The sequence below is a fragment of the Arctopsyche grandis genome, chromosome 4, assembly GCF_051622035.1.
Source record: "Arctopsyche grandis isolate Sample6627 chromosome 4, ASM5162203v2, whole genome shotgun sequence".
Classification (NCBI taxonomy): domain Eukaryota; kingdom Metazoa; phylum Arthropoda; class Insecta; order Trichoptera; family Hydropsychidae; genus Arctopsyche; species Arctopsyche grandis.
This window is the reverse complement of record NC_135358.1, coordinates 1,512,870-1,637,214: the sequence shown is the minus strand read 5'-3', so window position 1 is coordinate 1,637,214 and position 124,345 is coordinate 1,512,870. Positions and strand designations below refer to the sequence as shown.

At 32.7% G+C, this 124,345-nt stretch overlaps 3 protein-coding genes and 2 long non-coding RNA genes across 5 annotated transcripts; 2 read left to right on the top strand and 3 right to left on the bottom strand.

Moving 5' to 3' along the window:
- Nucleotides 1–13,001: 13,001 nt before the first annotated feature.
- Nucleotides 13,002–25,627, top strand: LOC143911345 (uncharacterized). The gene is made up of 4 exons (XR_013260567.1): nucleotides 13,002–13,228; nucleotides 15,055–15,224; nucleotides 15,374–15,554; nucleotides 22,657–25,627. It is a non-coding gene; the product is annotated as an uncharacterized LOC143911345 (long non-coding RNA).
- A 7,701-nt stretch (nucleotides 25,628–33,328) lies between these two features.
- Nucleotides 33,329–98,817, bottom strand: ChAT (Choline acetyltransferase). The gene is made up of 13 exons (XM_077428753.1): nucleotides 98,813–98,817; nucleotides 98,211–98,350; nucleotides 38,119–38,210; nucleotides 37,714–37,911; nucleotides 37,464–37,636; nucleotides 37,196–37,388; nucleotides 36,941–37,118; nucleotides 36,666–36,868; nucleotides 36,366–36,589; nucleotides 34,747–34,869; nucleotides 34,521–34,671; nucleotides 34,211–34,414; nucleotides 33,329–33,538 (listed from the first exon to the last, which is right to left on the bottom strand). Exons 1-13 carry the CDS (start codon nucleotides 98,815–98,817, stop codon nucleotides 33,329–33,331), a joined length of 2,094 nt encoding a protein of 697 aa, XP_077284879.1.
- Nucleotides 46,388–50,873, top strand: LOC143911343 (caspase-1-like). The gene is made up of 5 exons (XM_077430198.1): nucleotides 46,388–46,569; nucleotides 46,736–46,980; nucleotides 47,048–47,211; nucleotides 48,837–48,954; nucleotides 49,057–50,873. Exons 1-5 carry the CDS (start codon nucleotides 46,532–46,534, stop codon nucleotides 49,314–49,316), a joined length of 825 nt encoding a protein of 274 aa, XP_077286324.1. The 5' UTR covers nucleotides 46,388–46,531; the 3' UTR covers nucleotides 49,317–50,873.
- Nucleotides 66,409–68,330, bottom strand: VAChT (Vesicular acetylcholine transporter). The gene has a single exon (XM_077428629.1). It carries the CDS (start codon nucleotides 68,176–68,178, stop codon nucleotides 66,409–66,411), a length of 1,770 nt encoding a protein of 589 aa, XP_077284755.1. The 5' UTR covers nucleotides 68,179–68,330.
- A 3,382-nt stretch (nucleotides 98,818–102,199) lies between the features above and the next one.
- LOC143911344 (uncharacterized) lies at nucleotides 102,200–109,037 on the bottom strand. The gene is made up of 2 exons (XR_013260566.1): nucleotides 108,565–109,037; nucleotides 102,200–103,815 (listed from the first exon to the last, which is right to left on the bottom strand). It is a non-coding gene; the product is annotated as an uncharacterized LOC143911344 (long non-coding RNA).
- Between the last annotated feature and the right edge of the window lie 15,308 nt (nucleotides 109,038–124,345).

Sequence of the window (124,345 nt, the reverse complement as noted above, 5' to 3'; positions counted from 1 at the left end):
CTTTATGTGTTCATGCGTTGTTGTTTATTTTGTACTTGGTTATGTACAGTGTGGTTTTTTTTTTATTATAACAGTGATTTGTGCTTGCTCTTGTGCGATATTCATGAACAACCGTCTCGGTATCTTATACTGTATTCGTTAGGGGGGTGGTGGCCTCATGTAGGGGGCTTAAGGGTCAAATTCCTAAACCTTTAAAGCAGGCTTAGAAATAATAGACTAGTGGTTAGCATATAGTCAGCAGCATAGCTCGGTCGTTAAGCTTCTGCTTAGCTTCGTGAGGTGCCGGGTTCGATCCCAGGGCCGGGCCTCGAATGAAAATGAGTATGCTGTTGGTCAGACCTGGATCGTTTCCTATCAGAGTTTGCCAATTTTCTCTGATTTCATTGTTGAAACGGTTCCCGGTAAAAATTGGCTAAAATCCTTCCTATATACAATATGTCACCTATAATTTGTGATTGATTAATGTGCAATAAATAAGTTTGTGTACAATTTGATAGATGTCACATTGATTAGCGAATTTTTCAGTGTCTTGTAATTCAGTGACTTATATAATGAATAAAAAATGCTGCAATATTTGTAATTGGCCAGGAAGGCGCATTGGGGTAACCTGTAATGCTTTCCTGGTATGTAATTAATAAAATAAATAAATAAATAATGCTTTCGAGCAGAGTGGTCACGGGTTCGAGTCCCACTAAATCGATCGTTTACTAGAGGTCGATCGTTTCTTATCAGAATTTGCCAATTTTGCTAACTTTCATTGAAACGGTTCCTGTAAAATTGGCTTTTCCTTCCCAATTTTCTGTTGTAAATCCTGAGTTGTTGTTATATCTCATGTTTCGCCAGATCTCTCACCATATATTTCTCTGTGGTTGTTTATCGAATGTAAAAATTCGTGTTGTTACATGAAAAATGCCATTAATCGTATTTATAGGATGTTTGTAATATCTGACCATAGATGTCAGGTAATGTTTCGATTTACATGTATATGTATGTTATAATTATTTAGATGTATTTAGATGTTTCGTTAATTATGAGTTTTCAATTTCTTGTAATAAATTAGCCATAGCGAGCTAATCTGTAATTTCACTATGGCGAAATAAAGTTCCGCTGCTGGTCAGATCTTGGTTTGTGACTCCAGGTCGATCGTTTCCTCCCAGAATTGACGCTGAATTGAAAACGCTGATTAACTTGAGATTTGCAAGAGATTGGAAAGGAATTGCCAATTATTCTGATTTTAATTGCAACAGTTACTGTAAATTGGCAATTCCTTTCCAATCTCTTGTCTCTGTGGATATTCAAAAAATGTCCCTGTGGATATTAATTGATATGTACATATTTATGTATGTACTTTGTATCATACTTATAATATTTGTATCAAAATGCACAATGTTTATGGCCAGGAAGGCGCATTGGGGTTATTTTTTAAGCCTTCCTGGTATAAATTAAATATAAAATAAAAAAAAACGATGAAACAATTATTCCAAAAATATACGTGTATATATGTTTATATTTATGACATAACAAGTTTCCTCAACGCGCCATTGTGGTTAAATACTTATACATATGTATATACACAATAGAAAAAATTGAATAATAAAAATAAGAGGAAAAACAGAACATACGTTTTTGTGAAGTAATGGAAAAAAAGCGCATATACGAACATAAACCAGCAGCGTAGACTAGTGGTTAGCATATTATGTTTCGAGCAGAGTGGTCACGGATTCGAATCCCACTAGAGTCCCGCTGCTGGCCAGACCTTGTTTTGTGACTCCAGGTCGATCGTTTGCCAATTTTTCGGATTTTAATTGGAATGCTTCCTGTAAATTGGCATTTACTTTCCAATCTTTCTTGCAAATCTCAAGTTATTCAGCGTCTCGAGGTTTTCAGGCCAGTTTCTATAATAAAATGCCGCAAAAATTTCTCCATAGATGTCACTGTGGATGATGTTTGTATGAATTCGCATTGTATAAAAATGGTTGTATTAATTTTATTGTATCGTCCCTTTGGAGCGATCTGTAAAGGTGAGTGTGTACATAAAAATATATACATCAAATGAAATATAGTAAGAAAAACAACAACAAAAAATGTATATAAAATAAATTTTCAGAATTTCTTATATATATTTATAAAATAATAACAAATGCTTTTATACATTTAATTTTAAGATAACAAAAAGGCAATATTTTTAAAGGCAAATCAATAAAACATGACAAACCCAAAATTAATAATAAAAAAATGCAATATCTGTTTATTAATTTGTTATCAAAAAGTACAATAAACAATATTTTAAAAAATCATTGAAATAGTAAAGTTTAATCATTGTTAAATTTATACGAAGATCCAAATATGGATACATTCCTTTGAGATGAAGCTTCCGGGATATTGAATTTAATTTCATGTTCTGCTATAATCTCGTATGGAACATTGTATTAGATAAAATATAGACATTATTGACGTAATAAAAACATAACTTCATCTGTTATTACGTACGTAGATAAAGTAAAAACAATATTCGTCTCATTTTTTTGTCGTCAACATTCTTTAAAGCATAATTTATTCCACATATCAAGTTCGTTAGCTATCACTTAATCTATCTTGAGTTACCAATCCACTTAATGGGTTTGGTGCAAATGATCGACAAGCGCCAGACAGACTGAACCACAGATTAACTGGATGGCTGCTTTAAACGCAATTCTCGACTTCACGAATGATAGATTGCACATCAGATGACGAGTAACTTTTCGATGTGCGCAGATGAAATTATTAAAATGGTAATTATTAAAATTGAGTTGGATCTTTCTGGCGAGTTTAATAAGGCAAAATTCGGAACTAAAGTATCGGAAGCACAGAACGTATACAGGGTAGGTGTATGTCGGGACTTCGGGTAGATTTCGCTTAGTGTAAGTGCGCGCAGTGCGCACGCATAAGGTACACGTGTCGTTAATCTGTGGTTCAGTCTGTCTGGCGCTAGTCGATCGTTTGCACCGCATCGCAGATGACTCCGTCGGTTATGGTTCGATTTGTCATTGTTTGGTCTGTTCGCCTACACCAATTTTTCAAGGTCACTGAAGGGTCGCCCAACATCTTACATAAGTTTATATTGATTTTATTTCTCTTAACACAAAGTTTTTCCCGCCCCAGGGTAAATGCCCAATTTGCCACCCCTTAGATCTGGGTCTGATGCTAGCAAGACGGTTTTACCACTCCAGTATATGTAGAGGTAAAGCGACAAATAGTTATATCCTTTTGTACTAGCCTATATACTTAAGAACTATGGACGAAATACAAGCAGAAGACAATGAAGAGGATAAATATACAAGACAAAAACTGCTACCGTGCTCTCTTCGGGCTATCAAGGGGTTGCAGCGCGTCGTAGATGTTTGTCATTCTCAGGACGAGAGTGGCCTCCCTACGTCATCGTGTATTTGCATTGTCAAATTATTTTTTTTGCTCTCGCAACTCCGCTCATCACTGAATGTTCAGTGGATGGAGCTATGTAGGTACTTCACCGACCGCCATAAATTGACTTTCAATTTATTAATTAATCATTATTATTTATTATTATATCATTATATGATATTTATTTATTATATCGAGTATATATTATTAGATGACGGAGATCGCACTATTCTCCCTATCGCTTTAAATAAAAAGTTATTATTATTACTAGTGTTGTACCCGATGAAATATAATCGCATGGGTATTGGCATATTAAGTTATTAAATAAAATAAATATTAAAAGAAATGTGTCGATACTGTGTTCGATCCGCACGCGGTCGAATTTTTTTCAAATACCTTTTGAATATATTTAATTTAATATTTATATTTATATTTAATTGTTTAATATGAAAAAAATGGGAAAAACTACATGCCTATCTACATATAAACTATATAAAACAGCAATTGAAAAATTAATTAATTAATTAAATAAATTTTCAATAGGTAGCAGCAAGCCTAGAGGAAACATTGGTAGCAAACAGTATACATACATATATGTATATATAGAATTTTTTTTCTTATGTTATTATATTCGTATACGTTTAGTTGGCGGTGGCTTAGCTGTGATGTACATACAAACTCAGCACCCTATATTAGCCTAGAGGAAACGTTGGTATCAAACAGTATATATAGAAGTAATTTTTATTTTGTTATTATATTCGTACGCTTTGTTGGCATTATTTTAGCTGTGACGTACATATGTATGTCGAATCGAAACGACTATTATAGTACGGCGAGCGTTATCTCAAATACACAGACAGACACACAGAATAGCGATATTATACATATATATGATTATTATTATTATAGCTAACATTATAAAGATCTAAATAATGATCCAACATGTTGAGAAGTTGAACAGCCCTAGAAAGGGGAGAGTTTTATTATTTTATTTTAGGGGAGTATTTTAATAATAAATCTTATAAACAAAACCGAAACGGCGTCTGTAATTCGTTTCTGATTGGCTGTCGTCAAAGTCGTTCCTGATTGGCTGGATTGATCAAAGACGTTTATGATCGGTCGCTCGTTAAATCATATTATTTTTTTCGATTCAAATACATTTGATAAAAAGCCAATTAAAGATAGTATTCTAATTTCTAGTCTGAATTTCCAATTTCAAGTTACTTTAATTATATCCACGCTAAAGCGGAAGAGATCGTCAAAAGTGGAACCGAGCGAAGCCGGGTAGCACCACTGAAATTGCAATAAAACGATGCACACTGTTGTAAATAAATCTACATTAAAAAGTTATGACTTTTATTCTTATGCTTGCGAGTAATTTTGAATTGAAAAGCGTCAATTTATTATGCCGCATCGTGCGCGATTTCGGTTCTCGTTTAAAAACCATCAAAATTTCCATTAAATTTATTGCACAGTTGCGTCGAACTGACGTGGAATATGTAAAATTACATTTTTTTCCCAATATATACTAGATAGTTTCTCAATACGAAATGACGTAAGCGTCGAAATGCAACTCTCGGTGAATTATCGTCGACCGCATCAAGTAGGTTCTAAAGCCCTGCGTCGCATTTGTCATTTATGTCAAATTTTAAATTCAACTTATAAGGGCCGGGCCGCACCGCTCAACTCGCGAACAACTTTGTTGACGAGTTTTGTCTCTGGAAAGTCTGCGAGTGCGGCCATTCTTTCAACTCGGGCACGACCTGGGACGGCCGAGACCAAAATACAATACAGACGTACAATACGCATTCAACGCATATTTTGTAATTTATTAGGGTTTTCAACATCTCTATTATTTAAATTGTTAATTTTACACGACACAGCCACACACCCTGTCCATTTAAAATAATATACATATACATATGTATTATAGCTATTGTCTATTGTTAAATACACAAGGATACTCTTATTTATATTATCCACATAATTTGTAGGCTCACTATAGAGACCAAAAGCGACCAAGATTCTGCTCATTTTCAAGATGGACATAGAAGAAGTTGGACTCGTGCTTTATTATCGTCGTAAGCATGTCGAAAAAGTCTTACTTACCGTTCAGTATTATCTATTGTAATTTATTAGGGTGTTTAACATCTCTATTATTTCAAATGTTAATTTTACATGACAAAGGCACATACTGTTCATTTAACATATATTCAATATGATTTCAATATGATACACTGAATAAAGACGATACAGTTACAGGACCTGTTTAGAAATCATTGTTCAGAAGATTTATTGCTGCAGGACGTGTCGAAAGTCCTCCAAAACCGCTGTCCATTATTAAATACACAAGGACACTGTTATTTATATTTTCCACATAATTTGTAGAATTTGTAGATTTTTTAATTTTCTCCAACTATTTATTTCGTCTTGATTTGTTATATTGTTGTTATTTCAAATTAATGTTTATTGTACTCGATAGATTAAACAAACTTAGTAGTGGCGCCGCAAAGATATTTGAAGATAAAATAAACACGTGCAACACATGATATCTGAATCAAATTTTAGTTCAATTACCTCATATATTAACATATTAAGAGGGCTGAACAGCAGCGCCTTGTCCATACAAACGTACTATACTTCTCCCTTCCCCAATTATGGCACTAGAGAAATTATTTTTTAATATGCTATGGATATCCACCATTGGGGTGCATCTATCGTTTTATTTTTTTTGATTAATTATTTTTTATAGCAGCTAGGAGCCGCCAAACATCTATAAAATCGCCTCTTTTTTACACCCACGAAACGAGTACAGCGTGCTTATTTAACGGTCGATTTTAAAAAAAATACGCCGATAGATGCACAGAAAGTATCTTTCTCATACCGATGATGAAATTTTTTTAAAAATTGGTCCAGTTTTGGAGGAGAAAATAGGAAAATACGAAAACTCGATTTTGTCAATTTAAAATCCGTTTTATCTGGTCGAAGCGCAACTGTCGCATTCACTCAATATATATATTTATATATATTGTCGCATTCACTCAATATATACATACACTCAATATATATATCGAAGAAAGGAACGGTAACAAAATTAAGGTTTCAGGTGTACAGCCCTCTTAACCTTTCTATCTCTAATACAGATACTTCTTCATGTAACTTGTCTACTTTTCATTTTGACATATCTACTGTACTCAGTCACATCAACTCTCTCAATGTTAATCTTGGTGCGGGTTGTGATGGTTTGCCTTCTTTTTTCCTTGTTAAATGTGCTGTCCCATTATCTCTTCCCATAACAATCCTTTTCAATCTTTCTATGTCTAACGTTAAATTTCCTGACTATTGGAAATTATCTTACATCACCCCTATTTTAAAAAAAGGTGATAAGAATCTTATTGAGAATTACCGTCCTATATCTAAACTATCTGTCATTAGTAAAATCTTTGAAAAAATTATCTATAAGTTCCTTTTCTCCAATTTCAAAAACTACATTATAACTAAACAACATGGTTTTTTTAAGGGGAGATCGGTAGAGACTAACCTGCTTAATTTCACTAGTACTCTCACATCTTATATGGACAAACGAATCCAAATAGACGTCGTTTATACGGATTTCTCTAAAGCTTTTGATAAAATCAATCACAACCTATTACTCAATAAACTTTGGTCCCTCGGAATCCGAGGAAATTTATTTCGTTGGATCTCTTCGTATATACTAAATCGTCACCAAATCATAATTCTCAATGGTTTTAAATCATCACTTAGACATATTCCTTCCGGTGTCCCACAAGGGTCACATTTAGGTCCCTTATTCTTTTTACTCTATATTAATGATATCTCATACATCTTCAAACATTCCTTTATACTTCTTTACGCTGATGATTTAAAAATTTACAAACCAATATACACCATAGACGATTGTCATAAGATACAAGAAATCTAGATAGATTCTCTATATATTGTTTAAATAATGATCTTTTTATTAATCTAGAAAAATGCTACATTTTAAATTTCACTAGAAATAAGTCAATTATTACCAATCACTATCAATTAAATCATTCAATCCTTAACACGTCATCTTGTATTAAGGATCTTGGTGTAATACTCAATAATAAACTAGATTTCTCTGAACATATTTCTTTTATTACCAACAAAGCATTTAAATCTCTTGGATTCCTACTCCGCTCAACAAAACCCTTTAATGATCCTTATGTACTTAAATTACTTTATTTTTCCTTTGTAAGGTCTCACATAGAATTTGCCTCAATTATCTGGTCACCTTTTTATTTATCCCATATTAATTGTATTGAGAAAGTTCAACTTAAATTTATTAAATCCTTACGCTACCTTTTTCCTACCTATACCCATTCTACTGTTTCCGACATTTTAAAAATCCTTTCTTTTAACAATCTTTCTGTCAGGCGACGACATACTGATGCTATATTCTTCTTTAAGCTCATAAATGGTTTCCTTGATTGTTCTGATTTACTGAATAAGGTTAATTTCAGAATCCCAGTTCGGTACTCTAGACGCGTTGCACTCTTTTCACTTGATCCTTTCAATACTAATTCCCAAAAATATTCTTATCTGCAGCGCGTTTATGCAGTGTGTGTCTGTGTGTCTGTGTGTTTGTGTGTCTGTGTGTCTGTGTATTTTGGAGATTTTTTGAACACCGTTATTCATATCGAACTGAAACTTAGTATCCGTTACTGAAATTTTTATCGACACGACTTAAATTTTTTTCCAATTTTTAGGTTGATCAGAAATGGTATCTCCCCTTTATAGGTGTCCTCTTTTTTTAAGTTTTTGAATTCAATTATCTCCCAAACCGCTGACTGAATCGGACTGAAATTTTTTTACATGTAATATAAATAATAATACTTATAATCTTATATGTTTTAAACATTTTTATCTAAACCGGAAGAAGTACTTTTACTCTAGAGAATCGAGGTTTTTTATGTTTTTCTCAGAAACTGTTTAGTTTATTCAACTGAAATTTCATATCTAGAAGTTTAAGCTTAATAACAAGTGATTTCTAAAATTTAGTAAGTATCCGTCAGCCATAAGTGGCAGTTTACTCTTGTTCGATTTTTCTTCCACTATTTTTTTCGACCCCTTAAACATGTGTGATCTTCACGAAAAAATTCAAGTATAATTCTTGTATCAATATGATGACAATAAAAAAATCACTACATTTTATAACCGGAAGTGGGACTTTTTCCTCTTTGAAAGGTCAAAAATGTTGTGCCCACTACTCTGTCCACACCCCTCAACGTATCAAGCTGAAAATGTATAGTTCTATTCTTTATGTACTAACTTAGAGCTGATAAGGTTTTGGTCAGAATTCGTTAACCGGAAGTACTATTTTTTTTTAAACAATATTTCTTTTTTTTTATCTTTTAAATTATTTTTATTTTCTTGATATTCCATGAACTGATAGTGATTTTAATTAAAAAAAAAAATTTGAACAAAATCTGACAACCGGAAGTAGAACTTTTGTCTTGTGCAAGTTTCCCTACATTTGCGCTCAATTTGTATCGAAAATGCTGTCATTCATAGATATAAGTATTTCATAATCTGTCTATACGGTTCAATATAGAATTTTGTTTTGTTATTATATTCCTCAAATACATAGATAACGTCATGGGTTGGTCACACCCGAATTTTTTTTACGTCTCCAGTATGGCCCGGTTTATTTATTAAAAAAAATGAATCATTTTTTCAGATATATGTATGCTCTGACCACAATGCTAAATCCATAGGATAATCATTAGGAGCCATTACAGTATCATTTTCACCTTTGCTTTCTTCCTCATTTTCTTTTTCAGATAACTGTTATTCAGTCCTTTCAGGAGTCTGTTCTTCAGACGTTTTAGGATGCTGCTCATTATTTTTTCCAAAGGGGTTCTTATCAGTTCTTCTACAGGGCTGCTTTTCGATCCTTTCCAGTAGTTGGTCTTCGTTCCTTTCAGAGAGCTGCTCATCAGTTCTTCTACAGGGCTGTTTATCGGCCCTTTCAAGAGGTTGGTCTTCGTTCCTTTCAGAGAGCTGCTCTTCAGTTCTTTCAGAAGACTGTTCTTCAAGTTGTTCCGATATTCTGGCATTTTTATGTAATTAGCTAGTGACATTTTATGTAATTAGTTAGCGAATTCTTTTGTAGCAGTGAAATTTATCTAGAAAGGCCAAACAATCGACGACGGTGAGAGCAATTATCGCAAAGCTTTGTCAAAGTAGTTGTAAATTCCAATATTTTATGGAAAAATACATAGGAATTTCCGAATTATAATTTTTCTCACAACGATTTGGAGGCCCCTTAAATTTAGAGGTCACAGATATGCGCCAATTTTGCTGTTCGATAGTCCGCCACTGGCTACACCGCACCCAGCGACAAGACGCACGATCCATACGAAAAAAACTCGTCAACGCACGCCGATTCATGTAACTATGTAGTCGAACTATCTAGATGAACGTTGTACCAACGAGAATTATATAATTGAATGGATTCAAAACCATACTGTGAGCAATCTACGACATGCCTCTATTGTATGAATGATCAATCTATGAGATAATTTCTCAACTAATTGAAAGGATCAAGTGAAAAGAGTGCAACGTGTCTATAGTACCGAACTGGGATTCTGAAATTAACCTTATTCAGTAAATCAGAACAATCAAGGACACCATTTATGAGCTTAAAGAAGAATATAGCATCAGTATGTCGTCTTGGTTAAGGGCGAACATACCAATGCATGCAGGTAGATGGGACATTGCCACACCCGTCAACTTGTTTGTCGCACACATTTCTATACATTTTTTCGTGTCGCCCAACTAGTCGGCCGACAAAGTTGCACGGTGCGGCCCGGCCCTAAGTTGTTAACCAACGCTCGCTTTGACATATTTCCGCACTGGTATTTGTAACGTAAGCGTACCAAAGTAAACAAACATGCTATTGTCCTATCAAATCTTCTTTGAACTAATTTAATTGGTCGACTTATGTATGTGAATATGTATGTATGTATAATATGTATGTAATATATTCAAATATGTACGATTGAAAATTGCGTGATAATTGGACCGTCATTTGTAGAACAACAGAGCATTAAACTTAATTGTTAGCTTTATTCATACATGTAAAGATATTATTTACCAAGTTCAAGTTTACGCCGAGACAATGAAATGAAATTCCAACATAAATAAGGTCAAAACAGATTACTTATTTCTACACACATTTAAAACAACAACTTACTTTTAATGTAAACAATAAGTCAATTCAAAGATTATGTATTATTATACATATACCATACATATGTACATATGTATATCCAAAACTCCAAATTTAATAGATAAATATATCAAAATAAAATAAGTTTTTCAAACTTGTTTTCTTCTTCTTGTTAATGCCTTGTCCGCATCCGGACGTTGGCGACCACCTCGTCGATTATTTGAATATATCCGCATCGGTCTTCAGCGGCTCGGAACAGCTCTTCGGCGCTCATATCGGTCCACATGCGCATGTTTCGAAGCCAAGATTACTTTTTCCTGCCAATCCATTTTTTTCCTTCTATTTTCCCCATGGTTATCAAACGGAGAAATTCGTATTTTGGACCCCGTATCATGTGTCCGAGGTACTCCATCTTTCTCCGCTTGATGACAGAAACAAGTTCCCTGCCTCTCCCCATCATGCCGAGGACAGCTTCGTTTGATATCTTTTTGGTCCACGGAATCTTCAGCATACGCCTATAGACCCACATCTCAAAAGCTTCAATGCGGCTGATCATCTTGGTTTTCAGAGTCCACGTCTCACATCCGTGTACTAATACTGTCCAGACGTAGCTCTTCGCGAATCTCAACCGCGTATGAAGATTGAGATGCTTGTTTGTAAGCGCCGCCTTCATTTTTACAAATGCTGTTCTAGCCATCTCGATGCGGATTCTTAGATCTTCATCTGGGTCCATCTCTTCATTCAGCCAGGTACCCAGGTATTTGAATCTTTTTACTCTTTCTATCACCTCTCCATCCAAGGTTAGATTCCCGGTGTCTGTTTGCATTCTATCTACTATCATAAATTTTGTCTTCTTTAGATTAATGCGCAGACCTCTTCGATTGCTTTCTTGATGTACACGGTCTAGAGATCTTTGCAGGTCTGCTAAATTTTCAGCGACTAGTGCCGTGTCATCAGCATATCTTATATTGGTGATCGTCTCGCCGCCCACCTTGATGCCCTCCGCCTCTTGGAGAGCATCGTGGAAGATGGATTCGGTGTAGGTGTTAAAAATAGTAGGTGATAGGATGCATCCTTGCCTGACGCCCCGTTCTATAGGAATCTCATCAGTGAATTGATCATCGACACGTACTACTGCAGTCTGATTCCAATAAATATTTCGTAGCAATCTAACATCTCTGTCATCCAGGCCAATATTTACTTTATCTATGTACGTAGTAACAATAGATGAAGTTTTGTGATCATGCGAAAATTCGAACTTGAGATTTTGACTGATTCGAACTCAGAATCGATCACTGATCACGTTTTCATGATCTAGAAAAAATGTGTGTGTATGTGTGTGTGTGTGTGTGTGTGTGTGTGTGTGTGTGTGTGTGTGTGTGTGTGTGTGTGTGTGTGTGTCTGTGTGTGTGTGTATTTTGGAGTTATTTTTAACACTGTTAGTTCTATCGAACTGAAACTTAGTATCGGTTAATGAAATTATTATCGACACGTCGTTATTTTTTTTCAAATTTTTAAGTTGACCGGAAATGGTACCTCCCCTTATAGGTGTCCTCTTTTTTTTAAGTTTTTGAATTCAATTATCTCCCAAACCACTTACTGAAACAGACTGAATTTTTTTTAAATATAATAGAAATAATAATTTTTATAATCTTATATTTTTTAAATATTTCTATCTGAACCAGAAGTAGTACTTTTACTCTAGAGAATCGAGGTTTTTTATGTTTTTCTCAGAAACCTTTTGGTTTATTGAACTAAAATTTCATATCTAAAAGTTTAAGCTTAATACCAAGTTATATATAAAATTTAGTAAGTATCTGTCAACTGGAAGTGGCAGTTTACTCTTGTTCGATTTTTCTTCCACTATTTTTTTCGACCCCTTAAACATGTGTGTTCGTCACAAAAAAATTCAAGTATAATTCTTGTAGCAAGGTTATGAAAATAAAAAAAAATTATTAAATTTTATAAACCGGAAGTGGGATTTTATTCACTTAGAAAGGTTGAAAATGTTGTGCCCACTACTCTGTCCACACCCCTGAACGTATTAAGCTAAAAATTTATATTTCTATCCTTTATGTACTAACTTAGAGCTGGTAGGGTTTTGGTCAGAATTCGTAAACCGGAAGTAGTATTTTTTTTTAAAACAATATTTCATTATTTTATTTTGACCTTAAAAATTATTTTTATTTTCTTGATATTTAATGAGTACGACACTTATAGTGATTTTTAGTAATAAAAATAATTTGAACAAAATCAGACAACCGGAAGTAGAACTTTTGTTTTGTGCAAGTTTCCATACATGTGCGCTCAATTTGTATCGCTATCATAGTCATCAGTTCAATATCGAATTTTGTTTTGTAACCTTATTATATTCCTCAAATACATAGATAAAGTCATGGGTTGGTCACACCCGAATTTTTTTTAATGTTTCTATCAGGCGAGCGTGTTGGACACGGTCAAAGGCCTTTTCAAAGTCTATAAAGCAGATGTACACAGGTTTACGGACTTCTCTGCATCTTTGGAGTAGTGTTTTCATACAGAAAAGGGCCTCTCGGGTACCCAAGCCTTGTCTGAACCCAAACTGCTCTCTGCTAATCGCCTCTTCACACCGTGAGTTTTTTTTTTTTGAAACTTGTTTTGAGTGCGCATATTATTTAAATATTCAAACTTGTTTTGAGTGCGAACATAATATAGATAAAATAATAATTTAAAAAAAATAGTCAATATCAAATCATACAAATTAACCCTTTGAATGCTAACCAACGCCAATCGGCGTTTCGCTGACAATTCCATAGGCCTGCAAAATTCCGATAGACGTTGTATATTGAGCATGTACAAAGTAAACAAGAACACTACCTGCTAAGCCTTTCCAGGTAGCATTGATAATACATTGAACATGGGTCGTGTAATCCGTGTCATTCATTTGTCAACGTTTATAAAGACTCGTTTACACCGGAATTTCTGAATTTATAACCATTTATTTACAGAATTTCTCGATGGAAATCTTTAACTGCTGAGTATTTTAGATTTTGGCTTGGTATTTAGATTGTGAAAATTACATTTTAACAACAATGAAGAAGATGGATCTAGTTCTGAAAAAGTACATTCATTAATAGACTTCTTTTGTTTATTTCACCCTGTTGCAAGATATATCAGAGAGTCTAAAAACACCTTTACAAAACTCGAAATTTTCGGTGGTAGTTATCTAGGGTTTATTTGAATTACAAGCTACAATTTTTATACCTGCTTTCTATTGGATTTCCAATCAATTCTAGTTGGAAATGTTGGTGAAATTTTCAGTGTGGCGGGCTTTCAACATAAAAGCCGTCAGCACTCAAAGGGTTAAGTGTTTAATTGGCGGTAATTTTTTGAACTTTTTGGAACGTGACTTTTAAGTAGATACGTAGGTACATATTATGTAGTTTTTAATCGTTTTTAAATAATATTTTTTAAAAATCTTAACCAACACGAGGTAAATAAATGATAGGTAAATAGCTACTTATTTTATATGTATTAGGAGACGTGCCAAAAATAGTATTTCAAATTAAATTTCGTTGAACCCCGAATTTCGAGGTCATTCGCCAGTGATAAAACAGCATTTATAATGATAAATTCGGCACTTTCAAAATAACTTTATTTATTTTTTCATTGCAAATATTAATAACAAGTGTTTTAATTGTTAACCAAATCTTCAAACTCGAATGATAATAGCGATCCGGCATATTTTTTATTTTTTTTATATAATTAATTAATCTACCTATAGCTTGCTCTACGTGTCTACGTTGAGTACCCATTGTATTTTTTAATTGTTTGCTAAAATTTATTATCGAGTTTGGAATCCTTTCTATATACATAAGTAAGATAAGTATATGTTAATAATTTAGAACGCATAAGTAAAAAATTCCATTACTACTGCAATTCCAGATTTCTTTCCAATGATTTGTTCCATACAATCTAAGAGGAAATTTTATGATTTTTGTTTAAACTTCTGCATTATATAATCAATAGTCTTTATTTCCTATTCCAATGTCCAATCAGATCCCTCTGTAATCCTTACTTACATACTTCAAATTAATACCAACTATTCTTATAATTCCTTTTTATATAAATCTTGCTCTTTTAATTTTGCCTTCGCTCGTTCGTCTGACAACATTCGGATTTGATATCCTACATTCGTCCGATCGTTTTGAAACGTTGCCATTTTGCGCGGTTTGTTCAACAATATATATTCAAATCAAATCCCCCAGTACGATGGTGAAAAATAATCGTAATCGACAAGTTTAAAAAATTCCACAATTTTGACCATCTTGACGTTTAATGGTAAATTGCCGTATTTATTTTACTTTCTGCCACCCTCTCGCTTTGTCAGAATTAATTGTTTAAACGCCTATAACTTTTTCTTTTTCACACTATATCTTATAAAATTTGCATTATAGGTTCTCATATATGTGGGGCTTCTGGTAAGGGAAGATCGTGAAGAGGGAGAAATTATACACCACTTTATACAGCCAATCCAGTACTCCATTCGCACCAAGCATGATGCCCTGACTGGCTCGCTGACACTGCCGACCAATCACAGTTCAGCCGCACTCGATCGGTATCTGGGGTACCAACTCTTAAAAACTAACATTAATGTGTAACAACTATTTGACATTACTCTTAGTATAACTATTTATACATCAATTCCTACATATATATTTTTACTTTACTCATAGGCTATATAATGAATGTCAAAATGTTTATATTGTTGCGTAGGGGTGGGTGGAAGATCCAAGTAAAAGGCCAAAGTCGTTTCACAGCATTTATTGGGCGATTCAGGAGATCCACGCACTGCCCGTGATCCGTCCAGAATGTCCTCATGTGGCCTAAGTACCTGCTTATAAAGGGCAGGTCGCTCACTGCATCTTCGACGTCCGGTTACTTCCCCATTGTTTAGGCACGTACCCGGATATGCAATCTCACGGTATCGCGCTGTCAGTTCTAAGAACTATACCGGGAAGCCGTGCCACCCACTTAGTTCATTCGGGAGTTTTCATTGTTAGCTGAATACACTTAAGCCTGGAGATAATCCTCGAAACCAATTATATCAAACGGTCGCACAGTCTCAGGGATGCGCCGTCTCAAGCTCGTCCGGATTCTGGGAAATAGCGGGAATGTTACTCAGCCTAATCCGATTGCACTTAACCGGCGGCGTATGTTATAATATTATAATGGTGATTCGAGATGCTTGTTATGTCTATATCTAACATTATTCAATGCTTTTCTTCTTTTTTTATATATTTTTTTCCTTGTTGTTTCAGTGTTGCTATTAATTTTTAGAAACTTTTTTGGTGTCAATTTAATATTCTTTGTAATCTTGTTTGTTTTTTTTTAATAACAATACCAAATAAAAAATAAATAGTAAAAAAATACTCGGGTGTATCCAGTGTTGGAATCTCTTCAATATTACTTTTTGAGATTACTTATAAAATATCTTGCGAGGCATAGAGAAAAACAAATAAGTTTTGGGCTCATTTTAATCTTCCCCGTGACATGACGGCTGCCTCTCGAGTTCGGCCGCCCGCGTGCATTGCACTTTTTATCCATATGAACGATCCGTACATTTGTATATAGTCACAGTTCTTTTTGAAATTGAACTATATTTGTTCTTTTTAAATCCATTATTGTATAATATTATATTGACAATAGAATTTCTTATAATTCTCTCACTATATGATTTGAATAATATTTAGTTTTGTTAGTATACATGGTATATTATATTTGAAATTAGAGAAAGGAAAAAAGTTATTATGCAAGTTTAGATAAAGCGTGCGAGTAGTTCACCGAAAATTTTACAAAGTTGACATAACGAGTTTTCTAATGTCTCGATCTCTTATCCAAACACAAAAAGAGTTTTAGTATTATATTTATATGTATACATACATATATGGAACTAGGTAAAATGGAGATTGACATTTCTATGGACTATGAAAGTCAAGCTTTATTCGCAGGCACATGCGTAGATATTTGTTTGGCCTATTATATAATTACGTTTTAAATTATAAAAAAGTGGTTTCATCTGTCTGACTTTCCACTTAAAATTGAAAACGAATAACTTAACAATTTCCGGTTTTTATATCCTAGATATATTTATATACATATATGTATGTACATATATTGCGGATATGTATTTAAATTCTCGTTTGAAATCTCGTATCTACTAATAGTTGGGGATTAGGAAGTTTAAATGTCAATGCTTATTTTATTTTGATTGATCGATATGTGTAAGAGATGGGTCGGTTCTGTAAGAAACTGCATACGAAAATGCCGAACGTATGCATAAAAACAAAATGCATAAAATTATTAAAAAAAAACCCAGTTCTAACTTAAGTTTTTTGAACTGGTTGCAAATTAGTGTTGCAATGTGGGGGGGTAAGTTTTCAAAAATTTACGCTCGAGTTAGTACGTTTAGATAAAAAAAAATATTCAAATAGAAAACCAATCCTTATAAATGTGGTGAAATAAAAAAACTGCCCAAATAAACGCAACATAACAAGAAGAAAAAATCCGTAAAAAATATATATTTTTGACTTTTAAAATTCGCTAGACAATTAATTATAAGTATTTTAAAACAATAAAAAATCACAATCAATAGAAAAAATATCTGACTATTAATTTCAATACTCACTTTGAGCACAACAATACTAAATTTTTAGTTGAACACTGCAAAAGCCAAAAAACTGTAAAAATCGCGTATTTTTTTAAACGCTCATATCTCGTAAATGAGAGCAAACCAACAAAAATCATTATCATATTCGAATTTAGTGCGTCAAACTTAGTAAAGATTGGTAAGTCTTCGCTCTGGTAACCCGAAAACGTGATTTTTTGTTGCTCAGTGTAATTGGTAATAATCTTTTGGAGAATATTCTCGGGAATATTCTCGAGAATATTCTCCAAACCGAGAATTTTCGAGAATATTCATTTTTAGATCTTTTATACTATTCCGTTGCAATTTCAAAAAATTAATAAATTCACGTGAACGGTAAGATGAGGGAAGACACGAATAAAATTAATTAACTAATGCAAAAACCTAATTAATAATAACATTTTGCATTTTATATGTACAGAGAGAAGGGGTAAACAAATGTGACTTTTGAACAGCTAACACAACAAAAAAGTTACGCCTATTATGTAGTTTGTGTTAAACGATTTCGTAGAAAAATTCAAAGCAACTTATTTATACATCTGGAAGCAAAAAAAAAACCAACTGCAATATAATGTGTGGTAAATCGCATTGTTTATTTACCAATTTTTATCGTTTCTGAACTAAATTAAATTTATGATTTCATATTATGTAATGTGTTTTAAAAGTACGCACTGATGTGAAATAACAATTAAAATACCCAAACTCATACAAAATCTGTGTTAAATAATTTCGTCGAAAACTTTGAAAGTAAATTGATAAATTCATGTGAACGTTAAAGATGAGGGAGGAAATGAATAAAATAATTTTTTACGATGTTATGTGTTAAGTTTAAAATAATGATTAAATCAGTAAGTTAGAACAATTTCATTGGAACATATTCACCAAAGCAATAAAAATGTGTATAATTTATTGCTTCCAGAGTTAATAAGCATTGCACTCACGTGAGAATTTCTCAGGAGGAATTCTCAGTGTCGTCAGAATGAAAAAATGTCATTCAAAATACTCTCAGACATTCTAGAAAGTCCTATAACTCCTATTAGGTTCTGAAAATATGCTAGAATCTTCTAAAAAGCTAATAAAAATTCTAGAGATGTTTTATAACCTAGAAAAAAGAAAATCTTTGGAGAATGTTCTCGGAGAATAATCTTTGGAGAATAATCTTTTGGAGAATATTCTCGGTCTCCGAGAATAATCTTTGGAGAATAATCTTTTGGAGAATATTCTCGGTCTCCGAGAATATTCTTGACTTACAACACTATGGCAGACACAGACACACAGAATAGCGATATTATATGGACTAGTGTTGTACCCGATGACTAGAGACACGTATTTTGGGCATTTTGCTATTAATGCTTAATTGATGCTAAAATTCGCAGTAGATGCTAATAGATGCTAAATTCGTAAAATATGCGAATAGATGCTAAAATAAAAAAACAAAAGTGGAATTTGCAAAAAATTTATAAAATTAATAGAAAATTTAGAAGGGTCTTCCTATCCCTTTGCCCATTTATTATGTGAATAAATTGAGGGGATAAAACAGAGCTTGCAGTTTACCATAGACAGTGTTTTTCCTGTCGAAACCAAAGCAACTGCTTTTGTCTACTACTGAACTGAACAAAAGGAGACAGTTGGAGCTGTGTATCCAAAAGGCTGCTCAAAAAAGCGTCTTAAAACTAAACTCGCACTCAGGACTAAATGAGACGAATCTATTCCTCCAAACATTGAGTAAACTATTCAATCCATCTGTGGCAGGTACAAAATCTAATATTAATGTTAAATAAACAGTTTTGTTTTTTAGAAACCTGCCATTTTTTAATGAAATTAACAGAGGCTCAATGTTTGGAAGGATATCAGCACTTTTTGAGACAATTAATAGAGAATCTAAAAAGTGAATCCACGTTGGATATATTGCTTCTATTGATGGCAACAAAAATTAAATATGAAGAGTTTGGTTTTGCAGCTCTAAAATATATTCGGTGTACCGTCAATAGTGTGGATTCTGAAAGGTATTTTGATAAATACAATATAATTGTTACCGATCGTCGTACAAATCTCAAAAAAGAATCAGTAGAAATATGCTCCATGTTGAGTCTTAATAAATTTTAATTGGTATTTTTTATATTCATATTTTTTATCTTTGTATTTTTATATTCATGTTTTTTTCATTGTAATTTTAATTCCTAAACATTTTTGAATTTTCCTATTATTTTTTAATTGTTGTGTTGTCTTTAAATTCTATATATGTATGTACATATATAAATTTTATTAAAATTCATCGAAATTTTTTATTATTCAAAATTAAATTATTCATAAAAATAGATGCTAAAATTGATAATTTTTAATGCCCTAAAACGCTAAAATGCTAGAATTGACAAAAATAGATGCCCAAAATACGTGTCTCTACCGATGACATATCATCGCATGGATGTTGGCATATTAAGTTATTAAATAAAAAAATTAAAAGAAATGTGTTGGTTCGATCCGCACGCTTTCGATTTTTTTTCAAATACCTTTTAAATATATTTAATTGTTTAATATTAAAAAAAAAAGTAAAAATCACTTACCTACCTACATGTAAACAATATAAAAAACCAATAGAAAAATTAATTAATTAAATAAATTTTGAATAAATGTCAGTAAATCCTCTGCCAAGAGGAAACATTGGTAGCAAATAGTATACATATATGTATATATATGTTTTCTTCTTTTGTTATTGTATTCGTATATACGTTTTGGCAGTGGTTGAGCTATGACGTACATATGTATGTCGAATCGAAACGTCTACCTACATAAACAATATAAAACACAGATAGAAAAATTAATTACGACTATTATAGTAATCTTAAATGAATAGGGCCAACCCTTACTTAACCTAACCTATCCTAACCCTTAAATAATACCAACCGTAACAATCTAATCTTAAATGAATAAAACCAACACTGAAATGTAACTGGTTATGATTTCACTGAAACGTGAGTGAAGTATCTCCTTTTATTTGAATAATTTACCGTCGTTAAAAACGAAAGGGAACGACCTTAAAGTCACTCGGGGGTCTGTAATCATTTAATCAGTACAGGACACTCATGCATAAAAAGCCTTGAAAACTGGATGTGAAGATTAAAACGAGACATCTAGGGATATCAAGTTTAATTGCGATAAAACTGGTCGCAAAACTTAATAGAATATCACTTCAGACTCCAGTCCTTATCGAATTGAACACTTCTTGCATGTATGTATATATTATATGTGTAATGATTTTGTGAACTTTGAGCATGCAGCTCAACCTGATCATTATAATAGGCCAAGTTCGAAGTGACGAGATCAATGACACACATGTTCATACGAAAGCAAACCGGATATGTAGGTATGTATTGCACAAGACTCGATTCTTGTAATTTTTAAACGATGCACGTTACTTTAAAAAGGGTTAAAAGATTCATATGCATATATTTATGTTCATACTATGTATGTAGTGTTGTACCTGATGAAATATCATCGCATGAGTGATGGCACATTAACATTTTAAATAAAAACAGATTAAAAGAAATGTGTCAATCATTTTTTCAAAAACCTTTTAAATATATTTAATTTAATATTTATATTTAATTGTTTAGTATGAAAAAAATAATCACAAATACTACCTACCTATCTATGTACATATAAATAATATAAAACACCAATAGAAAAAATAATTAATTAATTAAAAAAAATTACAATAGAGTCTATTAGCCTAGGGAAAACATTATTAGCAAACTGTATATACATACATACTAGAGGTTGCCGGTTTACCGGTAAACTGGTAAACCGGTAAATCGACAAAAAAGCACCTTTGGTAATTACCGGTAAATTGGAAAATTACCGGAAATGATTTTTTGGCGAATTAAGGACAGCTACAGGCATATTATAACGAAAGTTTAATGTAGATATGCATGTGGAATGGGGAGTTTTGTTTTTCGACTCTGGCAACACAGAATTAATTAAATAACAAATTTAATTTATTAATATGTAATGTAAGATCATTAATAAATTTGTATAGAAATCTTCTTTAAAAATGATAATCTTCAAAAACACATAACAGACGAATTAGGAATAGAGCTTATTTTGTATCGAGATTGCAAAGCTCGATGGAATTCCTTACTGAAATTGCTGGAATGATTTTATGAAATTAAAAATGTGATCTTAAAAAGTTTTATTCATATAAAATCGAGGATAAAAATCGATAATATTGAATTTGATAAAATCTCTGACATAATCTTGGCATTACAACCGGTAAATTATTGGCTATTTGTACATACAGTACATATTACATAAGAAGATTATAAGAATGAGGGTTCAAGATTAATAAAAAATAAGATTAGAAATTTAAAGTCGATTAAGAAACGGCCGAAGGAAAAGTTTCTTAATCGATTTTAAATTTCTAATCTTATAATTTATTAATCTTAAATCCTAATTCTTATAATCTTCTTATGTACTATGTACTGTATGTACAAATAGCCAATAATTCGTCGATACTGTATGTACAAATAGCCAATAATTCGTCAAACCTGTATGTACAAATAGCCACATCCAAATATATTTTCACCAATTCAAGCAGTGTAAATGTATCAAACAATGAATTTAAAAGGTTTAACTATATAAATTTAGCCCTAACAACCCAATCTTAATTGAATAATCAACAACACCTACTTAACCTAACCTATCATAACCTTTAAATAATACCAACCCTAACAATCTAATCTTAAATGAATAAAACCAACCTTTAAAATGTAACTGGTTATGATTTCTTAAAAAGGTTTATGAACATAATAAAATCGTGGATGCACATTTATGAAAATAAAAAAATTTAAAGACAGGCACATCCCAAGGATTCTGCCACGACAGATACCCAAAAGACCAGTACTGTACTGGTAAAACCAGCACGAATGGTCACCTTAACATATGCAGTACATACATAAATATGTTGAATATATTATATTTTAAACATTTCCTCATTTCGCGGGAAGCCTCGAAATGTATTGATCTTTTGATTTGCATTGTGTTGTTATTATCTTCGTTTTACCTCATTGTTTAAGACTCGAAGCTCTTCTCAAGACACGCAAATAAAATATACAAACTACACATTATTTATTATTTCGAGATATTTATTCGAGACCATTTAGAGTAGAATTTTTTTTATTTATTTTTTCAAGAAGTACAATTCTTTTGACGGATGTTTCATAATATGGTTTCTATTTTAGGGATGTATGTAGAATAAGCCTAAAGATGGTCTGATTTATCTGCAGAAGAATCAGTTTATCTCTAGTAATTTATGTCATGACTGTATCTAAGCAACGAACAATTTGTTTGTCAACAGATTGGACTTTTGACACAATACAATCGATCGAGTGGTCCTATTTGTAATGTAATAGAACCTTGATTATCCGGACTAATTGGGGATGAAGGTGGTCCGGATATTGAAAAGTCTGGATAATCGAAAAAATCACAATTGACAAGGAAAGACGTGTACATTAGGGATCCCAAATATTCGTCGACTTCAACTATTCGAATATCGAATAGTAAATCTAGAGATATTCGAATTACATATGTACCAAGCATAAAATTGAATGAATATTGAATTGATCGTCTTATCATAGTTGCCATTGAATTCCACCTCGTTTTACACCCAATAATAACTTATTTTCTTTTTTCATTATGATTTCTTGTAAAAATGTATATTTCGCCGGTGACTTCTTAAATATTCGTATTATTTTTCTAATGTTTTCTAAAATTTCGTAGAGATTATAATCGATCGAAAAGTGATTTTCTTCAAACATTTCCGTATTTAATGAATAAAAATCCGTTTCTTCACATGTAGACATTTCATCTTCTTCATTATCTTCATTTTTATCACAATTATCCCTATTATATATTTCATTTTCTTCATAATCGTAGGCTTCTTCGTCATAACTCTTTTCATGTTGATTTTGTGTATTTAGTTTAAAAAAAAAATATAAACGAATAATATTCGAATAGTTGATGCAATATTCTAATAACGAATGGCTGAAAAATCAGACGAATAATTCGAATACTCGAATATTCGCATATTCGATTGGGATCCCTAGTTTACATCCAGTTTGAATAATCTTTATTTGTCTACATTTTTAAATATAATATGTAACATGAAGATCAATATTAAATTATTCTTTATTAAGAAATCCAATATGAATTTTTGCTTATAGTTAGCTGTTCTTTTTGAAGCTGCCAAATTGCGAATACTTTTCACACAATAATGGACCAGATATATTGGCTGTCCAGAAGATTGTCTTTAAATGAACCACAAAATACAGTCTTCGACTTCTTCATGTCCTGATTTTTTCATAAGCTTACACTGCGAGCTTCCATAACCTGACATTAAAGAATAAAAAATTAGTAAACTTCATAATTTTTTCACTTTGTTTTTTTATATACAGGATAGTTGACGTTCCAACACCATATTTATTTAACAAAAAACGGTCTGAGACACCACTTTTTAAAGCATTGATTATATGTAATTTGTCTATTAATGTTAATATAACACGTTTTCTTTTCCATTTTGCTAATATTAAAAATAAATATTTAAATTGCGATTAAATTTTCGAGAAACAAACGTCCTATGAGTATTGAATTTAGAAGACAACTGACTCATTTCTCAACTGACTCTTATTTTCGAATTTCTATGTCATGCATTTAAGTTCAAGCTCAATTTAATGTTATGTCAATGTCACGAACGTAAACATTTGAAAGCAATTTCAATTCGTCACATGCATAGCAGCAAAATTTGTAAAATTTGTATTTGTTTTTAATAATCCGGATAATCGAGGTTCCACTGTACATAGTTATTATACAAAATATTATTAATTTCATGCATAAGATAACATTGTGATTAAACAAAAGGTCAAAAAATAAAACGCTTTTTATACTGATATGTATATTGATACAGTTGTATATGGTTATATTCATTAATTACATATTTTTTTTAATTTTCACACTGGCAACTATGAAACTACTACACAACCTTCTATTTTATAGCATACATTGTAGATTTTATACGAACATTAAATAGTATATATGTATATATTGAATGTATTGTTTTTTATAGCGAACGATCGAAACGTTGCAGCAAGAAAGTCAACGAAAAACATCTAATAATGTGAATGATGCTAACAATCATTGATGCCTCTCAAATTTTTGGACAAGAAATTACTGTGCGGGCGTCACTTGATGTGTGACATTTAAACTACAATAAAACATATACATAATATTACATTACATATATGTATGTATAGTAATATAACTAAACAATGAAAGCCCCAAAAATTCTATATACTATGTACACAACAAAGCTATACATCGGAACACTTCTATATATGCATACTAAAAAGTCACCTTATTTAAAGTGAACATGCTAAGAACATGACATTACTCAAATAAGTCAAATCTCAAGGTATTTGAATATGAAAAACTATAATTTGATACATCATCATTCAAATTACTTGATAGCTTTATAGAATTGTAGTATTTTTTTGTCTCTCAAAACCAACGTTTATACTTTCCTTTACATTTGCCCTTACATATGCTGTTTATCAACCGTTCGATATTTATTTTATTTTTATTTTCACATAGATATATACCAGGAAAGTCTGACAGGTAGACTCCAATGAGCCTTCCTAGACAATTAATTACAAACATTGCACCATTTTTATTACATAAATCACTGTATTTGGAGAGGCTGGAGAACACGAAATAAATGATTAATTAATCCATTGAGACATCTATGGATTTAGACTTGTACATAAATACTTACATATTGTACATAAATCAAATTCAGATATTTGTAACAGCAGGTAGGATGATTTTTGCCATTGTTAGGAACAGTTTCAATGAAAAGTAGATAAATTGACAAACTCTGATACCCGGAACCCCTCGGTGCTAAACATAAACGCAATAACCGAGCATATTGCTGGCCAATATGCAAATATGCAAGATATGCAAATGTATATGAAAGATTTTGTATGTAATTACTCACATGTCTATACAGTTTAATATAAATTTTGATTTATTTCGAAAATTTTGACCTTTGGGTCTTTTTATTGAATCACAATAGTCAACACAAATATAACAATATAAAACCTTTAAATAACTAAAAATCAGTGCAAACATCAATTAAGATTACATACATGTAATTACAATTATAAATAACATTCAACAAATTTTGTTTATAAAGGGATCTTCTAGAAATATGTACATATTTTCAATTTCAGCTGAAATCAACCAGTTTTGAACACTAAATATTTAATAAAGAAGAACATTTTAAAATATAACAGTTACTCGCTTTTGAAACTAACCTTTTTTCCCGTTAGGCTGATCCACTCTTGATATTATACATACATGTACATAAATCTAACCGGTTTTCATACATTTTGTTTTTAAACTAAAACCAATTAAAAACAATCTACAGTCGTTCAAAATTCAAATGTTCAATAAAATAAACCTTGATTTATCAATCATTTCAAATATGAAAATTTTAATTAATGTTTGTATATACGCACATGTGTACCGTAATAGTCGATTTTCAATTTTTTGAAAGTATTTTTAAAATTTTTGTAAAAGTATCTATTAAATATCTTTTAAAATGTATACTATTCTTAGTACATATGTATGTATATTAACATATTTATTTACTAGACAATCCATACATTTTATATCAAAAAGCACAGGCAAGTTTGCATTTAAATACAACTGAAACTGACGCTATTTATTTGCACACAAGGCTAAAAGCGTTTCGGTATCTCGAACAGCAATATTTTTCTCACCACTTAATTAGTTCGTTCCTCATTCTTTGACTGGGTTTGATCAGGAAGTAATTCTCCACTACCTGACACCTTCAAATTAATAGATTATTTATGTTCTCGGTTCGCACACATCTATTGAATCTAATATGTTAATTCATGGTTCCATTAGATGAAGTAAATACGCACATGTACATAAATTTCATTGCTCGTTATTACATTTTATATCAAAAAGCACAGGCAAGCTTGCGTTTAAATACGACTGATACTGAGGCTTTTTATTTGCACACAAGGCTAAAAGCGTTTCGGCATCTCGAACAGCAATATTTTTGCATCACTGTATTAGTTTGTTCCTCATTCTTTGACTGGGTTTGATCAAGAAGTAATTCTCCACTACCTGACACCTTTAAATTCATTGATTATTTATGTTTTCGGTTTGCACACATATATTGAATCTAATATGTTAATTCATGGTTCCATTCGATGAAGTAAATACATATGCACATGTACATAAATTTCTTTGCTCGTTATTACACATTTACTAATTAGTATATATGTACATACATATATACGTCGACTAGTATACATACATATATATATAATTTCTAACATTTTATAAAATACATAAATACATATATAGTGGAAGCATTACCAGCAGAATAGACTAGTGGTTTGTATACATATAATGGTTCCTGGTTCATAAAAACACTGAAAAGAATTAGATGAAAAATCAGAATATTATGATCTCTCGCAAATATTGACATTTGTCAATAAGGCTTTGGACTTCGAAATGAAAGTTCATGATTCGGTGACGGTATAAAATAAGGTGACCAGACGTCCTCCTTTGAAGAGGATTGTCCTTCTTTTGGAAACCTTGTCCTCCTTTGTCTTCCTCTATGGAAAATTGTCCTCCTGGTTCTCCTTCAATCAAATTTGGTAAACGGGAAAAGTACACACTTGTACACCAACATTTCCATCAACGACAATTTGTTATTTGACGAAGTACACAGAATCAACCATATTATTAAAGAAAGAGCGTAGACAGAAGATGTAATTGATAATAAATGGATGACTATTTTTGATTTGTTGAAATATCGAAATATTCCTCATGACAATATAAAAATTTTAATTGAAATCACATTGTGGTACAAACGCCAACATAGAGCGAAAATTTTTTCCATTTGCAATGATATCTAGACAAATGAAAAATCCATACTAGCAGTTGAAACATTGGTAGGAATGATTGTAATTAAATGTAATATAAATCCAGATTGCATATCGTTCTTGAATTTGTTGAAGAATAATGAAGATTTACTTAAAAAATACAAAGAAATGATAAATATTATTGAGTTGAGTTAGTTACATCGAGTAACTAAGTAAAATTTCAGTAGTTTTCTAAAGGTTTTTGAACTTTGAACTGTTTTTTTTTGGTAAAGTAACATCATTAACATTGTAATAAGTCGACGATATGATCAATAAAGAATGTAACTAAACGATTTTTTTAAAACCTTTTTTACCAAAGTGTCCTCCTTTGAAATTTTCAAAACCTGGTCACTTTATATAAAACAATGTCTGAATATCAGCCGAGATTGACGAAACTTTTAAAATTCAAAGTAATTCCTATGACCAGAAGAATAGGCTAGTGGTTAGTATATAATGCTTTGAACAGAGTGATCACGGGTTCATATCCCACTGGTTTCTACTTTCCATACCTTGGATTTGTGACTCCAGGTCGATCGTTTCCTATCATAGTTTGCCAATTTATCTGATTTTAATTGAAACGGTTCCAAAATATTGACAACCTTATCCATTTTCTCGCAAAATCACGAGTTTTCAATTGAATTGTTTAAATGCTGCAAATTTACAAATTTGACCATAAATGTCTCTTTGGACGTTAATTGATATGTATTTATGTACTTTGTATAATATTAACAATACCTGTACCAAATTTTCAATGTTTCCGGCCAGGAAGGCGCATTGGGGCTACCTGTTAGGCCTTTCTATTATAAATTAAATATAAAATAAAACAAACTACAGTCATTGGTCAATCGATAGTCGTCGTAAATGAATTGCTATCAGTTAGTAGTGAACAGAAACACCGCCGAGGGTACAAAATATACTGGATAAGGTCACAGGGTTCACATGGATAACGATCTTAGCATGGTCAACGGCTTAAGTGTTTCTCCTACTTACTGCAAATGTGTGTAGCTTTTCACCGTATCATTGATATGTATAATATATTAAATAGGATTTTTATTAAACTATAAAATTTCAAGCATTTATATGACTAAAATAAATACTAAGTAGTTAATATGTATTCTATGAGATATTTTCAATACTGAATTGAAGTTTTATGTATAAATACGTACTTAAATAAAGTTCTTTAGTGATATGTTTGTTTGTGGACCGGTCGATCAACACGTCGTGCAAATCGCACAAGGTCGTACAAATCGCAGAATCGAATTACCCCACGCCCTTTGTTGAAATCGACGACATTGAATATCGTGTCATCTGTACAAATACGTCCCAATTTTGGGTTATGAATACCTTGACACGTAATGCCAATTGAAAAAAAAAAAAGGAGGACGTTTCTCCGAAATATATTTGGAAATGTTAAACTTCTCATTAAACAAACACTCTATATGGAGTTTGTATCGCAAAAAAGGACGAAGTACCGTCGGAAAATGTCATAAACAAAATTGCAAGAAGATTTCCCAAATGTCAATAGTGTCGAAGATAAGCACATAAGTCTTGAGCAGTCGTAAAAGTGTACAGGCTGTCAAGGATTTTTCCATACTGCAGCCAAACTGGCTTATTATGAGAAAATAGGCACAATCGATTTGACTCGAGCGTTTTCGCATAAAATTGATCATATTTATAACGAGCTCTGAATACATATATGTATGTAAATACAACTTTTCTGAAATAAAAAATGTAAAATAAAGCTCGATTTTAAACATTCTACGATATATCATTGTCGGCAAAAACACCGAACGTTAGTAAATATCATTATTTGATAACTAGTGTTGTGCCCGATGATATATCATCGCTTGAGCTATGGTGTATTAACACATTCAGCCCGGCGCATGATTTCATACATTTGCCCATGTGGCGGCACTGTCACGCGTGACGGCTTTAAATCACTTTATATAATAAGTTGTCCCTAAATCTTTAGAATTTTATAGGAATTTTAGTGTTGGGGTGCTCAATGAAGTGAAACCGTAAAATTATAGCATTATCCGCGTGGCCACCGGTGGTACACGCCGGGTTGAACGTCTTAAGCAGGGCTGTGGAGTCGGAGTCGGAGTCGTGGAGTCGCGGTGTTTTGGCCGGAGTTGGAGTCGGAGTCGTGAAAACTCTAACCATTTTTTCTCCGAACTTGAAGTCTTGCTTCGTCATCCTTATATCGTGACTAAAGTATTTCAAACAGAAGACTTGACTCCTGGTGAATTTTACAAGGAGTGGAAGAGTATTATTTTTCGTTTGTCTAAAATTCAGAATAATACTATTGCTGATGGAATAAAAAAAACGCCATGCTATGCAGAGAAAAACTTTTACTGGATAATGATATTCTATTGGCTGGGATCTACATACTATGTTGACCCCATAGTTTGATCCATATTGACCGAAGACCAAATAAACAGAGCGAAGAATGCTCTGTTTGAATTAACGATTCGTATGACAGGTCTTCGAGTGGGAAACGAGACGATATCAGGCAGCTTTGATCAATCAAAAATGTCTCAATGAACAAGAAGAAATAAAATGTTCTCGTTTGAGTCCCAATATAGCAGACGAAGGAGACTCTATTGACCGAGCTTATAATTTAAATGTTAAAACAATACAGAAGTATCCAGAAATCGTAAAAGATTCAGCTTTGATCGTTACAACATCCGTAAAGCGGTTATTTTCCGCTCTTAAAATCATCAATTCTGATTTGAGAGCTTCTACGAATACATAGATTTAATAGAAGCAATGTTGTTTTTAAGATTAAATTCAAATAAATAATTAATAAAGTTTGATTTATTTTTATGCCTATAACATGAAAAATATTTGCAAAGGTAGGAAAACAACCTGATAAAATTGAACATTTTTGAGTCGGATTCGGAGTCGGGGTCGGAGTCGTGTTGTTGGTAAATATCGGAATCGGAGTCGGAGTCGGAGTCGTGATTTTTTTTAATGACTCCACAGCCCTGGCATTAAGCTATTAATTTTAAAAAAATAAAATAAATGTGTCGGTCCTGAGTTCGATCCCCACGCGGTCGTATTTTTTTTCAAATACTTTTTTAATATATTTAATTTTTTAAAATGAAAAAAACAGTAAAAACTACCTACCTAACTACATATAAACAATACAAAACAGCAATAGAAAAATTAATTAATTAAATAAATTTTCCTAGAGGAAACGTTGGTAGCAAACAGTATATATAGAAGTTGTTTGTTAATCTGTTATTATGTTCGTACGTTTTTTTGGCAGTGTTTTAACTGTGACGTACATATGTCGAATCGAAACGACTATTATAGTGCGGCGAGCGTTATCGCACACAGACACACAGAAAAGCGCTATTATATACATATATATGATGATAATAAAAACAGGCCTATTTCATTTCTAGACATGTTGACAAAATCGGAATAAGACATTATGGAAATCTCTTCAACTTCAATTATAGAATACTTAATATTTTTGGAATAGAATGATGTATCAAATATAATTTTTAGTTGAAAAAATTTACTGTGACAAAAAAATGTCAAATTTTTATGAATAAAATAAAATTAAATACGATTATTCTACACATGTATGATATAATAGATATGTTTTGTTTTTTTTGCTTAATATCTCTAATGAAAATATTGAAAAAGCAATACATTGGACGACATAAAAATGCCAATTAAATATAACTATAGGTATATAATACATAAATATTAACAAAAAGGATTTTTTATATGATAATACATAATATAATACACATATTGCTACTACACGTAAATATCACAAAACATTTCCAATAATCTAAATACTAAGAAGTTCGAATAATACACATTAAACAATTAAATTCAAGCATTTCTTGCACAATTAGTGCAGGCTATTTACCTACATACATGTATATTGTATATATATATATATATATGTAATAATAAGTTTCATATCATAAGTAATTTGAACGACTAAAAGTGAATAAAAATATTGAACCAGATATTTATAAATATCGATTAACACCGTTATTATATAGATTTAAAATCACTTTTGGAAACCGAAATCAATAACTGGCAAATGATTATACATACATATGATTGCACGTTGGTTTACCAATCGTTTCATAAGTGACAAGTATGCATTTTCAATTTCATTTCATAGACATAAATTTTGTTTGTATAATATTTAAAATACTTCGAGATCATAGACATTGTATAAACCATTTGATATGTATTTTAAGTAAATTTTTTTCATATAACCTAATAAATACATTTAAAAAGTTCTAGTCTATTATATCATAGGTATGTTACATTTAAGTAGTATTTAATTTTAAGAGTCTCAACTAATTTTTGATATGTGTCGATATTCTTGATCTTTGATATGCATATTTTGATATGTATATTTTTCACTTAACCTAAAATTACAATCTATTTTTTTTGATATGTATGCAATGGCATAGTCTTTTTCTAAAATTTTGTAGATACATTTTAATTTACATAAAAAGCCACATTTTAGCTCAATAATTTTAATATTTATAAACGTTCATTGACGTTCCAATTGAAATAATATAGTATTTATATTTGAAATAATTATTTTTAAAATCGCCCCAATCGTCCTACTTTTTTTGTCATATTATAATAGGTTGTGGCTATTTGTAGGTACTAAATCTGCGACAGGCACAAAGCCTTCTGCGCATGCGCGTGAACTTATGATCCGATTATAATTTCTTACATTCAATGTATGCTAAACTTGTTTAATCAATCGTTCATTATACATGAGGCAAATAAATTTCGCACGTTATTATAATAGATTCATATCATTAAGCTAGTTCGCGGCTTGTACTTGTATGTAGGTATTATACGTTGTATATGATAATAATTTTCTAACAATTAATAATATTAACTAATTTGGATTATATTTTTTACTCTACGTCACTTTACGAGTTCGGTCTAAATTTTAAGAGGTTTAAAACAAACTTTTAACAATAAACACGCTGACAGTGACAGTTCACGCGCATGCGCAGAAGGCTTTGCGCCTGTCGCAGATATAGTACCTGCAAATAGCCAATAATTCGCAGATAAAGTACCAGCAAATAGCCAAAAATTTGCAAATATAGTACCTGCAAATAGCCACAACCATTATAATATGCAAATGCAAATGCACACTATAATATTAAATAGTTATGATAAAGGACAAGGTAATTTTTTAAAATGATAAATACTAATTAATTCAATTACTAGTTTTTGAGTTAATACATTTTTTTAATTTGGATTTTGTTAATGTAAAATATAATAAAAACAGTAACTTGAAATAAAAAAGTACGTAGTTACCATTTTTCCATATGGCAATATTTTTTAATCTTATCAAAAACAATAGAATGTATATTATCCTTTTCAATGTTGAAATGGACAAGATTAAATTAAATTTCTAATTCAACACTTCTTATAATATGCAAATAAAAATAGCGATATTTTCATATCTATAGCATTGAAATTTGTGAAAAACTATCCTACAAACAGTCATCTAAATACAATGCAACATGTATTTTAAATACATATACATTTTTATAATATTATTTATATCGATATTAAGAAGTTTTTCGTGTGATACACGCAACAAATATATAAAACGATTAAAATGATTAACATTCAATGTATATTAAAATATTTAGACCGTCAATAGACATAATTGATATGTTTGATTTATAATATAAGCATTGCAAATACACTATAAGTAGTTCATCATCCAAAAATGGCAATCTAGTGCATTTTTTAAATATCATTTCATTATACATACATACATATATGGATATGGAGTTGATATGTACGTTTTTTAATATATCATTTGTATTGTATAGATATAGATATATATGTAGTATTAAAAATTAATAAAAAATATTACAATCTCGTGTGTATACATATTAATCTGGGGATATCTGCATACTTTTCAATATGTTTGTAAAAAATACATATGAAGCATAAAATTTGCACATGCACGTTAATTTTATCATATAATCTAGCCCTTTAATCTTTTTTGTTAGCTTCAAAGAGGGCTTGCATTGAATCTAAAGCCTCCTCAACCGATTGAGCAAACTTCCCAGTGTCAGTTTCATCTGAAGAGTGGAAAGATGATAGGCAGAATACTATAGAATCTGGATGTGGATTGTAGCTTGCTCCGTAGCCTTCAGGGACAACCGGGCCGTAGCCTATAAAACTATCTGTAGAACAGGCCACCTATAAAAAAATCATAGATTTTATAAAAAAACTGTTATAAAATCCAGTCGCTTATAAAGAATTCAAGTCATTCTATAAAAAATATTTATTAAATCCCTGAATTTTATATAAATTATCTATAGATTTAGTGACCTATAGATATAATAATATTATGTATAAATAATTAAATGATTATTTCAGAATATTCTCATTATAATTTTAAGTTTTGATTTAGTTTTCTTTAGTTGGTGGATAAATCGACAAAAGATGTCTCTGCTTTTATACCATAAATAAATTGAAATTAATTTCCAAAATTTTGTAGTTATAGTTATAGGGATATCTGTTTTTATTCTGGAAACAAAATTTGTGATGATTAAAGTTTATAAATTAGATTACACATAATATGTAATATGTATATCTACTAAAAATAAAATAAACATGATAACGGTGCAAAAAATTAATATATTTCTCACTTTTGGTGATAATGATTCATAAATGTGTATAATGATGAAACCAAAATTACAGTGCAACTGAAAAGCAACGATGAATGATGATCGCGTTGGTAATTCTGAAAAAAAAAAGTAAAAAGAAATGAAATAATGACATGAATTTTGAATCCGACTAAATAAATCTACATTCAGCAAACAGTAATGCACTTACTGAAACTCAAAACCTATACAAAAGATTGATTACCTGGCTTGTGGACAGTTTATAATAGATGGCAGTTTTATAATTATCATCATTGAACAGTTCTGGCAATTTTCCACCGGAGATTTCTCGTCCCATTTCTCTCAACCCGAGTAAATGATTGTCGATACCTTGACCAAGAATGTTTTGAATCATGGTGTCAGTTTGCTTTTTAACAGCCAACTCGAACAATTCCATTTTCTTTTGCTCCTACAGTTAAAAAGAAAGTAAAAATTTTCATACTATTCGTAAATGTACATATCATACATAAAAATTTACATTGAAAAGCACTTACAGTATACAAACTGAACGATACTTTTCTCGAAGGCTGCGAATCACGATCAGCACACATAGCTTCAGCCCATCGTCTTGCTTCGACACTTGCAGATCTTATATTGTCGACTCGGCCATGACAGAATCTCCGAACCGAGGCTGATTCATATGTCGACACCAAATGCCCATATTGACTAAAGTGTATATATGTTATTAAGTTTTCATTATATATTAACAAGATTTATATGTATATGTAGGCATAAATTTACCCAAAGTAGGCTAACTGAAGTGCAAGTTGTATGTAAACATCGGGACTCACTCGGCAAGATTTGATGAAATCCTTTCCATAACCCTTATAACGATACACATACAGATCTAAATCTTCAACCAATCTGAAATATTGGAAACAAACATGAGATTTCTGTTAGATTTATTCATGTTATTGAAAAATAGACAAAAAAACAACAACAAGACTACGCTAAACGCTACCTTTTTTCTACCTATACCCATTCTACTGTTCCCGATATTTTAAAAATCCTATCTTTTAACAATCTTTCTGTCAGGCGACGACTTACTGATGCTACATTCTTCTTAAAGCTCATAAATGGTTTCCTTGATTGTTCTGATTTACTGAATAAGGTTGATTTCAAGATCCCAGTTAGGTATTCTAGACACGTTGCACTATTTTCACTTAATCCATTCAATACTAATTCCCAAAAATATTCTTTTCTGTAGCGTGTTTATCGTATGTTTAACGGGCAGCTGAATGACTATTCGGTATTTCCTTACATCAATTAAGGACTGCCATCAGGAGAGTTTTAATTGATTAATCCATTTCTATTTCTATATATATTCGTTATCAAATTATATTATATCACATTATGTTTAATTATGCATTGTCTTATTTAGTCATATATTAGTTTTTATTCCTTTCTTTTTCATTAGTTTGTGTATATGTACTATATAGATATATTATGTATACTGTAAAAATCTATAATTGGGGCTCAGATGTTATTTTTTTTATATTTATTCTTTATTTTTATGAATTTCTAAATCTGAGGCCTGTTGATTTTTCAATAAATAAATAAATAAATACATATTTAAAGAGGGAAGTTTATCAATTTAGAATTTTTTGAGGTTATGTCTGAATGTTTATTTTAGACACATTCTTTGTGAATAATTGATTTTAAAAAGTCTTTTTATGAATCTAAATCCATATATTTAAAGGAAAAAGTCAGAAAATTATATAAAAAAATTCCATAGGAAAAAAATACGATTGAGGAATGTTCGCCAAGTATTTTTGAATATAATCAGAATTTCCTTTTGAACATGCTACATTCATACGTGTATTTTAAAAGCATATTTATCTGAATGTCACATATCTATGTATTATGTGTACATATTAGAATTCCCTTATAGATACTTTTTTCTTTCCTTTTATTTTTCCTCTTTATTTTCAAGACATTAATTTGTAATCATTTAATATATTCTTTTAATAGAAATATATGTATAGTTAGAATACGGGTTTGGTGCAAACGATCGACAAGCGCCAGACAGACTGAACCACAGATTAACTGGATGGCTGCTTTAAACGCAATTATCGACTTCACGAATGATAGATTGCACATCAGATGACGAGTGACCTTTCGATGTGCACAGATGCAATTTTAAAATTGAGCTGGATCTTTCTGGCGAGTTTAATAAGGCAAAATTCAGAACTGAAGTATCAGAAGCACAGAACGTATACAGGGTAGGTATGTTGGGACTTCGGGTTGATTTCGCTTAGTGTAAGTGCGAGCAGTGCGCACGCATAAGGTACACGTACAGTTAATCTGTGGTTCAGTCTGTCTGGCGCTTGTCGATCGTTTGCACCGCATCGTTAGAATACCTGTCAACATCTCGAACTGCATCTTTGATAATCAATTGCAATTCTGGAGTAGTATGCCATAGGAGGCGCTCAGGAGGTGGAAGATGAGCAGGAGTTGCTCTCGGAGAAGGAGGAGGCTGATCAACCCTCTTTAGCAAATTCTCAACGAGGTTTACAAGAACAACAGCTTCAGCTGGCGAATGCTCATAGCACAATCCACAAACACCATCATTAGAAACAACCAACTAAAATAAAAATAAATCAAAATTATCACCATACATTCGAGGTGGGGCATAAGAAAGTTCTAGAACAGGCACTCACTTGAACCGTTTTATCGAACCAACGATTTGGAGTGTTAAGACCGCTACCTCCACCGTGTAAAGTTTGATGGAGCATGCAAGTATCGTCTTTTTGATCTATATTGCTTCGTCTGTGCCTCGCCCATCCGTTAGGAAGTGGTTCATCCAAGCAGACTATGCACAATGAACCTGCTATCAGCTCTAAATTGCGACGGTTGGATTCGTCTGAAAGCATATCGTATTCTTTGAGCTGGAGAATAGTCACACCTGATCCGAAACTTGTAATAATTATGTTACCTTGACAGATTATATCTCTAGCTTTAGCCCACATATCTCTGGGAGCAGCTGTGAGGATTCCAATTGGAAAGGTGGTACGATGACTTGGAGCTCCATTTATGACTGCTAAAATTTGTTCTGTCAACTCTTGTTCTGTTAAACGACCTCGATCTGCTGCCTTGACAGCTACACAATAGAACTGTAAACATTAAGAATTAAATTCACATATCACTTATAGTTATATATAGGGTTTGAAATGACTTCGAAGGCACTTACTTGATTTCTGCAAGCAACTATAATGTGTTCGTCTTTACTTTCAGCATTTTCAGGAGATGGCTGTGGTACTGTATTCAATTTATCTCTACCGATAGCTGGTTCTCTGCAAGAAGTTAGCAGTCTGTTTGATTGCGCCATACACAGTGGTTGACCCTTTTCTCTGGATGTAGCTCGTTCAATTGGCAATTCTCTTCTGCAAATTTCGAAATCTAGACTTGCCCACACTGAAAAGTGTCTCAATAGTACCAAAAAAAGTATTTAGCATTACCGATCTAGTATCTCTTTGAATTCAACAAATCCGTCGACCATTTTAGCTGCAAATCTGGCAACGTCATTCGCTGTGAAGAAATTCCTGGGTGGAAACACCATTCCTGGATTGGAGTTGATCGGCAGGGGGAGTCGCACGTCCATGTACATGTCATTGAACCAATATTCGTATGCCTGAAATGGTTATTTTTGTATAATAATAGCAATGTTCATCAATAGTAATTGGACAGTGGTTCAAATTCTGAACATACCCAATTATCATATTTTTCTCTTCTTTCCTCCAATAGAACTTGAAGCCTGGGACCAGGTCCATTTTGAGCTCCAAAAGACCTCACAACAGACTTTGCAGTGTTCAATTGACTGGAGGACACAATTGGTTCCAGCACTTCCAGATATCTACACAAAGTTTGTTCCAACGGCGGCAAAGGAAGCTTCGGCAACCCCTGGCTCTGAAAAGTGCGTATATCATTCAAATAAAGTAATATTACACCTTATCGAAGACTACAATCTAGGTCAGAGCTTGCAAAATTGCTACTTTTCTTTCGGGTCAACTGGATCGATACCTCTTCTTGGAAAACTTATTTTTTTTTTTACTGAAAGCTCCTCAAAATTCAAGAGAATAAGTATGCAGCACTTGGCTCAGATTTTATACTTACGGATTCGGTGTCGAATTCTGAAGCTTTTCCAGCATCGTCTTCGGTGGTGCTCAACCATTTCTTCGGTAAAGAAAACAACGACTCCTTCCATCCTAGAAACAAGTTTAAATCCAATTTTAGACCTGAAACGTTGTGACAAACGTAGGGGGAGATACCAGAGCTACCCGCGTTAATGTGTTAAGTGCCGGTGCCATATAAATACGAAATTTTATAGGGAAAATGGCGAGACTCGCTTAGGGAAAGCGATGACGCACATTTCGTCTGCTTTTCCCATCCCCCTCTTCCACCCCTAAGGCCAGTAAAACTGATGGGCTTAGCTCACGCAAAAGGTGAATTATTGCTTTTGCCTCACAATTGCTTGGGGAGGGGTCGACTAAGACTCTCATATTGTCTTAGTCGTGTGGCTTTGATGCCTTATGAAAACGCACTAAAGATACGTACATACAGGCTTATAAACTATCACACATATGCATAGGAAAATAAAAATAAAATATTTGTATGTACATATGTATATCAATCAGGATGACGTTAAATATTGCGCTTCAAATAACATCAAAATGACACTCACTCCTGTTTTACCCGTTTCCTTTCCCGTTTTTCCCCGTTTTTTTTTCACAGTAATCTTTCTGGATATGCATACAACAAATCCTGAAAGTTCCATCGTAATCGGTTCTGTGATTTAGGAGCCTATTCGACATACAGACAGACAGACATTAATTTTTATATATGCCAGCAGTTTGGCTTAGTGGTAGCGTATATATTTAGCACCACTGAGGTCAAAGGTTCGAGTCCTCGCCACTGCTGGTTAGATTTGGGGGTTTTGTGACTCCAAATCGATCGTTTCTCTATCAGAGTTTGCCAATTTTATCTGATCATTGCTGAAACGGTTCCTGAAAATTGGTATTAGATCTAATCCTGTTGTCACAAAAATCTGCCTGTGTATAATTTGTAATAATTAAACACAGTAATCTGAAATCTATAGATATCTCTATAGACATCTCTATAATTTCGTATTTATTATATGTATAAAAATTGTATACAAAAATAATCTAAAAATAATCCATAAATGTCTCTATGACTATTATTCCTGATTAATTGTTATATGCTATATATTCTGATTGTTTATGTATTCTGTATTTCGTTAACGTACACCCGTCGCATTGGAGCAAATCTGTAATGGCGAGTGTATATTGATTTGTAACAATAAAATAAAATAAATAAATAAAAAATATATGTAGATATTGACAAAGCAACTAAATAAACACATGTCTAGGTACATATAATAAAGCAAAAATTTCAAACGCAACGTGTCGAATATTACAATATATGGAAAGTATCCTGATAAAGTTTAAAATACATATTTAAAGTTTGAGCCTTCTACAGATTCTATTTATGAAACTATACAGCCTTACAAACTATTAAATACGCTTGGTTTACTTTAAACATTCAGATTTAAACGTGAAATGGTGATTAAATTATGGAACGATTTAAAAATATATTTAAAGTTCAGGCGTGGGGAGCTTAGCCGGAAACTCTACGAAGTGCGGTTCTCGGAAAACCGGAAACCGGGCCGGCGGTTATGGTTTCCGTCACGTTTTCCGCCACATTGAGGCCCACTCTATCGGAAAACTAAAGAGAGCACAATTTCGCACACGCCAAACAAAATATTGCAGACAAAATGTCAATTGAATCGTATGAAAACGTTTCGACAGTGTTTAATCAACGCATCGAATGAATTTATTTAATTGCAACCGTAGTAATAATAATTGTCACTTGAAATCTCCGACAAATATGGTCACAGTTAATGATTTCATATATCAAAGCTTTCGAGTACTATTGAGCTTCGTTTCTAAGCAATTTAATTAAATAAACACTTGAAGCTGTGTAAATTATTTTTGCAAATCAAACCCTAATTGCTTCCCCTACGGTTTATTTCAATATTTTGGTATATATGTATGTATATAAGTGTTGCGTAGGGGTGGGTGGAGGATCCAAGTAAAAGGCCAAAGTCGTTTCACAGCATTTATTGGTGCTTAAGGAGATACACACACTGGCAGTGCTCCGTCCAGAATGCCTTGATATGGTCTAAGTACCTCCTTATAAAGGACAGGTCGTTCAGGGCATCTTCGACGTCCGGTTTGTTTACCTACTGTTATAGTCACGTACTAGATATGCATTCCCACGACATTCAGTCCCACGCTATCGCTGTCAGTTCTGAGAAGGGACAGGGTCCCGTTACTAAGCCAATTCGGTGATCATTGATTAGCCTACTTGCACTTAGCCTGGAGATAATCATCGAAACCAATTATAATGGTCGCAAAATCTCTGGGATGCTACTCGGCTACTACATTAAAGATCATTATTGAGTTGCTCTCTATCGAGTGTCAAATTCAAGTTATTTATTTAGTGGAGCGTTGACACGGTAAATTTAATGCCGGATCTGAGGTAAACGTATAGATTGCCAGATTTTCGATCATCAACTGTACACAGTGCCGTAGCGAGGCTATGGCAAATGGGAAAATTAAAAAACATTAAAGAAAAATAGCCGTAGTGATGTGAATAACACACGTATATGGATAACGCACGTATGTATGTTGATTCATATGGTGAATTACATACATTATAACTGGTCAAGATATATTACAACTGAAAATACAGTTCAACTATAAGTTGGTACCAGGTAAGATGAAAAGGGTAGGTTTTCACGAAAACATCATTCGACTAGTAAATTGAGTTGGAAAGTCACATTTTTTTTGTACATATTCTTATAGTTATCATTATACGATACTCATTAGCTAATATAAACGCATTATTGAATTCTAAAGCATTTGTAAAAACATCAGAGATGTCAAAACTCAACTTTTATATTACAACTGACGCACATTATTGAAAGTATATTTGCACTTGAAGACATGTAATTTATGTACTAATTGAATTGTATTCGAATATGAATGACCTAAAACGCCAGTTGGAATCAGTGCCGGTTTTAGGGGGGGGGGGGGGGCTGGGTCGGGTGCCGCACGATGCGCCAAAGACGCTCTAAAATTTAAAATTAGAGCGCTAAAAGCCATACAAAATTTTTGATTAGAGCGCTAAAGGTGAAATTTTTTTCTAAGAGTGTTTGGAAAATATTGCCCGAGGGCGCCACTGGGTGTAAGGCCGGCACTGGTTGGAATATATTAATATTAATATTTTTAAGAATAAACTTGATACTTTTTTTAAAAAAAACCAAAGGATTTTTGTGATTCTTCTTTCCCATAATCATATTTCTGTATTTTTATCTTTTTTGTTTATATATTTTTTTTCTTCTCTTATTTTATTTTATTTTAACATTGTTTTTTTTTATGTATTTTAATTTATCTCATTTTTTTATTGCATATATGTATAATTTGTAAAATATGTTTATTCAAACCCCTTGGGCCTATCGGCTTTGCCGCCTCCCCCAAGTATATTAAATAAATAAATAAATAATAAATTATTATTCAAATAAATAAATACATATTATTATTTTTTAAATTTTAATAAAATATATTATTTACATTTAAGTATATGTATATATATATATATATATTTAAATTGTTATATTTTTATATTATATACATAGATAAATAAAAGTACATATGTACATATTTCCGATAGGTATATAAAATAGTTATTCCGAGATAACATTATCTTATCTTAATTTACTTCGAAGATACATATTCGATTAAGGTGTTTATACGAATGAGATATTATAATAGTATTTTATACTTGTAAGTAGTACGACAATTTTATGTTATGTATTATATGTATATATGTACATATGTATATATATATATATATATATATATATATATATATATATATATATATATATATATATATATATATATATATATATATATATATATATATATATATATATATATATGTATATATATATTGTATTATAATACAAAAGCTCTCTATTGTCGGGAACAATGGGCGATATAAATATCACCCGCTGCGCTTGCTCTAAATCATATTTCCATATTAAATTCACTCTAGGGAGGTGAAAATATTTGGGGATGCGTGGTATGGTATCTGCATAGATTAAATGCATCCGTATATGCAATATTATATTTATATTTTGGTTTTCAAAGGAGCCAAAACCGAATCTAATGCTTTGAAAGTCAATAATTTCAATCTACTTTGAACTCGATCCGTATTTATGAATCCTACCCCTACATATTTTACCTATTCTGGAGAATTCCCTCAGGTAGACTTGAAACATTAAACTTTTAATAAATACTTAAACATTAAGACAAGCGAAAATATATGCATGTTACCAACTGCTTTACAGAAAATATAAAATACTAGATTACAACGGGTGGTTTCGAATACACGATTCAAAATAAAGTCGCATATATGTTATATATAAATATAATGTAAGGTAATTTACAGGCGCGAGTTAAGTGCTGAGGACAACCCTCTACCTTTATATTAAGATATAACCAATTCGTCACTTGTATGACACCATCATGTCACATGATGTGTTATCAATGTTAAAACGACTAACCAGTGGGGATAAGACACCACCATTGATTTGTGGTACACCTGATTTAATAAATAGCACCATTGATTTGTGGCACACCTAATTTAATAAGTAACACCATAGCCAGCAGCATAGCTCGGTCGTTAAGCTTCTGCTTAGCGTCAAGAAGGTGCTGGGTTCAATCCCTGAATGAAAATGAATTTTTCAGAGTATGTTGTTTGTCAGACCTGGATTTGTGACTCCAGGTTGATCGTTTCCTATCAGAGTTTGCCAATTTTCTCTGATTTCATTGTTGAAACGGTTCCCGGAAAAAAAAATTGGCTAAAAATCCTTCCTACCTACTATGTCACCACTATTTGAAGTCTGATTGATGTCCAATAAAATTTATGTACAATTCATAGATGTCTCGTTAATTTGCGAGTTTTTCAGTGTCTCGCAATTCAACGACTTGTAATAAAAATGCTGCATTTGTATTTGTATTTGTAATTGTAATTTGTAATTGGCCAGGAAGGCGCATTGGGATTTACCTGTAAGGTCATCCTGGTATATATGTATGTAAATAAATAAATAAATAAATAAATATGATAAATAAATAAATATGATTTATAACACACCTTAAGCACTGACTAACCAAAATCGTACGACACGTGTCTTCAACACTTCATTGTTTTAAAGAAGAGTATACAAAATTCATTACTGTTAGAATTTAAGTAAGTCCGTAATCAGCTCTTGTACTGAATATATTAATAAATCATTACTTTTTATTCAAAACATTCATATGGAATTCTTTATTCGCGTGTACGCACGTATTATTAATTAAAAAGTTTAGTGCGCGCATTACACGCTCACCGATCCAACCCGTTCGAAATAATTGAATGAATGTGTGTGTGTGTCTTCGTAGATGTTTGTATGTGTCACCCGTCACTCGGCCTGACGTTGCACATGCCTGTCGTCGCTCGGCCTGACGTGACATGACGCTCCACCCCCCCCCCTCCACTTTCCCGCGTCTCTTAGACCGCTTGACTCTGATTGGCTGTGTCTCCACGTTCCGTCACAAACATATCCACATACATCCCAGCCGTTTTTCTATATATTATATTATACATTTTTATATTATAAATCTAGAACGATTTTAGCTCTTCGCAGAATTTATAAAACGGCCCAAATTATAATAAAAAATTAATATTTATATTTTTTCTAGCCAGATTTGGTATAAATATACAAAATCGTTTTTAAAAATATTATCATTCATAATATTATGATAAAAATATCATTCATAATATTATTTTTATAAAATATGCAAATAAAATATTATAATTAGATTTCCTGAGAGTGACGTAATCAATGTTTATGTAAAATGTTTAAGCGGCAAACTTTGTGCCAAAATTTCAAAATCTAACGACTAAGAGCTGTATATTATGAGTTTGAACCTTCTAGAACCTTTCTAACAGTACATAAAGAACAAAAGTAACATATTGATCGCTTTTAAATCCGTAATAATTCACCAAATGTAAACGTCGCGTGACTTTTGACCGGTTTCTCAATTTATTTTAATCGTACATTCAAATCTGTGCACTCAAAAATGACCCCTTTACCTTATTCCGCCATAGTGAAATTTAATCGTATTTATATGTGTGTAAAACGAGCTCTTTACAATATACATATATTGAATCTCGAATGTCTGAATCACGTTTGTTTTTCATTTGTACGGTGGATAATTCAGTGGCACGGCAGGCAGTCGTAACATAAAAGTTAATTAGAATTCACGAGAACTACACGTGTAATATTGCACATACACGTGTGTGTGTGTCTGCGTGTGTGTGTGTGTGTGTATGTGTGTAGAGTTTTCCTTCTGACGTGCAATTGAGTTTTCCTCTAGAGGGAAACGTGAAGCTTCGTATGAAAAGCGTCGGCAAAACTGTTTTCATCCTTTGACTCGCTTCTTAGTATCACTCGAGACTTCTATAATAATATTAACTTCATATACGAAGCTGACATATTTTAAGCTTTTTGAAAAATGATATACTTGAATATTTTATTTTATGTTCTGAAAATGAAAACGGTTTTGATGGTACACAAAAAACGTTTAATTTTTTTCTTCGATCAAATTTCATTATTTTCTCTCATCTCCAACATAGGGACAAAAAAAGTATTTATGTAAATCAATAATAGCACTGTTCGACACGAAAAATGGTTCAGAGACGAGATATGACTTTTCTTATAGATCTATGCCCAGTAAACACGATTATGGTAATAAAAAATGGAGATATGTGTATTTTAAATCGTGCGATTTTTCTATATCTTGTGTTGTTCGGTCGATGTCTCAAAATCCGTCAACTTCCTGTTTAAAATGAATATTGGAATCTATAGTCGTGTATGTTATCTTTCATTTGTAGTACTTTTCAGCTTTCAAATCTCTCTAAGTAGTCGTCCAGTTCAAATCAATAGTAAAAAGTACGTATTTTCACTTGAGACTTTTCCCCACTGTTAATACTATTTTATATTGAGTTTTTTCTATTGAAACATGTTTATTGGGATAATGTTATGACGACACTATTTTTTGTTTTCGTTTAAAAAGGTTAATTGGAAGTGTGCTGAATTTTAAATCGGTAAAATTGCAAGCTAAAAACTTGCTACTATTATTTACTCGTATTTACACGAATCTGAATTGAATCAATAGGCATAATATATTAAATTGTCTTTATATGAGAATTAAATAAAATTCCACTTAGAAATATTTCATATTTTGACTATTCTTGTGGATTAATAAAAAAAATCGTTTATTTTATCGAAGTAAGCCAGTAAATTACTGGCTTACATTGATAACTGTTATCAATGTAAGTCTCATAGAAATGACCACCATCTATTGAAAATTTTATTTTTTCTATTGGTGTTTTATATTGTTTATATATTGGTAGTAAATGTACGAATATAATATTTCCGCTAGGCAAGTCTCTGAGCATTTAGTGCCGTCTATTAAAATTTGTTTAATTAATTAATCAATTTTTCTTATGGTGTTTTATATTGTTTATATGTAGGTAGGTAGATTATTATTATTTACTACAATTTAGCCATAGTTACAATACATATACAAAACATACTGTTGCGTAAGGGTGGGTGGAGGATCCAAGTAAAAGGCCAAAGTCGTGTCACAGTATTTATTGGTGATTAAGGAGATACACACACTGGCAGTGCTCCGTCCAGCATGTCTTGATATTGCCTAAGTACCGCCTTATACTTCCCTATTGTTTAGGCATGTACCCGGATATGTATTCCCAAGACACTCAGTCCCACGGTATCGGTCACTTCTGAGAAGGGACCAATAGCGGCCAATTTGGTGGCCATTGTTTAGCCTACATACACTTAGTCTATAGATAATCCTTCAAACCAATCATAATGGTCACACAGTATCTGGGATGCTACTCGGTCTAATCCTATTGCACTTACTCCGGGGTGTACGTAACAATACAAACATTTATATATACGTGAAAAAACAATTGAAAGATATGATACAAAAATAAAAATAAAAATATCAAAATAAAATCAAAAATTAAAAAAATTATAAAATATAAAATGAAATGTGAACAAATAATAATGTGAGAGCACATTAACGATCTCAAATTAAATAATCCTCAACTAGATCAGCATATTTTGCGACAAATGACGAAGCCGTCAAATTGGTACGTGCCACAGGAGAAGGGATTTGTTATCGTTATCGTTATCTTATCGAATGTCCAATTTATGAGTTAATTTTTCATAAACATTCCGTAGTTTGTTCCGTAACACTGCTGTGAATAGTTCATTTTGAAATACTGTTAAATTTACTGGTGATAATCTGTTATAATATCGTATGGAATAAAAATATATAATTTTACGGACGTGTCATTTAGTTTTTGAGATATGGATTCGACGAGAGATAATTCGTATAGAAAAAACATGTAATGAGTATTTAATTTACAGATCCTTAATAAAAGTGAACTTATTTTGACATTCGAATTCATAAATTAATTATCATAAAAAATATCACCAAGAGCGCTTCTTGGCTGTTAGTTTATGAGTTTGAATGTTCTATTTTATTTTGTATTAACTTATAATGTATTTTAGATCAAAACCACCACTAGTTCAGTGTGCAATAAACTTTGATCCCGAAGCTATATATTATGACTTGACTAGACAGGGGCTAGCTATTATATTCAATCACAACTTCTATTTAAATAAAAGTTTTCCCGATCGACCCGGTGCAAAATGTGACGCTGAGAGATTACAGAGATGTTTCACGAAGCTAAATCTTGATACAAAACTTTATGTAGACCTCTCCGCCTACAATATCAAAAATGTCATGCAAAAAGGTAACCTATTCAAATATGCTCGTACATTGGATTGATTTGGTCATGTCATGTGTTTTTGTATTTATAGTGGCCGAGTTAAGTCCCAACAAAATAAGTTGCTTGGTCATTGTTGTCATGACCCACGGCAAAATTGGACATTTGGCTGCTCATGACAAGATGTACCACCCCTCTGTGCTTTGGGAGGGATTGGCGGAGAAATTGATAGGAATACCAAAACTGTATTTTATCCAGGTTGCTATACAACTTTAAGTTATGTACATATAATAATACAATTACTTAGAGGACAGATTCACAATCCCGCTATCCTGGAGAATCTAAAATTTTGAACCCCGGAAAATCGAAAGCATGATGTCTTTTTGCCAATTAGGGCTAAAAAAAAAGTGCTCATGAACTCCCCCCTCTCGAGAGCAGTTCGACTCTTTAACTTACTGGCAAATTACTTGGACCTCTTCAATGCCAGTTATGTTGAGTTGGTCGAACACATCCTACATAGCACGACATAATTTTCAATCGTATTTCTTGTACATATTTCTTGATTTTTATATTTTTTATATTACCTGTCAAGTCACTGTGGTATTGATTTTTAATATAAAATAAAATATGTAGGTACTGACCAAGAGTGCGGTTGGCAAACAAGTCTCTCGCACGGTCTCTGTCTACGAAACTTATCGTAGCTTAAGACGCTACGACAGATATATTCTTTGGTCGCTAAAAAACATATGCGAAAGACATATTGTCGGAGACATCTTTGCAAATAAACGTCAGTGTATTATTAGTATATGGGCAAAAACACACAGCGGTGCACGTGGCACCTTGTTTTTTTAGGGTACTTAAAAATGGGCCATGCCTTGCACAGATTCATGGAACGGCCAGCACGCGTTTGTTTGTGAAAATGACCCCCTGGAGTGTTTTCGGTAAAATTGTATCTTTTCATTTATCCTTGCTTCACAGTGATTGATAACGGTGTATCCAATATTTGAAGAAATGTAGGAGACCTCCCACAGCGCGGAGCCAAGCACACGCTATGGGCCGGGCCGCACCGTGCAACTTTGTCGGCCGACTAGTTGCGCGACACGAAAAAATGTATGGAAATGTGTGCGACAAACAAGTTGACGGGTGTGGCATGCCCCTTTTACCTGCATGCATTGGTCTGGTTGCCCTCAACCAAGTCGCTCGCAAGTCGCACGGTGCGGCCCGGCCCTATGCTGTTCATCGCTGTGTTTTCGCCCTATATGTTACAGTCGAAGTGTGTTTTCAGTTTTAATATATTCCAACTGGCGTTTTAGGTCATTCATTTTCGAATATAATTCAATTAGTATATTATATCTCTTCAAACGCAAATACACTTTCAACAATGTGCGCCAGTTGTAATATAACAGTTTTTACGAATGGTTTAGAATACATTAATGCGTTCATATTTGCTAGGTATTACGAATAAAGGAAATGAATACCGTATTATGATAGTTCTAAGAATGTGTTCAAAACAAAAATATGTGACTCTCCAACTCAATTTACTAATCGAGTGTCGTTTTTACGAAAACCTAACTTCTCCATGTAATCTGATACCAACTTATAGTTGAACTGTATTTTCAGTTGTAATATATGTATTTTGACCAGTTGGAATTCAATTCGCCACATGAATCAACTCATGCGGTTTAAACGGAATATATTTCAACTAATCAAAATATATTACAATTGAAAGTACACTTCGACTATAATGGTAGTTGGTACCAGGTTCGATGGAATATATTCCCAAAATATATTACAACTGAAAATAGCCTTCAACTGTAACACATACATATATTAAATATATATAAATATACACATATTGATTATTGATCATGAATTTTTGATAGGCGTGTCGAGGAAGTGCTTACGATGTCGGAATGGAAGTCACCGATTCTCTGAAAGATGAAGAATTGCTTAAATTGCCAAACATGATGGATACACTTATTATGTACTCCACGATTGCGGGTAAAATCAATACAATATATTGCATATATTATTATCGTATATGTATGTATTTACAAATACATATTTATACTAAATGTTGATTGATGTATTTTATTTTTTTAGGCTACGTATCATTTAGGGATCCGGACGGTTCCTGGTTCATAAAAACGCTATGCAAAGAATTAGATGAAAAATCAGAATGTTATGATCTCTCGCAAATATTGACATTCGTCAATAAGAGAATAGCTTTGGACTTCGAAAGTATAGCTCTTGATCCGGTGACTAATGAGCCTGTTGCGTGTAAAACAATGCCTGAATATCAGTCGAGATTGACGAAACTTTTGAAATTCAATGTAATTCCTATGATGAATAATGAAAATTGAATTTGAACTATGGAAATCCGAATATGATAAAACTTTCTAAAAAAATATAGTTTGTGTAATTACTTATTTTACATATAAATATTTGTATACCAGGAACGACTAACAGGTAAACTCCAATTCACCTTATTTGCCAATTCAAACTTTTTAGAATAATTTTAACAAAGCATCATAGAGACATTTATGAATAAATTTTGACAAATTTTTGATTAACTTACATATTATTATAGTATTTTTTTTATATAAATCGTCAAATTTCGAAATGCTTAGAAACTCGAACTTTTCGAGACATGTATGGACAAATTTGCAGCATTTTCATCGGAATCAGCGAAATTCGATATGCTGAAAACTCGAAAATTGCGAGAAATGAGTAAAGGTTGCCAATTTTTTGTAACCGTTTCAATTAAAATCAGATAAATTGTTAAAATCTGATAGGAAACGATCGACCTGGAGTCGCAAACCAAGGTCCTGCCAGCAGCAACCAGTTGGACTCTTACCCGTGACCACTATGTTCAAAAGCATATATGCTAACCACTAGTCCACGCTGCTGGTTATGTGTGAAGGGTTTTGTATGAAGGCATGCCCAATCCAGTCCAACACCCAATCATCTAATCCTACACATTTTCATTAATCTCATTGTGGCCTTTTGCACTCTCTTGAGTACCTATCGAGCACTTTAATTTCTCCACTTTAATAATAATAATACTTTCTAACCCATAATAATGTAACTTAGAGATTAGGTAATTGGTGCTTGTGGACCACTGGTTTACCACCAACAATCGCTTGATGGCGGGTTCGCGCCAAAAAGGTCTCGACCAATGAACAAGCTGCATACAACAGCCAATAAGGTCAGGCAACCCATCAACCAATGACCTCTGCGTTCTGGGAGCACACGCTGTGTATACATATATACTCGGCGGTTTTGTTCCGTTCTTCATTTGGAGTTGGCTGGTCGATGCATCAAGAACAATAAACTACCTTTGCTCGCTGCGTCTTTCACTTCAATCTCGGAAGCCCCTCTACACATCCACACTACAATACTATGTAAATAATAATATGTAGGTACTGACCAAGTATAATATGTAAATATACATAAATATGTGTATTTCAAACTGATTATGAACACACACACACACACACATTAAGCCAGCAGCATAGCTCGGTCGGTAAGCTTCTGCTTAGCGTCGAGAGGCACCGGGTTCGATCCCAGGGACGGGCCTCGAATGGAAATAAATTTTTCAGAGTAAGCTGTTGGTTAGACCTGGATTTGTGAATTCAGGTTGATCGTTTCTTATCAAAGTTTGACAATTTTCTATCATTGTATCTTCATTAATTTTCTATCAGTATCATTGATTTGCGAGTTTTTCAGTGTCTCGTAATTCAGTGACTTATATAAAAATGCTGCATTGTAATTGTAATTTGTAATTGGCCAGGAAGGCGAATTGGGTTTTACCTGTAAGGCCTTCCTGGTATATATGTAAAAATAAAAAAAATAATGAAGCTAAAAAAATACCTCGAAAATCGAAATAAATTGAGATTTAACTGTGTTGCCGACCACTGATTTGTGCATATTACTACCGTGCCTTTTTACCCTCGCATTTTATCAATTCAAATTAGATTTGGACGAACGTCTGAAATTTCCACTTCGGCGGGGAATTTCCCCCAGGTTGTGTTCAATCCGTGAAAATCGAAAATCGATAAAAATTAGATTTTCCGACTAGACCACGTTATCGAAGATCGACAGAGAGTGCTCGACGCGACCGCTAACTTTCAGTTGCGAATATATTTACGTAGAATCAGAACTCAGAATCGATCACTGATCACGTTTTCATGATCTAGAAAATATATGTGTGTCTGTGTAATTTTTTTTCATGATTACATACCCTGTTTCAAAGTCACCGCACAGCCCTGTTAAGATTTATATATATATATATATAATATATGTTTATTTTCAGTGACTAAAAGATCAAGCTGTCCCTTTTTGCGCTAAATTAAATTTCAGCTCTGTCGAAATAACGTTGATGTTTTCCTTTTGCAAGACTCGGTGATGAATCCGTACATTTATGAGCGAGTCTTTTTGATATGGAAAGGTGTGGACTTGTTTCACTTTTTTGTAGGGCTGCTCGTGAAATTTTGCAAAATTCACTTCATGTACAGCGGTTGGTTCAAATTCAATTATCTGAAACTCGATAGAGCAAAATTAAATTTTTCACGCTTCTATCCCCCCAAGTTTTCCTTTGCTAGTATACCAGTACATACTAAATGGAAAATGTGTAATATACATACATACACATATTATAGTGTTGAAAAATTAGCGCGGCTTATCCGTCGTGCTCACGGATTATTCGCAATTAATAATTCGAAGCTCGGAGCGATTGTTTGTTTTATTAATTGAATATTCACAAACAATGCAAAAAGGTTGTTCAAAGCGACTACGCAAATCCTTTTGTTGAGGAGAAATTAATTTTAAATTAACACTGCTCGCCGTGTATAAAACTTGAACGTAAATAGAACGTAATTAATGCTCCCTGCCTCGTTGGCGACATGTCGGTTGCCGGCTACTCAAATGCAAATAAAACTTTAAATAGCACTGTTTGACACGAAAAATATTGGAATCTATAGTCGGGTGTTTTATCTTTCATTTGTAGTACTTTTCAGCTTTCAAATCTCTCTAAGTAGTCGTCCAGTTCAAATCAAAAGTCAAAAGTACGAATATTCACTTGGGATTTTTTCCCACAATTAATACTATTTTATATCGAGAATTTTCTATTGAAACATGTTTATTGGGATAGTGTTCTGGCCACACTATTTTTTGTTTTCGTTTAAAAGGGTTAATTGGAAGTGTGCTGAATTTTAAATCCCTAAAATTGCGAGCTAAAAGCTTGTACTAGTATTTACTCGTATTTCCCAGAATCTGAATTGAATTAATAGGCTTAGGAGACGCGGGGAAGCGGGGACCTGAGCATCTTACATGTGCTCCTGATATTGAGCACCTGAGTTGGAACGGGCGACGTCAGCGTCAGATGCGCCTAAGCATGCGCGGGAGCGTACACACATCCGCAAAGACATACACACACATTCATTCATCATTTCGACTTGGCACACGGCGATTGTATAGGTATAATGTATTTATTTATTTATTTATACAGGTAAGAACCCATTTAAGTAAATTACATAATAAAAACATATAATGAAATATAATGAGCGTACTCGACTTTTTACTAGCCTCTTCTTATAGCTTGCTTTCGATTTTTTCGTCTGACGAAATTTGGGTTCTTATCCACACTCGTCCGATCATTTTCAAACTTTGCCACTTTGCTCGGTTTGGTCATCAATATATGTGGAAATCAAATCCGCCATTACGATGGTAAAAAATAATCGTAATAGACACGTTTGTAAATACTCCATTATCGTTCTCGGTGACGTCTATGTGCCGTATTTATCCACACTCTTCCGATCGTTTTTTCCCTTTTCACCATCCTCTCGCTATGTCAGATTTTAATTGTTTAAACGCCTATAACTTTATATTTTTTCACTCTATATTTTTACTATTAAATCAGGTGTGCCACAAATCAATTGTGGTGTCTTATCCCTACTGGTTAGTCGTTTTAATTGTTAACATTGATTACACATCATGTGACATGATGGTGTCATACTAGTGAGGAATTGGTGATATCTTAATATAATGTTAGAGGGTTGTCCTCAACCCTTAACTCGCGCCTATAAATTACCATACATTATATTTATTATAAAATATAACTTTATTTTAATTCGTGTATCAATTCCTTTCCAAAGTCACCCGTTTAAATTAACGGGCACAACACTAGTAGTTAATATTAAAAGTACTTATAATATAATTTCAATTCATTTTCGATGAAATATTAGCTGTTGAAGGAATTATAATAGAAGAAACGCTAAAGTAATAGTTATTGTACACTTGTTGCATTGTTCGCCGATTGGATAATCGATGCGATTTTGTTGGCCTGGACGACGCTGGTTACTTTTGACCAATTTTTAAGTGTCTGGGAACAATTACCTGTGCTCAAAGCACACGTGGAGTGGAGTTCTTGTTTAAATCGGTATGCGTTTGCAATATGAGCATCCGACAGCCAGGGCGAGGGTTGTCGTCTCCATGGAAACCCAGGCTGGGAAATGGAACACACAGGAACGTCCCGAAGGGGAGGACGAAGCCAACCCCTCTGGGATTTGAACCCGTGAAAGTTTTTCTAACTCGGATAACGCAAACGCCCTAACAATAGCAAAAGAGAATTCGTACTCTCCACAGAGAAATTGAACCTGCTCGACCTATGTGTGTTTTGACTGCTCTGAACGACGCTTTCCTTCGTCTGCATACCGGAAAATTTACGTGAAATTTTAAACGAAACACTGTGTTATTATGTTTATATCTAAATATACATACAATACGTATGAATCCATACACGTATGGTACATATTTTGTATAAAAGTAGGTGGGCCATAAATAATCACCCTATTTAAATAGGACAATATATTAATTCTGTTTTATCTTTTTTACTTTTTTATGATTTAAAATGAAATTTAAATGTTTGTTAATTTATATAATTAGTTGAAATATTGAAAAAAAATACACATATGTATCAACATTTTTATATAAGACTTTGTTGTAAATAGGTTTTTGAGCTCTTTTTCCTATTATGCTGTACATTAACATTAACAGAATAATATAATACTATGATTACTTACAAAATTAAATTGAAATTGTAAAATAGAAAATGATCAGTAGATCAGTAGCTATTAAAATAAATATAACATGTATTGTGAACATAATTTAGTAATAATAAAAAGCATTTAAAAATCAAAATATAAGACTTTGTGCCACTTTTGCATATAACGAAAACATGTAGCTGCTTATTTGACATAATTTATTTTATACAATGATAGCTTTGATGTTATTAATAGCTTTTATAAGATATAATTATTATTTATGTACACACATATATACATACATATGTATATAAAAGTAAACCCCGATTGATCTGAAGTTAAAGCATATCCATTTTTGCTTTAGACTAAAATCGGAAATTTGAAAAATTTTATCTTAATTAGAAGACTAGAAAGTTCTGAAAATAATAATTTGTATTTAGCATACATACAATGAAGAATTGATAAAACAATATAATTGAATTCTTAATTGAACATAATTTCAAAGTCACTTTTTTTTTTGTTTTGAACACATTCTTAGAGTTATCGTAATATTGTACTCATTACCTTATTCGTAATATTATACTTAGTCAATATTGACGTATTATTGAATTTTAAAGCATTCCTAAAACCATCAGAGCTTTCGAAGCTGATATATGTATTACAACTAGCGCACATTGTTGAAAGTGTGTTTGCGCTCGTAGAGATATAATTTACTAGTATTTGTATTCGAATATGAATGACCCAAAACTCCAGTTGTAATATATTAAATTTTCAAATACACTTCAACTGTACATATATGAGTATATGTCACAGTGAAATTATATTTCAAGTGAAAATATATATTTTCATTGACATTTCAGTGAAATCATAACCAGTTACATTTTCAGGGTTGGTTTTATTCATTTAAGATTAGATTATTAGGGTTGGTATTATTTAAGGTCTAGGATAGGTTAGGTTAAGTAAGGGTTGGCCCTATTCATTTAAGATTGGGTTGTTAGAGTTAAATTTACAGAGTTAAACGTTGTAAATTCATTGTTTGATACATTTTCACTGCTTGAATTGGTGCAAATACATTTTCACTAGAGAAAATATATTTTCACTTGAAATATGTTTTCACTGTAACATATCCAAGAACCAGCCGTTTATCCAAAACATCTCCGTGAGGCCAGAATGTTAGAGAGAGAGAGCATCAAGATTCACTCATACATCACATCCAATTATGAAAATAATGAGTGCAGTCTACCAGATAAATAGGATTTTAATTGTTAGGGCTAAATTTACAGAGTTAAACGTTGTAAATTCATTGTTTGATACATTTTCACTGCTTGAATTGGTGCAAATACATTTTCACTTGAAATATGCTTTCACTGTAACATATACACAACCAGCCGTTTATTCAAAACATCTCCGTGAGGCCAGAATGTAAGAGAGAGCATCAAGATTCAATCATACATCACATACAAGATACAATTATGAAAATAATGACGAGTGCAGTCAACCAGATAAATAGGATTTTAATTGTTAGGGCTAAATTTACAGAGTTAAACGTTGTAAATTCATTATTTAATACATTTTCACTGCTTGAATTGGTGAAAATACATATTCACTAGAGAAATATATTTTCACTTGAAATATTTTTTCACTGTAACATATCCAAGAACCAGCCGTTTATCCAAAACATCTCCGTGAGGCCAGAATGTAAGAGAGAGAGCATCAATACTCACTCATACATCACATCCAATTATGAAAATAATAATCAGATAAATACGGATATGATTTTTCAATCAAACTGATGACCATCAGTACAAGAATCTATCATTATATCTATTTATCATAGCATCTATCATAATATTCCGATAACATTTCGTAATATTCCGATAACGTCACGTAATTATAAATCAATTTAAATATACATATGTGCAGCAGATTGAAAATTCAAGCGAAATGAATATTTATGACAGTTCACCCCTTGCTCGCTCATGTCAGGGGTTGCCAAATTAGCTTTAGAATTTGAGGTGCTCTACGGGGATGGAGCGAAACGAAATAAATCAAACTCAGAGTAAAATAAATGCGTGTGGGATCAAAACCGACTTCCATCCCGTTTTTATCCCGACGGGAAATGTGCATAAATTATACTTTGCACAGTTGACGTTTCGTATTAAATCTGCGGGTCAAATATTTCATACCTTTTTGTTCTACGCATCTCTGTTTGAGATGCGTAAACGAATCGATACAACGGCCGACTGTCATATATGTCATACATTATATTATGTAAAGTGAATTGGGAAATTAGGGTTGATGTACATATGTATAGGTACATATAAACCTATTATACATAAAATATTCACGTCTAGTACGAGGCGTAAGCTTGGGAAGCATAATGGATTGTATACAACATACATAAGTGTCAAGAATAATAAATGATTAAACGGTTTGACGAGTGTGCTCATAAAATATGCTTTAAATACTGTTTATTGGGTAGTACATAATATCATACAGCAAGATCCAAAAAAAAAAGAAAAACTTATACTTTTGAGTATTGTTTGAAAACTTGATTAATTGAAATAATATATTTTTTAATATAGATATATTTACAAAAACATTATATGTATGTATAAAAGTTTGACCAAATCATGGTTAGCCACGTCTAAAATTTATAAAATATATTTTTTGACTGTAATCTGACGTGATTATAAATTTTTTAATGAAACTCAAGTTTAAATCGTGAAGCAGCAGTGTTATTAAAATTATTAAAACCAAACTAAATATAAATAATTTTTTTTGGCGAAAAGTTATTTTCCAGTGTTTTGTTAATATTATCATATTTCCTTTGAATATATTTTATATGTCAAATGGTCAAAGTTTCAAACAGAATATTTTAAATTTCATGATTTACATAAAAAAAACCATCATAAGCTTGAATCAAATGTAAAATACCACTATTCTGTGTGTATGTGTGTTTGTGTAAGATAACGCTCGCCGTACTTTGTATAATAGTCGTTTCGATTCGACATACAAAACGTACGAATTTAATACGAACATAATAACAGATCAATAAAAAACTTCTATATATACTGTTTGTTAGCAATGTTTCCTCTAGGGAAATAAGTCTCTGGGCATTTAGCGCCATCCAATGAAAATTTATTTAAATAATAATTTTTTTTATTGGTGTTTTATATTTTTGTAGGTAGGTAGGTTGGTAGGTACAAATGTAGGTTGGTAGGTATTATTACCAATTTTTTTTCATATTAAACAATTAAATATAAATATTAAATTTAATATATTTAAGAGGTATTTGAAAAAAATTCGACCACGTGCGGATCGAACAAAGGACCGACACATTTCTTATATTTTTTTTTATTTAATTACTTAATATGCCAACACCCATGCGATGATATTTCATCGGGTACAACACTTGTCATATATATATATATATATATATATATATATATATATATATATATATATATATATATATATATATATATATATATATATATTGTCTAAAATACTGTCTATTCTGTGTGTCTGTGTGCGATAACGCTCGCCGTACTATAATAGTCGTTTCGATTCGACATATGTACGTCACAGCTAAAACACTGTCAACAAAACGTACGAATTTAATACGAACATAATAACAGATCAACAAATAACTTCTATATATACTGTTTGCTACCAATGTTTCCTCTGGGCAAATTATTCTTTGAGCATTTAGTAATTAATTAATTAAATAATTAATTAATCAATTTTTCTATTAGTGTTTTGTATTGTTTATATGTAAGCAGTATGTACATAATATAAATATATTTAAAGGTAATTGAAAAAAAATCGACTGCTTGTGAATCGATAACAGGACCGACACATTTCTTTTAACTTTTTTTTTTATTTAATAACTTAAAATTCCATAATCCATGCGATGATATTTCATCGGGCGCAACCCTTGTTAAATAAAAATCTTAGCTTCATGTTTATATACATAGGTGTAATATGATACAAAATCATTTATTTAATTTAATAAAATGTTTTGAAAATATAAATGTACATTTTAAATATACATAAATATGTATGTATATACTGCATATATGTACTCTTTAATCACATACATCGGTATATATGTATGTATGTATATAGATATGACCTCGGTCGTTACAAAGCATGGTTTATCTTACGTAATATGAGGTACATAGTGTCCTCATCCTCCACCTCTCATCAACCACCCACTGCCACCCCCTTTTGTGAAGTGGCTCTCGAACGGGACAAAGGGGAGTCTTGTTAAAATGTTATGCCTATTTGGACAGGTCGGACGATTTTATAAAACGCATTTTTTTCTAGTACAAAATTCAGACATGGATAGGGGGGCATATTTCAAATCAAATACGACGACTAATTGGATGGAGATGGATACCTATGAAACGTAAATAATAAATAAACGACAGTTACAAGGGTTAAGTCGAATTATTTACCCAGTACACCCCCCAAAAATTACATTTGTTTTTAAACCGGGCAATCTTTTTTCGTACTATAAATAATATGCAAAATACGAATTTATTAAATTCAATTCAACTCGATTCCCTATAGATGCAATGCGTGCACAAAGGAGGCACGGAAAAGTGCCTTTTTCAATTTCCCGATACTCTTTTCTCGAGTCGTTTTCCTTCGTCGCTAATCTGTGAAAGCTCTCTCGTTCGTATTTTTTTCTTTATATTTTAAAGCCAGACCCTCGTAGTGTGATGTAAGTGAGCAAGCAGGTTGTGTGTTACAGTCCCAGGGGAGTCTGCACCGGGGAAAATCGATGATCCCAACCCGTCTGCGAATTTCCCAGACGCGTTGAAAATTTTCACCTGGTGCCGTAGCTTTCCCGCTTGCATTTATATACATTCAAGTATAATACTGTTTCGTAATTTTAAGAACAAAAATTTATAGTAATTTTCAACATATCTGATCACAAATGGTTCACCACGATTTTTTAATTTAAAATCATAAGTCAAGAATTATAAATTTGAACGAAAAATTTTACATTCTGTACTCGGGTTAGCTATCCTTTTATATGCAGAATAAACTTTTGGTTAGGATATAATGTTTTGAACAGAGTGGTCACGGGTTAAAATCCCACTGGTTTCTGCTGGCTAGACCTTGGATTTGTGACTCCAGCTCGATCGTTTCCTATAATAGTACACCGCCGAGTAGTTGCAATCGGATTAGGCTGAGTAGCATCCCAGAGACTGTGTGACCGTTATAATTGGTTTCAAGGATTATCTCTAGACTATAAGTGCATGTAGGCTAAACAATGGACACCGAAGTGGCCGCAATTGGTCCCTTCGCAGAAGTGACCGATACCGTGGGACTGGGTGTCGTGGGAAGACACTTCCGTGGCACATCTAGTACGTGACCATAACAATAGGTAAACAAATCGGACGTCGAAGATGCCCTGAGAGACCTGCCCCTTATAAGGCGGTACTTAGGCGATATCAGGACATTCTGGACGGAGCACTGCCAGTGCGTGTATCTCCTTAATCACCAATAAATGCTGTGAAACAACTTTGGCCTTTTACTTGGATCCTCCACCCACCCCTACGCAACAATAGTTTGCCAATTTATCTGATTTTCATTAAAACAGTTCCTGTAAATTGGCAATTACTTTCCAATCTCTCTTGCAAATCTCAAATTAATCAGCGTCTCGAGGTTCGTCAATTTCTTTCTTCAGGTTCGTCAAGCGTCTCGAAGTTCGTCTAGTTTCCTATCAGAGTTTACCATTTTATCTGATTTTCATTGAAACGATTCCAAAAAATTTGCAACCTTATTGCAAATTTTATAAAATGTATAAAATGCCGCAAATTTACAAATCTGACCATATATGTCTCTGTGGATGTTAATTTATATATATTTACTGAATTTCGCTGAATCGTTTAAAAATGCTGCTAATTTACAAATTTGACCATAGATGCCCGTGTGGGTGTTAATTGATATGTATTTACTTTGTATAATACTTGTATTAAATGTACAATGTTTCTGGTCAGGAATGCGCATCGGGGTTACCTGTTAGGCCTTCCTGGTATAGATTAAAAATATATATATATATATATATATATATATATATATATATATATATATATATATATATATATATATATATATATATATATATATATATATATATATATATATATATTGTATTGTAACGTATGCGAAAAAAGAGCCGCCGTCGTAATTGGTTTTGAGGATTATCTCCAGGCTTAATTGCAAGTTGGCTAACAATGGAGACCCCGAATGCACTTAGCGGCGGTAATGGCACCAAGCCACTTCCCACTAGAATTCTCAGAACTGACAGCGCGAGACCGTGGAACTGCATATCTGGTACGTGACTATAACAATAGGTAAACAAACACGTCGAGGAAGATACAGTGAGCGACCTGCTCTTTATAAGCAGGTACTTAGGCCATATGAAGTCATTCTGGACGGAGCACGGGCAGTGCGTGGATCTCCTTAAGCACTCAATAAATGTTGTGAAAGCAATTTTGCCCCTTTTTTTGGATCCTCCACCCACCCCTACGTAACAGTATTTTTTTGTGGATCCATTAAATTTGATTAGATAAGATATTACTATCCCTATGATTCGCCATGGAGTGCAAATCGTTTTATATTTTTAATAAGGGTTAAATACTTTTTTTAAGGTTCTAAACAATTTGTCTTCAAGTATCTAGATTTTGAAAAAAAAAACGTAGATGCAGTCAATCTTTTTAAATACGATAGACCGGTTCAAAGAAAAAATGAAAATGTAAGAAATCTTGATACAGTCTTCTACGTTTTTATACATTTTTTCTTACAGAAACATTTTATCGAGTTTTAAAAGTATTCATTTTAAAAGAATATATTATATTCGTGGATCAAAAGTTTGTTTGGAAGACTAATAATTGATATAATAATATTCACTTAATGTAGTATATACGTATTGAATATAGAATTCAATACTCAGAATATGAATTTAAAATTGTAAATCGCATGACGTTATGAAATGGAAGAATTTTCCAATTTAAAACATGCACAGTTTTCCAGGTGGTAGAATTATAATATCACAATATCTTTTATTTGTGAAAATTTGTATTAAATTGAGTTAAATTGAAAACATGTTTATTTTTGATTAACAATTCATTTATTATATTGATACATCCTTTTTTTGAAATACACATTCACTCTAAAATGCAATTAAACTAAGTCGTATATAAAATAAGAAAACACTGATAAAATATCATTAGTACACATTTTTCAACATCTATAAAATCAATAGTATAATAATAATGAGAATAATAATAAATGTTAAAAAAATAAAATCGAACGAAGAACTTATTATTTTCTATTTATTACACAATGTTGTACACTCAATAATATACATAAAATTGAAACTCGAAAAATTCGAAAGCAATAAAAATTCCACAAAAAATATATGTATTTACATTCAGAACGATTAAAAATAATTTCATCTTCTTTTTTTTTGGTTTTTATTCAAAAGTAATTTAACACAAATAAACAACGCGAATTAAATCATACAGAAAAACCTTCCAATTTAAAAGAGATATTTGTTTTACTACGTCATATTGTAACTTACTCACATCTAGTTAACAATTCAACATTATAATTATTTTGTATTAAATACATTACGTTTAGATAACGATAGTTAATTATACTTACACATTTTTTTGTATATAGTATAATATATTGTAGTTATTATAATTATATTACTTTTGAATTCTAATATTCAAGCATTTATACTATAATATCTAAGTATTTTTATACACAAAAAAAAAATAGCAACTCAACAACAGCCTAATAATTTAAACCATATACATATTAAAATAATATAAAACTCTCTATATAAAAATAAAAACGAAACGAGTAATAAGTACGTATGCCTAATATTTGTTCATGTATTATATTTTAAGTAATTAAGTTAAATAGACTAGTCGTTTAATTTTAATACTATATCTTCTACACAAGTACATATTTCTAACTAGTAATAATATTTTACAATGCAGACATTAGAATTTTTAAGTCAAATTCTGCATTTTTTCAAAATAAATATATTAAAATAATAATGCATTAGCACCAACTATAATAATATAATAATAACGGAATAATAGCTTAATATAATATATTAAGGGTTTTATTTCAATGCATCTGTGGAGACAAGGATTTCCATTTAAAAATACACTTTTATTATTTTTCTATGAATGAATACATATGCTATATGTATTTGTAATTTGTGAATTTATACATATGATTATTTTTATTCTATTTTATATTTGAAAAATTTGTCAACTTGTGTTAAATGCATACATAACTGGAATAATACATGTCTATAATGATTTATTTAACCCTCAAACAGATTGTTCACTTATGATATTCGAAAATGTCAATAGCCGTATTAGATTAAGCTACTTTGAATCGATTGAATTTATTTCCGATTGAAGCTAATTGAGTATATGTATATTTTATAAGCACTTTTATGTAAATTTTTTAAACATTATTGAAGACACTTTAAATTTTGGAAAAATATTCTGTCAATAAGCTGTATTATTTCAAATCTTTGTTTTGATCTAAATAAATTGTCACAATCGATGACATTTTAAATCTTCCCTATGGCACTCCTAATTCAGGGTTATTCGAAAAAATATATATATAATTATATAATATACTCTACATATGCTTACAATATTGATTATCATATAACTATGAATAGGTATATGAAGAAAGCTTTACATGCATATTATAAATATAAGTAGAAGCAAATACTTTTTCTGTACATACATATATGTGAAATACAAACAATTGCATTTCCCTTTTTACGTCAGATCAATACTTTCAATGAATTTAAGATGCAAAATTTTTTTTTGCAAAATTTTTCGGTGACAGAACCATTTAAAATTGAAATTTGTTCAAAAAATTGACATTCTCATAATTGATTTGGATATATATTGGTGGGTTGTGAGTGTAAACTTTCGATATGTACAATCATGTAAAGCTTCATCTGTTGATGAAGTTATATATTAATATATTTTAAGCTTGTCGTACACTATATTTCTTAAACATCTAAGATATGTTGTGATATAGTCGGTTATTGCTTAAATCTCTATGTAAAATTACACGTAGAAGATTTATATATAAAATATAATGTGAAATAGCGTATCATCTTAAAAATATACATACATTCCACTACAGTATGTAAGATTATAAATGCTCGGCCCATTTAGTGTGTGTTTCAAATGTCGAACACACACAAACACACATATTCTTAAACATTAAAATAATTGAATGATGGGAGATAGAAAGCAAGAAAAGAGACAATTTTAAAAGGAAAACATTTCGATTGAAGTGAATTAAATTAATATTTAATTTTTACTCTACGTACAGCGGCGTTCATTGATATTGACATTGAAAAATTGCCTCTTTTCTATTAACTTTTATTTGCATTCGTATAATATATATGTATTTATTTTTATATATAATTGTATGTATACATATATATGATTTAAATTTTATTTAACACAATTCATATTTCGTTTAAATAATAATAAAAAGTATTAAATTTCATTTTCTTGTATCTACAATCAAGTTCATTATTATGCTGCGTATTAAAAATAAAATGTAACTTGTTTTGGAGAAAATCAATTAATCAAAATTCTCATGATATTTATTAATTAATATATGAAAAAATGTTCATGATATTTATCTTATATATGAATATTTTTCATTACATAGTAGTATAATATATATAAGTTTTTCAATTTGTGAGCAATTTTTCTGGTTTTTCAGCAAGTGAATTTTGTACAATTTTGCAACTGAATTTTAAATCACACGTAAAAACCCAACGTTACGGAATAATACTTTTTTATTTACACGTGTTTCTTTATTATTATTGCTTTCAAAGACTGATTTGAGTGCGTCGAATCGTCCACGCCAAGGAATCGGATTCAATAATAAACCTTTGATTTATTTTTGAAACACTTCCGTAAAATTTGAGTCGAGATCAAAACATAAGCAATACTCATTATGACTAGTAGCGAAATATTTGATTAATTAAATACGAATACGTTTCGTGTTTCGATTATGTTACATATGAATTGACGATCGGGTACGTGACTCCAAAAATTTTACAGTGACGGAGTATATATATATATATTTTTCATTTACAGATTCATTAATTTTTGCCAGAAATTGACTTAGATTAATTAAAATTTTACAAAATTTCAATAAATTTATACAAGTAATAGACTATGTCCCGTAAATATTGACCGTTTTTATTATTAACTGATTCTATTTAGATGATGTATGACTTTCTGCAGAGATAATGAACTTTAATCATGTAATGCTTAACCCTTCACCTGTTTAGAATTTTAAAATTTCAAAACGCGTATGTACAGTGTTTGTATCCCAAAATTCGTTATTTTCTCCCCTCAAAAAGGGTCAATGTACTCAGTATATAAGATTTTTACAACTATTGGTGACTAATACAGGTTCAACGTACTCGTATTTATTTTATATTCATTTTAAACCACCAAATAGAATTCGTAAAATTCTATTTGACAGGCCCAAAAGAAATTTAGCCTTTATAAATTATAAAACACTGTACATACATTGTATATGCATATGGAAATTCATTTTAATATCTCTCATTATGTTATTTATAGGACTTTTATAAGTGAAAATAGGGTTAAACATCAATACAAATTCTTCCGTTCAGATTAATGTCAAAATTAATAGATATTTTTGTACTAAATAAAAATTTTAAAATTGCTCTTGATCAAATTATATTAAAAATAATACTAAAATATGATTACAACTAGTGTATTCTTTTAATAATAAAAGCTTATAATGCTATGCAATATATTTTTTGTATAAATAATATATATTTTTATTTTAAATAGTACTTATACAAAAGATTGTAGATGATATGATAAGATATAATACATATATAATTGCTCAAATGCCAATTGATTTTTTTAAATTTAATTAGCTTTAAGTTTTTTTTCTAAAATATTACATACATATAATATGCAGGCACCTATTTACAGTGCATATATTATAAGTTAAAAATAATTGATTATAGAATAATTGTACCTTAACACGCTAAGATTTTGAATCAAAAGATTCATGATATGTTTGGTTACCTTGGTTGCAACTTCTTATCACATGTGACCAGTGTTGATATGCTTACCTAAGCAACTATACACTAAACTTATCCAACTAAGACTTATCAATAATACAATATAACAAATGATAAATGATATAATATTCATTTACAGAAGCATCGAAAACACTTATTACAATACATTTTTTTTTTATTATAAGAATAGTATTTTCATAGGACAATTAAACTTGAGAAAGAACATAATCATCTCAAATATGTATAGTATTTTTTTTTCAATATAATATGTACTATCACAACATCAACTAGAAAAACAATACAATATAATAATACAACGGCGAATTTCGTCTGAAGTCCAGGTCCAAATCCAAAATCTCAATACTTTTTAATTAATATATGTATGATGGTAGATTTTGGATCGTTCTTTTTAACCCTTTGAGTGTATGCAATTAGTGCTAATTATTTTATGACTGTAATAGATTGGTTTTGGTGCTCGCGTTACACCGAGCTCCGGTTACCCATTAGATACACCCCTCTGTAAGGTGAAACAAACCCTTGTTTACTAACATACCAACGTTTATTGCATTAAAATCAATATTATGTGACAAGTACATAATATATATATATACATATTTTATATATTATATATTATTTGTATACAGACAATTTTCATTTCAAAGTTATGATTTTAAATACATGCAAGATACCAGGTATTTTTTTTATATTGTAGTTTCAAAAATCAATATTATGGATTCTCAAACTCTTTTGATACATTATTTTTAGAATCAAATGGTTCTGTAATTGTACATAAATATAATAGTTGATTTCGGAGCATTATATCAAACGTCATTTTCTGTAAACGTCATCAAATCAGATGAAGTTTTGAATCTGATTTAACATGTTTTCAAAACTGATATCTTTCTTGTATTGGTTTCAATTTGTTGCTTTTGATTTTTGACTTGATACAATACAATATATGACGATTTAGAAATGATGGAAAATATCTATATATCTAAATATTAGTTTGATAATCCAATTTGTTTTGATTTTAAATAACCACAAAAATCAGTGAAACGCATTAAAATGCTATTTATATTTTTCCCCTAATCGAATGGAGATTTATAGATTAATTTAGGTTGACCGAACAATAAATACATATAATTTTAGGGAATTAAATATGATCAATGCACTTCAGACGAAAATCCCAATCCAACAATTATAAAAAAGGGGGAAGATGGGGCGGGGATGAAATACATTAAACATTGAAACAAACTAAAATCCTTGTCTGAAGGGGTTTCTATCAGATTTTTGCGGCTGCTGCTGCTGAGGAGGTGCACTTCTGAATGGGTTGCTGTCACCACCACCACCGCCTTGTTGACCTGGCTGCTGAGGAAGCTGTCGCTGCTGTTGCGGAGGAGGACCTTGCGGTCTCTGCGGCATCTGATGCTGTGGACCCTGACCCTGACTCTGATTCTGTATCTGAAATCCAACCTGCTTCGTATACACGACGTCGTACTGCTGCTGCTGCTGCTGCTGTCCAGACTGCTGGGGCATCCTCGGAGCGTTCTGATACTGCTGCAAGTGCGGATTGTTCTCGTTGCAAGCAGCTTCCAAGTAACTATCTTGGGTATTGTACCCACTATTGGGATCCATCGAGTCGACGCTCGTCTCCTGAACCCCGCCGTCCAAGTTCGTATACTCCAAATGATTCTTATAATCACCGAGGACTGGTTTCTGATCTTGCATTGAATACGTTTGGTATTCTTTGTCAGGTGGATCGGCCATTAGGATGTTCGCTTCGTTTTCGAACGGTTTGAAGTCGTAGATGTGCTTCAGGTAGTACAGCACTGGTGCATAGAGCAAGTTGCTGAATGCAATTCCGAAGTTAAGAGCTGTGAATCCGATTGCTTCGACTACGTTTCCAGCTATTATAGGCCCGATTGCATAAGCGAACGAGTAAGATATGTCAGCTATTGCATAGATGCTTCCATAGACTGAAACATATCTAACATCTACTAAGTATCCTAGAGTTGGAAGCAGGGCCGTGTCTATTAGGGCAATTCCGAAGCAGATTCCACATATGGGTATCATTAGACCTTTGTAGGACGTTGCAAAAGGTATTATGAAGCAACACAGTCCTTCCAGTGCCAGTCCAGATGCTGCCATCAACCACTGATGCTGCGGATACTTCTTAGCCATTTTGACAGTGATTATTACACCGATGACGTGCGGGAAGAAAGCGGGCAGCCAAATCATCCCGATCTTCCAATTGTCAGTAGTCAGATTGTCTTCCATCCAGAGCGAAATCGTAGGTTCTAAAAAGGCCAAAGCGACATTGGACATCATCAAAGCACCGGCGCACACAGCGATGTAAGGATCCATCAACAGTTTCCAAATAGGAATTGACGGGGCGTGTTCCTTCCTCGCTTCAATCATCTGCTCCTTGAATGGTTTCATGACGAGCAACAACATAAATCCGTCAATTAGCGATACGAACGCTAGTATGAGGAATGGTACTTCTTTCCCTGCAAACTGGTATAGAGCACCACCGAAAGGAGGCGCAACCAAGCATCCGAAGCTTATGAAAGCCAGTGCTATTCCCAAAGCTTTGGAGCGTTCGTTCTCTTCCGTGAACCTGTCAGCTATCATGGCCATGCCAGAAGTGTCGGCGAAAGCTGAGCCCACTCCCTGTAAGCTTCTGGCGAAGAAGAGCATGCTGTAGCTCCTGCCGCATGCGAAAACGGCCGTGGACAAGAACATGATTATCAGACCGATCATCATCGGTATATCGTACCCGATTCGATCAATCAAAGCCCCGGAGAAGGGATTGATTAATAGTTGGACTATGGCTTTGGATGCGAACAGTAATCCAGTAGCTGAATCCTGTCCGTCGTGTCCGTGAGGAGTTCTTCTGGTTGGAATTATCGTGATGTTTCCAACCTTCTCCGGTGGTAGGTATTCTATGACATCACTCATGTCTCCCCATGCTCCTATGTAACGCAGATAGTCTGGAATGATGGGTACTATTACCATGTACAACATGTTGTCGAGCAAAAGCGCCACGGACACTATGACCAGGATGAGCTTCCTTTGGGACTTGGGCTCCTGTAACTTCTCCCATACTACGTCGCGAACTTCCTTCACTTCTAAATTGACGAGAGGTATAGTGTACGAGTCGAAAGCCTCCCAACAGCTCTTCAGAGGGTTCGCCATTTTGTTTTAATGTTAAAATACTAATCTCAAAATATTTTATTATATAATATGCTTAGGCACTGATGCTTCACACCATTTTCCTTTTTTTTTTTGTGTATAGCTTATTTGCGTTTTCACGTGCCTTTCGGTATGTTTGTGGTTGTTCGTTGGGTGTGTTGCATTTTCAGCTTCTATTTAAGATTTTTTTTAAATCAGTGATCGCGAACGGTGGTACGAGTGCGGCACCGGCCCTTCAGACGCCCTTCGGACTGGGAAACCTGACAACAGACAGAAACAAACATATCATTAGAAAGCATTCGTCATCAGACATCGCGTTTTTTTATTATTTTTTTTATGAAACTAATACGATATATCAAGATAGAAATGCCGCGGTCAGGTTTTGACCCAATTTTATCAATGAATATAGTTTTGGGGGGGGGTTTAAGGGTTTTGGGCTCGCACTCGTCCCACCGCTATCGTGACGTGTAATCTGTCAACATATAATAATAAATCCACAAGCATATTAAAATACATATATTTTAGTACATATGAGTATTGAGAACGTGTGGAACTATGAAAGTTTAAAAGTGTCACTGTGGCGAAAGAAGGAAATAATTACGCTTTCTAGCACTTTTCTAGTAGTCGTAGTACTCGACAAAATAATTTTCCGGTGTATGTACATACATACATACATACGTACATATGTGTATATAAATATATATGTATATCAGAGTTGTGGGGTGACTTGAACTGGGTACACAAGCTTTCGACAGATTTGTACTCGGACACGATCCTAGATCACGTTTTAATGGTTTTTAATTTAAAATATTGATTAATATTAACGCAAAACTAGTAAAACGAGTTGGTCGTCGCTGGAGACCAGCTACGACAAACAAATAGTTAAATACAGGTCTTTCGTAGCAAAGGTTTGTCGAGAGATTTGACAATACTCTGGGCTACATTACGTTTCGATAGATCTTAAATAATGTAAAAAATGCATTTTAGGTAAAATCGGACCATTATCTTCTCAGGTATATCTATAATATTTGACTATTAATACATAAACCAGCAGAATTGACTAGTGGTTAGCATATAATGCTTTGAACAGAGTGGTCACGCGTTCAAATCCCACTCGTTTCTGCTGGCCAGACCTTGGATTTGTGATCGTTTCCTATCAGAGTTTGCCAATTTATCTGATTTTCATTGAAACGGTCCCAACAAATTAGCAACCTTATCCATTTTCTCGCAAAATCAAAATGCAGCAAATTTACAAATTTGACAATAAACGTCTCTGTGAAAGTTAATTGATAAGTATTTACAGAATTTCGCTGAATTGTTTAAAATGCTGCCAATTTACAAATTTGACCATAGATTTCTCTGTGAGTGTTAATTGATATGTATTCACTTTGAATAATACTTGTTACCTGTTAGGCTTTCATTGTATAGATATATATGGTATTTTTATATGAATCCATTGGTTACCCATTTTCTCGCAAAATCTCGAGCTTTCAGCAATCTCAAATTTCGCTGAATTGTATAAAATGCTGCAAATTTACAAATTTGACAATAGATGTCTCGGTGGATGTTAATTGATATGTATTTACTGAATTTAAAATGCTGAAAATTTACTAATTTGAACATAGATGTCTCTGTGGATATTAATTGATATGTATTTATATACTTTATATATAAATACATATCTGTTACGTACACCCCCGAGTAAGTGCAATCGGATAAGGCCAAGTAGCATCCCAGAGACTGCGTGAGCGTTATGATTGTTTTCAAGGATTATCTCCAGACTAAGTGCAAGTAGGCTAAACAATGGCCACCGAATTGGCGTAGTAAGCGGTACCCGGTCCCTTCTCAGAAGTGACCGATAGCGTGGGACTGAGTGTCGTGGGAATACATATCCGGGTACATGCCTTAAGAATAGGGAAGTAACCGGACGTTGAAGATGCCCTGAGTGACCTGTCCGTTATAAGGCGGTACTTAGGCGATATCATGACATTCTGGACGGAACACTGCCAGTGTGTGTATCTCCTTAATCACCAATAAATGGTGTGAAACGACTTTGGCCTTTTACTTGGATCCTCCGCCCACCTCTACGCAACAATACTAATAATATTTGTATCAAAATGTACAATGTTTCTGGCCAGGAAGGCGCATCGGGGTTACCTGTTCGGCCTTCCTGTTATTAATTGAAGATAAAATAAACAAATTGATGTGTTATTATAACCATTTAAAAACACAACGCTAAATGTTTGATTAAAGAAACGTTGAAACGCAGCCGGTCAAAGAAAACAACCCAGGTATTGAACGCACAATTATACTTTAAAAGGAGGGATTTTCTTAGAATCTCAAAGCAAAAGCCAGTCTTGGATAACTGCCGGGAAAACACGAGCGGGGAAAACGTCGTTAAAAGGAAGAGCCGGGAAACACAATATTATACAATACACCGCGAAACTCAATCTGTTTCTCGGCCCGAGGCTCGACAAGGCACAGGGCAAATACTTTCCGGAAGATTTTCATTGTTACGGTTTATATGTACATACATATATCTTGTACCTCTACTTGTGAGTGTTTTCACTTAATTTGTAAGTCGAAGGCGAGACGGTAAACATACCGAGCAATATCCGATTACTGAGTGTTTGCCGAAAGCTCTTCTCAGTCAGGACTCTCTCCTCACTTATATAGGGGCTGAAGGAACTATTGCAGAAACTGAATACATACTATATAATCGAAATAGACTAAATCACTGGTGGATGTGATATTACAACCGATCATTGAAATGAAAACTGTAATCGTACTGTAATATTAATCAACTGTGTATGTATTATACATATGTAAAGAATGGGCAAACTCACACTGATTCAACTGAATACAATGAAGAATACAAAAATTGTGTATGTGGCTGCGTTGGAATGTTGTAGTGTTGGCCTTTGTCTCGGCAACCCCTCATTTCAGGTCCTCGTGGTGGGTGGGGTTCGAGTGCCTTTGACAAAGTTCCTGACAAGTGTTTCCTTTGTATTAACGATTTTTTTATTGGATTCGTGCGCTCCATTGTGTTCAACCCCAACTTTTAAGGGGTACTGCGATTAAAAACGGTTGTTTTTATCTATGCGTGTGTCGCAAGTGAGCGTCCCCCCACTCGTTGACCCCAAACCCACCCCAAGTTGAAATATTTCGCGATAAATAACAATCGTAATTAACCGAGAAGATGAGCTCTATACCTTCTACATACATATATACATAAATAAAATACATGTGTATATCTTCTAAATGCTTATTTGGGGAAACGCTCGTTAGGAGTGGAATTTCGAGAGGGCTTTGAAGTTCTTATTAGAAGTTCAAAGAGAGACAATCACAAGGGAAGTGGTTTGAACGGCATAAACTTTGAACTCTCAATATTGAATATTTTATACGTATAACTCACATTTCCGTATTTTATTTACAAACTTAAGTACATACATAAAGTTAAACTTGTGTTTCTTAATAATTTATTTACATTTTGGACAATCTGAATCAAACTTTGCACAGACATATGTATGTATTTACATATAATTCAGAGAAAAACATAGACTATCTCTGAATTTGATTAGTAAAGATAAATTAATAGGCTTAAATTAAGTTATAAAAAATCTATCTCATATTTGATATAAAAATGAGGTTATATAAATAATTGAAACACGTAAAAGTGCACAAAAAATTCTGTGGAATAAGTTGTAAGGGTTAAGTGATGAAAATAAAGCCGTTTTTTATTCAGTTGTAATTACACATTTTAATTTTCAATTCTTGGATTTGAACATAGGAAAATTACGAAACGTTCACAATTTTCATGAATAGATTAAAATGCTTCCAATATGTACGTATAAAGCAATTAATTTTTAATTATAATATACAATATTTTGTATTTGAATTTTTATAGCATTGCGAACAAGCTTTTTAATACATAAATGTACGTATTGTATTTATTTTATATATATATATATATATATATATATATATATATATATATATATATATATATATATATATATATATATATATATATATATATATATATATATATATATATATATATATATATATCATTTTATCAGGAAGGCCTTAATTATATATATCAGGAAGGCCTTACAGATAAACACCAATGCGCTTTCCTGGTCAATTACAAATTAAAATTACAATGCAGCATTTTTATATAAGTCACTGAATTACGAGACACTGAAAAACTCACAAATCAATGAGACATCTATCAAATTGAACACAAACTGATTTATTGCACATAAATCAATCACAAATTATAGGCATATAGACATACTGTATAGGAAGGATTTTTAGCCAATTTTTTCCGGGAACCGTTTCAACAATGAAATCAGAGAAAATTGGCAAACTCTGATAGGAAATGATCAACCTGGAGTCACAAATCCAGGTTTGACCAACAGCATACTCTGAAAAATTCATTTTCACTCGAGGCCCGGCCCTGGGATCGAACCCGGCGCCTCTCGACGCTAAGCAGAAGCTTTACGACCGAGCTATGCTGCTGGTATATGTATGTATTGGTATTTCTATTTTGATGCCAAAATTAGTTTCGAAACATCTTATTATTTTTATTGAAACCTCACACAGGATATTGAATTTTTATAATTAAAATTTCTTCATATATTATTCGTATATATGTATGTATGTAGTAACCAGTAGCGTGGTCTAGTGGTGAATGAATGTGAATGATGTTACGAGTTCGATTCCCGCTAAGTCTCGCTATTGGCCAGACCTTGATTTGTCAAGGTCGATCGTTTCTTATCAGAATTTGCCAATTTTTCTGATTTTCATTGAAACGATTCCTGTAAAATTGGCGTTTCCTTCCCAATTATCTGTTGCGAACCTTTAGTTATTGTTATATCTTAGGTTTCGCCATATTGCTCACCATAGATGTCTCTGTGGTTGTTTATCGAATATAAAATTCGTATTGATACATGAAAGTTATTCATCGTTATTTATCGTATTAATACGATATTTGTAATATCTGACGATAGATGTCAGATATTGTTTAGATTTACATGTATCTATGTAATAATTATGTGGACCAGGGAGGCGCATTTGGGGTTTACCTGTTAAGCCTTCCTGGTATATTTGTATATATGTATGTAAAAATAAATAAATAAATATACTTCTATATGTATATATTCGTATATTTTTTTCTTTATTTCTTTAATACATAAAAGTACCTTTTCGGTGTCGCCAAATATAAAAGCATCGCTCCAATAATACTTAAGATACAAAGTGGGAAATCTCAATTAGGAAAATGCGACACGTTTTCCGCTGTAGATAAGAACATCGAGGGCAACACTTTTCCCCCGGATCGTTAGGGTCTAACCCCAAGGGATGTCGGATGAGGCAACACTCTTCCCAGATAGGGCACACTCTTGTGATCCTGCCAGACAGTCAAGTGGTTTGCCGAACCTTTATGTTTTGCGAATCAAAAAAAAAAAATCTAAAAGTCACTTTGTATTAAAAAAGCACTTTCCGCGAACGGCACGCAAAGTTCAAAGCTTAACCCTTTCGATGCTCCGGTGCTAGAGCGTGACAGCACGTGTCGTGTGCCCCGATAGGGTCGAGTATCGAACCATGTGTGACCCTGATTCTTTATTTATGTATTTAATTTAAGTATACGAAAGAAATTGGGTCACGACGTTTGTAGAGTTAAAAGCAAGCGCGGCAAAGAAACGGGCTAACGGTAAATTAGAAAATCAATTTTTAAATATATTTATTTTAATAACATAAATAGCCAGCAGCATAGCTCAGTAGTTAAGCTTCTGCCTAACACCTAGAGGCGCTCGAAATATACATACATACGTAGTTTAAACATGTCAAAGCAACAATTTATGATACAAAAAAGAACACATGTATACTGAAGACCAACAGAATCGACCCCAAAAGGAGTGAATCGATTGTATTGATGAAAAAGCAATGATAAATTGGCTGGCATGAGGATAGAAAGCAGTGGAAGTCTTTGGTATACATATTATATTCAGCAAGCAGCATAGCTCGGTCGTTACACCAAGAGGCGCCGGGTTCGATCCCATGAGCTGACCTCGATTGAAAAAAAATTTAATTGGAAGTGTGCTGAATTTTAAATCGGTAAAATTGCGAGCTAAAAACTCGTACTAGTGGAGCACGGTTGGGCTTTTGCCTAGCACTGAGAGGCGCCGGGTTCAATCCCATGATTGAAATCTGTATCTGTAGTGCTGCTGGTCAGACCTGGATATTTGTGACTCCTGGTCGATCTTTCCTATCAGAGTTTGCCAATTTTCTCTGATTTCATTGTTGAGACGGTTCTCGATTAAAAATTGGTTAAAAACCTTCCTACCTACTATGTCACCACTATTTGAGTATGATTAATGTACGATAAAATGTATGTGCAATTCATAGATGTCTCGTTAATTTGCGAGTTTTCAGTGTTTCATAATTCAGCGACTTGTATAATAAAAATGCTGTATTGTTTGTAATTGGCCAGGAAGGCGCATTGGGGTTTACCTGTAAGACCTTACTGGTGTAAAATGTAATAAAATAAATAAATGTGAAATCCAAGGATTATTATTGAAGTATAATATGAAATATATTATCGAAATGTTTTAATATATGTATATATAAATGGATTTTAATGTAAACCTCACGTATATCGTTCCATAATATTCATAATTTTCAATTTATTTATTATTCAATATGAAAATTGAATATTTATTATATTTCAAGTATTGCGTGATCTATCCGTTATTTTATTTTCATACTAAACTATAAAAAAAATGTACGATTTTATTAGCAATGTCACGATTCTAATAATACAATTCAATAGTTTGACTTGCTCTAGTTAGAAAAGTTATGAGATTAGTCCGCTTTAAAATTTGAAATGGATATTAGTTAGTTTTTGATTTTTTAATGTGATTTTATTACTTTGAAAACCGAAAGAAGTTTCAATTCATTAAATTTAATAGTTACAAAGGTAATTCAGTGTAAAACATGCACTGATTGAACTACATATGTAAATTTGTATTATATTTTCGTCAAATATAATCAAACAAAAGAAAAGCGTTAAAATACATATGAATTTAATATATTTAATTCACTTATTCTTATTTTATTCAATTTCAGTCGAGGAATAACTGACGAGCCTAACACTAGGCAAAATTTTTAAGTGTAGGCTATACATATGTATTTAGTGTTATTGAATGATAGATATCATCTGCGAATCCGTACTTCTTACACAGCATCTGCGTATTTTGTTCAAAAAAATAATCATTCAAGTGATTTCAGAGTGTGTTTTTATAATAATTTTAATTATCTAACTGTGTTAAAATTTTCCTTTGAGTGTTGAAAGTAAATTCATTTGTTTCGTATAAAGTGAATTTGAACTTAAAAATAACACTGTTCGACACGAAAAATGGTTCAGAGACGAGATATGACTTTTCTTATAGATCTATGCCCAGTTAACGGGAATCTGGTAATAAAAAATATTGATTGGCTCGAAATTCGGAGATATATGTGTTTTGTAAATCGCGCGATTTTTCTATATCTTGGTGTTGTTCGGTCGATGTCTCAAAATCTGTCAATTTCCTGTTCAAAATGAATATTGAAATCTATAGTCGGGTATTTTATCTTTCATTTGTAGTACTTTTCAGCTTTCAAATCTCTCTAAGTAGTCGTCCAGTTCAAATCAAAAGTCAAAAGTACGTATTTTCACTTGGGATTTTTTCCCACTGTTAATACTATTTTATATTGAGTATTTTCTATTGAAACATGTTTATTGGGATAGTGTTCTGGCCACACTATTTATTGTTTTCGTTTAAAATGTTTAATTGGAAGTGTTCTGAATTTTAAATCGGTAAAATTGCGAGCTAAAAGCTCGTATCTTGGCTCTACGAGCCAAGATATAGAAAAATCACGCGATTTAAAAAACACATATCTCCGAATCTCGAGCCAATCAACATTTTTTATTACAGATTTGTGTTTACTGGGCATAGATCTATAAGAAAAGTCATATCTCGTCTATATTGAAGAAGACGATTGGCAAAGGCGCTTAAACTGATGCTATGGAGACTACATAAAGTTGGTAAATTTTCACGTATATTTATTGCCTTTCACCTTTCTTTAATTATGCACGTTAATTTTAAATACTATATTAAAATTTTTAGGTTGCAGTGACGGTATCTATATGTAAGCATACTTTATTTATTTTTTTACACACTTACATACGTACACAAACCATTTAAATCGTCATCATATATTGAACAAAAGATTCATATTTACTGTGTCCATACAACATTTCAATAAAGATGTTGGCGAAAATATTTGAGAATGTGCATTTGTATAATATAAATCAATACAAATATCAAATTTTTGAGAGAGGAGGGAGCAAAATTTTAAATTCCACCTCTGAGACCGTGTATTTTATTATAAAAAAGAGCCTTGTAAAAAACGAGACAGTTGTAAAAAAATTTGCAGCACACCCCTGTGCCTTTGCAGATAGTACGTACAATATAAGTATATATATATATATATATATATATATATATATATATATATATATATATATATATATATATATATATATATATATATATATATATATATATATATATATATACATATATAGAAAATAAAAATCGTTCACAGAGGAAAAACTTACATGAAACAAATTAAATTGAAAGAAATCTTTTTCTATTAATTTTATTGGATTGCTTTTTTTTTTAAACTGCTATGCCAAATTTTTATTTAAGATTCAATTTAAAAATCCTATTATAAATATGTAAAAACAACATTAAGTTTACTAACATTAAACGAATAGCAAAGCATTTTACATCCAGTTTAAATTATGTACTTTATTATAGGAGCCCGATAAAATATCACTAGGTATTGGAATATATTTTTTAAATAAATAATCAGTGTTAATAATAAAGCGACATTTATCGCGGAAAATATGACTAATTTATTTGAATCCCCGCTAAATTGCTATATATTTTAGCCAGCTGCGTGGCTCAGCGGTTGCGTTGATTGGGTAAAGGTTCGCCGGGTTCGATCCCACGACCTGACTTAGATTGAAAAACAATTTATTCTTAAGTTCTGCTGGTCAGACTTGGATATTTTTGACTTGGACTTGGATATCGTTTCTTATCAGCGTTTGTCAATTTATCTGATTTCATTGTTGAAGCGGTTCCTCCATCAAATTGGCAAAAAATATCGTACTCACAATGTCACCACTATTTGAATATGATTTCAAAAATTTATTATCTATAACATACCTATATTTATGTCTTGCTATTTCTTATACATATATTGTTTTTTCATTATGCTTATATGTCTGGTCACAGTGACGCATTAGAGTACTCTGTAATGTCACTGTGGCAAATATGTAAATAAATAAATCATATATATACAATATCGCTATTCTGTGTGTGTGTCTGTCTGAGATAACTTTTAGATCATCACGTATGTACATACCAAGGCGGCTCATACCTCTTAGTTATATATTTAATTATATTAGTTTAAGCCGGGATCATAATTTTGAGTGAAACCCTAATCATTGAAATCATTTTGATTGAAATTTTAATCCCACACATTTGTACATTTTTTGTTGAAATATTGATTAAATTGCCTTTTTATTTTAATAATTTTATTATTTGTTTATATACATTTATTTTACTTGAGTTTTTTTTAATATAGTTTTTTTACTAAAGTTTTTTATATACATTTATTTTTTATATTTTAGTACATTATTTTTTATATACATTTTTTCATATTAAACAATTATATAAAAAATATTAAATTAAATATTTATTTATTTATTTATTTATTTATTTATTTTTTCATTTAATTTAAACCAATATATTTAAATGAAAAAGATTCGACTGCTTGGGGATCGAACACATGACCGACGAAACATTTCTTTTATTTATTTAATAACTTAATATGCGATGATATGCCATCGGGTACAACACTGGTAAAAAATAATATTTAAAAAATACAAGGTTATAAAGATTATTATTAAAAATATTTTAGTCCGATTCAGTTAGCGATCTGGGAGTTAATTGATTCAAAAACTAAAAAAAAAAAAAAGAGGACACCTATAAGGGGAAGTGCCATTTCCGGTCAACTTAAAATTTTGAAAAAAATTTATGTCGTGTCGATAAGAATTTCAGTACCCCATACTAAGTTTCAGTTCGATAGAACTAACTGTGTTCAAAAAATCCCCAAAATACAAAGACACACACATATTTTCTAGATCATGAAAACGTAATCAGTAATCGAGTTCGAATCAGTCAAAATCTTGAGTTAGAATTTTCGCATGATCACAAAACTTCATCTATTGTTATTACGTACATACATATATAAAGTAATAATACCATACGTCCGATGAAATATCATCGAATGCACTTTTGGAATAAAATTTCAGTGCATTCAATGATTTATATTCGTATGAACAAACAATTTAATCGAAAAATGTACGAAAATATTTTAGCGCGTTTTTTAGCTATCGGTAGACGGCTCACAGGTTCGAGACCCATCCGGGTCGAATTTTTTTTTTATTTGTTATCGTATATCATATTATGTATTCAATAGTATTGTCACAAACAAAAATATAAACGGAATTGGGCTTTTATATATGTATGTGTAATATATTTCGCATAGAGTCGTATTTTTGCCTCGTTCTGTATCGGATATTAGCACAGCAAAATAGCGTCCAGGGGTCGAAATGCTAATGCGAAACCGTCAGCGTAATTTGTTACTCGTGTCGTAACCTCAAGACTATCCTGATGGCTTTATCTCCGGCCAGATGGAATGGGGGAGATTCGGTGTGGCCGGGGGGTGAGGGGTTGGGGATGGGATCGCCTCCCTTTCGAATGTGGGTGGACACGGAGAGGAAAGGGAGAGAAGCCGTGATGAATCAGCCTCGAAGGGAGAAGGGGAGCACCCTCATTACCTGCAGGCAATTTATTTTTTGTTGGCGTCGTCCCCACACCGCACCGAACCAGGCAACACGACCAAAATAAAGGGATTCCCCGACGTTTAGGGTGACCAAACGTTCTCTCTCAATTCCACCTAGTATTCCCGCGCTACGGTATTGAGCAATTTTTCGTAGCGTCCAATAAATTTCTTCGCTGTAATCAAATGCTTACATTTTTTTTTCTTCACTCGCTTGTATCACTGTATTTTATTTATTTACCAGTGGTTTAGGGCTGCCAGATTTATTGGCATCCAAACCGGGACATTTCTTATTCCTACCCTTCTCCCCCCCCCCTCCCAGGCATCGATATTACAAGAATGATAAAAATTTTATAAAATATAGAGTGAAAAAAGAAAGAAATTTATAAAATAAATGAAATACCATTGCACGTTTTGGGCGATTAACGTCAGGCACTCTTTCGTGGGAGAGTTTTCGAACGCGTCTAGCACGATATTTTTGCACCGTCGTAATGGCGGAGGATCCGTTTACTTATATTGATGATCAAAATGAGCAATATGGCAAAGTATGAAAACGATCGGATAAGAGGCAAATTTTTTTCTGAATTGTAATCGTAAGTAAAACATAAAAGTGGTGTGTAAAAAAAACTTTGTAGAAAGCGTACACATTTCAAATCCTTCCTTTTATCCCAAATCTCATCACTCATCTCTGTTTTGCGCAACTCTCATCCATCTCAGCCCACACATTTTCCTAATTTCGTCCACCCATCTTCCTCGCTGTCTTCCTTTTAACCTTTTGCATTATCTTGGGTACCACTAAAGCACTTATTTTTTCCACCTTTCATCCATTATTCGTTGCCATTTCAATCTCTTCACTCTATCCACTATTTCCACTAACTTTGTCATACTTATCACCCACGTGTTCCGTTTCCTGTCTTTCCTCGTTATGCCGAGCATACAATCTTCCATGCTTCTTTGAGAGCATTTTACTTTGTGTAGCAACTTGGCTTTCAATGTCCAAATTTCACATGTATACGACATCACTTGCAAAACACATTGATCGAAGATCTTTTACTTCAGACAAAGTGGCATTTTTGATTTAATTTGTACGAATTCATTCGTACAAAGGCACTCTATCCTCATTTCCTAATTTCACATAGTATTAAATAATTTCTTGTATACGATTAGTTATTTGCTTTTTCTAATGCTTATATGAGCCGTTATAATTTAAAGTGGCACAAGTCGACTTTTCGTCATTTCTAGAAATATCTCGCAAAACATTAAATATATTTTTTGCGTTTAACAATATTTAAAAATACTGGTGGCCTGTAATACGTTTATTCTGCTTTTTCGCAATTCTAGAAATATTTAATTAAAAGAAGTGATAACAATTTGTGAATTAAGTCAAACAGAAAGTGTTTTTCGAACTGAAAATTGAATCATATGTACATACATATGTATGTATGTGTATTATTAAGGTTATTTTATGTGTATTATATATGTTATGTATGTATTTAAATACGTAAATACATACCTAATAGTTTCCTTCAAAATATGTGCATATCTTATGCTATATTGACGCTCCAGAACGAAATACATACATATTACGAATGAAACTACATAGAACTGAAAATGGTCTCGGTAGACTATTTTGTAATAACGGTAGTACCAAACGACGATTTTTCGGTACTATCTGGTTTCTAGTTAAAATCAAAAGTTTTTGAAACAACGTTCATCTCAATTGATATAAAAAAAGGATTTTATTGTGTTTCGGCTGACCTGCTTTATTCATTATAAAATAAATACACAAATGTAAATAAAAATACTTTTAAACGTTGATTTTAGTGCTCAATTTGATTATAGGATTACGATATTTTAAATTACAAATAAGACAGCACTTAAAAATTGCCACATTCGAACATTTACATTTTTAATTTATTTCAATAAATGAACAAATTTCATCAGCATATTCACGCTCAATGCATTTTAATCATTTGGAATATTTGAGTGCAGCTCTATTTACGCGGCTTTTACTCAGTTTGATTGGAAATGATTTTGCATGGCTTTCAATTTCTTATTAAAAAGATTATGTAATTTTCCGTGAGAGAATTTGTTGGCTTTCAAATTAATATATACATATGTATTATATGAAAATATATATATAAATGAGAGTATAATATACAAATATAATATTAATCACAACTTGAACGATATAGATTGAATTTTCAGAAATAAACGAATAATCGGAAAGATAATATATGAAGGAAATGTAGTGTATGTATATTTGTATTTATATATAGTTTTTGATTTTTCATACAAAATTTGGCTCAATTATCCCTTTTGCAAACATTACTCGCAATCAATATCCCGTGTAAAATGAAGAATAGGAATGTTTGTCAACCTTTTCAAATTACATATGTAAACTATAAATGAAGTATAAAACTTCAACTAGAGAATTTGGAAGTAAGTACACACTTTGCTTACTTCCAAAACGTGTTCTGAAAACTGGAACAAAATTGTATTTAAAACTCAATTTAACTAAATATTATATCAGACCTATTATCTTAATGTTTTAAGGGCGCGTTATACTCTACATATCCACATATGTAAATACAATGTACTTGGAAAAAGTTCAATTGTATGGAGAAAAGTGTATTAAAAATGACTGAAACGTGTTCACATGGTATAACACAATCTACAAGCACATCGATAAAGTTATGGTCGTAATTCATGCGGTGTTATGACGGGGAAAATGCGTTCATACTTTGAGACACCCTTCCTTTTGTGCCACTAAAACGATCCTTAAAGTGTGAACAATCGTTCCGGCTCATTTGAGACAGGACATCTGTTTTTCCGCAACGGGGATATATATATCATATAATACCAGGACCCTCGATATAAAATATTTTCATTCACCTACAATGTATCTACTTACAACTCCTATTATACATACATATGTATGTACCTAATATATTTATACAGCCAGACCACAAAGTCGAGTCTTTCTAAAATTCGTTTAAAATAATATCATAGATCTCATCAAACTTGAACTGCCGAACTATGGTGAATAAATTAAATAAATGTATATGCGTACTCCCTCTTTTAATATTCTATTGTATAATATAATAGAATAAATCCGGAGGATTTCTTTTGTCGTATAAATTTACATTGAATTGGCTCGTTCCGTTCGAAACCGAAGTGAGTTTCATTTTTATTTTTTTTCATATAAAATGTAGATCTTGGTTCATTTTCCTATTGAATGGTTGATTTTTTTCTACGAGCGAATTGTTTTCAATGCTCGTTCATTCGAGCTATCAAACATAAAAGCTTTTGTAGTATCTACCATAAATGTATTTACGTAACAGTTAATGATTTTCCCTGAGGGTCGCGCTTTCATTCGGGAAAATTCAATGCTCGCAGTGGAAAATCTAGCGGATTTCCACTCGAATGTTATTTCCATTGTTTGATTTCGCATAAAATTACGATGAAATAATTTCGTTGTCCGTTCTCGAGAGTAATAATTTTCAATTATTCAATTGAAGAAATTTCCTCTCAAGCTTCCTATAATTTCTCTACAAAGTTTATTAAAATTCAATTCATATTTAAAAATCGTATTTTATAATTTTTATATTGTCTTCCCATTGAGTTGTATGTTCATGAATCGAGTTCTTTTTTAATATTGTTATATGCTGATTAAAATAATCATGAATAATACCAAAATATGAGACTTGATTTAATCTTCTAATTTTCGACCTGACATAATCATACTTTTTTAACATCGTTTTCTTCTTCAATATGCTGATTAAAATAATCATCAATAATACCGAAATATGTCACTTGATTTAATCTTCTAATTTTTGACCTGACATAATCATAGTACACGAGAAAATGAATTTATGTTTATTTTTCTATGGTGAAAATCTACAGTTTTCAATTCAGATCCGTTAAATTTGGTAAATCTCATACCACTCTAATTTAAATCAATTCCACTTTTTTTTCAGCCAATTTTTTTCAGTCTATGCATGGCTCAAAATGAATTTTCAATTCGCAAAAAATCAATACAAGAGATAAAAAAGGTACATATTTACAAAAGTACATATGTACATATATACATATGTAGGTTACAATTTAAACTACGGACACTTTGGCACCAGAGCACGATTTTTATTTATTTTTTCCAGGTCCACAAATCCTCCTTTTGACAATGAATTGTTATTATTCCGGCAGCGGTGGGCGCTTGGAAACTATTTATTTTAATATAAATTCACCCCCACGTCAAATATCACAAACATTGAAGTCGTGACGCATATACCAACAGTAAGAAGGAACACAACGCTCGGGGAATATTTACACCTGAATTATTTATTTCAGGGAGCGGCCCCGAGACTAGGGGGGGGGGGCAGAGGGGGAAGGAATAAAAGGAGGGGGAGGGAATATAAGGGGATTTATTTTCAACCCTCTTCTTGTGCACACCAACCCTTCGCACGGGGCATAAAAACGCTCGGTAAAAAGTCAAGTCTCTTATGTAGAATTGTACAATGTATGTATGTACACGTATATGTATATAAATATGTATGTATTTATGTACGTATATGTATATTGGTACATGTGTACTAATATTTAACCTTCGAACGATCCGGTTCTGCAATCGCATGCTCACCGATGCGAGTGTCGACCTGTCGGAGCGTTGCTTAACTTCCGTACGTATTGATTTATTATATGTACCTGCGTATTCTATATTCCGGTGGATTATTATATTTTAAAGCGCGTGAGAAAAAGCCGACCGTGTGTGACTAATTTAATTATTAAATTTAGCAACAATGAGATGAAATTAAAATAACAAAAAAGTCTGGGAAGTATCGGTTTATGGTCTGGTTCTGAAAGGGTTAATACGAAGCATTCAATATATGAATTTATGCATACGTTTAGGTGTGTTTAATTTTTTCAACATTATTCTTCAATATGGAGTTTAATGCTAAATATGTACATATATGTACTGTGTACATATGTATCTCACAGATGAAGCGATTTCATTACATACCTCCTTTACGTTTCACATGGCTTTCGTGTTAGTGGTCATTTTTATCTCTTATCCGATCGTTTTCATACTTTGCCATATTGCTCATTTTGGTCATCAATACACGTTAATGTATCGTCTGCCATTACGTTTGAGATAAAATATCGTATACAACGCGTTTTAAAAACGGGGCCCGTAAATCTTCCTGACGTTTAACAAGTTTAACTTTAACTGTTCGCCATGACACGGCCTTGTCAGATTGTAATTGTTTAAACGCCTATAATTCACTCTATATTTTATGAAATTTGCTCTATAGGTTCTCGTTATCTCTAATATATAAATATTTATAGTTTTAACTCTCATATGTATATATAAATTTCAAATTTGGCGTGTAGCCTCTTGTAGGGTAATACACGATATATATTGATTTTTGGCCAAATATGTCAGATTTGACATTTCACGGCTAAAAGTATATCTCTTCACTGGGTTTTATCTGCGAGATAAGTATTCAATAATAAGTTATGTTGTATCTAATTGTTAATATGATTAACAATAAGCTTACATACAATTATTTTTAGTTATCATTTTCCAATTGTGTCTTTTCATCTTAAAATTCAGTTGTGCAATTTATCATTCGTAATTTGGAATTTCAGCTTTATTGTGACCAAAGCATATACAATGTACATATGTAGATATAGAGTAGAAATTAAATTTTTACGTATTGTTGTCTGGTTTATACATATATAATATTTTATTTTATTTCATAGAATATGAACACTCTTTATATGTATATCGCCGCAAATTGACGACTGCACTTATACAGATACAATACAATCAATCAATGCGAATTCGTACAAACATCCACAGTCACATCTATGGAGAAAATTTTGCAGCATTTTATAATGAAATTGGCCAACCTTTTGAGGTACGTTGAATAACTTGAGATTAGCGAGAGAGATAGAAAAGGAGATGCCAATTTTACAGCAACCGTTTCAATGAAAATCAAAAAAATTGGCAAACTCTGACAAGAAACGATCGAGCTGGAGTCACAAATCAAGTTCTGGCCAGCAGCGGGACTCTAGTGAGACTCGAACGCATGATCACTCTGCTCGAAGGCATAATATGCTAACCACTAGTCTATGCCACTAGTTGTATATGATCTCGAAATTTCATTTAATACATAAAAGTTAATTTGGTGGAAAAATTGTCCAGGTAAAGTTGGACGATTTATCAATTAATGTATAATAACATTCTAGCTTTATTATGCTCATAACTCTTTTTTCAAAAACCATTCTTTTACTATTATAATATTAAATGACATATTTGGCCAAAAATCAATATATATCGTGTATTACATTACATGAAGCTAGACGCCAAATTTGAAATTTATATATGTACATATACATATGAGAGTTAAAACTATAAATATTTAAATATTAGAGATACCGAGAACCTATAGAGCAAATTTTATAAAATATAGAGTGAATTATAGGCGTTTAAAAAATTAAAATCTGATATGGCCATATCACGGCGAAAAGGTCGAAGATAGATTATAGTAGTTTGCCGTCACCGTACCCGAAATTGTGGATATTTGATACGCATTGTATACGATATTTTATCTCCAACGTAATGGCAGACGATACATTAACGTATATTGATGACCAAAATGAGCAATATGGCAAAGTATGAAAACGATCGGATAAGAGATAAGACATATAAAAATTACCACTAACACGAAAACCATGTGAAATGCAAAGGAGGTATGTAATAAAAATAGATGTTAATATTTTATAAATCTGTCTTTTTTTTCATTTCGATTTCAATTGAATTTGATAAAAATTATCCGAAACAAATTCATAAGACGAGTTTACGGTCAATAAATAACATTAGCGTGTTAAATGTGCTAAAAAATTGAATGAACAAATATGCGAAAGCTAAATATGTAGATGTTATTGGATAACTAATGTAAATATAGTAATAATTAATCAGTCAAATCTGCCAAAATAGCAGTGTAGATGTACATATGTATGTATGTATGTAAGATTTTCAAATATTTCAGGCATATAAAATTGAGGAATAAAAGCGTGATTATATAATAATTTTTTATCGCAGGTATATGATTAAAGTGTCGCTACGTTGCATCGATATTCAATTACAAAACTAGTTGTGTGTTGCAAAATTTTCAAGATATGAAATGAATCCAAACGTGGATTATTTTGGCCACATCCTCGATTACATTGATTCTGTGCAAACGGTACAAAAACGGTACAATCCAATTTTTCGACTGTTGCGCATTGCGACACACACAAAGCTTGATTTTATATCCAAAAAAGACACTTTCGCCCAAAGTACGAATGTAGAAATCGATTAAATTTGCGCAACGCCTAAACATTCCGCAATTTAATTGTGAACATCCGCACAAATCGTATGACAATCAATTTTGTATATATGTATGTATATTTATTTATTTATTTATTTATTTAATAGTTTTGGACCATTGTGGCATTACAGGAAGAACCTAATGCGCCACAATGGCCTACATTTGAAAAAGATATAAAAACATGATATAAAAACAAGTAAACTGTAAATAAAGGAAAAAAGCAAAAGCAGAAAACATGGTAAAATAAAATAATAAAAAAAAGTAACAAAAGGAAAATAATACATCATTCAGAGAGAAAAAAAAAATAACAAAAGTGTAAAAATTAAAAATAAAATCCATAAATCCCATTCTTTGTTTACACTGAGCAAAATTAAAATAGTATATAAAAATGTACAAAGGAGAAAGAAAAAATAAAATAAAATAAAACAAAATATGAATAAAAAATAAAATCACAGCGAGGCCCAAATGGAAGAGAGTAGATTAAGATTCCACACATTCATCACATTCAAATTAAGAAAGTAATGATGAGCGCAGGTTACCAGTTAAATATGTTAAGATAATATCCGATAATCTACGCTCCCCAAGGTGGAAAATATCACATTCAGGGACAGCAGCAACGATTTCATTGAGAAGTCGAATAGCTTTTGGAATAGGAGCCATTCGAAAAAGAACTGTGCGAGCAGCAGGTACAACCATTAAATGATGATGTCTACCACGCACATAATTATTAGGGACATAAAGTCCCATACATGCACATGTGGTCAACAACATTTTTATTATTGCAAGGTTTTATTGTATAGTTTCACTTGTGCGACTATAAGTGTTCTTGTTCCTAAAAGTCTTCCGATTGCTTTGAAACTTTGACATTTTGCAAGGTTTGGCCCCCGATAGAGATTTCAATTGTTTCAATAGTGAAATATACGCCTATAAATTTTGCTTTTTCAAACTATTTATCTTCCCCTATTGAGTTCGCTTATATAGCCTTTGGAACTATCATTTAACGGGAACTGACTCTGTTGATATTGGCAATACTGTTTAGGAATGACAAAAAAAGTTCAAAATTTCGACTCATATTTCATATATGGGCTACTAAAATGCTTGGATTTGTTTTGCGCAATGCTCACTACTTCCAAGATCCAAGTATAATGGTGTTGCTTTATTGTTCGCTTGTCTGGAGCATGTTAGAGTTTGGAGTCCCGCTGAAATTAAATTCTCTCTCTTGATAGAAGAGGAAATATAAATATTACCCCTATTTATTTCCCACTGGCTTTTTACAATGTATGCTAGGCTTTGACTCACTATCTTCCAGAAGAGTTATTGCCATTTTCATATATTTCTTTGGAGTATTAAAGGGAAGAATTGACAACCCTTCGATTTTATTGGAATTTAAATTTTCGGCGCCTGAATGCGGTCGAGCTTTGCGTCATCATTTACTTCGCCAACCTCTTCCTGTGAAAACGTCTGCTTTCAATAACTCGTCTCTTGTAAAGGCTATCTATGTATCATTGCTTTCAACTCTCTGGTTTCGACTTTTTAGATTGATTTTGGACTGAGAGCGTCTTTATTTTCCGAACCTTTCATAGATTTTATAAGCTTTATATTAAGGTCATCCCACTTTGTTTTTGTTTGTTCTGAGGAACATTAAGGGCATAAAAAACAGCAGTCAATGTTAAACATGGCTTTTTTTGTATAAAATCGATAACATTATTGAACATCAAAGAGCTTTTTTTGACTTCATGTTGCGTTTTTCCCTATTTTTTACTTACCTCCTTTACGTTTCACATGGCTTTCGTGTTAGTGGTCATTTTTATCTCTTATCCGATCGTTTTCATACTTTGCCATATTGCTCATTTTGGTCATCAATATACGTTAATGTATCGTCTGCCATTACGTTGGAGATAAAATATCGTATACAATGCGTATTAAATATTCAGAATCTCGTTATCTCTAATATTTAAATATTTATAGTTTTAACTCTCATATGTATATATAAATTTCAAATTTGGCGTCTAGCTTCATGTAATGTAATTCACGATATATATTGATTTTTGGCCAAATATGTCAAATCTGACATTTCACGGCTAAAAGTATATCTCTTCACGGAGTTTTATCTGCGAGATAAGTTTTCAATAAGAAGTTATGTTGTATCTAATTGTTAATATGATTTACAATAAGCTTAAATACATTTAGATTTTTACAATAAGCTTATTTACGTGATATTTTACAAATAGATGTCGGTTATATATTAATCCCATATTTCTAACCAATTATGGCAACTCCTCAATGTCACCAGCTTTATCTATTTGTACCTTAATCCGTCTCACTTAATGCATTTTCTTTATTTCTCTATCTATCCATTTCACTTGTGACCTTTCTAACGTTATCTTACACTCTTGAGTACCATTCAACTATCTTTCTATAAAATGTATATACATATGTAATTAATCGCCTAACTTCGATTATTTTCTGTACCATGTGATCCTCATTCATCTAATCAAGAGTTCATCTTTCGAAAGACAAATCACTGAAATTCAATTCTTCTTCGAATACTGAGCAACCTCATTTATCTAATCTCGAACATTTTCCTAATTTCGTCCATCCATCTCGCTCGTTGCCTTCTTTTCGTTCTTATACATTTATTTAAATATCATTCAAAATGTCATATGTACATACATATGTATGTACATATATTCCGAAAGAAAAATCATCCAATTTTAATTCTTCTTATTCAGCAACCTAATTCTTTAATATTCAAGCAACCCAATTCATCTAATCTTACAATTATTTGATTCGGTACCATTCCAGTCCATTATAATATTCCGTTAGTTACAGACATTACTAACAAACTAACCAGTAGATTCTATGACAGAATCACTAATAACCATACTAAGACACTTGTGAAGAGTCTCGGTGATTACAATCAAACGTCTATACCCTTCAGGTATAACACACAGATTACCTAAACACAATCTGCTTTAGGTCATCGACTTTAAAGAGACTTTAATTAATATTATGTATTAGATGTATTATGAGCATTTATAAGAATTGTAAATTGATTTTTGATTGACTTTTTTTCGATGTTACTAACCATATGTACATAAGAATTGTAAATAGGTTTTTGAGCTCTTCTTCCTATTATACTGTACATTAACATTAGAATAATATAATACTATGATTACTAACCGAATTAAATTAAATTGTAAAATAGAAAATGATTAGTAGATCAGTAGCTATTAAAATAGATATAAGATGTATTGTGAACATAATTTCGTAATAATAAAAGGCATTTAAAAATCAAAATCAATTTCAGTCCATTTATCTCAAAATGAAGACACAGATCTCTCTTTGCAAAACTCATTCATACTTTGTTCATCCGTGGTCTTTTTACACTCTCTCTGGAATAGTATTTGAGTACTTTTCTTGTCCATATTTCATCCAGCCTTCCACTCAAAGTTGTTATTCTTCATATGAACCTACAATTTTGTTTAATACGGCACGTTAATTAAAGCTTCCACTTGGGGATACTGTTAAAATTTAAGACGCGAAATACAAACGTATACGTATTCAGTGCACAAAAATAAGGGGGTCGGGAAATGCGTGTGAAAATTTTATGAGCAAACCAGCCGCGGGCTCCAACCCTCACTACTCAACTCCCCTTCAGGTTTACATCCATCGAAAACACCAAAGTTCCAACAACACACAGGTACATATACACACATGTATGTATAATACATACCTATAATATAATATATATATATATATATAGTACAAACGCCTACGCAGATACTAGGTCGTAAAATAATATTGCATGTATCTAAAAAATATGGAAAATTCCGGAAAAGTTTTCGCTAACAGTATCCGTCATTATGAATGGTTTATTACATTTGTATGTAATATATATTTGTAGGTATGTATGTGTGTGTGTGTGTGTGTGTGTGTGTGTGTGTGTGTGTGGTAGGGGTGTAATGTCAGTTTTCCACCGCTAGAGTTCGCCGCGCTCCGAAAATAAACACTCGACGCTACCCTGTATCGATCGACCCCACTCTCCCCGCAGCACCTGGCGGTTTTACGGCTAACTCTCGTATACACACCTGCCGGTGAACGTACACCGGGCCGAATCTGAAGGTGTTGGAGTGTGCCAATATTGAATTAACGGCAGATTTGCCAATTTTGGCAAATATTTTTTAACTCCTAGTGAACAATTTTTAGATGTGATTTTTTTCTTTTTTGAGAAATGTGGAAATTTCTGATGATATTTGATGTTATTTTTTAAGTGGACCGCAGTGAGACGTAACTCGGTTCCGGTTAAACGAAAACGAAATATAAATGTATGAAATTTTTTGAATTTTTTTGAGATCTTGATCAAAGGCAAAATATGTACATATTTATGTTCATCCATCTATATCTATATCTATATATGTATGTATATAAAAATGAATGTCTGTGTGTGTGTGTGTGTGTTTCGAATAGGCTGCTAAACCACTGAACCGATTACGATGAAACTTTCAGGATTTGTTGTGTGCATGTCCGGGAAGATTAGTGTGAATAAAAAAACGGGGAAAACGGGAATGAGTGTCATTGCAATGCAATAATTTCAAATGTGTTCGTCAACCTGCGTTTTTCCGACAAATGGGAACGGAAACGGGAATTGAATGTGTTATTATGGCATTGCAACGCAAGCCGGGGCTCAGCCAGTCTATATATATGTATATAAAAATGAATGTCTGTGTGTGTGTCTCGAATAGGCTGCTAAACGACTGAACCGATTATGATGAAACTTTCAGGATTTGTTGTGTGCATGTCCGGGAAGATTACTGTGAAAAAAAATGGGAAAAACGGGAATGAGTGTCATTGCAACGCAATAATTTCAAATGTGTTCGCTACCTGCGTTTTTCCGACAAATGGGAACGGGAACGAGAACGAGAACGGGAACGGGAACGAGAATGGGAACGGGAATGGGAATTGCATGCGTTATTATGGCATTGCAACGCATGCCGGGGTTCAGCTAGTCTATATATAATATATAAAAATGAATGTCTGTGTGTGTGTTTAGAATAGGCTCCTAAGCCACTGAAGCGATTACGATGGAACTTTCAGGATTTGTTGTGTGCATGTCCGGAAAGATTAGTGTAAAAAAAACGGGAAAAAAAGTTTATAGTATAATTTCAAATGTTTTCGCGTCACGACCAGGGTGTTTGCTGCCTGCGTTGTTCCGACAAATGGGAACGGGAACGGGAATTGCATGCGTTATTGTGGCATTGCAACGCATACCGGGTTCAGCTTGTATGTAATAAAAGAAAAAAAATATGTTTATAAAATTAAGACAATATACAAATAAAAACCTTAATTAATAAATCACCAATTCACTCCGTAAACTTTGATCATGAGTATGGCAAAGAGTTCAATCTGCCATAGCGAGAGGGGGGCGAAAAGGGAATAAACGATCAGAACAATTGTGTGGACAAATGGGACAGTGTGGATGACAGACGCAGTATTTTCAAACGTGTCTATTACGATTATTTTTCACCGTGGTAATGGCGGACGCCATTTACACTTATATTGATGACCAAACCGAGCAAAATGGTAAAGTTTGAAAACGATCGAAAAAGAACCCAAACTTCGTTAGATGACAAAATCGATTCTGAACTTAGAAGAGGTTAGTAAAAATGAATGTCTGTCTGTGTGTGTGTGTGTGTGTTTCGAATAGGCTCCTAAACCACTGAATTGATTACGATGGAATGGATTTCAGGATTTGTTGTATGCATGTCCGGAAAATCGCTCAAATACGGGAACGGAAACGATAAAAACGGAAATTATTGTCATTGCATCGCTATAGTTTCAAATGTGTTGCGTTTTTCCGACGAATGGGAACGGGAACGGGAACGGGAACAGGAATGGGAACGAGAACGGGAATTGAATGCTTTATTGTGAAATTCAACGCATGCCGGGTTCAGCTATTGTATAAATATACATATGTATATAAAAATGATTTTTAGATTCGTTCGATGTTTTGGTTATTTTTTTTTTAATTTTCATTTCTGGATACTTTGAATGAACTTTAAATTAATTTTTCTAATATATAATTTCGAAAGAGACTTTGTATGTATGTATGTAAGTATCTTTGGTTGGGAATTTCGTAAACAAGTCAAAATTTCTATGACGATGAGTCGAATTTTTTTTCCATTCAAATAAATTTAATAAAAAACGAATGAATATTTACTATTAGGTTCGCCATGTTTACGGTTAACCAGTTGTTAATAAACATGGGAGCCGTTATATTTGAAAGTGGCGGACGTCTAATTTTTAATTCCAAAAATACTTTTTCTGTTTGACTTAAATCCCAACTTATTTTAATTCAATACGTCCAGAATCTCGGAAAAGCAGAATAAACGTAATACAGGCCACCAGTATTTTTAGATATTGTTAAACGCAAAACATTTAAGTGACTAAAAGTGTACTTATGCCATTTTAAATATAACGGTTTATATGTATATGAATATGTCCTGGTGTTACCGGAAAAAATCATAAATAACATTTTTCAAAAATTACAATGACTCTTAGTGAACGTCTAATAAAATAATTTGTTGTTTTTTTTTACTCTTTGGGATATATGTAGAATGAGATTACAAAATATGAAAAAATAATATCTCAGTCCTAAATTAGTGTGATTATTTGTTTCCCCAAAAAAAATAAAGTAAAATAAGAATAAATTTAACGTAAAATCTTGATATTTTAATGTCTAAAAATATCACCGAAATTCTAATGAATCATAAAAAACGTACAGTTTAGAAAATTTTCATCGTATTCATGAAATTCCGTAATATAATATTTCATGCAGTAAAATTTCACTCGCAATAAATACGCAATGCATTCAAGATTGGTTCGTGCTAAGATTTAATTCCGCCAAAATACATCCCAAAAATAACAATTTTAATTACATACATAATAAACATTACGCCAAAATAATTACAATATTAAATAATAAATTTAAATGATAAAACAAAACAAAAAAGAATGTTATTTTACTTTCATTACGTGACTTTTGGAACTTAATAGACGTTGTTTAATTACCGTATTTAGAACGTTAAATTTGCGAACAAACGCGAAAAACATTTCGCATAATTTACAATTATAATATTATACGGGCGAAGAAAGTCAAATCGTATAATTCTTGTGTTTTCATACAAGAGAACGCATCAATCACATCAAATCGTTATTGTTGTATGTAACTGTTAGTGTTGATTTCAATTTAAATGTAGACCGCATACTACACGTGGAATCATAACGTTATCCATTGCAGTTTAGAATTAATATGCATTACATCTGATAACAAATCAAATCAATTGAGAATTTTAATTAAATATGAATATTTTATTCACGTGCAATTAATTCCTCGTTAGAACAATGCTGAGACTTTCACTACAAACCATTTATTTAACATTAAAATGTATACAGATATGGATCTAAAAAATATTTAAACGTCTACTTTACAACAAGGCACTTTGTTTTAAAACAGAAAAGGCTTTCCCGTGGAAAATTGTCGTTTGTGAAATCCAGTTAATTTAACATGGCCCTAAAGCAATCGAATTAGGGTCCGTCGTAGTTGGATTATTCGATTAAATTCAACTACCCCTTTATATACTCTTTTATTTCCCCGACGTTGAGTCTCATTTTACACGTCGTACAATACAGCTTTAATTTATTCGGGTTTGTCGGAAGAATATTTTTTCATGGTTTCCCAATGAAAATTGTCAGGTTGAATAATTTCTCAAGCGTCCAATTTAATTATTTAGATAATGCGACACTAATTTGTCGTCAGACGAACCTTAATTACCGTGTAATTTCCCTTGCGATTTCATCCACATTATGTGTTTAATCTGCAACAAAAGTTTACCAACCCTCAATCGATAAAATGTAGCCTACATTTTAAGATATATTTTATATCAACCAAACCAAAGACCAAACAGGTAGCCCCAATGCGCCTTTCGGGTCAGAAAAATTTAGTATTAGTAGTATTATACAAAGTAAATACATAACTATAACATAACAATCAATGAATTATGATTTTTATTGTGTTATAGATTTTTATGCGTACCATGAAATAAAATTAAACAATATTTACTACTGGCTAAACGATGTTTCTACCGGTATATACATAATTTAGAAGCATTTGTTTCCAATATATACACATTATTAATGGATAATCCTTTATCATATGAAAGACCTAGACTTTATTTATTTATTTTTAATCTATACCAGGAAGGCCTAACAGGTAACTCCAATGCGCTTCCTGGCCTGAAACATTGTACATTTGATACAAGTATTATACAAAATATGTAAATACATGTCAATTAACACCCACAGAGACATCTATGGTCAAATTTGTAAATTAGCAGCATTTTTAAACAATTCAGTGAAATTCGAGATTGCTGAAAACTCTGCTGAGATTTGCTAGAAAATCGATAAGGTTGCCAATTTGTTGGGAACCGTTTCAATGAAAATCAGATAAATTGGCAAACTCTGTTAGGAAACAATCGACCTGGAGTCACAAATCCAAGGTCTAGTCAGCAAAAACAAGTGGGATTTGAACCCGCGACCACTTTGTTCAAAGCATTATATGCTAACAACTAGTTTATTCTGCTGGTTATATAATCCAATATACATATAATTTCGAAAGCGACTTTGTATGTATGTATGTAATGTTTGCTGGTAATCGAAAAACAATTTGATTCGATATGGTTGAGTATTATTTTTTTTTCGATTTAGATATATTTGATAAAAAAGCACATGAATATTTATTATTAGATTCGCCATGTTCAAGCTGTTTATAGTAAAAATACTGAGCGAAGCCGGGTAAAACAACTAGCATATCTATGTATATACATATGTATACAACAAAATTAATATGTTAGTTACGAGTATACTTATTTGTAGTAAATACCCGGCTTTGTTCGGTATTTGTAATATTAACCGCTTAAACATGGCTTATCTAATAGTAAGCATTTGATTAAATTTATTTGAATATTCATTTGTTTTTTTTATTAAATTTTACGAACCAAATAAACACACAGTCTCTTTTGAAATTATATATTAGATATGTTAAAATATATAAATATTATCTCAAACTTTCTCAGTTTGATCACACGTCACAAACATGCTAATTTTATAAATATCACTAGCATTAAACCAACTCCGAATGCAAAACTTTTAATGTAAGCCGTTTCTAACCCTCATTAATCAAACCCCCCCCCCCCATACTTGTTTATTAACCATATTATGTAGAACAAAGTCATATATATGTATGTAAGTATACAATATGGCATTTTTGTATAATTGAGAAGCGCCGCCATTCATGAAATAATTTATTTATATGACGCTACCGTTAAATCGGGAAGTTTTTTTTTTTTATAAGCACTTGTTATTGCACGTGCCGCCTCTGTGAGCTCACACGACGTTCATTTCGCATACAAATTCGCATGCGAAAAACAACGCAAGCATGACGTGACATACACACGAGCTTTCAAAAAGCAAAAAAAAAAAAAGAAATGTTTTTCCAACCCCCACCCCGACTAACGATACACACTGCATACCTCCAAATGATATGTAAACATTTCGGGCTGGTGAACAATCCCTCATGTTTGTACGCCTCGTTCTCTATTTGTCTCAGTTCGGCTTTGTGTCTAGTTTGCTTTTGTCTCGCACCCCCTTCCACCCCTACCTACAATCGTCATCCCCTAAATAAAACAGTACAAGCTGCCCTTTTGTCGTTTGAGCGATTTGTGCAATTGTCATTAGCAGGTTATAGCACGAGACGCCTGTTAACCCTTTCGAGGGCTTTCGATTCACCGTTCGAGCATATCGACAAATATTATTGCACTACTTTGTTCATAACAGTATTAATTGGAAACTATGTACATACATACATATGTAGTCGGATACAAAACACAAACGATTGCACATTCCAAATTGAAATGTTTACGTGTCACTTGACGACACATTTGCATAAATAAAACGATGGAAAATCGCTTTCGATTTCGAGTAAAGGACTTTTACATTCGATTGACATTGAATTTTAAATTTGGTTCTCGAAAGTACGCTTTTACCATAATTTATTGTGACAAATTGGTTTTACCGGTGTGATATTCCCATTGTTGTTTCGAGCTGTTTCTAGTACATTCCATTTAAAATATTAGTAAATAGGTTTTTGAGCTATTTTTTCTCCAATTATGCTGTACATTAACATTAGAATAATATAATACTATGATTGCTAAAATTAAAATTGTAAAATAGAAATCAGTAGATCAGTAGCTATTAAAATATATAGATATAAGATGTATTGTCAACATGATTTAGTAATAATAAAAAGCATTTAAAGATCAAATTTATATATTACAATAGAAGTAATGAATATATTTCGTTTCGTGTGTGAAAACTTTCAATACAAAGTTGGACTAAATTTATTCACCCTATTCGTAATAGTAAAAATACGCCATTTTCATATTTTCTTCTACATACATATAATACGTAAATTATATTTAATATTAAAAATGTTTTATAAAACTGTTCCATTTATCCAACGATACGACATATATGTACGTTAACGTATACATTATTCGACAGCATTTATTTTTGTATGTACATATATGTAGGTTTAATTATATAGAAATTATAAAACAATAGGATATTGTATAGATTTGAAGGTTTTATTAACTGCCATGAATCGGAAAAAATATTCATTGTATAAAAAAATACCTATATAAATATTCATATTTCTACGATTTGAAATTATTTATATTATAATTATTTAAAATTCATAATGTATTAAAACACAGATAAATTATATTGAAAACAATTTACAAATAAAACAGTTAATATTTAAAAAATTTACACTAAAGTATTAATGTTGTGAAACAAAAAGATATAACCGACATATTATAGTTGTATGTAATAAAGAGGACTCAAATTATTCACCTTGACTATAATTTTATTAATGCATAAAAATATCATGTTCTTTTGTATTAAATTAAACTTACTCGTGTTTGTTCATTGAAATTCATTGAAAGTAAATATTTAAAACAAATCAAACAACTGTGACAAATTACATAAGAAACATTTGTGCATGAAAACAGTTATGCACGCTAGACACTAAATTGCACAACGATTTCGTATGCAAAGGTATTAAAATTATCAAACAAAACGCTCGTTGAATTGATATACGATTTTTGCATGCGAAATACATACATATATCTAACGCGTCTAGAATTCGTATGTATAAATCGCATCAAAATCGTCACACATACGAAGCGAAAATAAGATACATGTCATAAGTCACTCGTTAAAATATCAACGGGCAAAACACTAGTTGAAAATTGAAATTTAATTTAATTTCACTTTAAATCTGTTGTAGAGCTATTCGCCCTATAGACGCGATATATACAAGATTTTAATGTGGGGCGGGGGTGGAAATTTTGCGGTTATGAAATGTGCTTTACATCAAATTGGGCCAATTAAGTATAGGAAAAGTCTCACCTGTATCTGTGGGTATAGCTGACCCCAATCGGTTGGCTAGGCCCCTGACCCCGGCGGCAATCCTTTGAGGGGAAGCCCCCAAAAGGGCACCCTGCAGCCTCCCCAGCCCTGAGCCCTGCGCCCCCTCCAGCTTCGGACCTCTTCAAAAAACCACTGACACACTATATAGATATATTTATATCGATTTATTTTTTTATCCCCGCTTCGTTTGTGTCGAATTCGTGCAAATTTATTTAATTTATTTTATATATGAATATTTTTATTTTTTAAATCATAATTTTCGTATATATATATATATATGTATGTATGTAAGATATATTTGTGCCCGGCTCTTGTTCGACCCGTTTCTTTTTTTTTTTTTTTTCTTGATATGTTTAAGATTTTTTTTTCGTTTATTTATTTATATCACACACATTTGTATATTTAATATGATATGTATACGATTTATTATTTTAGAATTATTTATTTAATTTTCGCCTCCCCGAACGTTGTTGTAGATCTGCGAACAAGCACAACGAAAGAAAACATTAGAACTTTCCATTGAAAAGGTAAGCCGAAATTTAGTTCGATGTATTGTTATCTCGCTCGCTCGCTCGAGTAACGCCATAGTGCTGTCTCTTTCTTTGGTTTTTCCGACTACGACTTACGTAACCGGAAAATTTCCTTAACTCGTCATCTTACGTAACGCGACGCGTTTGATTTTTAATCCAAATTGCACTATGCATTGATTATTTTGTGAACTGAGCTGATTTTTGCATTTTTAAAAATGGGAAACAGAAATGAGAGCTTACTTTTTTCATATAAAACTACTGAAAATTTTAGGAATATATATATCAAAAGCGACACTATATAATATGCATTCGTAGACGACTGCATTGAAAGTATATAAATTTAATTGATTATAGTTTAATATAGAATTTTACACCGATTTAATAACTTTTCTACAGATATTGTCAATTGATATTTCTTATTTTTTTAATGCTTCAACATTAAAAAGAAAGCTTACAAGAATTATATATGCAACGATAACTTAAAATGAATTAGTGCGCACACCGATGCAACTTTTCAAAGAATATGTAAACATTTTTTTATCTTCTTTACTTTGCATTTGATTTGAACGTTATATAGGACGACTTTCGAATTGTTTTAAAGTGTGAATTATTAATTTAACTATATATATAGTTTTGGACAATTGTGGCATTACAGGAAAAACCTAATGCGCCACAATGGCCTACATAATTATATAATAACATACTATCAAGTATATATAATGTCGAAAGAAACTTTGTAACTATGTATGTAACTATTGTTGGTTCGTAAATCCGTGACGTCATGTATATTCAAATAAATTTAAATAAAATACAACTATTCAAATAGATTTAATAAAATGTTTACTACTCGATTGGCCATGTTTAAGCGGTTTATATTACAAACACCGAGCGAAGCCGGGTGGAAAAACTAGTATAAACATATAGATCAGTAAAATTTTTTTAATGAATCGTAAAATATATATGTATTGATATAAATTGTATATATAAAAATTTATTCACATAGGAATAGCTTAATTTTATATGTCTAATATATAATTTCGAACGTGACTTTGTAACTATGTATGTATGTATGTAAGGTTTTTTGGTAACATCAAACACAAATCAATGTTTCGATGACGGCGATTCAAATAAATTTAATAAATGAATATTTACTGTACATGTTTAAGCTGTTTATATTACAAACACTGAGCGAAACCGGGTGAAACAACTAGTATTAAATAAAATTGATTTCAATTTAAAATAAAATACGTCAATATTTATGTGAATTGGGATGCGGTGCATCCGCTCTAAAATCGCCAGACAAATCGAACGACAGATTAACGGACGGCTGCTTTAAATGCAATTGTCATCTTCTCGAATGATAGATTGCACATCATATGACGGGTAACCTTTCGATGTGCACAGATGCAATTATTAAAATTGAGTTGGATCTTTCAGGCGAGTTTAATAAGTTCCGAATCTTGCCTTATTAAACTCGCCAGAAAGATCCAACTCAATTTCAATAATTGCATCTGTGCACATCGAAAGGTTACTCGTCGTCTGATGTGCAATATATCATTCGAGAAAACGAGAATTACGTTTAAAGCTGCCGTTCTGTTAATCTGGCGATTTTAGAGCGGATGCACCAAACCCGTGAATTGTTGGGCAAAAAAAGATTAAATAACTCAAACTTTTCTCTCGACCGATTCAACGACTCGACGAAAACTTTAGTATATACTGAATAATTAATCAGGGGCGCAATACCACCCAAAAAAAAAAAATATATATTATATTTAAGTCTAATAGGTGGGTGGCTTTCGGGGGGTGGTCTAGTGGGGGGGGGGTGTGTGTGGGGGTGGTTTGGGGGATGACACTTGCGGTGTATGCGTTGGTCTGGGGCCGGTGGCGCAGTCTCCCGGTCGGGGAGCGAGGCCGGCGGGCTCCTCCAGAGTGGACTGGCAAGGCTTCGATGCGCCCCCTTCGCCCCCCGCAGCACCCCCTCGCCCGGCGACAGGCTGCGCGCACACCCTGCCTCCCCATTGGTCCGTTGGCCCGTGACGTCATAGCGCCAACGGACCAATGGCGTAGGGGCGCGCACCACTCTGCGCCGACACGTCCAAACCCGACGTCTATTTCCACGGGCTTCTCTCGGTTTCAGTGTCACCCAAACGATGTTGCGCGACCGCATGACCTTTCTCCCGCTGGCCATCCCGACCCTTACCATGAATGTTTCAAGCTCGTCTCGTCTGGGACGCGACGGTGGGACGCACCATCGCACACAGTGGTATTTGGCCTGAAAACCTGGTCAAAAATATATGTTTACGCTTTTTATCATAGCAAAATAGTTTCCTGTACAGCAGCTGTTTCCAAACTGGAAGGCGCGCCTTCCAGGGGAGGCGCGGACTATTGCCAGGGGAGGCACCAAAACTTTTTAAAAATAAAATAATTTTCATACCATTATGTAAGAGGGCTGGACAGCAGCGCCTTGTCCATACAAACGTACGTATGGCACTAGAGAAATTATTTTTTAATATGCTATGGATATCCACCATTGGGGTGCATCTATCAATTTATTTTTTTTGATTAATTATTTTTTATAGGAGCTAGGAGCCGCCAAACATCAATGAAATCGCCTCTTTTTTACACCCACGAAAAGAGTCTAGCGTGGTTATTTAACGGTCGATTTTAAAAAAAATACGCCAATCGATGCACAGAAAGTATCTTTCTCATACCGATGGTGAAATTTTTTTAAAAATTGGTCCAGTTTTGGAGGAGAAAATAGTAGAATATGAACCCTCGATTTTGTCAATTTAAAACACGTTTTATCTGATTGTTAAGAGACAATATGTAAAGATCACTGTGTATAGAAATCTGGAATTGCATAGGTATAGAATTTTTTATTTATGCGTTCTAAATTATACACGATAGAAAGGATTTCAAACAGTACTAGGAAATTCCAGATGACTTTTTACAAATATATTGAAAAGCAAAGCAACAGTAATATGGCATTTAAAGGTCTGGGAAAGTATAAAATGAAACAAAATTCCTATATGCCTCGCTTATCAATAGACCTTTAATCAGATAAATTGGAGAATTTTGATAGGAAGCGATCAAGTTCAAGCGATCAAGTCACATATCCAAATCTTACCAGCAGAACTTATGAAATACTTCATATTTATCATATATGTATGTATATGTATAACGTATGGTTTCATTTAATCGAGGTCTAACTAGGGCTTGAACTCAAGACCTCTTATTAGCAAATAACACATGTTAACAACTGAGCTGTTATTAAATCCAGATTGACCATCTCCAGTGAACAATGAACAATGAACCCTCGATTTTGTCAATTTAAAACTCGTTTTATCTGCAACTTCAAAGCGCAACTGTCGCATTCACTTAATATATATATTGATATATATTGTCGCATTCACTCAATATATATGGAAAAGACTTCGATAATGGTTTGATGTAGTTTATTGAAATGTAAAATTTGCACGTGGTGGGCCAGCGGAGCGTACGGAACACAAGCTGTCCGTACGCCGTCTACTCGATGACTCTGTCGACCGTCGCGTATTTCCGCTTGGGCCGACACTAATGCCAACTCGTCAATAATGCCAATCGACAATCAGTTAATAAGACTGTTTGCCACACGTCATTACAAAAGTCGGAACATAGTCCCACATAGGAAAACTGTTGAACAATACAGTTATTCTACAGAGTTACAGCATTACTGACGAGTCGTTTACAATAAATCATAGTTCTTAAAATAATTAAATAGAGGGTGAATAATGAAACCTTTGCCTCATCCAGTGTGAGGATAAAATCAATTTATTGGTTCAGTAATATTTCAACTTATAGGTATACCTCTGGCGAATGTTGTTTCTATTTACATTAAAATTTTTGAAATCTCCTTTGAAGCTGTGAATAAGCATTACAAGATAAGTTTACTTTAAAGAAGAGAGAGTGGACTGTATATGGTTTAAAACTTAAGCATTCCTCATCTTGATGTTAACTTAGACAATACAATGTTGACACTGTTACAGTTGTCAAGACAGATCAGCTATTACCGATCAACTAAACTTGATTAGTGAGTGTAATGCTCCTAAGTTAACTTGATTTCATCAACAAGTAGCACAAACATTGCTAAATTAAAAGTAAATTGGAAAGTCATTCATTCATTCCTACAAGCAGGAAATGAAGGCGAACTATGATTATAGATGTCTCTACGTTAAACATCGAAATGTTCAGTATTATAATATTTACTTATTCTATGATTCACATAAATACTATAAACAGTAAGAGTTAACTTATGGTTTCATAACAAGAAACATAAGACCTGCGGATGACTCCCGGCAGGTTATAATTAAGTAGACATGAAATAATTTAAGATGCTCCATTAAGTGTGGCTTGGAGACTAACATTAACAAATCATGAATCTAATTTTAACTGTCAAATTTGAACAGTTTATTTTAAACTCGGATATAATCCTTCCGAGTGATGACATGAGACAAGTCTTATATTATAAAGACAAAATGATTAAATTAAATTCGGAGATATATATTGCCGAATGTTAAAATGAAAATAGCTTAAATTATACACACAACACAATTAAAGTGAATTACGGAGTACTACTATTAACATTGAATGATTTAAACTCATGATTACGTCTAATAAGTAATATGAGTTGGGGGTAGTGTCTTCGGGTTAAACTAAGCTACCGAAGTTGACGGAATTGAAGCTGCTGTTTCTCCTCCCTCTTGCTGATCTTCCTTCCTGTCAAGTGGTCCTTGTGGTAGAATCGGCAATGGCGCCACTAGATGACTGGACCGACGAAACTCTCCGCTGGCAGTAAAGACGTCGACGACTCGAACTCTGCCATCTGGTCCGGGATACAATTTAGTGATTCGACCCAAGACCCATCGGGTTGGCAGCATGTGTTCCTCCTTTAACAGGACCATTTGACCCACACTCAGATTGTTGCTCGAGTCCTTCTTCCATTTGTGTCGTAACTGCAAAGAATGTAAATATTCCGCCGACCAACGTTTCCAAAATGCTGCTGTGGTCAATTGTATCTGAAGCAGATTGGCATGGACATTAGTGTTATATTTAACCTCCATTGGAAGAGCGAGTAAGGATCTGCCAATTAAGAAATGTCCAGGTGTGAGGGGTAAAAGGTCTAGTGGATCCGAAGACAAGGGACTAAGAGGACGGGAATTCATGCAAGCTTCTATTTGAGTCAATACCGTACAAAATGATTCGAAATTTAAGGTGGTGGCCTTTAACACCTTGTTTAAATGAATCTTCATGGATTTAACCGCTGCTTCCCACAGCCCTCCCATGTGAGGCGCCCTTGGCGGGTTAAACTTCCAACGAATCCCTTCGGAGGCTACATACCGTAGTAGCTTCTCCTCATGAGGACGTTCGTAAATTAATTTTACTAAATTAACGAGTTCACGACTTGCACCGACAAAATTAGTAGCATTGTCGGAATATATCGTATTGGGCCTGCCACGTCTGGCTACGAATCTTCTTAAACAATTTAAGAAATTTGAACTCGTTAAGTCTCCGACAAGTTCCAAGTGAACTGCCTTACTGGAAAAACACACAAAGACACAAACGTAACCCTCAATTATCTTAGAATTCTTATTGCAACCACTCTTCACAGGAAAAGGTCCTGCGAAGTCTATCCCCACATGACTGAAAGGAAAATTCGCAGTGGTACGTTCAAGCGGGAGCAATCCCATTAATCTATTGTGTGACAGTGGTTTATTTCTGAAACAAATGACACATGAACGCACCACTCCTTTGACAGTATTATGTCCGGCCAATGGCCAATAGGTCTGCCGCAATAACGACAGTAAGGCTTGAGTACCCAAGTGAATATATTTCAAGTGCGCATCTCGGACAATCATGTGTGTAAGTTTATGCTTATTTGACAAGATAATGGGTGACGTTGATAGAGTTGTTCCCAGAGGAAGTCTACTTCCAACACAAATTAAATTCTCATGGAATAGAGGGGACAATTTAGCTAATTTACTGCTACTGGGAATTGGATGTCCCTTGCTCAGCAAACGATATTCCAATGGAAATGATTCCATTTGCGATAACCTTATCAAATTATTTAAAGCATCTTTTAATTCGAAAGCGGACGGTTCGTTATTTTCTTTAACGTTTAATTGTTTATTCCTTAGTGGCCGACGAACATATGATAAAACTCGAAGGAGTCTTGGAAGATGAGAATATTTATCTATCTAATTATTTTCCCTCACAAGGGTAGCGTTAGTGACTACCCTTCTCTCTGGAAGATCTATTGTGATCTCAGGAGGTCTTCGAGGCCATCGTGATTCATCTAATTTCAACCAACTAGGGCCGTCCCACCATAACGAATTATGATTTAATTGTACATTTTTATTTTTCTCTGCTATTTGAATCTGTCGGTACATCTGCTTAATATCCGCAGTAATCACGTATTTATGGAGTCGAAAGTTGAGTAGTAAACTTAACAAATCTGATTGGACACTAGGTCCCACCATCAAAATATTATTTAGTGAGATATTGGACGTTGTCTTTGCGGACGCATCAAAAACTACACGATATTTAGTGGTAAGGCTAGACTCCTTAACTACGACGTGATGAGGTGAATAACAATGAACCTCATGTGCCTCCGGAGGTTCACACTCTGACATATGTCCTAAATTTATGTACTCTTCTAAAACTTTATTGTATTCCATTTTTAAATTATTATTGGCTAAAAAACGTCTTTCCAAAGTTTTGTGTCTTTTCTCCGCAATGTGCAATGAACTTCCTAATACTACCGGGGAATTTTTATATGGTAAAGCTACACAAAATCTACCGTTTTTATCTCGTGATGTGTGTGCTTGGAAATGTTCCTCACATCTTTTCTCCTCAAGAGATTGATGCTTTACCATAGGAACCTGGTCTATCATCCAAAAGTTTTGAATGTGACTGTCTAATTGACTTAAGCCTATGTGGCTCTTCCCTGGAGCATTATTTACTTCGGGATATGGACCAACTATTGTCCATCCGAATTCGGTATCCTTTAAGATAGGCATACCTTTTCCTAACTGGATGGTTCCTGCTTTCATAGCATGAACGCAAATCTCGGCGCCGAGCAATAAATCGATTGGCGTCGGTTTATTCCAAAGGGGATCTGATAACTTGATTCCCGCTGGTATTGAAATTAACTGTTGATCCAGTTTCACAGTTGGAATTTCGCCAGTAATTTCTGGTAATACCAAACACAACACTTTGGTTGAGTAATTAGTGGTTGAAGACCTTATGGTCACCTTGGTGATGTGACGAATGCTACTTTCTTGATTAGCGATACCTACAATTTTTTGAGAGATTTTCTCTAACTTGAAGTTATTCTTCTTAGCGAAAGATGTGGTAACATAGTTGACTTGTGAGCCGGAATCTAATAATGTGCGACCCTTAACGACCGTTCCATTGGACGTTATAATGTCTACTTGTACCGTGGGTAAAATTATCTCCCTTTGAGAGAAATAAGTAGAATGAGCATTAATTGACTTCCTTCCCGTATTATTTGAACTAAATGTATCGTCCTGATGCAACAAAGTATGATGGTTTTGTTTGCACCTTAAGCAATTATAGTTAGACTTGCAATTTGTTATCTTATGCGATGAATTTAAACATTTAAAACACATGTTATTAGATTTAACGAATTCATTTCTTTCCATACTGGATTTTGCTTTGAATTTATCACATTTGCCTATGAAATGATTATTCCGACAAAATGCACATGCGTTTACCTTACTTGATGGGTTTTTATTCGCGACATGAGTTCTCCTGATTCGTTGACGGTTATGAGGGAATTCTTTCACCGTAATTACCGATGCAGTAGATTGTAATACGTTACATCTATTCTGCAGAAACGTTTCTAACTTCTCGTACGGTGGCATTTCTCTGTCAACCAGAGATGTTTCCCAGTCCTTTAATAAACTAAATGGTAATTTCCTTAGAACTAAACATGTTACCCATGGATCTAAAATTTCTCTCGCGTAACCCAACGATTCAATGTTTTTAATACACACTGTTACCTGATTCAATAGATTTCTCAATTCGATATGTGATTCTCTTGTGATTAATTTTAAGTCACAAAGTGAGTTAATCCTAGTTTTGAGATTAAGTCTTGGTAAATTATATTGCTTGTCTAAAATACTCCAAGCTATTTCGTAATTGTCTGAGCTAATATCTAAACCTGATACAGCTGCCAAAGCGGGACCGCGTAATGATTGATGCAAATATAGTAATTTCGTGACATTCGAATATTCCGTTTTGTTTCCTATTATATTCTTAAAAGCTTGTTGAAACGATTGCCATTCAGATGGATCTCCCTGAAATGTGGGAATGGTTAACGTCGGTAACTTATCTCTAGCAAATTTAATTGTTGCTTGCTCTACCTTCAGTTTACAATCTTGAATGGATTGTCTCTCTAATGCTGCTTTAAGATTTTGAATTGTCATTGTGATTATGTAGAACTCTTCGTCTATTTGATCCGCCTGCTCTATATCTGTGATGTTGTCTAAATACTCATAATGGAGTTTTTGGAGATAGTCGTATGCTTTTTCAATAAATTGATACTGTCCTTCATTTATTTCGGAGATTCTGTCTATTTTCTCCTGTAGTCTTTTAAACGCGCCCGAATACCTTAATTCTATTGACGTCATTGTAACTTCTACTTTATTTTCTTTCGCTAATGTTTTTATCGATTGAGTCTGACTTCGAGTCTGATGTATTCTAGAGCTTGACCTGTCTCTAATAGGTTCTACGTCCCTAGTTGGATTTCGACCTTTATGCGACTGGGAAGTCGAAGCTTCTATTTCCTCGTTTTCAGCACTTGACATTTGTTTCAGAAAGTTGCACTATTTCGTCTCATAAATACAGTTATTCTCTACTATAGCTGTCAATTGAACTATTCGTAGAGATAAGGTAATAATATTCAATGATTCACCGTGAATCTTAATATTCTACTTTAACTATTATCACCAGAATCTATCCAACATATTTTGGAAGAAATAACAACCCTAAATTGGTGGGTGCTTGATTTAAACCACTTTGGGGCTACAAGTCTTGTGATTTATTTTAAATCACCACTGTTTCATCACACATTATGAAACAAAGAGATCTACCGATGTATGAATATGCCGGTATGTACTTGATTTAATCCACTTTGGGGCTACAAGTGTAATTCCACATTTATCGTGGAAGGGGGGGGGGGGGGGAGGGTGTTTCTACACACATTAAGAAACAAAGATCTACCGATATGAATATACCGGTATGTACTTGGTTTAAGCCACTTTGGGGCTACAAGTATAATTCCACATTTATCGTGGAAGGGGGGGGGGGGGAGGGTGTTTCTACACACATTAAGAAACAAAGATCTACCGATATGCATATACCGGTATGTACTTGGTTTAAGCCACTTTGGGGCTACAAGTATAATTCCACATTTATCGTGGAAGGGGGGGGGGGGGAGGGTGTTTCTACACACATTAAGAAACAAAGATCTACCGATATGAATATACCGGTATGTACTTGATTTAATCCACTTTGGGGCTACAAGTATAATTCTCCACGTGCTTTGCTAATTTTACACTACATCTGATTTTACACTTTTAATACGAAATTCGATGCGACCGATGAAACATTCCTTCGTAGCGCGATATTATTTTATACAATCGCGTTAATTAATTGTTATACTTTAAAACATATTTTAAAACTGACCTACCCACATGATTGCCTTTTGAACAGATTGCCTGAGATTGAATACATTCACTTACTTGAATATCCTTTACGATGTTTATGTGATCGTTCCGATAATTTTGGATTACCTCTGTGTCCCATGCGTCTTTGTAGGTTATGTTTTTATTTATATATTTTCTGCGTCAATCACGCGGTCATGTACCTCTGTACATCAATCAATATATTGCTGAAATAGAAGCAAACATGTTATTAGTATTGGAAAGGTATGGATAGTAACAAAGGAACGATACCGATTTCTTAATTGACATCCATTTTTTCTCGACCACGTTTTTTCCTATTGGTTTGTCCGTTTGGTGTTGTGGCCTAGGTTACTGGTGTCCGGTTCGAAGTGACCATCATGGAAAAGACTTCGATAATGGTTTGATGTAGTTTATTGAAATGTAAAATTTGCACGTGGTGGGCCAGCGGAGCGTACGGAACACAAGCTGTCCGTACGCCGTCTACTCGATGACTCTGTCGACCGTCGCGTATTTCCGCTTGGGCCGACACTAATGCCAACTCGTCAATAATGCCAATCGACAATCAGTTAATAAGACTGTTTGCCACACGTCATTACAAAAGTCGGAACAATATACATACACTCAATATATATATCGAAGAAAGGAACGGTAACAAAATTAAGGTTTCGGGTGTACAGCCCTCTTAATATCTGCAAATAAATAAAACTTCATATTTTATTTTTTTATTTTACATACAATTCTTCTTCTTGTTAATGCCTTGTCCGCATCCGGACGTTGGCGACCACCTCGTCGATTATTTGAATATATCCGCATCGGTCTTCAGCGGCTCGGAACAGCTCTTCGGCGCTCATATCGGTCCACATGCGCATGTTTCGAAGCCAAGATAACTTTTTCCTGCCAATCCATTTTTTCCTTCTATTTTCCCCATGGTTATCAAATGGAGAAATTCGTATTTTGGACCCCATATCATGTGTCCGAGGTACTCCATCTTTCTCCGCTTGATGACAGAAACAAGTTCCCTGCCTCTCCCCATCATGCCGAGGACAGCTTCGTTTGATATATTTTTGGTCCACGGAATCTTCAGCATACGCCTATAGACCCACATCTCAAAAGCTTCAATGCGGCTGATCATCTTGGTTTCACTTGAGTCCACGTCTCACATCACAGTAATACTGTCCAGACGTAGCTCTTCGCGAATCTCAACCGCGTATGAAGATTGAGATGCTTGTTTGTAAGCGCCGCCTTCATTTTTACAAATGTTGTTCTAGCCATCTCGATGCGGATTCTTAGATCTTCATCTGGGTCCATCAATTCATTCAGCCAGGTACCCAGGTATTTGAATCTTTTTACTCTTTCTATCACCTCTCCATCCAAGGTTAGATTCCCGGTGTCTGTTTGCATTCTATCTACTATCATAAATTTTGTCTTCTTTAGATTTATGCGCAGACCTCTTCGATTGCTTTCTTGAATCCGTATTCAGACGTAGGCGACTACCATGGGCAGACATCGTTTATGGCCCGTGCGAATTCTTCCCTATCATGGGCAAGCCGAAATAACTTTTCGAGACCGAGTCCCATCCATGACCTGATGTTCCGGAGCCAAGAGAGCTTCTTTCTCCCAAGCCACCGTTTGCCTTCTATTTTCCCTTCTATGATTGTTTGTAGAAGGCGATATTTGGGGCCGCGAATAATGTGGCCAAAGTATTCCATTTTACGGCGCTTCACCGTGTCAATAAGCTCTCTCTTTTTATGAAGAAGAATATGAAGAAGCTGGAGGACTGTTTCGTTTCTTACATGCTCCTTTCACGAGATCTTTAGCATCCTCCGGTAACACCACAATTCAAAGGACTCTATCCTGTTCATGGATGCCACTAACAGTGTCCACGTTTCGCATCCGTACAGCAACACCGACCAAACATAGGAGTGCAGGACTCTTAAACGCAATTTCATAGACAACCTTCGACAACATAAAACATTTTTCGTGCTGCCGAAGGCATTTCTTGCTATTTCGATCCTTCTTCTTATTTTCACATACATATATACAAATATACCAGGACGGCTTAACAGGTATACCCCAAATGCGCCTTCCTGGTCCACATAATTATTACATAGATACATGTAAATCTAAACAATATCTGACATCTATCGTCAGATATTACAAATATCGTATGAATACGATAAATAACGATGAATAACTTTCATGTAACAATACGAATTTTATATTCGATAAACAACCACAGAGACATCTAAGGTGGGCAATATGGCGAAACCTAAGATATAACAATAACTAGAGGTTCGCAACAGAAAATTGGGAAGGAAACGCCAATTTTACAGGAATCGCTTCAATGAAAATCAGAAAAATTGGCACATTCTGATAAGAAACGATCGACCTAGACAAATCAAGGTCTGGCCAACAGCGAGACTTAGCGGGGATTCGAACTCGTAACATCAAGTACGAAATAATTCAACATTCACCACTAGACCACGCTGCTGGTTATCGTAGCTTAACCTAGCTTACTGTGAAGCTAATATCGCTTTTACTGTTAAGCTAATATCGTAGTTACGAGTTATGTAAAAATGAATTATTGTTTATTTATATGTATTTTACATATTTATTTATTCAAGAATACTTGGGAAAGGCGATGGGCCCAAGGGGTTTGATAATAAAGTAGTACAAAAATACAAATATTAAATAAGATAATGAAGAAATTGAAAATAAAAATCAACAAAGAAAATATGAACCACTCAAAATAGACGAAAATAAAACAAAAAAGAGAAAATTTAAAAGATAAAATAGAATTTAAAAAAATGGAAGAACTACAAAAACCCATTTATTTTAATAAAATGATAAAGTTTATGTTTAAAAAGGTTTAAGTTGCTAATTAATTGGATAGACTATTCCAACCTTAACCACTCTATTTGAAAAGAAGGATTCTCTAATTATTTTGTATGATGACCGGAAACATGCACTCGAGATAGTTGCATTCTCTAGACATCCAAATTTTCAAAGATGCTCAAGAAAAACTAACGCAATATAATTCTACAAAAAATTGTCAAGGGTATGTGTCAAGGGTAATTGTCAAGGTGCTAACCTTTTTTTGTGGAATTCTATTCCGTAAGTTATTTTTGAGCACCTTTGAAAATTAGGACTTCTCGAAACTGCGCTACTATTCAGTGCAATTTAGTGCATCTTTCCGGGAACCATTTTGTACATAAATATGTGCTATATGTACAACATAATATATTATATTTTTCCCAGACAGACAAATACTGCGCTTGATATATAAAATATATGTATATTAATATTATTATAAAATAAATTGTGTTAATATTATTATATAATAAATTGTGTAATATTATTATAAAAAAAATATAATGACAACGTTTATTCCAAAAATAAATAGCGCATTTGTCTGCTTAAATTCTTCTCAAGCAATTATTGCGTATTATTACATACATAATTATGTACATATGTACTTTTTGAAGGCAAACTTCTGGAATTAGCTTCTCCAGTCTATTAACCAAACAACCGCGAAAGTATACAATTTGAAGACGAAGGATTAAATATTAATTCTAAAATAAATGAAAGGTACAGTTTATATGTATATTATATATAAGATTGTGAAGGCATATATAATCTTCCATACATATGTATGTAGTTGAGAGAAAATAAAATTTAATGCTTGCCTTCCTTTTGGGAGACATTTTATGACATTCTTGACACTTGAAGCATCGCTGTCATTAATTATAAGTAGAACCTACATATTATATAAATTTGTATTTGAACTACATACAGAGTATAATATAATACGTACATTTTCAATATACTATTTAAATTACTTCGAGGTAATTTGTATAAGGCTTATATACATATATATTTTTTTGCTGTTTTTATAATAGTAGCTCAGCCTCGTACATTCATTATTACATTTATATAGACTTTTTAAAGCCTTATAAAAGCCGTGGAGACAACGATGACAGGACCTGGCATTGGTGAGATTATGTCCGCTCGGTTTATGTGTCACATAAAAAGCCTTTTCCCCACATTAATGTTGTAAAATGACTGTCACATGTTGATGCGAAAAAATAATGTGAGATTTTCCGAAAGTTGAATTGAAAATTTGACATTTTGAATTTGCTCTGTAATATTTTTCCCATCGATCGTTCGTTAGCTGTCCAATTAGTTGAACTTTTGCGCTTCCCCCATTACTGTAAATAATTGACGAAATTCACATATATATGTACATATCTACACAGGTATGTACATATATAAAAATAAAAGCTTTTAAAAATGAAATTCCCGAAGGCCTAACTCCGACAATACATATTATCGACAGATCGAAATACATCAAATTATTAAATTATTATTTTCCATTGTTCATGATAATTAAATATTTATTTATTATATATAAGGCAGATTTTTAAGTGTATTGACATAAATAAAAATTTACATGTTATCATTCATAATATTACGTCATCATTTGAGATCTTGCAAATAGTAAGGTATAATTTATACGTAAAAACAAAATTAACATTTCAAATGTACATATCGATGGCTTGATTTTTAAATGCTTTTTATTATTACAAAATTATGTTCACAATACATCTTTATATATATTTTAATAGCTACTGATCTACTGATCATTTTCTATTTTACAATTTTATTATAATTTTGTTAGTAATCATAGTATTATATTATTCTAATGTTCATGTACAGCGTAATAGGAAAAAGAGCTCAAAAACCAATTTACAATTCTTATAAACGCTCATAATACATCTAATACATAATATTAAGTAAGGAATATCTAAAATCGATGACCTAAAGCAGATTGTGTTTAGGTAATCTGTGTTTATACCTGAAGCGTATATCGATGGCTTAGTGCACGGATATTGTATGTCCATTTTTGAGTTTGTATCTAATTTTAAGTTTGTAGATGCTGGAATAATTCGGGTTTTTCTTTTCAAGGTAATTTATAGATAATTGAAAAAGAGTCTGAATTGTTCCAGCATCTGATATAAACTTGAAATTCGGTACAAATTCAAATATGGACATACAATATCTGTGCACCAAACCATCGATATGTACCATTATTTGAACCGTATTTTTTACATATATCTTTTATAGATATGAAATAGTACAAAAAAATACAAATTGTATTTCAACTAGTGTTGTACCCGATGACATATCATCGCATATTTAATTATTAAATAAAATAAAAAAATTAAAAGAAACGTGTCGTCGGTCATGTGTTTGATCCCCACGCAGTCAAATTTTTTTTAAATACCTTTTAAATATATTTAATTTAATGTTTATATTTAATTGTTACTACCTACATACATATAAGCAATATAAAACACCGATAGAAAAATTGATTAAGTAGATTTTCAATAGATGGCGGTAAATTCTCTGCCTAGCGGAAACATTTAGTAGCGATCAGTATCGATAGAAGTTTTTTGGCAATGGTTTAGCTGTGACGTACATATCTATTTCGAATCGAAACGACTATTATAGTAAGGCGAGCGTTATCTCAGACAGACAGAATAGCGATATTCTGTATATGATTTTAAATAGATGCGATTGTTTTTTTTCCAATTTTTTTAAACATAGGTACATATAATTTCTTACATTATCAAAATTTTAATAATAAAATTAAATAAAAAATGTACACTAAAAACAAAATAGAAATAAAATTTAGGAGCCGAGAAGATTATAATTGGATATAAAGTTTTCCACTACATATTTAATTTTCAACCATTGTGTTCACCAACCAAGCTCTTTGTGCCGCCTGGTGCGACATCCACAATACAAACATTTGCATAAGTAATTAACGTGGTTTTTCCAACCCTCCCCGAAATTCTCTCGTCACCCCACTCGATTTGAACAATCATCCCCATTCAGATAATCCAATAAGCAGCACCAAAAGACACCAAGTTGGCACTTTTTTGGCAAAAAACTCTTGAAAATCGATCGGCGACCTTGAGTTATTTTCAAAACAAAGGTGTAAATGTTTCGATCGTGAGCTTCCGGTATAGGTGGCTCGAATGGTGTGGGCTCGCCTTGCCACCCCTCGTATGAAAGACATGGACTGTTATTTCCCACGGGGGTGATGCCGCTTCCACCACCGTCTCTTGCACAACGGTAACAGCCCTTAGACTGTTCGATAGTCGATGCAGGTTCTCGACATCGATATGACGTCTATTGGAAATACGTGTTCTTATAAATCTCATTTTAGATACCGCTTACGCCCATTTCTTAGCAATTCGATGGTCGCAGCAGTTTCTCGCCGACTAGCAACTTATCAATCAGCATATGTATATCGCTTTTTTTCGCAACGAAATACAATCTTAGTTACGGTTGCTATTCTTCAAGGACTCGAATAACACTGTTCGAAAAATGACGACTTTTTTTGGTTCAGAGACGAGATATGACTTTTCTTATAGATCTATGCCCAGTGAACACGAATCTGGTAATAAAAGATGTTGATTTGCTCGAGATTCGGAGATATACATATGTGTTTTTTAAATCGCGCGATTTTTCTATATCTTGGTGTTGTTAGGTCGATGTCTCAAAATCTGTCAATTTCCTGTTCAAAATGAATATTGGAATCTATAGTCGGGTATTTTATCTTTCATTTTGAGTACTTTTCAGCTTTCAAAACTCTCTAAGTAATCGTCCAGTTCAATACAAATGTCAAAAGTACGTATTTTCACTTGGGATTTTTTACCACTGTTAATACTTTTTTATTATTGAGTATTTTCTATTAAAATATGTTTATTGGGATAGTATTCTGGCCCCAATATTTAATATAAAATAGTTTCTCCGAATACGTATATGTATCTCCAAATCTCGAGCCAACCAACATTTTTTATTACCATATTCGTGTTTACTGGACATAGATCTATAAGAAAAGTCATATCTCGTGTCTGAACCATTTTTCGTGTCGAACAGTGTAATTATTAAATTATAGACTTCAATAATATACTATTAAAACTATACACTTTTTTTACTACGAACTCATATTGTATGGTATTTACTTTATTTATGAAGAATTAAAAATAGATGGAGTTTTGTGATTGTGATAAAATTCAACCTCGAGATATTGACTGATCTGTACTCAATATCGATTATTAATCACGTTTTAATTTGATAGTTTTAAAAAATGTGTGCTATAATTTGGTGATTTTCCGTTTCAAGTTATGGTTGGAGCTCTACTAACGTGTCGTAATAAACCAACTGGTAACGTGTTTACCAACAAACACATTTCCTTGACTACACAATGGTGCTTCAAACTTTCGCGTCGGTAAAATCGTAATTACGAATATTATTATTAAGAAGCTTTTTCCCGTTTTTTTTTCACAGTAAACTTCCCGAACATGCATACAACAAATTATGTACGGTGTGTACATATAAAGGATTTATTTAAGCGTTCTAAAAAAAAATTGTTGGATTTGAATATTTTGGAAACCTTATATTTGTACATATGTAATATGTATACGCAAAAACGTTCCACATTTTACTGGACGTGTTAAAAATATTCGATGAATCGTTTAGAATTTTTCTACAGCAAAATATGCTCGGAGGTATGAAATTGATATGAGTTCAAGCGCCAAGTTTTGGCTTTAGTCGGGATTAATTTGAAACTGAGACATCAATCAGTAGACACACCCTGTATAGAAAGTTGGTTTTTCACATCGAGCGGATGATCTCGATTGCCATTTAATATTCGTCGAACAAATCGGCCGTAATCTGATCGATCCGAATATAAAAATTCAAGTCGTGTTCGAGACCGCTTATCCCTTCAAGCTAGAATCTTCTCCTTATCCCTGTAACTTTTCAACAGTAATTAAAACTTTTTTTAGTCCACTTTTCCCTCAAAGGGTCCCCTTTTGAAATATTCATGTATCGGACAGATTATGATAAGTGGACACGCTCTGAAATAATTTCAATTTACGTATAATATTACATGTACATATATACTTTGTGCCAAAACACATAATATGCGAAATATCAATTTGTGTTCAATTAAACCGTTCCAATTTCGAAACTCAATACTCGACATCGAGATTAAAATTGGTAAATTCAAATGGTGCTATTTGATATTTGTAATCTCGACTAAATAATGGATTCTGTCTGATAATAAAATGCTTAATAGATTTAAATGGAAATTTGTGTTTGATAGGCAGAAAACTCGTTGCCTTTGATGATTGTATAGTATATATTATATCTTACAATACGAAAAAATAATAAAAAGATCTAATTTTCTTATTGTTAAGAAGGCCATAACCCGAGTGTATTTACTTTCCCTTGTGGTAACGAGAGATGAAGAAAAGCAGGCGTGTATAGAAAGGGCAAAAAGGGAAGCATAACAAAATAAATTAAACTGTTGTGCTTTCAGTTGAAATTATAATGGTGAAAATTCTGTTTTAATCTGATAAAATCATGTTACAATTAAATAATTGAAGTTTAAATGACTACATGCATATGTACCCATGTTTCTGTCTGTATCTCAATATTTCTAACTATTATGCATATATTCCTACACATCTGCTAGTAAACAAAAATAGAAGAAAATAAATAAACATGACATAAAAATTCTTAACTGCTCAAACTAAGTCAACTGTTCCAATTGAAGTGGTGCAGCAAATGACGAGACATGTGACAAATGTCAATGGCACCATCCAGTGAGCTTAGCCTTTGAAGGACGGAGCGTCGAGATCGAACGAGTGTCCTGAACCAGGGTCGAGTAAGACCCCAGTATTTTTTAATCAAAATACAGCTTTTATCAATACAAATGTGTTCAATATATATCTTATTCATCATTTTATACATCAACATAAAAAAGTTTTAGTCCTATACATAGCATGTTTTTGACTATTTTTTTATTAAAAAATGACGACAAGCATCAACATACAAACGCACATAGGTAAGACCAGCAGGCGACTGCATGACTCAATAGCCACGCGCCAAAAGCGACGAAAACAATAGCTTACGAAAATATAACTGTCCCTTTCTCTTGCATTGATTCATCGATCAACATGAATATGCAAGCGAACAGTCAAAAACTTGACTTATCGCTACCGGCTTTAAATCATACTTTGGAACGTAGAAATGTATAAATGTATTTTTTTACGATATACCACTTTTCTAAATCATACAAAATCTATTAAAATAAATTTCTTGTAGTTCATTCTAGGAATACAAGAAATATACATAGGGTGTATAGCTTTGAAAACCACATAGTTATTACGAAAATCGTAAAAATTGGGGCACTTGCATACCCCACTTCGGTGAGGGAGGGTTAACAAACGGGGGCCACGAGCAATTGGAGAATTGAGATTAAATGAAGAATTTTAAATTAATTTCAATATTAAAATTAAATAATGATATTCAATTATATTAGATATCAAACAATAAATATTAAATCCTCAACACTATAATCGACGAAGACAATTTATTGACACACATTGCCTTCTTCAGCAGTATCTCTGTTCACCATTGACATCGCGAATGTCTTCCTACCTGTCGGTGAGGATTAGAGTTACTTCAACCCCTGAAACATCGCCTTTCCAGTTATCTTTCCATCAGAATTTGCAGCAAAAACACGCGGATATATGTATTATATAAGTATGTATGAACATGCACACGTCTTATTCAAACGATCGCCCACCACAAGTACTAGCAAATTTAAGATGACTTCAAGCAAGGCTACAAGTACTGTGGGTTTTAAAATTTGAAAACATGAAAACAATAGACGATAAAACCTTTACGATTTAACTAAACATTAAATGTACTTCTATGTATATGTACATTTACATATATCTTCACTTTCACAATTTGAGTCATTTGCCACTCACGTAATCATTCCAACGTCTTTTTTTATATATATATATAAATATATACATTCGAAATTTCACTCGTCCTTTCCTACATAGTCATCATTCGCAGTACGTGACCAGCACCGTTAACGTGACGCTCGATAACGGTAAATAAACGGATCCTACGTGAGTGTTTCGCATTATTGCGAACCTTAGGATACACTTTTCGAACTCGCACAATTTCCATTGTATTATATTACACATAAACCACGAAAAAAAACGTGCTTAATGAGAAAAAAATCCATACAAAAGTACGCTGTGTAGTATTCGAGAAATATATATTACATATATACATATGTACATATGTAGTGTGTCGGTTAACGAAGAATCCCCGTTACGAGCTCGAAGCTTAACGGCTGCGGCTGCCGTTAAGCTCAGGGGATCTTGGGGGGATGTGTCGTCAACTAGCGATATTGGAGCCCCATTCTAACTATGTAATAGTTGCAAATTTTATTATGAAGTTTGTAACATCTGATCGCTTATGGTATGTATGTAGTTTGAAAAAGTTCAGTGAATTTCGTAACTTTGACTTTTGCATGCGAAATTTTCAAGTAAGACTTTAAATATTATGAGAATGCTGTTTTTTTACACATATTTTATCTTGAAACTCTTTGTCAAAGTACTTTACAATTTATAGTCACTTGTGTGATTCCTATACGTTTAAAATATTTAGTGTAATATGTCTTCGTTTGAGTATTTTATCTATACATATCACGGTCTCAAAATGCAATGATTATATGTAGCTCTACAATTGAGTTATCATCATAATTTTTGAGAAATTTTGTATATTTTATAGTGGTCTATTAGATTATTTATTTTGATGTAAGCCTGACCGATAAATGTTTGTTTTAAATTTTAACGCAAGAAAGTGTTAAAAATGCTGTTCATAGAAAGTGTGTTTAATTTTTCAATTTGCTTTCTGCGATACTTCGTTTTAAGATGGTGTTTTTTTTTTCATCACTTTTAATTATAAGCAGTTAGAATTTAGTATGTATGTGCAAATTAATGTTAATATTTGTAGATTTTTATATATGATATTTCGATAATACTTAATTATTATTAAACGAAACGAAAATATTTCAGTTTTTTTAGACAAACTATTTAATAATATTTACATATAAAAACAAAAGGAATGTATGTATGTTTTTTTACAAGAACACACATACACATTCATACATACATATGTTTATTTGTACACGAACGGCCAGGCTCGAAGTGTGGGGATGGAATTAGGGGGTGATACGCGAGGATGATCGCAAGGGCTGGGCATGCTGAAATCGTTAGCCTCGTATGTGGTTCATATACGAATTCCTTTCCAAAAACATCCGTTGAAATATCAATTGGCATAACGCTAGTATGCATATATAATTAAAAAATTGCGTTTGACGTATTATACAAAAATATATATATACATCTGAATATTTAAACCTATTCAATATCTAATTTATGATTTATAAACGAAAAGAATAAACGTTTCAACGAAATGTTTTGAAATTCACTATTGTATGTACATACATATATAAAATTAAAAATGTATATGTATAGTGTTATTTTCATTTAAAATTTCATTTAACCGTGAAGTCAACGCACGGTCGTAAAATCTGCCCTCCATTAAATTTTTCCCCAACTCATTTTTATGACCTTTTTTTCACGTTTGGTGTTACAAGAATGCACTATGGTACAACTTATCATTTAAATGACTTTCGGTTTTGGTTTTATATAAGATTACCAAAATTTCACGCAAAAACATGTTTCGCTTTAGCGTTCCGCTTTATGTGACTGCTGCTGTATTTAGATAATTTCTATAATTAGTGTGACCTTAAATTGCGTCACCTCTGACGATAACTTCTGTCGTGGCTGTGCATATATTAATTTTTAATTATTATTATTTTTATATCAAAACTTGTATTATTTTTACATGGTTAAGTCGATAGTGAAATTTAATCGTCATAGACATGTTTAAAAATTCGGAAATTATGGAGATGATGACAGTCATTGTTTGACTTTCCACCCCCTCCCCCCCTCGTTTTGTCAGAATATATTATAAACGCCTATAACCATAAGTTTTTCACACTATTTATACTGTGATATTTTACAAACCTTTTATTATATTATATTTTATAAGTAGAGGTAGGATAGTCACAGTGCTATCCATTGTTCCATTGTTGTAAATCCTTTGTAAAAAAGGTTCGGCAAACCTTTAACAATGCATTTACAACCTTTGAACAATACGCGGCACCTTCTGGGTCCGGTGACTATTTATAAGCCATCCCACTTCGTTTTTATAATCCCACATGTCGAAGATTAGATCTGGCTGGTAGAAGTGAAACTTCTAAGTTTTTTTTATCAAAATATAATTGGAATTACAAGTTGTACAATACAAGCGGGCTTTTCACTTTAAATTTGTTGACGTCGCATTATTGAAGATTTAATTCGATATTATTCTATATACATATGTATGATATTTTTTTCCTTATGTACATTTTTATGTACTGTTTTTATTTTGTTTTAAAGTATTTTTCTGCTTTTACCTTTTATTTCTTTTTGATCTATTAATTATTATTATGATTTTTATTTTTCTCTCTTTTTTTATTTTCTTATGGAGGCCATTGTGGCGCATTTGGTTCTACCTGTAATGTCACAATGGTCCAAACTAATATTTAAATAAATATTATACTCACTTTTTATTCAATGTGAAACTAAGAATAGGATTTGAGGATTTTATTTATTCTTTTATTTGATTTTTTCACCTTATCTTCATTTTTACTAATCTCTTATACGTTTCACATGGTTTTCGTGTAAGCGGTCATTTTTTATATCCCTTATCTCTTATCCGATCGTTTTCATACTTTGCCATATTGCTCATTTTGGTCATCAATATAAGTTAAGGTATCATCCGCAATTACGATGGTGAAAAAATATCGTATTAGACACGTTCGAAAATACTGCATCGTATTACACGGTGAGGTTTATCTGTCACATTCATCATTCACATCGGTATTTTCATTACTTTTCGCCCTGCCATCTCGCTGTCAAATTTTAATTATTTAAACGCCTAAGACTTTTTCTTTTTTCACTCTATATTTTATAAAATTTGCTTTATAGGTTCTCGTTATCTCTAATATATAAATATTTATAGTTTTGTGGGGGCTTGCTGAGCCAACGGTCTTGGATGTTGCCACACCGGCCTGTATGCAGGGTGGCAACACTGTTCAGTGAATCTGACAAAATGACGTTTAACCCATAACCTCAAATCAAAACAAACTTTCTAACCAATACAGGCTTAATATATGTACACAGATCAAACAGTGATAGTTTTATTTTTAGTTATTAGTTATCAGCTGATTTAAAAGTTCTACTCCGGTTATATAACTACTACTAGTAAACTAAAAATTTTAAAATAAAAACCCTAGTAAAAAAAATTTTTTAAATACTAACTTTTTATTATGTATTATTTTTCTTTTGTCTTTTTTCGTTTACTGTCATGTTTTTCTGCTTTTGCTATTTTTCTTGTTATTTTATGCATGTTATTGTATTTTATTTATGTGTTCTTCTCTTTATCTAATGTAGGCCATTGTGGCGTATTAGGTTCTTCCTGTAATGCCACAATGGTGCAAAACTATAAATGAATAAATGAGTAAATGAATTTTGCTCAGACAAACGAAGCGTTGAAACTTTTTCGTCACACCTCAATATTAATAGCGCAAAACTTACACATCAGAACGAAATAAATTAAAAGACATTGCGTGCCACCCACCCTCTGCGACAAAATTTTAATTTATGCTGATCAAATTTTCGTTTCGAAAGTACCTGCTCCGGTGCTCCGAGAAACTTCTCCCGATTTCGAAACGTGACCGAAAATTTCACATTCCAGATTGAATCCCACTCTCGAGAAAGGAATCGATTTATTTGCGTTTCCCATTTGGTGGAGCCCCGTGGCATTTGATGTTGCATACGCAACACCATGGGGTTTCAAATACCCCCTGGGAGTTCCCTTCTGCCACTGACAACGTCACGCAGACCCATCGTTACATTTAAAACCCCCTTCGTCGAACGGGAACACAATGGAGCACTACTTGAACCCGGGGGCTTTGTGCTCGCTAAAAAAGTGCACGCTTTTTAAATATTTATATTACATTACCCAACGTGTTCGAGAGTCCAACACATCCAAAATTCTTCGTCTCGCTTGTGAACTCGATCGTTATCTGCATACATAATACATATATGATATTATATTTCAGTAGGAGTCAGTTTGGGTACATTCTAAGACCCCGAAAAAAGCCTTTTCATGGAAACTGACATGTCAAAGGCACTATTATTGTCACTCATGTCAAGAAAATTGTGTCGCATGATTGAACATGTGTATGCTTGCTGAATATAATATATACTCTTCTTGGTACATACACATGTACGTACATAGATGCTTGCCTTATATTTTGAATATACACTGTACTCTCGATTATCCGGGTGCGGATTATCCGTGCTTGAAAAATATTAATTAACGTTTTTTAATTAATTAAATTTTGTTCTTATTTTATTTTTTATTTTTTATTTTTATTTTATTAATTGAAAAATCAACAGACAGGATGTACAGAGATAGGTATAAAAAAAACAAAAAGTAAATAAATAATATATGTAACATCCGAGTCCAATAATAGATTTTTACAAAAATGAAAAAGATAAATATAAGGAAAACAAATTAAAAAGTAAAGAATAAAGGCATGACAAAATATGTAGTACATTGCATAATTAAACTATAGTATTAAAATATTTGGAAAAGGTTATAAGATAGAATATAAGAAGAAATTGAAATTTACAAATATAAAAAACAAATGAAAAAGGTAAATACAAAATAAACAAATGAAAAGGAAAAGAATGAAAGCTATAATATGATTAAATAGCACATTACATTCTTATGATAATGAGACGCACCGATTGATTGTGACCGTAAATATGCGTGTTTATTTGATGTCACACAGAAATGTTTTTCGTTCCGTTTTTAAATGTATTTTTCTATTGCGTCAATTCTTTCAGTCGCTTTTGTTCATCGAAGAAGTAACAAGGGCGTGTATTTAGAGCAGATTTTTTTTTTATACGTGTGTTTAATTTTTATCAATTATGGTACTTTGTGTGTGAAATTATTTTCTTTGCTATTAACTCGAAAATATTTCAGAATTACATACCTGTTCGAAATATAGTTAAACAAAAAAATAAGTTAGAGGCGTTCGCGAGAGATTGCGATAGTTCTGCAGGTCCTTCGCTACGAAAAAGTATGAAAATGTCAAGATACGAAGATTTGGTTGCAACTATACTTAATATATAGTTAAATCAAAAATGAGCAGAAGGAATACCAATTAGCGGTCAAATGTGTATGGAAACAGCCAAGTTTTTCCATGAAAAATTAGAATTAGTAGACAATTTCAATGTTTCGTCTGGCTGGTTGACTAGATTTTTTTTATATTTTGGCAACCGTAGTACTAACTATAGATACTAATGACTAGAGGTAGGATAGTCACAGTGCTATCCATTGTTCGGCAAACCTTTAACAATGCATTTACAACCTTTGAACAATACACGGCCCCCTCAGGCTCCGGTGACTACTAATGACCACACATCTGCTTAACTATAAGCGTTTTTCTTAATAAATAATGAGTATTAAAATTATGAAACAAAAATGTGTGTTGTCAATATGATATTATACTCGAAACCAAGTCAAAATTTGATGATTTGGATTATCCGTGTGTTTCAGTTATCCGTGTCCTCCCTCCCCAGCATTAGCCCGGATAATTAAGAGTGTACTGTGTATATATATATATGTATGTAGGTACGTGCATACACGTTGGAGTAAAATTTATTGAATAGTTTGACATGAATGTGGGTCAAGTCAAATACAGCAAAAATTGAATAAATTACGACCGGGAATTGAAAAAATTACCTCTCCCATATCCAGTAAGCAACGCGTT

What these genes read in the sequence shown, in the direction of transcription:
- LOC143911343 (XM_077430198.1), top strand. Translation starts at nt 46,532, where the DNA reads ATGGATTCGACGAGAGATAATTCGTATAGAAAAAACAT. An exon ending in CAAAAATGTCATGCAAAAAG is followed by an intron (nt 46,981 to 47,047) that starts GTAACCTATTCA and finishes TTGTATTTATAG; the next exon opens with TGGCCGAGTTAAGTCCCAAC. An exon ending in TATGTACTCCACGATTGCGG is followed by an intron (nt 48,955 to 49,056) that starts GTAAAATCAATA and finishes TTATTTTTTTAG; the next exon opens with GCTACGTATCATTTAGGGAT.
- VAChT (XM_077428629.1), bottom strand. Translation starts at nt 68,178, where the DNA reads ATGTTGTACATGGTAATAGTACCCATCATTCCAGACTATCTGCGTTAC.
- ChAT (XM_077428753.1), bottom strand. An exon ending in GCAGTTCGAGATGTTGACAG is followed by an intron (nt 34,870 to 36,365) that starts GTATTCTAACGA and finishes CCAATATTTCAG; the next exon opens with ATTGGTTGAAGATTTAGATC. An exon ending in CTTCAGTTAGCCTACTTTGG is followed by an intron (nt 34,672 to 34,746) that starts GTAAATTTATGC and finishes TATACACTTTAG; the next exon opens with TCAATATGGGCATTTGGTGT.